This window comes from Lonchura striata, chromosome 4, assembly GCF_046129695.1.
Source record: "Lonchura striata isolate bLonStr1 chromosome 4, bLonStr1.mat, whole genome shotgun sequence".
Taxonomy (NCBI): domain Eukaryota; kingdom Metazoa; phylum Chordata; class Aves; order Passeriformes; family Estrildidae; genus Lonchura; species Lonchura striata.
Window position 1 is genome coordinate 49,606,128 of NC_134606.1, and position 132,771 is coordinate 49,738,898.

Sequence of the window (132,771 nt, forward strand, 5' to 3'; positions counted from 1 at the left end):
CTCTTTTAGATTATTATTACACTCTCTGAAAGTGATACTCAAAGAGATAGTAAGATGCCAGAAGACAGGCCTAGGAGCTCAAGAGAAACTAATGTGAATGCAAGATGGGGAAGAGTGTGCCATTCACTACTTACCATAGGAGACTCATCGTCAATGATATTGATGACTTCAGGCTCTGAAGATTCACCTGTGAGATGTATAACATCTTCATATCTGAGCTGTATGACTTCTTCACCTGCCACATCTATGGCGTCTTCATATCTGAGCTGTATGACTTCTTCACCTGTCACGTCTACGGCATCTTCATATCTGAGCTGTATGCCTTCTTCACCTGCCACATCTATGGCGTCTTCATATCTGAGCTGTATGCCTTCTTCACCTGCCACATCTATGGCATCTTGATATCTGAGCTGTATGCCTTCTACACCTGCCACATCTATGGCATCTTGATATCTGAGCTGTATGCCTTCTTCACCTGCCACATCTATGGCATCTTGATATCTGAGCTGTATGCCTTCTACACCTCTAACATCTATGGCGTCTTGATATCTGAGCTGTATGCCTTCTTCACCTGCCACATCTATGGCGTCTTCATATCTGAGCTGTATGCCTTCTTCACCTGCCACATCTATGGCATCTTGATATCTGAGCTGTATACCTTCTACACCTGTCACATCTACGGCATCTTCATATCTGAGCTGTATGCCTTCTACACCTGTAACATCTATGGCGTCTCGATATCTGAGCTGTATGACTTCTTCACCTGCCACATCTACAGCGTCTTCATATCTGAGCTGTATGCCTTCTTCACCTGTCACATCTATGGCGTCTTGATATCTGAGCTGTATGCCTTCTTCACCTGTCACATCTATGGCGTCTTGATATCTGAGCTGTATGCCTTCTTCACCTGTCACATCTACGGTGTCTTGATATCTGAGCTGTATGCCTTCTTCATATGGCACATCTACGGCGTCTTCATATCTGAGCTGTATGCCTTCTACACCTGCCACCTCTACGGCGTCTTCATATCTGAGCTGTATGCCTTCTTCACCTGCCACATCTATGGCGTCTTCATATCTGAGCTGTATGCCTTCTTCACCTGCCACATCTATGGCATCTTGATATCTGAGCTGTATGCCTTCTTCACCTGTCACATCTACGGTGTCTTGATATCTGAGCTGTATGCCTTCTTCATATGGCACATCTACGGCATCTTCATATCTGAGCTGTATGCCTTCTTCACCTGTCACATCTACAGCGTCTTCATATCTGAGCTGTATGCCTTCTTCACCTGTCACATCTACAGCGTCTTCATATCTGAGCTGTATGCCTTCTTCACCTGTCACATCTACGGTGTCTTGATATCTGAGCTGTATGCCTTCTTCATATGGCACATCTACGGCATCTTCATATCTGAGCTGTATGCCTTCTTCACCTGTCACATCTACAGCGTCTTCATATCTGAGCTGTATGCCTTCTTCACCTGTCACATCTACAGCGTCTTCATATCTGAGCTGTATGCCTTCTTCACCTGTCACATCTATGGCGTCTTCATATCTGAGCTGTATGCCTTCTTCACCTGCCACATCTATGGCGTCTTCATATCTGAGCTGTATGCCTTCTTCACCTGTCACATCTATGGCGTCTTGATATCTGAGCTGTATGCCTTCTTCACCTGTCACATCTACAGCGTCTTCATATCTGAGCTGTATGCCTTCTTCACCTGTCACATCTACAGTGTCTTGATATCTGAGCTGTATGCCTTCTTCACCTGTCACATCTACAGCGTCTTCATATCTGAGCTGTATGCCTTCTTCACCTGTCACATCTACGGTGTCTTGATATCTGAGCTGTATGCCTTCTTCACCTGTCACATCTATGGCGTCTTGATATCTGAGCTGTATGCCTTCTTCACCTGTCACATCTACGGTGTCTTGATATCTGAGCTGTATGCCTTCTTCACCTGACACATCTGTGGCATCTTCATACCTGAGTTGTATGCCTTCTACACCTGCCACCTCTACGGCGTCTTCATATCTGAGCTGTATGCCTTCTTCACCTGTCACATCTACAGCATCTTCATATCTGAGCTGTATGCCTTCTTCACCTGCCACATCTACAGCATCTTCATATCTGAGCTGTATGCCTTCTTCACCTGCCACATCTATGGCATCTTCATCTTCACCTGTGAGATCTATGGTGTCTTCACCTGTGAGATCTATAACTTCTTCACCAATTGAAAATGAGAACATTAGAGTCAGATCAGAGATTACAGAGGAATGAAATAGGCTGACAGTGTGGAACAGGCTGAGGATGGATTTACTGTGCTTTAGGTCTTTTTTTTTTCAAGAATATGTCCAAAATTTCACTCAAGCTTTGCCCTCAACAGTGCATATGGAGCACAGCTAGCCCTGTCCGCTAAGGGGCAAAACAAGTGGAAGAGCAGCTGTGCTCATCACAAGTTCTATTGGACGACAACAGGAGGTTCTCATCAACAGATGATTCATTTCATATAGGGGAATGTTTAGCACACAGTGGAAAAAAAGTCCCACCAAAACTCTAATCATAGAGGGGATCCTAATTTTAAAGTATCATGCTGTATATATTCCCCAGAAGGATTGGTCACAGCTAATGACAGATTTTCCTCGTCTCCATCCAGCTTGGGAGATCTCAAACTCAGCTTGCCACCCTCCACTGTGGCAGCTGCAGTGACTGCCAGCTCATCAGAACACACGTTCAGGTGTTTGAGCAGCACTGGAGGACCTCTCCTACACAGCTCATCTCCCACTTGCAGCGACTAAGAGCAGCAATAACAAGCAGCAGCAATAATGATCTCAGTCACAAACCAAAACAGTTGTCAGAAGTCTTGCTGTTTAGGGATGCCATACCAGGAGCTTCCCCAATCCCAAGGTTTCCCTTCCTCCCCAGTAAAGGGCCTAGAAACTGGCAAAAGCACATGGCCAGATGGTCTTCCACCCTCCAGAAGCCGCTTCTGTTCTTACCGGGCTCAGAAGCAGGTGTGCCACTTTCCTCAAGGTCTGTTGGCTCCGTCTGTGAAGTTCCACCTGCGCTGGAGGGCAGCAGCCGGCTCCGTTTCCGAGCTGGTCTGGAATCAACTGCTCCTCCACGGCGCTTTCGCTGACGCTGGCAGGGAACAAAGCCTTAGCATTTTCTCTGCCACTAATATTAACATGGCCCTTGGGCTTTACAACACCAATGGCAGCACACAAGGATACAGAAAACACTCCTGCAAAGGCTGGAATACACACCAAATGCTGCTATGGGCCATTCCCACCCGAGCACATCACATCAGGGAAAAGACAGCACCCCTGATCTCTGACAAGCCACCTCCCCGAGAAAGAGCCTGTCCCAATGGCTTGAAAATGAGGTCACCAGTTCCCAATTCCAGCAGGTTGCTGCTCACACCATAAGCATTTCTGCACTACTGCTAACACCCACAGAGATCCAAAACCTTCCCAATTCCAGAACATCAAGTTACATGAAGATTTCAAAGGTTTCTGTTCCTCTGCATTTGCTACAAACTCTTGAAATGCTTTCTAGACCTACCCTGGAAAACGTTTCAAGAATCAGATTTGCATTGAGTTGCAAAATACTTACTGAGCTCATGGTGTTTTGTGATCAAAAACAACCACCAAAATAAGCGGGACAAACTCCAAAAAAGGAATGTCAGGGATGTTATCAATCCCTTCGGTTCCTTTAGGCAGCCCACTGCAGATTTTTTGGCGTGACAGAAAACTGCTCTTCCAAACCTATCAGAAAAGTAGAGGCGAGATTATCCATTTGGATTGCCAGTTTTCTTGAACACTCCCATGCCCTAAGACTCCCATTCCCAAGTCTCCAGTTCCTGTCCAAAGCTAGAGGCAAAGTCCATGACTCTGGTACTTGAGCCCACCTGCAGCCCATCCTGCAGCCCAGCCCAGCCCCTCAGCATCAGAAGCCTTTCCAAGAATTGTCTGCACTCACCTGTACGGTCAGTCCAGAGTTTGGCTCGCAAAAGTCAGCAAATCGCTCTCTAATCCCTTGTGGGGTGGAGAAGAGGGATGCTCTGCGTCTGCTGCGCAGCAGAGAATCCCTCAACTGGCTCAACAGACTCCGTGCCAACAGAACATGGAACCAGGAGTGCCCCTGGCAACCGGTGGCAACGTTCCATGCCCAGGGAACTGATGGCCGCAGTGCTCACCCACGGAGTTCCAGAAGGCCATGGAGGCAGCTCAGCCATCGCCTGCTGCTGCTGCCGCCCCCCAGGTCAGGGCGCTCAGTGCCCTGCCCAGCCCGGCCTGGAGCGGCCCATGGACAGGGCAGCCACAGCTTCTCTGGGCAGCCCGTTCCAATGTCTCACCGCCCCCTCAGCTCTGCCAAACACCCGATCCCAATCTCCCCTTCTCGTCTGAAGCCCTTCCCCTTCCCCATGGCTCTCTGCCCCCTTTGGGCACCGCAAGGCCGCAGTGAGGCCTCCCCGCTCCCGGCTGCTCCCCAGGCTGGACAGCCCCGGCTCTCCCAGCCTGGCCAGGGGACAGGTGCTCCAGGCCCCCACACCTCCCTACGGCTCCTCCGGCCCTGCTCCACAGGCACATCCTGCTGGGCTGGGCACAGCTGGGCACAGCTGGGCACAGCTCCGCACGTGGGGCAGGGCAGGGGCAGAGCAGGGGCAGAGCTGCACCTCCCGTGCCCTCAGCCTGAGCAAGCCAAGCATCACTGGAGCCTTTCTGCGGCTAAAGAAACCCCATCACACCACACCTCCCAAGTCAGAAAGAAATTTAAACCCTTCCTTAACCCTCCTCCTTCTGGTCTATTAGTCTGTTGCTGTTTTAACTCTTATCCGAGTGTTTGAACTTTAACCCTAATAAACAGCCATTAAAAAAGAATCTAAATTTGTTGGGTTTTTTTCCAGACTGCGGAAAGTCTAACAATTCAGCTCATTATTTCAAGTCTCTGAAGTCTTGACATTTTCAGGATTCCAATGCTCCTCTACCAGAGTTTCCCAACAGGGCTGAGGAGTTTTGCTTTGCTCCAGGTGTTATGGACCGGCTTACAATGAAAACTTTAAAGAAATAAAAAGCAGGCCAGTTAATTAAAAACAAGCAAGCCTGTTTATTACTGACAGAACAACTAGAAGCCAAAGCCTCCGGCCAGTCCAGAGACTGTTTCAATAACTTAGTAACTGTATACCTAGGGGCATTTCCAAGGATACCAGCTCCAAGGAAAGACCCGGGTGTCACACACGCCAGGCCTTTTAAAGTCTCCCTCTTCTTCCCTTATTGGGGCGCTCAGGATCGGTGCTGTGATAGGTTTCTTTTTCTGTTGCTGACTGGCCCCATAAGTTGGCGCCGTCTTGGCCAATCATTTTGAGATTCTTGCTTCTTAGTGGTTGGTCTCTCCTCCAGTCTTAATCCAAGCTGTGGCTGTGTTCTACGATGTTATACTTCTAGAAGCTTCTCTGCCCCCCCTCCACAAAGATTGGCATTTCCTGCCTGGTTCCAGTCCCCTTTTAAGTATACACAACAGTATTGAGTTTTAATAAAACCTTACTTTGTACCCACAACATCCAATCCTGCACCACACCCTGTTAACTACATATCCAATTATAACTTGTTACTTGTATCAACAACATCCCTTTTCATACATACATTGTTAACAACATTCCCCAAAAGTTTAAATTTTTTTTTTTGTTGTTCATAGCAATCCCCCCTCTAATTCTTTGATCAAGCTTTAGCCTGCATCAACCTTAACTCATCAAACTGTACTTTCATAGTTTCTGTAAAACTCTTTTAACTTCTGGTATTTCTCATACATCTCTTTTGCACTTTCTATTCCTTTTCTTCTTGGTTTTCTTTCATCACCATAATTTTTTCATCTGTTAACCTTTCAAGAGAAGTCTGGACAATATTGTTAATCATTCTGATAAGACAAGGTACTAAACAAGGAAGGAAAATTAAACTTATGAGTGCCCCTCCCTCTATAAGTAGCATCTTTTTCTACCATTCTCTATTCCAGATGTTATCCCACCAATTAGCTTTTATTAATGGGGTCCATCGTTGCACAGGTACATGTGCATATTTTCTGATCCTGGTGGTTATATTTTTAATTAGGTCCCCATGATCATCAGTTTTTCTACAGCATTCAGATGAATTAAACTTTCCACATACCACTCCTTCTTCGGCCAGCAGGTAGTCCAAGGCTAGCCCGTTCTGATATATGGCAGTCCTCATCTGGCGGCTCTGCACTGATTACAAGTCTAGAACTAAAGTTGTCTCATTAGAAATTATCTCTAGAAGTGCTTGTAACCTTATAATTCTGTTTAACATATGAATGGGGGTTCTATACCCCCGTGAACCGTCCTGTGCCCAGGTGGCAGGGCCATAGGTTTCAATAATTCTCTCTGGGGGCCATCTTCCTCCCCCCAACTCTGTGTTCCTCCACTTAGATCTCTCTTTTTACGTTTTAACTCATCATAGAGGGGTAACCCTAAACCTTGATGGTCCTCTTTTGGGAGTAGAAAGAATGACGGTCTTATTACACCTAATGTACAACTCCCTTTCTAGTCTTTTGATAGCATCACATATGCCATCTTTCCAGAACAATCCAGAACAATCCTTTTGGGGCTTTCCAGAATTTTAGTGATCTGGTGTTTTTAACTTCAGTCTTATTCCAAAATTTAGATGACTTAGGTTCATCTTGATATGGATTTGGTTTTTTAGCTAGACACTTACACAGTTATTCTCTTTGTATATAAGAACAGCTTGAGCCAGATTTTTGTTTTCGCGCCCAATGCAGATGTTTACTCTGGGAATCCACCACTCATGGGTATCATTAGCAGTTAGATACTTTTTACAAGACAGTTCACCTGCATAGGAAAGAAATTTCAGTTCCCTTCTCCATATACATTCTTCCCCGATTACCTCGGACTTTAAGTTCCAAACTTCTTCCTCGTTTCGGATGTCTGGTTGTCAGTGTCTATTTAGATTCTTCATCAGTTTTAGAGTTTCTTGAGGGCTGAGTGCGATTCCTTCCCAGGGCCATATTTCTGATGTCCTGGTATCCCCACATATCCAGCAATTCGACACATTGAACCCATGGCTAATTCTTTCTACCAGATCTAAAATCAAATTCTTTCAATTCCTTAATTTTGTTTCTACTCCTGGTTTAATCACCCCTCTTATCTCTTTCTCTTGTATTAAGTCCAATCCTTTAACGACCTTATTCCCTGGTTTCTTATCAGTGCATAACCATTTCTCCCTTGTAGGGGATTCCCCCATTAGTTTCTGTTTATGGGTCCCTTCATTTTCAAATAGCCAGTAGGTTTTTCCATCTTTTACACGGGTTTGTAATTGTGACAAGTCAACACACTCAGGGTTAAGATTAGTGTGGAATGTGAGAACTGCGCTCTGCGCATTCCCGGTATAGATAGCATGATAGCAGTTATCACAGGAGTTCGGTGAGCTCTCCTGGAGACTCGCAGTCACTATTGCTATCAGCACCCATGGGGGTGCAGTACAGGTTACTCTCTTGACTCTCGTGGTCCTTGGTCAGCCTCAGATGGTAAGAGTACTGTCACCTGATCTGGGCTTGCCCCCTGTGCTGACATTCTTACCGGTATCCTCATCTTACTCCACTCTTTTGTGTGTTGACTTGTTATTTTTTTCCCGTTTTAGGGTCAGATCGCTACTATGGTGGGAGAATGCTCTATCTTATGGAGACTCCTTGTCACAGATTCTGTAATGAGAAATACCAGAAAGTGCAATTAGTTTCTATTAACATTTTATCCAAAACTGTCAATAAATATTCTAAATAGTAACACTTTAATAATAAATATTACAATAAATATTTAAATAGCTCTTTATCTTAACTTTAACACTAATACTGGATTAAATAGGATATTAAATAACAAGTTTATAAATAATATCTTTAAATAACAGTTCATAGATTAGAATGTTAGAACAACGTTTTATAAAAAAAGAGGTGCTACTTGGTGTTAGTAGAGTCTTCCATAGTCTATCCTGTGGGAGCAGAAACTGAACCTTTGACCCTAGTGACACGGGTCCACCCTTTTTCTTGAGTTCTTATTGCAGTTTTGGTAGTTAATAAAACTTGGTATGGGCCTTCCCATCTGGGGGTTAATGGCTGTTCTTTCCATGATCTAATTAATACCCAATCTCCTGGTTGGTATTTATGGATTTTAAAATCAATGGCAGTACTTTGGGGGAAATATCCATTCCTCCTTAACTCTTCTAATGTTTTTGCAATTGTTTTTAGGTAAATTTTCACACCTTTTTCCCCTTCTTCATATGTCCCCATACAATGTGAGGTAATCAAAAATGGGAGTCCAAACATCCGTTTGTGAGGGGAAATACCCATATCAGATCTAGGCTTTGTTCTCACTCTCATCAGGGCTAAAGGGAGGCATTTTACCCAATTCATTTTTGTTTCATCTACTAACTTGGTAAGTATAATTTTCAGGGTCTGGTTAGCTTGCTCTACCCTTCCTGAGCTTTGGGGCCTCCAAGGAGTATGCAACTTGCAAGTCATACCAAGTGTTTCAATTACATTTTGTAAAATTCTAGCAGTAAAATGAGGCCCTCTGTCTGAATCTATTGTATTCACTATACCATAATGTGGGATAATTTGTTCTAGCAGAATTTTACTAACAGTTTCTGCAGTTGCTTTTACTATTGGAAAAGCCTCTAGCCAATGGGTAAGGTGATTGATAATAACTAATAAATGTTTAAACTTCTGTACTTGAGGAAATTCAGTGAAGTCAATTTGTATGTTCTGAAGAGGTCTTTTAGCTAATTCTCTTCCCCCTAAAGGTACTTTCTTAATTATTTTGTTATTTATTTTCTGACAAGCCATACAATCCTTTGTTACAGCTTTTGCTATCCCGAAACCCCCAATGCACACATATGTTCTTAAAAAGTGATCACAGAGTGCTTGAGTTCCCCAATGTGTAGAGGCATGCAGAATTTCTAGGATTTTACAGGATAGGTTTTTATTCAATACTTGCCTCCCATCAGGCATTATCCATTTCCCCAATTCATTCCTCACACCCCCTTGTTTTTGCAATTCTTTTTGCTCTTGTTCTGTGCATACTGGAATTTCTTCCCCATCCATTTCTTTTAGTTTTTCTATTTCAAATATCCACTCTTCCTTTCCTAAAGCTGCCTCTTTTGCTGTCTGATCCGCTAAATTGTTTCCTTGCATTTCTATTGATGTCCCCCTTTGATGTCCTTTAACATGTACTACTGTGACTTCTAATGGATCTTTTAGTGCTTTTAGTATTTCCTTTATCAATTCTTCATGAATTAACATTTTACCTTTAGAGTTTATAAACCCTCTTTCTTCCCAAATCTTACCGAATGTGTGTACAACTCCGTAAGCATACTTGGAATCAGTATAGATAGTTCCTTTATTGTATTTCTACCAAATTAAGCCTCTTAATAGGGCATACAATTCACAGCACTGAGCTGACCATTTAGTTGGTAATTTTCCTTTTTCTATTACTTTCATCGTTTTCCCATCTATAACTGCATAACCGGACACCCTTTTCCCTTCTACAGTTCGAGAAGAGCCATCTATAAATAACACTTCCCCTTCTAATAAAGGTAATTCTTGTAGCTCTTCTCTTGCTTTAGTCTGCAGATTCATTAATTCTTCACAACAATGTTCAAGGTGGCCTTCTGATTTTCCATATAAAAATTGTGCAGGATTTTGCACTTTTGTAGTTGTAAGTTCTATGCTATCAATATTAGTTAGTACTATTTCATATTTAAGTAATCGACTGTCCGTAATCCATTGATTAGCTTTTTTGCTCAATATTAATGTTATATCATGGGGTGTATGTACCTTAATTCTACCTCCAAAGGTTAGTTTATAGCTTTCCTCAATTAGAGTCACAGCAGCGGCCACCGACCGTAGGCCGGTGGGCCAGCCTCTCACCACAGGTTCCAACAATTCTCACATATAAGCAATTGGTTTCCTTTCTCCGCACCACTCTTGCACTAATACACCATAAGCAATTCCTTCATCTACATTTACAAACTGTTCAAAAGGTTTTTCCAAATTGGGCAAACTTAAACCTGGAGCTTTCATCAGTCTTTCCTTTAACTCTGTTAATTTCCCTTCATCTTCTTCAGTCCATTCAAAAGTCTGGGTCTCAACCAATTTATCATAAAAGAATTTAACTAACTTGGTGTGTCCATCTATCCAGGATTTACAGTATCCAACTAAGCCAAATAATTGTCTTACATCCCTTTTCGTTTTTGGGGAGGGCAAGGATAGGATTCCCTCAATTCTACTCATTGCCAATTTCTTATAACCTTTCCCAATTAGATGTCCTAAATATTTTACTTCTTGCTCTACAAATTTGAGCTTTCCTCTTGACACTTTTAAGCCCTTTTTTCCCAGAAAATTTAAAAGTTCTATGGTAGGTTCTTGTACTATTTCCTTTTGCTCCCCCAAAATGAATAGATCATCCACATATTGTAAAATCTGGGTATTCTGTTTTGACTCAAATTGCTCTAATAATTCTTCCAATGCTTGTCAAACAGATTTGGTGATTCAGTAAACCCTTGGGGCAATCGCGTCCATTGATATCGTTGTTTTCTCCCTGTGTTCTCATCATACCATTCAAAAGCAAACCACCCCCTACTCTCCTCTGCTAATGGGCATGCCCAAAACACATCTTTAAGTTCTATCACACTAAACCAGGAATGTTCTGGTGGTATTTTATTCAACAGTGTGTAAGGGTCAGGCACTACTGGATATCTGGCTACAGTTTGCTTATTGACTTCTCTTAGATCCTGTACTAATCGGTACGTTCCATCTGACTTTTTAACTGGTAAAATTGGTCTATTATGGGGTGACATACATGGCTCTAATGTCCCATCTTGAATCAATCCTTTTATTATGGGAGTTAACCCCTGTTTTCCTTCAGCTGAGATGGGGTATTGACGGACTCGAATGGTTGTAATTTCGGGTTTCATTTTTATCTTTATCGGCGGTATATCTAATAAGCATTGACCACCTTCTTCTGCCCATACCTGGGAATCTATTTCTTTCTCATCTTTGGTATTTAATCTCATAATTGTTGCTACCATCTTCCCTTCTTTTGGAACTAAAGAACTTTATTTGTAAATCACGGCTAAGTAAATTACACTTCAAATTAGGCATAAATAGTAAATCAACACATCCTACCCTTGAATTTCCTCTTAGTATTACTTGTTTAATTACGGGTACTTCAAATGGGCTATTGCTTGCCCCTCTTACTTTACAAGTTGTTCTACTAAGTTCACTACTGTAGCTATCATGCTGGCATGGTAGCGTGGAGGAAGGTTTAAGAAAGTCCTTAGGAACACCCGGGAAACCGCCCGCGGAGTCGGGAATCGTTGCTGCAGTGGTGTCTAAAGGACGGCAGTGGGTGAGTCTCGGTACTGGGGGGCAGGGGCCCAGCCAGGAGACATCGGCTCTCTTGTGCCCGAGGGGGGACACGCCAGCGCGCAGGCGTGACGGGAGTGTCCGTCGTAGCTTTAGAACTTTGGGTTTGCTGCAGTAATTGGTTGAGATTTGCTGTGAAGGTAGCGATGGGTGTTACGCTGACTACACAGCAGAAAGAGATTTATAAGCAAGTTCAGGAGCCCCTGCAGAGTGCAGGTGTCAAATTTCCTAAGAGCCTTGTGAAAGAGTTTGTCAGATGGTTATCAGTAAGTTTTCCCGAGGTAACAGAGCAAGTAGTGAGAGAAGACGATTTTGGAAGAGTGTGGGTGCAGTGCTGAGTGAAAGGACAAAGGCAGGAGATCCCTCAGTGAAAGAAGGTTTTATGAGAATGTTTTTGTTCATTTACAATGTTGTGAAAGAGAGTGCAGACACTCAGTGCGCCCGGGGAGCAGAAAAGCGCCCTGTTGCGTCCCCTGTGTCTCCCCGCACCCCCTGCGGTGAAAAAACTAACAGTGCAGATGTAGATTTAGTTTCTAACCCTTCTCCACCTCCTGCTTTCGCTCCTGCAGCTGAAAATCCATGCTTTGCACCCCCCATCCCCCTCGTGCAACCACCAAAACATGGAGGCGGCCACGCGGTGCTCCCGGTGCTCCCTGTGCCAGCCCACATACCCCTTCCTTCGCCCGTCCCCGATCCCAACCCCTCCTCCCTTGCGGCAATCCAGCCCCCGGTTCAGCCCATGGTTCAGCCCACATTCCAGCCCACATTCCAGCCCCTGGTTCAGCCCTCAGCTCCTCCCCTCGCAGTTGCATCACCACCCCCTGCCCCCTGCCCCGTCCACACGGCCCCGCCGGCTGCGGCCACTCCCACACAAGCCGGCCCGCCTCCCTCTCCCTCTCCCGGTCTCTCTGGCAACGGCAGCGCCGACACTGTCAGCGCGGGGAACCGGGAACTGGTCAGAGACACCGACCGTGCGTTCCTGACCCCTGTGATCTATAATGCCAGGGGACAGAACGCCAAATGGGAGCCCCTTTCGTATGATAGTATTAGGGAACTTTGCAAAACAAAGCGTGAGTTTGGGGAAAGAAGTGAATTTTTTAAGAGCATTTTAAAAGCTACTCTAAGCTCTAAAACATATGTCCCTGCTGACTTGAAACGTCTTTTCAGTTGCTTGCTCCCTCAGTCTGAGTTTAGATTGTGGGAAAGAACCTGGAGAAGGCTTGCAGGACATCTCCTCCCAGAGATTCTGCAAAATCCAAGTCATTCCACAGATACAGAGGATGAGGAAATCACTTTAGAACATCTAGTGGGTGAGGGTGATTGGAGCCAAGCTGAAAAGCAAGCAGCAGGCATTCCCAGGGCAGTGTTGGACCTGTCCAGGGATGCAGCAGAACGTGCATTTTTTAACATGCCTTCTAAAGAACCTGTTGTTTCTTATAGTGCTTTGAAGCAGTCTGTTGCAGAACCATTCCTGGATTTTGTGGATCGAGTGCGAGCCTCTGTGGAAAAAAGGGTGCAAAATCCAGAGTTCCAAGACCAGCTTATATTAGAACTTGTCACCACAAATGCAAATGAAGTCTGTCAGCGAGTCATCCTGGCTCTTCCATCATTGCCTCCCCCCCACACTCGATCAGCTCATCGAGGAGTGCACCAGGAAAGCTGTGCTGAGGACAGAGGACTCAGTGATAAAACCACGGGAAAGGGTGGTTGCTACAGCAGCAGCAACCCCGAGGACTCCAGGGTCTGAAGGGCCTCCTCAACAAGGGGGGAAAGTGGGAGGGGGGGAATCATTTTCCTTTATACTGGCAGAGCAAATTGTATCTTTTTCAGAGTTAGTTTACTTTGTTATATGATTTTATCTTTCTTTCAGAGTAGCAGAATCTCAATTTCCACATTCCTGCTCATCGTTTAGTTCCAGGGAATGGTCATCTACCCTTCCATGGTGGATGCATGGATTGTTCCACAGCCCAAGAAAAATGTGTGGGTCACACTAGCCCAAGCCTTGCAACAAGATCTTATGTGTTTGTCCACTGCCTCAGCAGAAAATCCAATGTCCACATGTTTAATAGGGGTGCCAAGTAAGGAGGATGAGTTCCCAATTGATCTGGTCCATTTGCAAAAGCAGGTGAACGAAAATAAAATACCTAAAGGTGCAGGACAAGTTAAAGCACCAGTGCGAAATCCCCTCATTTTGTGGCAAGGATGGGTCTCACATTTGCCCACTGCTGAGGGAGAGCCCCAGGAATTAGAACTCCTAGGCTCTGCAAAAGCTGAATTCTGCATTCAATTTGATTTTTCCCCAACCAAAGAAGTAAAATTATATGAGCATGTCAAACAGGACAAGGTAGAATTCAGAGCAGGTCAATGGTGCACAGCTGTCTATAAGCTGAAATTTACATCCACCACTGATTTCCGTCCACGCAAGCTGGACAAGGGAATGTTTCTTATCTGTGGGGACAGAGCATACCCAGGAATCCCCTCTTGTCTTATTGGAGGTCCATGCACTTTTGGGCATCTGACCCTTGCTTCCCCCAACCTGACCCAAATTCCAATTGGGCAAGCAAAAGGTGAGAAAAAGATTACTAAGCGGAGTGCAAGTCAATTTGATGAACATTGTGATGCAGAAATTTACCATTGGGCAAAATCCAAAAGAGTTGCCGTCTCTGTGTTTTTACCATGGGTTGCGGCAGCCAAAGCATTGAGTGAATTAGGCAATCTAGAATGCTGGGTGACAAAGCAGGCAAATTTAACATCAGCAGCCCTGAGTGACCTCCTAGAAGACGAGGAAATAACCAGGAAGGCTACCCTCCAAAATAGGACAGCTATTGATTTCCTGCTGTTGGCACATGGTCATGGATGTAAAGAATGATATGTGTTGTGTTGTTTTGATCTGTCATCTAAAAGTCAGAGTGTCCACTCGTCCATTCAGGAAATGAGAAACCTCACTGGGAGTGTGAAGCAAGAAAATGAGGATTGGTTTAAAAATCTGTTCAAAAACTGGGATCTTTCTGGGTGGGCAGCATATCTTTTAAAAGACATCTTTTACTTTCTAGTTGCATTGTTTTTAGTTCTGTTAGCATTTGGGATTCTGAAGCGGATCGTCTCCAAGGTCATCAGCTCGAAGCCAAAGGCTTCCGCACCAGTTTTCATCGCTGCTGCTGCCACGGAAAGCGATTGGTGGGAAGATGACAAGCAGAAAGACACTGCAGTTTAAGAGCCACAGTTTTACCTTCTCCCAAGGCACTGTTCTTCTTATTAAGTAAAGAAGAGGGAATTGTAGCTATCATGCTGGCATGGTAGCGTGGAGGAAGGTTTTAGAAAGGCCTTAGGAATGGTAAACTGAGGAAAAGGATACATTCATGTATGCCCCATTGTTTTAGAAAAGCCTTGGGAATGGTAAACTGAGGGAAAAGATACATTTATGTATGCTCCACTGTTTCGGGAAAGTCCCAATTCAGCATTCCTCTGTAAACCCCCTTCTTTCCACCCCTGAGCAGTTCCCATTGGACCTGGCCCTTGGGGTGGTTCTGATGTGCCTTAGCTGAACACTGTCTCTATTGTTTAGACCTTATATCTTAATTTTTGCTGTATAAAACTGTATCTGGGCAATAGCCCAAGGCCTTTTGTCCCTGCAACGCTTCAGGCAATACAATCTATCTGGACAAGCATACCATTGGTCTCTCTTGGTCTCTTTATCTCGAATCCTAGCGGCGACCGAGGCAACGCTGCTGCTCGGACCGTGCTAACCCAAACGCTGCCTGGTAAGCCCAGGGCAGCGGGACCGCGGCAAACCCCGGCCCCAGAGGGGACAGATAGCCGGAGGGTCCCGGGGGGCTGGGGAGGGACGGGGGACAGCGGCGAGGAACCCCCGAAAGCAACAAGTGGTGGTCCAAAGAGAAGCAACACACTACCTTCTGGCATCTTAAAAACACATGACCTATCAGCTCCTGTATCTACTAAAAATTCAAATTCTTCTCTCTGAGGACCAACCTCTAAATTTATCAAGGGCTCCCCTTTTAAATCCTTTACTGCCCTCAGAGAATAGAGCCCCTGACATCCCTAATCTTCTCATTCTCCAACTCCTATCTCAATTTCTCTGTATAACTTCTGGTCTTTTATGAACTGCTTACAATTTTTCTTGACATGACCCCTGTTACCACAATAAAATCACTCTCGTTTTTCAAATTCTCCTCTTTGGTCTGGTTTTCTCTCCCTCTTATGCCATTCTATCTCCTTTTCGGTTTCTTCCAGCCTTCCCTGATTTTCTCTTCCTACTGCTATCATGATTTTTGCCTTCATTTTCGCCTTCTCCTCCTTCCTCCTTAGAAACACCTTTTGTGCTTCCTTTAGTAGCTCATTTAAACTCCTTTCCTGCCAATCTTCAAGCTTTTCCAGTTTCTTTCTAATATCATCCCAAGGCCTCGCCACAAAGTGTACCCTAATGAGTACCTTTCCCTCCCGGCTTTCTGCATCCACACTGGAGTAAAGTTGAAAATTTCTTTTTAACCGGGTTAACCACGCACTTGGAGCCTGATCCTTTTCCTGATGGCTATCAAATGTTAGCTTTACATTGTTTGCTCTCGGAACTGCGTTCCTGATTCCTTTTATGATCAAAGATCTATACTCCCCCATACTCTTCTGCCCTGCTTCATTATTTGTGTCCCAATCCGGTGGTGTTAGGGGCATTTTAACCTCCCCAGGGGGAACATCTGCAGGGTGGCTCGTTCTATTTTCTTTCTCCCACACTTTTATTCCTGCAATTTGTATTAGCTGCATCTCCTCGGGAGAAAATAAAATCCCCATTATTGAATTTAATTCTTCCCAGGTATAGATATTAGGACCTAGGAATCGATGTAGCTGGTTTGCAATTCAAAGGGGATCCTCTACCAAGGTCTTTGTTTCTTTCTTAAAATTCCTCACCTCGGAAGCTGTCAATGGGGCATTCGCAAATCCTATTCCCCCATTGGCTCCTCCCATGGGAACTTCCCTTAGGGGAAATAGTCTTTCTGCCCTTTCTCCTCCTGAGCAACACTCTTTGGTTTTAAACCGAGTGTTACAATGGTGGGATATTGGACTAGCTGTTTCAGCTTTACCACAATTACAACCTTGAACTTTATTTCCTTGCACACTATTCTGCCAATCACTATTCGCTACTAATCCCCCTCTCCCTTCAATCTTTGTTTCATTTATGTGTCTTGGAGGTGTTAAGACAACACTCTGTGAAGGAGGTTGGTTAGCACTGGTTATGAGGAGGTTTGGAGGGTGTGACGAAACCTTAATCCTGGAGTCAGGGGTTATAACCACCTGACTTGGGGCTGTTAATGTACTTCCTGTTGATGGTGTGGAGACAATATGGGGAGGAGTCGGAGAGGCTGAAGGGGTAGGTTGGACAGGTGCAGGTATTGAAGGAGCAGGTTGGACAACAAGGAGGTGCCGGAGGAACAGGAGGGGAAGAGGGTGGAAGATAAAGGGTCCCACCTTCTTGCGGGCTTTTCCCTTGAGTCTTTAACATTCTTAATGTCCTTTGACACTTTGTACCCTTTTGCTTTTTCCTCCAGGGTATCACTTTCTAACCAACAACTTGCATACTTAGTTTCTTCCTCACTCACACTCTCCCTCAAATTCACATATTTGTTTAAAGCTAAACACAACCACCTGTCCTTTGAACCATACCAAGACCAGTAAACTGACCCTTCCTGGAGAGCTTCTTTTGGCCATATTTCCACACAATATTGTGTTGTAGCGCGGCATGCGCTCCCTTCGCCGCGGCACCCCGAGCGGTGCCGTGCTGGGCTGCGAGAGGGAAGAGAACGGGCGGCCGCTCCCCCAGTGAAGCTCTGCTGTCCCAGTTGGTGGCGCGGGGACAGACGAAGGCGAGAAGGGACTTGCGGGTGAACAGGATGGTTTTATTGAGTGAGCCCCAAGACCTCTTCGGGAGCGGGAGCAGAGCTTTTATACAAGAATTCAGGGAGACGGGTATAGGAACAGCAACCAATAAGGGAATAGCAGGGGAGGAGTTTAGGGCAGGACTAACATATCACAAACCTATCAGGGGAAGCAAGGGAGTGGAATAGCACAAAGTAATCAATAGGGTGTTGAGCCTCACTAAATAGACAGGAAATGGTCTGGAAGCAGAGGAGGGGACTAGGATGAATGACAGGGAAGGTTCCAGGGAAAGGAGTAGGGAAAGGGAGGATTGACAACTTGGAGATGAGGGGGTTAGGGGAGAGCTAGGGAAGATTGACAACTGGGGAGAGGAGGAGATTAGGGATGGGGGGGGTGAACAGATATTGAACAAATATCAAATGAAAGAAAAACACACCACCACAATATTGTATCATCTTTATTTTAGATAATCCTTTAAACTTCTCATCACCTTCCCACTTTTCAATCATTTCTCCTAAAGGGCTACTGTGTGGAATTTCTTTCAGCTTACCCTTCTTAATCCCTCCCCTGCGGGAGTTCTTACTAGTACCCTGCCCCATTTTATAAATTAACTGGACAACGAACTAACCTAGCAAGCAGTAAGGCAAATGAGCTAATGAAAGGATCTACACTTATGTGAAACAGGACAATTGAAATTACTCTTGACTGAATAAACTGATATAGCAATGTGAACCTTGATTGGTCAAAAATAACTTTTATCCAAAATATTGAATTTAACAATCTAAAATAATGTAATTAATACCAGATGGAATGATCAAGTGATTGAAAACAAACAAAAATAAAACTGTTGACATTTAATTTTAAAAATTGAAATAAAAGAATTAAAATAAAATAATTGAATTTCAAGAAAAACAATCAGAATGAAATTAATTAGAATTATGAAATTAAAATTGCGCAATTGCAATAAAGAAACAACTGGAATAAACTACTAAAATTCAATAAAATTATTAGAAATAAACTATCAGAACAAAATAGGATGATCTAATTTTGAATAATTATATAATTAATCTTAATAAAGATAATTAATGAATTAAAATAAAACAATTTAAACAAACAATTCTTCATAACAATTAAAATAAACATTCGGAATAAAACAATTGGAATCATTTTTTGTTTTGTTTTTGTTTTAATATCAAAAATTGAATTAATTCATGAATTGAAATAAAACAATTGAAATAAATTGAAATAAAACAATTGGAATAAAACAATTGAAATATATATTTGAAATAAAAAATAGAATATATATATTTATATAAAAACAATCAAATAATTAATCAATTAAAATAAAACAATTGAAATAAACAAATCAGAATAAAACAATTAAAATAAAACAAATGGAATTGAAATAGCAACTTTAACCTAGTTCAGATTTAAATGAGAATAATTCAGATAATTGAAATAGAATGAAATAATTAGTACAATTGAAAGAGAATAATTGAATTAGACTAATTGATATCACAACTGTCAAATTTAAATAAAATAATTAAATGGAATTATTGGAATTAAATAATTAAATTGGGCAAATTTTTGTCTAGTAAAACAATTGAATAAAATAATTGATAAACTGAAATAAAACCATTAAAATGCAAAATCAAAATAAAACTATACTATTAAAGTACCAAATAAATCTAACAGAAACAACTAAATCAAACAATCTGAATAGATTACAATAAAAAGATCAAACTAAATATAACTAGTAATGATCCAAAATACCAAATTGGCATTCTCGTAATTGAAATTAATACAACGAACAAAAGTAATGAAATGATCCAATAAAACAAACAATCTATAGAAACAAAAAGAATAAAATAACTCGCTATAACTGACCACAAGATTCCGATCGCAATCAAGTCACACATATAAATAAATAGGTTACATTCCTTATAACTTGATGATTAGGGTCACAAGCTGGAGCACTGCTAGCAAGCAGCCCCAGGGCCCTCTGCCAGGCTTAGCCCCCTTGGCCGCCCCCTTCTCGTCAGGCAATGCCCGCCCGTCACCGCGGCCCCTCCCAGGGAGGCCCGGCCGCAAAGTGGCTCCTCTGAGCCGCCGCTGCCTCGCACTCCAACGGCGCCTCGCGGCTGCCAGCACCACTCGCTGCAAAATGAAGACTTAAACTTTCTACTTATTCCAAAAGCCAACTTGTACCAACTAAATGCGTTCAAGTAGTCTTGAACTCAAACATAAAATTTAGCAACTTATAATTTTTAATACCTCTACCTTCAAACTAACAGTACGCTAAACAGATATACTCTCTCTCTAACAAAATGCTTTTTAAGTTCATTCTCCCTGTCCGGTAAGTGGTCTGGGGACTCTTGGCTACCACCTCACCCCAGAACCTCACTTACACCGTGCTCTGACCTTCGACATACACACAATTAACTCAGCTTGAAACAGTTAAACAATAACCATTTGTATCCCCAAAAAATCAGCACCTAGAAAAGCAATGATACCAATAAATTACATCCAGGTAGTCCTGGACTCAAAAGTAAAAACTATGTAACTGAAGTACCAAATAAAAGGAAACAATAAATTCCCTGAGGCAGGCAGGTTCTCCTCTCCCTGACCCGAGCTCGCCAGGGTAGGAGGAGATCCCAGCTCCGAGTCACCAGGCCAGGAGGATCCCCCTAACTTGCCTGGCGTGGCCGAAACCAGGTGCATCCACCTGCCCAGCCCACCCCGTGCAGGACCAGGTGCGTGCCCGCCCCGCGTGCCCGGCCGTGCGGAGAATTGGGGTCCTACCCCCCTCGGCCGGGACTCCGATCCCCCCCTACCAAAAAGGAGGACACTCCCTTAACCGGTGGCTCCCTATCGTCGGTCTCTGGTTAGGAGTATTTTCTACCACCGACGCTGAGGTCCTGCTTCCAAAGGACCTTTCCAGGCACTGGGTTTCTGGGAACCCACGGGAGTCACCTTTAATGGCTTTGGACGGTCTTCCCAGACCCACCCCTGGGAAGCTCTGGGCACTCAGCCCTCCGTGGCCCTCTTAGGGGTATCCCCTCACTCCGAGGCGTTCCCTGGGTGCTCTTGGGACCGAATCCCTCAATCCAGCCCACCCCGGGGGTCTTGGGGATGGCTGAGTCCCAAGGGTACCACACTCAGTCCTCTGCCCTCTCGCTTCCTTCCACTATCGCTCCGGGGGTCTGGCATGCCGGCCCCGTCTCACTCACCCACACTCTCTCACCATTCGGGGTGTACCCTTCCGTACCCTCCTCCCCCTCGCACACTCACCCAAGTGCCGCTCACCCAAGTGCTGCGAGGACCTCTCCCGCTGCCTGGAAGGCTGCTCTAAGTTGTTGAGGCTTCCAGGAGTTCCTGAGGATCAAGCCAGCAGCCCCTCTGTGGATCCAACGTTCTCCTCAGGAATCCAGTCAACTGGAATCGTCCGGGTGCACCTCCCAAATCCAAGTCCTACACCAGACCCGCCTGTGGGTGTGGCTCTCCAGGGCGAGGCCCCAGTTGTTATGGACAGGCTTACAACAAAAACTTTAAAGTAAGAAATAAAAAGCAGGCCAGTTAATTAAAAACAAGCAAGCCTGTTTATTACCGACAGAACAACTGGAAGCCAAAGCCTCTGGCCAGTCTGGAGACTGTTTCAACAACTTAGTAACTGTATACCTAGGGGCATTTCCAAGGATACCAGCTCCAAGGAAAGACCCGGGTGTCACACACGCCAGGCCTTTTAAAGTCTCTCTCTTCTTCCCTTATTGGGGCGCTCAGGATCCGTGCTGTGATAGGTTTCTTTTTCTGTTGCTGACTGGCCCCATAAGTTGGCGCCGTCTTGGCCAATCATTTTGAGATTCTTGCTTCTTAGTGGTTGGTCTCTCCTCCAGTCTTAATCCAAGCTGTGGCTGTGTTCTACGATGTTATACTTCTAGAAGCTTCTCTGCCCCCGCTACACAAAGATTAGCATTTCCTGCCTGGTTCCAGTCCCCTTTTAAGTATACACAACAGTATTGAGTTTTAATAAAACCTTACTTTGTACCCACAACATCCAACCCTGAACCACACCCTGTTAACTACATATCCAATTATAACTTGTTACTTGTATCAACAACATCCCTTTTCATACATACATTGCTAACAACATTCCCCAAAAGTTTAAATTTTATTTTTTTTGTTCATTACACCTTCCTCCTGAAGCCCTGCTCCACTACGGAAGGTGACAGAGCAGAAGAAGCAGAATTAGTATTCACTTTTCCTTCTAGCCACTCTGCCTCGGGACCTGTGTTCAGAAGGAAGGGCTGTGGCTCCTGAGAGCAGCAGGGAACTCATCTCAGCCCTGCCAGGTTCAGGGCTGCTCCTCCGCCCCTGGTCCCGTTGGGTGCTCTGGGGTGTGGGGAGAATGGTGGAAATTGATCCAGGGCTCTGGAGAGCACAAGGATATGTTCAGCTCCGGCTCTACATGAGGAGGCTCATTTCTTACAAAAGTTTCTCTGTTCTTGCAATTCATCCTTTTGGGTATTTGACAACATGCTGGGTGTTGAAGAATGGGTAGGGACTTTTCCATTTTTTGAAGAATCCCAAAGTAGATTTAATACTTTATATAAAATGCAAAGACACTAAAGCAATTCCAAATATACATTTAATAGATGAATGTTTAAGCACCTTGTATGAATCCGAAAGTACCGATTATGAGAAATGAACAATTCAAATGTGCTGTCTTTCTGGTCTGGCCTTCAAAGCTCAAAATACCCCATTTCTTCTATGCCTACAGATCAATGATGAAATGAGCTGAAAATGTGCTTTTCCTTCTGCTGAAAACCATGCACCACAACTGAAACCAATGCTTTAACTATTCAGTTTCTTTTTGGTAATCAGTGCATTTCTAGATCAATACCTTCTAAAAATTATATATATATATATATATATATATATATATATATATATATATATATATATACACACATGGAATGCTTTAATTCCTAACCCTATACCAAAATTTTAAAAGAAAATTGCCTCAGCTGATAGTGTTGAGCCATACTAACATCTCTTTAAACCTATTATAAAATCAGCTGAGTGCCATTTCATTACTTAAATTTACTTGACCATAAATCGTTTCCTTAAATGCTCCTTTTAATGAGAATACGTGGCATTGCATGTCACCTAGGAGTATAGCTTTTAGAAAGACATATAGATCATTTAACAAGACATTTCTGCTTACTGTCATTGCATCCACCAAGTAGCTAAAAGTCTAGCAAAAATGAGAACCAAAAAACATCAGTCTAAAATTTATGGCCATCTTGAAATTAAATAATTTTATTTGTGTCTGTTGAAGAATTATCTTTGAGTTTAATTTTGACAACTCAAGTAGGTTTCATTAAAAACAAAAATCAAAAAATCACTTTATCAGGCTAATACTAATGTTTTCGTTTTTTTATTAAGACCAAGCCACATAAAAATTAGGGGCTACATTGAACCTTGTTTATTACTACCTCTACCTAAATATGGCAATATTAGGACATCTTGAAATATGACTGAGGAAGCAGATAAATAATACAATAAAGACAAAGATGAAAAACCAAAATTAAGGATTCATGTCCACACAGATGACCAACTTTTAACACACAGAGGACCTCAGTTCAGTTTGGTCATCTGAGTTTTCTGTTTCATGACACAATGAATTTACTCTCCCATTGTTTACCTGAGATCTGCCTGTGCCTCTTTATTACTTTTGTATAACAGAAGTCATTTTTTTCCTCTCTTATGTCCAATTTCTAAATCTTTGGACAGTTGCATTCCTCTTCAGTGTAACATAGGATTATACTGCTGTGATTGAAGGAAGCTACAACATAGTTGTACTGCCAACAGCTCAAAGATGGTAACCAACTTCAGACATTCAAAAACACCTTCCTTCGAAAGCCTCCAGATTCTAATTCTAATGAAACCTTACAGCACTAAATGCAGCAGTTTGTTAATGTAGCAGTTATTGTCAAAGAACATTGCTTTCTTTCGATGTGTGCACAACCTGCTACTCTTTCCATCTTCTGAGGAATAAAGTCATGACATTTTCCCCAAAGCGTCCACCAGAGTCTGGCCTGAGAAATTGAATCCCTCACACCCCAAGCAGGCTGTGTTTCTTTTTCCCTGTACAACACACACTGGCCACAAGAACTACAATCAGTACAGTCCAGCACAGAAGAGCAGACAGATTATATTTCAATCAATCAAAACTTTATTTATAATTGAATTCAGCAAAAATGAAACTATATAGAGGAAGAACTATATATATAAAGAAACAAGCCTCTACACTGCCTATTGTCCAAGATCCATCTCAGTCTTTCCTGAGAAGCACTCATAAATAAATGGGAAAATATACTGCTGCATTCAGTTCCACCCAGCAGGTTGGGCACATGTGAGTGGCCTCAAGGGCAATAGGGAGGCATCTACTGCAGAAGACATGGCCACACAGGGTTGCCACAAGCTGTCGTCCACGTTGAGTAAACTGGAAGAAAGAAAATCACAACATTTATTGCGAGGAAAGAATTTGATTTTGCTGCTCAACTAGCATCAGGCTCTATTTTGAGCATCTAAAATTAGAATTACGAGGGACCCACAGATCTGCCAGTGCCATCTTGGCAAGGGCTTCTGCCTCTACATTCACCAAGAAGTGACTTGTGGAGCTTCACAGCAAGGGCTGTGCTTCCAGCCAGCTGCCCACAGCATCCCACATCATCCAACTGACTTGTGCAGCTCCCCACTTCTGGCTTTCTCCTCCCACAAAGCAGAAAGGACAACAACGGGTGGATCCTTACCTCTGAGTAAAATTCCCTGCAAATCGGACACCTAATAACAACTCCTTGCTGTGCACTAGAGGAAACAAAACTAGAAAGAACATGCAGCTGTTAATATAACCACACTTCAGTGGTTATTGATATATAAAAGCTCACATATTCATACAACTGCACTGACTAGCCATGACACATTTCCTTTGAAGAACCCTGCTGTCTTTAAGGCTCTGTTTGATGCATTTAATGAGGATTTCGGGTCTCCCATCTCCCCTGCCCTGAGGGAAAGGATGTCCTGGTTTTCACTGGGAGAATGGTGCAGTCAGTCACTCTGCTCTGGGCTTTGAAATAGCGGCAGCCTCTAGCACGGGCCAGTTTGTGTATGGCAACCTTGACTTCCAGCAGGTCATCAGTGACAGCTTTGTAACTACAGCATCAGCTGTCCTCTGGGAATTATTCACCCCAGAATATTCATTCCAGGTCCCAGTTTTAAACTACAGAGTAATACAGCTCTGGCAAGATCCAGCCCTGGGAAGGAGCCTTTGGTCAATTTTAAATGCTGCAGCACTGAGCTATTTCGGCCTTAACTAAACAGAACAGTTACATTCAGTAACTGAGAAGCTTGAGACTGGAGGGACAAAGTATTCCTGTTTTATATTAACCAGGGGTTGGGATTTGTTCACCTACAGACTTAACAATCAAAACTTAAGTATCTACAAATTCATTGGCAAAATGCCAAATTAAGGTTTAGAATCGTAGAAGCCCTTTAGGTGGCATGTTTAAGACCTGACACCTAAAAGTTCCATACTCAAGTTATCTCCTACATTGCCTTTCCTAAAGCCTCAAAGCTGTGTCTTTCCCACACCCCAAAAAAAACCACTTTGAAAACCTTATACCATAATTATAATGTTCTTTGTCCTCCCTAGTGACAAAGACACTTGCTCAAAATTAATCAGTGTAATGAACTGTATCTTTCTTATCCTGATGGAGTGCTCCTACAGCAGGACTTTCCCGTTCCTCTGCAGAATGGGAATTTTACTGTGCAGGCACCCAACTTGAACTGCAAGATTTCCATCACAGAAGCAAGTAAATCAGGGCCTGTGACATCCAGCATTGGCCATAAAAGCACGACCTCCACAACTGCCTGTGTGCAAGTCTACCTTGGGAAGAAGGGCTCCAGCTCCAGGAGAAAGGCAACCAGCTGGCACCGTTCCAGCAGGGAATTTTTGTTGGAATTTGCCCAGCTGCTGCCTGCTGGCCCCCTGATGCCAAGCCCCAGTGATTACAATGGAAGCATTTCCATATCTAACATCACTACTACAGCTTGTCAGAAAAAGCAAATGCAATACTGAGCTTTGGCCTGTGACCAATCCCCATTCCTTGCCATACCCCCAACACTCATCTCTAAGGCTCTATGCAAAGATGCACATCTGTTTTGGGCTGCTTTTTTCTCCCAAAATTCAAATAGTATCATGTGATCATCCTGCAACATGGCAGAAGGAGGGAAATAAGTAGAGTAGGGAAGGCGTCAAAGATAAATCAGGCATAGCAGTATTACTAAGTCCTACACAGAAAAGAAAGGAAGGCACAGAATTCTGTGTGTGGTGGGGCATGAGGCATACATACTCTGAACTCTGAGTGTCCTCCTCCTCTGCTCCCTGTTCTGCAGGGGCTGAGTCAGCCACAGGTGCATCATTAGCTCCTGTTCCATTACCAGAGCCATCCACCTGTTCCTGGCTGTTCAGCGTAACATTTCTCCTTTCCTGTCCATACACTGTAATTTAATTTTCAGAAGTTAGATCTATTATTCTCTCTCTCCCTGGAGCTACCTTTGAAACAAGTTATATAAATAGTCAGCAATGGTTCCTATTTTAAATGGACAATATTCAGCTGGGTTAAAAACAATCTCAAACAAACTACTTTCCCAAATACTGACTGGACTCTTCCAGACATTGTGACTACTCTGCTACAAAGCAACATAAAATATTTGCTTTGTTCAGCCTACACACAGCTAAAAAAGATGACCCAAGAGATTCTCAAGGAAAGTCCCTGGAATCAATAAAATTACTCGGAGCAGTATCCCCTTAGAAATTGCCATTAGCATCCTCCTGAATTAAGATAATTTGAAAATGAAGTTATATGTTATGCAAAATGTAGAATATGTGAAAGATTTCTTAAGGAAGGATGCTCTTTGTATTGCTATATTTGATCATTCTATACTTTCAAACCAAATCACCTGGAAGGGAGATTTATTCCATTAAATAGACAGCAACTAACAAACAAGCTCTAAGTGGTCAAGAAAAACAAATCCCTTGTTGGTAGAATTGCCTTGTAAAGGTTCAGGGCTTGACATGCTTGAAGGAGCTCAGATTTGGGGAAGGGTTAACAAAGCTTGGGGAGAAGGACGCCCACTGAGAGTGGACGCAAAAAATGCAGAATTGAGGGGCCAAAAGGACATCTGGCACAACTCCCAAGATAAGGAAGAAACTAAGAAACCCAACTCTCCTGAAAGCAGCTCTGACTGGTAGAAAATAATTCCTGCCAGGGGGAGATTGCAGCCCCCAACTCATGGAGCAGCAACTCAAGAATCTCCCAGCCCAAAAGAAGAGGGAGACTGAGCAATGGACTGAGTAGACTAATTAAAGTGAGAAGTAAGAAAATCATTAACCAAAAGAAGACAGAATACGAGCTAAGGAGATAACCATGTCACTTGTAATGCTAATTTCTTTGTTTGATAAAATCTATAAATAATAGAAGTTATTTTGATAGTGGCTGTGTCTGATTTGTGAAATACCACTGAGCACCCAGACTGGTGAAACACTGAAATAAACAACCAATGTCTCTCTCAAGTGTATGATTATTTACCTGTCACACCCCAGTAACCAATCCTATTTTTGTGGGCAACATATTGATCAAGTCACAGGGAGAACCATTCTTAATGGCCTGCTCTGTAACAGCAAAAGGGTCAAGAAATGCTTTTTAACTCTCAGAAACCGCAGGCAGCAATGACTTCTGCAACTCCAGTGTCCATGTAACACTAATTATCACTAATCAATCAAAACTGCAGAAAGTGTTACCAAATTAAAGTTCCTTCTGCATAAGTATTCAGCTACAACTTTTATTGCAGGGATTTCCCACTGTGACTGACAGAGGCCACCACACACACATTGCATCCGTTCTCTAAGACACTGGCCAGGGGCTTTAGCCCTGTCCCTTGCCCTTTGCTAAGAGCAGTTTCAATCCCTGCTGCTCAACTTTCTTGGGAAAGTACAACAAAACTAGCTATCACATTTTAGATAAAAGTCCATTACCTACTGTGAAACATCAACTCACCTTCAAGAAGCTTCCATCGATGCACATGGGAAGGGAGAGAAAAGAAGATACAATTAGATTTGGTGAGCCCCCCTGGTGCTGCACACAAACCCCAGCTCAGAAAGCAGTTACAGCAGAGGAGGGGAGCAAGGGTAGGGCATCACCCTCGAACTTTGCCTAAGAGCATTCAAAGCAGTAGCACAAAGAGCCGCTGCCCTGAAAAGCAAAGAAGTGGGTGCTGCTGATTCTGCTCTCATTGCTGCAACAGGGTACAAACAGGGGCAGCTTCGGAACCCCTGAACACCCTCCTCCCCTGTTCCTGTTCCCTAGTTGGATTTGACCTGGCGCTCTTTATTTCCCTCATTCTCCCAAAACTGACAAATTCTGCTATGATAACCTTAACACTTCCTGTTAGATGAACAGCTACTGAAGAAAGGAAGCCACAACAGAAATCTGGGAGTAAAGAATTCCCGTTTGCTGCTCTACTGGCGCCAGGCAAACTGGACTTGGACTATGTGCAGTCTGTCACTCAATGCTATAAAACGATAAGGAACACACAGAGCTGCCAGTGCTATCCTGGCAAGGGCTTCTCCCTCTATGGACACCATCAAGAAGGGACTTGGAGGGATGGGCAAGTTGGAGCTTCCCAACAAGGGCTGTGCTTCCAGCCAGCTGCATGTGGCATCCCACCTAGGACATCTGAGGAGACAGAGTGGCAGCTGAGACAGAGACAGAGCTCCCACTCCTCCCCTCCCACAAAGCAGAAAGGACAAGAGGATGTGATAAGAACATTATGCTTACATCTGTAATGTCATCCTGCCATGTCGGAGGACTCTCAAAACTATCTGGCCATTCATCAGAGTTAAGAGAACTAGAAGAATATGCAGCTGTCAATTTCACAGTGCAAAGAGAGCTACCAAGACATAAAATTGCAAAAATAGAAATAAACCCCTCATTCTGATTTAGCAACATCCCAGCCCAGAAACACACCAGTGCAAGAACTTTTATGTACTGCAAGCATTACAGTGTATTGCAATCCATCATTTAAGAAACACTCAATAATGACTTCCTAAATGGAGAAGAAAGGTTTCTCTGGGATTTTGCTTTGTTGTTGGGTTTTTTTTTCCATTAGGCCCCTTCTAGACAGGCCACTATGGTTCAAATCAGATTTCATCACACAGAATCAAGCAATTTGGCAAAAAAAACCTGTGTCTACTGCATATCAGGAATTACACTTTGCAGAGACACTTCATCAGTCACATACTCATCATTATCTCTTGGCCTGAAGATTCTGCACAGATTTCAGAAGAACCCAGAAGCTTGGAAAAACCTGATCCTACTATATATCAGGAATCAGAATTTAGAGAGGTATTTTACTCTCACATACCCGCTATCTCCTGGTGCCTCTTCATCATGGGTTGTCAGTGAACCAGCTGAATTCTCTGGTGATCTGGAAAGATGTGAGTCCTGCTGGTTCTGCTCCCTGGACTGCAGTGGAGTAAAAATGAAAACAGAGTAGGAACCACTCAAAACAACTCTATCCTACTTCCCTCTATCAGTTCCCTGATTGGATTTGGGCTAGAAGCTTTTCTTTTGCTTGTTAGCCCCAAAAAGGGCAACTTCTGCAGTCCCAGCCCTAAACACTTCATGTTGGATGAACAGCTGCTGAAGAATTGAAACCAAAACAGAAATTTGTGTGCAAAGAATTCCAGTTTGCTATTCTATTTCTCTATCCAGGCAAACTGGACTTGGACTATGTGAAATCTGCTACTTCCTGCTAGAAATACAAAGAACACAGAGATCTGACAGTGTCATCCTGGCAGGGATTTCTCCCTCTATAGACATCACCAAGAAGGGACTTGGAGGGATGGGCAAGTTGGAGCTTCCCAGCAAGGGCTGTGCTTCCAGCCAGCTGCCCATAGCACCCATCTAAAACAACTGAGTTGTACAGCTCCCCTTTTGTCCCTTTTCCTCCCACAAACCACAAAGGACAAGAACATGTGGATCCTCACCTCTGAGTCCTCATCTGACCAATATGGAGGATCAAAATCAAATAGATAGTAACTAGAGAGAGGAGAACCACAAGAAAAAACAGCCATTAATTTCACTGGACATCAAGGGTTACTAACAGAGAAAACACTGGTACTTAAAACATCCCCTCTTCTGATTAAGCAACATCCCAGCCCAGAAACACAATCATTCCAAGATTTTTTGTGGACGGTGTGTCCAGCCATCCTCTTCCATTTGATGTTAGATGGACAGCTCCTAAGAAGCTAAGGCTTCACAAACAGACAATAAAGGTTTCTGCTGGATTTTGCTGGGCTTATTTTAATTCTCTTTCAGGCAGGCCACTAGATGCCAGGTCTGAAGTATTTGCACAGAGTTAGGCGGAACCCAAAAGCTTGGCTAAAACCTCTTTTGACCACTTCTCTGAAATTAGAGTTTTGATAGACACTTTCACTCTCACATACCCATCATATGCTCTAGGTTCCTCTTCATCATTCCTTGCCAGTGGCTCGGCTGGATTCTCTGATGCTCTGGGAAGATGTGGCTGCTGCTGGCTCTGCTGCCTGTCCTGAAATGGGGTAGAAATGGAACCACCACTTAGGAACCACCTGAACGCTGTACTTCCTGCGTCCCTATTTCCGTTCCCTAATTGGATTTGGGATGGAGCCATTTCTTTCTCTCTTTCTCCCCCAAACTGGCAATTTCACCTGTGATAGCCTGAACACTACTTATTATGTATATGAACAGCTGCTGAAGAGGGAAATACCCTGTACCCAGCCCTGCTCTTGCATTTGGTACATGTGGAGCCAGGTCGTGCAAATTCTGCTGTAAAATTTGAGGCCTTTTGTTTGCAAAGGTTCAGGAACAATCCTGTCAGGATATAACTCCCGTGCTATGTTTGCTGCATGTTTCTGTTTTGCACAGCAGCAGTGGCAACCCAAATTTGAGCAGATACACTGCACTGTGGGCTGGATCCAAGCATATTCTTACCAAATAGTAGGGGAAAATGAAAAAATACCAAATGTGACCCTTTTAAAGACTTATTGGAATAAGAAACCAAATTATTGTGTACCCCAGTCAGCCACACTTGCATTTTACACCTCAGTGACAGAGGTACCTTAAACTGAGGTTGCAGCTAAAACACTTCTTCCTTGGGAAGTCAAAGACTTCCTGTGCTCTCCTTTAAACCACAGAAGGAACAACCCTTAGGCTGCTCACCCACTCTCTTCAAGCAGTTCTCAGCCATGCTGATGTGTTCATGAGTGTGTTTGTGGCTGGCTGGGAACTGCTGACTTAACTGTGGCCAATCAGAGCCATCATTCAACCTTTGAGGCCAGGGTACTCAGTAAGATTTCAGAAGACAAGCAAGAAAATTAATTTGAATGCAAGATGGAGAGGAGTGTGCCAGGCATTACTTACCATAAAAGATTCATCATCACTGATAGTGATGACTTCAGGCTCAGAAGAGTCACCTGTGAGATCTATGACTTCAGGCTCAGAAGAGTCACCTGTGAGATCTATGACTTCAGGCTCAGAAGAGTCACCTGTGAGATCTATGACTTCAGGCTCAGAAGATTCACCTGTGAGATCTATGACTTCAGGCTCAGAAGAGTCACCTGTGAGATCTATGACTTCAGGCTCAGAAGATTCACCTGTGAGATCTATGACTTCAGGCTCAGAAGAGTCACCTGTGAGATCTATGACTTCAGGCTCAGAAGATTCACCTGTGAGATCTATGACTTCAGGCTCAGAAGATTCACCTGTGAGATCTATGACTTCAGGCTCAGAAGAGTCACCTGTGAGATCTATGACTTCAGGCTCAGAAGAGTCACCTGTGAGATCTATGACTTCAGGCTCAGAAGATTCACCTGTGAGGTCTATGACTTCTACAACAGCTGAAAAGAGAGAACATGAGAACCATGGTCAGAGGTTGCAGAGGAATGCAATGGGCTGCCACTGTAGAACAGCTGTGGCTGGATTCTCCATGCCCTCAGGTGTCCGACATTTCACTCAAGCTTTGCCCTCAACAGTGCACAGGGAGCAGGGCAGACTCTGTGCAAAACAAGCTGAAGGGCTGCTGAGCTCCTCACAGGTTCTATTGGATGACAACAGATTACAGGAGGTTCACATCAACAGATGATTCATTTCATATAGGGGAATGTTTAGCACACAGTGGAAAAAACCAAACAAACAAACCACAGCAATTACTAATTTTCTGGCACCATGCTGTAGATTGGTTCCTTGAAGGATGGGGCAGAGCTAATGACAGGTTTTCCTCATCTCCATCCAGCTTGGGAGATCTCAAACTCAGCTTGCCACCCTCCACTGTGGCAGCTGCAGTGACTGCCAGCTCATCAGGACACACGTTCAGGTGTTTGAGCAGCACTGGAGGACCTTTCCTACACAGCTCATCTCCCACTTGCAGCCACTAAGAGCAGCAATAACAAGCAGCAGCAATAATGATCTCAGTAACAAACCAAAACAGTGTTCAGAAGGCTTGCTGTTTAGGGATGCCATACCAGGAGCTTCCCCAATCCCAAGGTTTCCCTTCCTCCCCAGTAAAGGGCCTAGAAATTGGCAAAAGCACATGGCCAGATGGTCTTCCACCCTCCAGAAGCCGCTTCTGTTCTTACCGGGCTCAGAAGCAGGTGTGCCACTTTCCTCAAGGTCTGTTGGCTCCGTCTGTGAAGTTCCACCTGCGCTGGAGGGCAGCAGCCGGCTCCGTTTCCGAGCTGGTCTGGAATCAACTGCTCCTCCACGGCGCTTTCGCTGACGCTGGCAGGGAACAAAGCCTTAGCATTTTCTCTGCCACTAATATTAACATGGCCCTTGGGCTTTGCAACACCAATGGCAGCACACAAGGATACAGAAAACACTCCTGCAAAGGCTGGAATACACACCAAATGCTGCTATGGGCCATTCCCACCCGAGCACATCACATCAGGGAAAAGACAGCACCCCTGATCTCTGACAAGCCACCTCCCTGAGAAAGAGCCTGTCCCAATGGTTTGAAAATGAGAACACCAGTTCCCAATTCCAGCAGGTTGCTGCTCACACCATAAGCATTTCTGCACTACTGCTAACACCCACAGAGATCCAAAACCTTCCCAATTCCAGAACATCAAGTTACATGAAGATTTCAAAGGTTTCTGTTCCTCTGCATTTGCTACAAACTCTTGAAATGCTTTCTAGACCTACCCTGGAAAACGTTTCAAGAATCAGATTTGCATTGAGTTGCAAAGTACTTACTGAGCTCATGGTGTTTTGTGATCAAAAACAACCACCAAAATAAGCAGGACAAACTCCAAAAAAGGAATGCCAGGGATGTGATCAATCCCTTCGGTTCCTTTTGGCAGCCCACTGCAGATTTTTCGGCGTGACAGAAAACTGCTCTTCCAAACCTATCAGAAAAGTAGAGGCGAGATTATCCATTTGGATTGCCAGTTTTCTTGAACACTCCCATGCCCTAAGACTCCCATTCCCAAGTCTCCAGTTCCTGTCCAAAGCTAGAGGCGAAGTCCATGACTCTGGTACTTGAGCCCACCTGCAGCCCATCCTGCAGCCCAGCCCAGCCCCTCAGCATCAGAAGCCTTTCCAAGAGTTGTCTGCACTCACCTGTATGGTCAGTCCAGAGTTTGGCTCGCAAAACTCAGCAAATCGCTCTCTAATCCCTTGTGGGATGGAGAAGAGGGATGCTCTGCGTCTGCTGCGCAGCAGAGAATCCCTCAACTGGCTCAACAGACTCTGTGCCAACAGAACATGGAACCAGGAGTGCCCCTGGCAACCGGTGGCAACGTTCCATGCCCAGGGAACTGATGGCCGCAGTGCTCACCCATGGAGTTCCAGAACGCCATGGAGGTACCTTGTGGGTCTCAGATTCAGTCAAAGAGAGAAACAGGAGTCTCTATCCAGGCAGACGCCTGGGAAAAAGCTGGAGAAGAATGTAAATAATTATTTATCTCTCTTGTTTTTCACATTGTTTAGAGTTAAGTTTTAGCACTGTGCATCAAGTACTTTGCACCAATGGTGTAGGTTGTTTTCACTTCAGGACCAATGGAGCTGGTCCTCATGAAGCTCCGTATAAAAGAGCAGGGTATTTTGAATAAACCGGAGTTTTACTCTCAGCAGCCTTCTGGTCAGAGTCTCTTCATTCCCGTCCTGCCTCGACAGCGACAGCAGCTCAGCCATCGCCTGCTGCTGCTGCCGCCCCCCAGGTCAGGGCGCTCAGGGCCCTGCCCAGCCCGGCCTGGAGCGGCCCATGGACAGGGCAGCCACAGCTTCTCTGGGCAGCCCGTTCCAATGTCTCACCGCCCCCTCAGCTCTGCCAAACACCCGATCCCAATCTCCCCTTCTCGTCTGAAGCCCTTCCCCTTCCCCATGGCTCTCTGCCCCCTTTGGGCACCACAAGGCCGCAGTGAGGCCTCCCCGCTCCCGGCTGCTCCCCAGGCTGGACAGCCCCGGCTCTCCCAGCCTGGCCAGGGGACAGGTGCTCCAGGCCCCCACACCTCCCTACGGCTCCTCCGGCCCTGCTCCACAGGCACATCCTGCTGGGCTGGGCACAGCTGGGCACAGCTGGGCACAGCTCCGCACGTGGGGCAGGGCAGGGGCAGAGCAGGGGCAGAGCTGCACCTCCCGCGCCCTCAGCCTGAGCAAGCCGAGCATCACTGGAGCCTTTCTGCGGCTAAAGAAACCCCATCACACCACACCTCCCCAAGTCAGAAAGAAATTTAAACACTTCCTTAACCCTCCTCCTTCTGGTCTATTAGTCTGTTGCTGTTTTAACTTTAACCCTAGTAAAGAGGAGTTAAAATAAAATTAGAAGATTTTTAGGGGTTTTTTTCCCAATCTGTTGAAAGGATCTAGCAATTCAGATCCTTATTTCAAGTCTCTGAAGTCTTGACATTTTCAAGTGTTCAGATATTCTTCTGACAGCATTTCACAACAGGGCTGAGGAATTTTGCTCTACTCCCAGGAATAGCACCTTCCTCCGAGGCCCTGCTCTGCTCTGAAAGGTGAAACAGCAAAAAAAGTGGAATTAGTAATTGGTTTGCCTTCTAGACTTGCTGCTACTGGACCTGTGGACTGGGCCTGGAGCTCCTGAGAGCAGCAGGGAACCCATCTTAGCCCTGACACATGCTCCTCAGCACCTGGTCCCATTGGGTTCTCTCTGTTGTGGGAAGAGGTGTGGAAACTCATCCAATGCTGAATAAAGATATTTTCAGCTCATGCTTTACACAAGGAAGTAATTTCTTACAACAAATTTTCAGTAATTACAGTTGTTGCTTTTAGGCAATTAGCAACATGTTGAGTGTTTAAGAATGGGTTGGCATTACTTTCCCAATATTTTGAGTCTTGTGTCTGGGAATTGAAACAAAGCCTTGCTCTGGTCATCACATCCACGTCATTTCTCATATTCAGTGCTTTGAGACTGCTATGAGTTACTTAATTATTTATATATTAAATATATATTTGGAATTGCTTTAGCATCTTAGCATTTTCATATGAAGTATTAAGTCTCCTTTAGTATTTTTCTTATCTAGTCCTCTGCCGTTTGGACCCAACGTTTTCAGAAAGCAAGAGTATTTAATCTGAGATTAAGTGGATTTTCAGGAGTCTGAAACATCCCATGTGTTAAAGCAGAGAGCCTGCCCACTCATGCTCCAGGTGCAGCTGAGGTTGTCTAAGTGGACTCAGCACCACGTGTGTTTTGGGACAGTACTGGATGGCTTTTAGCAGAAATGTGTCATCATGGGCAAGGGACAGGAGAGCACTGAGGAATAGGGGCAGATTTTAGTAAGTCAAACATTTGAAGGCTCTAAGACTTGATCTCCCTAATCCCTGGTGGACAGTGGGAGCAGGGGCTGGCAGACCTTTACTGTAAGGCCCAACACTATTTAATTAAAGCAGCAATTGAAAATATTAATCGCTTGGTGGTGAGAGGGAGATAAACTTCCTGCCCCTTCACTGCACATCCCAGGGAAGCTGCAAAGGCCACATTCCATTTCATCTCCTCCCATATGGGTTACCTTTGAAGCAGGATGCAAGACCTTTGAAACACCCAATGCTTTTCCATTTTGGGAAGGAAGAAGTTTGCATATATTAACTTCCAAAAATAAAATCTAACAGCCTAAACTAAGCCCAGATTGAGCTGACTTGGTATGTTAAACAACTGGAGTTAGAGCATTGGTGTTTTCACATGATTAGCTATGGTTTGCCAGGAATTTTTGGAGAGAGAAGGAGATGCGGAGAAGGCACCTCAGGGAGTGAGAAACCCAGGGTTCACTGTGCAGGGGTTGTCAGCTCTGTATTGTCCCAAATGAGGGCTACCCTGAGGATCACAGCAAGGGCCATGAAGTAATTTAGGAAGGGTGAATGTAGTGTAGGATGTTGTACACCAAAGCACTGCAGGGCAATTACTGATGGCAAAAAAACTTACAATGACATGAGAAAACCCACTTTCCACCCCAGCTGGATCAGTGCTGCCTCTCTCTCTCCATCTCACTGTTTTAATAACCAAAATTATTTTAATCTGAGGGTAGACAAACAACTGGATTCCACAAGCAACCAGCTCAGTCCTTCAGCCCCATGACCTTGGCCATGGTTGCCCACAGGGGTCCTGCCCATGGGCAAGTTGTTTTCGCTACTGGGCAACCCAAGCAAAAAAAGGGCTGCATCATCCTCACAGGCCACCAGGGTCATGTTAATGGGGGGGGCGCAGCCAGACACCCAGCTTCCCATACAGCTTGCCACAGGGACAGGTCTGCAATCCCTAGAGCAATCCTGCAGACCAGTCTCTCTAAATCTGCCACAGGGATGTGGAGAAATAGTCAAGGATTATCAAAAGAAGCCCCAAAAAGGTGATAGTCATGACAAATGATAATTTGTACCAGTCTCACTGAGGATTGCATTTCACTTCATGTGTCAAAATGTACCTTTGCTTGACTACAGCAATGGTTGTGATGGCCTGATGGTGGGCAGTAGGGGGTGGCTTGCTCTGCAGAACAAATATGTTTCTGATTTCCTTCTGTCACTTTATTTTTCATTCTCCACAGAGGTTTGAAATTCCTCTGCAGAGTCTACATGGTCTTGAAAGCTGATCAAGGTTTCTATCTTGCTCTGAATCTGAGACATCTTATGAGTGTGCTTGCAGAGAAATGTGAACATAGGGCTTTTCAGGCAGTGACCAAATGGGGAATGTTTTTCCATATATAGGTTATGTTGCTTGTTCATACCCCACACCCAACACTAGAAAAACTCATCTTCATAAATTGCTTTCTTGTGAAGGCAGGTGTTTTATATCATATAGTGTTTTATACAGTGTTAGGCAAAAATTATCTTTAAGAATTGGGTCACTATGGTAACCACTTCTTATCTCAAAATCAAATAGCTGTTATGGCTGTAATTAAACAGTATATTATTTCTACCAATAATTATTCTGAATTCTAATTAATTTTCTCTCATAAGCAGGAATTATTTTTATTGCCCCCAAAGGCATCAGCATTTGATCTAATTCAGCAGTACAAAACTTCACAGAGAGAGACTTTTGCCTGTCAGAAATCATGGTCAATGACTTCAATCTCTTAAATACTTCAAGAGACTCTAAAAGACAGTAATAATTTTTGGGGAAGGCAGAAGATAAACAAGGTATCCTGAAACTTGTGTTCCATTGCAGCTAGCCACATGTCCTGAGCCCAGTGATGCACAAGAGGGCCAGATTTGATGCTGTACACAGGGAGTGGACAGGTCAAAAATTCAGATTTTCCTTTGGCTTAAGCAAAACCTTTATTTTAAAACAAGTAAAAAAAATAATATTGAAAAAAGAAGAAAACATCTCAGCTTTTCTTTCTTGGGCACTTCTGCCTATCACTTCTGTTCTCAGGATCAAGGACATGCATGGAAACCTAGGCAGACTAGTGGGACACAGTAAACATCATTCACAGGTCAGTCATTGTGACTGCCTTTAAAACCATAACATAAGTAACAGCAGCACAGCGCTCCATGTGGGCCTATCAAGCCAGTGGCAAAGCTGGGTTCCAAATAGAGGAAACAAACCCAGCCTTGTGATTAGGTGAGCTGCAGCAGCTGGCTCTGATGGGAGTCATCCACAGGTGGCTTCAGGGAGGAGCAAAGCCCCCAGTGCTAAAGGGCTAGCAGTAGGGTGATTTTATTTTATCCTTCTTGGTCTGGGGCTGTACGAGCTCAGGAGACTTTTAACAGGACTTTTTGGTACTTGCACTTGGGAGTGTTTCTGAGTTGCTTTTGTTTTGTTTTGTTTTTTGTTTTTTGGGTTTTTTTTGTGGGGAGAAGGCTGCAAATGGTTTGTTCTTTAGCTAACACACTATGGAGTAAATATACACTTATGTTCTATGTAAATATTAATATAATTGTTTATGTGAATGTTTCCTTTTTTTATTTTTCTCTTTCCAAGAGAGAGGCAAAACAAACATTTATTTTTCTAAAAACCTGTAAATTTTTGAGGCACTTATTTCTCCATACAGTTGTGAATCCCTGTGGACTCTTGAGTGTTTTCTCCTGGAAGTGAATTTACTGCTCAGTGGCTGCAGTTATTCCAGCAGGAAACCATGGAAAGCCTTTTGGTGCCTAAAATTAGGAGTTTTCTCTTCCTGGTCTGGAGGAGCAGCTTCCTATGTTCCAGATGAGTAGTAATGCTAGCTTAATGAGCCATGGATGAATATTTTTTTATTCTTTTGGAGCTGTTCTGGCCACCCATCCACCCCAATGGCTCTTAGTGGAAGAAGATTTACGAATCATCGAGTTGCCTAAAGACTTTTTGGGAAGGACCCTGTAAAAAAACCAGAACCCAAATATGTCTGTGGAGCCTGAGCATTGTACCTAGGACAGTGGCAAACCTGCCTGCAAGTGGCACAGCCACTGCCTGTGTTTTGAGTCTTGCAAAGGGATGCTCCCAGCACTGACTGCAGCCTCCTTATTATAAGTATAACACTGTGGGTTTCCAGGTAAACCTCTTGAGTGGTGAATGGCTTCCTGAAGCATGGACTAATAAATAGTTTAAGCTACTGGAGCACCTCTCAGCCAAGTGCAGTTGAGAGGTGAGTTAGCCCTGGCATGCAGGGCAGGGAAGGATGCTGGCAGCAGGAGAGCTCTGCAGACCCTGCTGCGCTGCTTCCCCAGGCATGGAGAACAGGAGGGGCAGCATCAGAGGAATGCCCTTGGGGAGAGTGGTTTTCCTGACCCTGCCACCTGCCCTGGCATGGCAGGTCTAAGTGAAAGGCAGCTCCTGTGGCAGAGAGACTGAACTTTCTGGCCTTAAGGCTTTTCAATGGCTTTGCCCTGGGCATCCATCACTTAGCTCCACTATGGAGCATCAGTATTTTGATCTTTCTTCTGCTGGCTTTTTCCAGTGCTTCCCTGCTGGTTTCTCTGTTCTTCTTTGGCAGCTCAAGCTGATAGTTTTTTTCCCCAAACCCCAGGCTGATGGCTGCTTTTTTTGTCTTCTCTCTTCAGTTTTTGAGATATCCAACAATTCTCCTTTTTTTCCTCAGCTGCTGCAAAAGAGTCACAGCTGAGCTTTGGTTCAAGCTACAGGAAAATATCCTGTGCCCACCCCCCACCCCAGCCCCCAGTGCAAGCAGGTTTTGCATTCATGATGGGTTTCATGTCAAGCAGTGTCTTCAAGTGGGATGTCATTTGCAGGGGCTGGATCTTTGCACTGCCATGAATTGTTACCCTCCTCTGCCACCCTCATCTTTCTAGTTTCACAAAGGCAGTTGCTTTGCTGGCATAGCCCTACCCTTAAATTCAAGAAATGAACTTGTCTGTGTTGACACCCAAGACTACACTTTTTGTTTTCAATAGAAGGTGTCTGCAGTGTGAAATCCTGCTCACCACCAAGAATGTGCTTCATAGCCACAGCCAGTGGGGACCACAGGTCCTCCGTTGACGAGCTGCTCCATGAACAGTGGAGTGGAGATGCACTGTGAGCAGCAGGAAAAAATGGTGTGTTAGTGCTTGAAACTGAAGAAAGGAGGCCTTCTTTCTTTACCTGGCCCTCTTACTTTGAATTGACCTTCCCTCCCCAACTCTCCCAGCAGCACTTTGGGTCAGAAACACAAGAGATCATCAGAAGGAGTTTTGGGGCAGGGGACTCCTTTGCAGCACTACAATTGCAGAGGTCCTTGTGCTGAACTCTGAGGAACCCTTGGCAATGATAATTACTCAAGATTGCAGAGGCTATGCAATCAGAGCCATGCTAAGCTTGGAGGAGCCTACTTCAGTTTGAAGTACATTAGCCTGCTCAGTACTGGAGAGCAGAAATCAGCATGATGCACCCTCAGACTGTGAAGTGAGAAACAAATCCTGCTGTTTGAGCTGGATACCAGGATGAGGCGGCTCTTCATCTGTCTTCTCACACTGAATTTATTTCCTCATCCTCTGGAGAGGGTCCTTGTCCGTGGGGTATCAGAAAGAAGGGACGTTTGCACACAAAACTTACTGCCCTCGTAGAGCCATGTGTAAAGGTGGTCAGGAAAGGACCCAGCTGCACTGGCAATGCTGTGCCAGTCCTCAGTGGCAGTGGAGCCTTTCCTCCCCCTCTCTGCTGAGAACTCATCCTTTGGATGATGAGAATACATTTTAGTCAGTTCTTTCTAAATGTTGGAGCAGTCACATAAGGCTTTTCATTCTACAGTTTTTCGGCCATTATATATATAGGGGGAAATCTATCCTAAATCGTATCTTTCAGTGGCTACAGGAAACTACATACTGGTCTGGTTCATAACTCATGTAAGAAGGAAAATGTGTGCAACTGGGTTTTCCCCTCATCACTGAAAAGGTGAGTTCTGTTACTGCTGTTTAAGATATATCTGTTAAGATATGGGCAAACAGCCTGGGAACTGCTGAACATGCTGAGACCCAAGGCCCTGACTCATTTGTTCATCCCACTTTATAAAATAATTGAATAGAAAATAATTTAAGTGTGGACTTAATTGTGTGGCTGGATTCAGTTCATCTTAAGCAGATATTTATCAGAGCTTGGGCAAAGCCACTGACATTTTGCTATAAGTGTTTTATACACTTGTTGTTGGTGATAACTTGGACACCACCAAACCAGCATTTTGAGAAACTAATGAGTACCAAGCAGTGCTGTGCTGGATGAGTCATATGGGAAAGGGGGAAATTTGGCCAATTTTGCTATTCTTAAGGCAGTCAGCCATATTGATGTGAGTGGCAAACAGGAGAGCCAGGCAAAAGTCAGCTCTGACAGAGTCCATGATAGCCTGCTATTCATTCTGGAGGAAAACTGGCAGTAAAAAGGATCTGGTCATCATTAAGCTCCAGCAGAGTTTATTCTAATTTTGTCAAGCTGAATCCTTAATTAAATGGTTGTTTTATGGGGAATTGGAGAAGTATTGCATGTGTGGTAGCCACAGGTAGAGGCTGTCATCCCAATTCATCTATTTTCTCCGAACTCTGAGAAAACATTTTCTACCTCTGAGAGTCTTTCTCCCAGAATCTACCAATCCTTCCCTGGGCAGACAAGATGAAAGTTGGGGGTTGGGGGGGAGGGAATCCCCTTGTTTCTCTCATAGCCACCTGCTGCTGTACCTCAGCTGTAGAGGATAATTTTGCTTTTAGTTTCCAAACAGTGCCCAGGCATTTGTCTTTTCCTAAAGGACAACTTAATTCCTTTTGTGAACTCATTTTGGGCTATAATGTGACTATATTTCAATGCCTCTTATTAATCCCATATTGAAGGCAAGCATAGTAAAGATGGGAGAAAAAGAACTACTGTTTGGATTTTTTTTGTTTTATTTTTTTTTTTCCTTTGAAGGTCTTTTTTCCTTCTCCTCCATGCCCAGTGCTTTCTCTGGGTTTCAACCCAGTAGCCCCTCCATCTTACAGTGCTCTTCTAAAAGAGCCACAGGACATGCACCAGGGCACTTAGTGGAGCAGAGCGAGGTGGACTGGATTTTCACATTGTACTGCTTTTCTTCCCAGTACATCCAGGGCATGGGATGAGGTCAGACACACCTCGGTGTTTGCTTCTGAGGCTGGGCTTATGCTGTGGATTTGTGATGCAAAGCTGTGCTGGTGCTGACAGTGCACTGCCTGCTCTTGTGAGCTGCAGCATTCCCTGCACCACTCAGCCTCGTGCCAAGCTGTGCTCCCAGGGAATCCCTGAGGGCTCACACCCACCTTTAATTAACACCGTCCCATCCAGGCTTTGGATAACCTTGAGTAGTTTCAGGGCTCCGCAACTTTCATAAAAAAAAAAAAAAAAAAGAAAAAAAGGAATTTGCCAATGGAGAGGGAATGTGGGAATGTTGTGAGGTGTTGTCCCAGCAGTACCCACCATGTGGCAGAGATGGTTGGTTCTGCAAAAGGTCTCAAATCCTTCTGGGAGCAGCTGCCAGGGAGCATTCCATGCAGAACATGAACCAAGTAGGAATGCAAAGCTCATCTTGCATCTGTCTTACCTTAAGAAGTTCTAGCACTCTAAGGACACTTGTATTACAGTATTAGAGTACTTGTACCTTTTGAATTCATGAGTGAAAATGATGTGGAGTATCACATGTGATAAGTGTCAGAGAGCTGAATGACAGAGCTGTCAGCTGTGGGACGCTGCAATGACAGCCCTTTAAAGTGCTGTCAGGTCTTGTCGGACGCTTTTATCATAATACTTACTTTAGCCTCCGGAAGACAAACCCATTGTGTCTTCCATTTCTGGGGGTCTCCTTAAAGTACTGCTATTCAGTAGTGGGATGTTTAACAAAATGCTTTCTTGAAGTTGCCTGCACTGTAGGCAAGATCCCTTCCCAGAGACGGGAATTACAGCCCTGCCACAGCCAGAGGCTTTGAGCAGGGTTCCCAAGACACAGAGAACTTTTCCAGGCCTTGTGGCCCTTGCCCTTTGCAACATCTGATGGATTCAAAAAGTGCAAATGATCTGACTAACCCCACTGCCAGCTCGGGAAGAGCCCAGCTCCTTCCCAGCTGGAGGAGGTTTGGTGCAGTGTGGCACTGCCACAGCAGAGCTTCCCCCTAAAGACACCCACAACCATTAAGTCTCCATTACAGAAGAATGAACTGAATTCACTCTGCAAATGAAAGATAATGTCTCCTGAGGAAAATAAACTAAAAGCAGGGAAGGGGATTGGCAAAACAAAAACAACCCTTGCCACTGCAATAGCACTTTCAATTAAGAACAAAACAGAGCAGGAAGCTTTGAAGCTTGACTTTGGGCAGAAAGAAAAGGCCCTTTCTGAGAGCCCTGGGTTTCTGTAGGCACAGCACAGCAGCTGCTGTCTTCTTTTTACGTCAGAGCATTAATGCTGTTGTTTCGCCCCTGGTATCAACAGAGCTTGCCTGGTAGGTGGGTGGGGTATTGGGATTTATATTGTAGACAAATTCAGGAAAGCTTCAGTCTTTTTTTTTTTTCCCTTTTTTTTTCTAACAAAGCTTTTGAAAGTCCACTGGGGACCCCTAATGTTCAGCTACTGCTGAAGCAAGCACTTCAAAGCCAGAGCTTCTTTAGCCATCTATCGGTTTGATCATTCTGGTAGGCTTTTATTACAGGCAATCACACTCCCTTCCCCCCAGTAAAAGTCATCTTTCTGGGAAGGTCTGAGAGCTCCTCAAAATGTTTGGTAAAACAAAATTTCTGTGGTCAGAAAACATGCCAGCCAAATCAAACTGAGATGGCCCTGGAGATGCTTTGGGAGGCAGAAACCTTTTTACCACCTGCATAGCAGATAGTATCCCTCCCCTGAGCTGTGGCAGCAGACACACCTAACGTGTCCGACAGAAATGTCTGCAGAACAAAAAAAGGTGAATAGACAATAACAACAACAACAAAACACCAAAAAAAAGTGAATAGAACAACAAAAAGTAAATAGAAGATGCGGTTATTGTAAAAGGTGTTGGGAGGAGTAATCCTGTGGGGATTTTAAGGATGTCGGTGACAGACTGTGTTAGCCCTCCATAAACTCCCCCTGCCTAGTCCCTATTCCCACACATCTGCCCATGGCTGCCTTATTTGCCCCCCACAAAAAATCTCCACTGTCCACCTTCTATGGCCTGTACCAAGCTGGGCAGCCTCCATGACCAAAACCTGCAGTCTTCCCACTGCCTTCAGCCAGGACAGATGGGAATTGCTGTTATCATAGTGTTTATCCTAGTTTCCTAGTGCCTCTGCTGGTGGGGCTAAACAGGACACACAAACACCTCCACAACAGCCAGGTTTAGGATTTTTTCAGACAGATTCCTGGGGTCAGCTTTTCTCTCTCTTATGACAGGAATGTGTTTTCTCTCCTAGACTAGCATTAATATAATTCTAATTTTCCCCCACAGCCAAGGCAACAGAGTGGTCAGTTACTGGGAGAGTCACACCAAAAGCATTTGAAAGACTGGGCAGAAAAATGTTAGAAATGCAGCTGGAGTAAGTTACCTTTCTCTTTCATAATGCCATCTCCAATCCCAAGTAAATCAGAAAAAATTGTGCTTTCTAAGTGGTTTCTAACATAATGAAAGTCAATTAGAGTGATGCAAACAGAACTTATAACTGCAGGTTTTCATCACTGACTCTGTGCTAAATATCTGCACTGTGTGGTTTGCAAGGAAGTAAAGGTGCATGGAGAGGAAAAGGGTTTTTAAAAGCACTCAAATTACCTCTAATTGGCAACACAACTGTAGTCAAAACATAATGTGAGGATAATAAATTGATATTTGCATAATGGAAATACTACCAAACTGTACTTCAAATACGATGAATTAGATTATAATTAGAGTTGTGTTTCGGGAAAGAAAATCCTTCTAATTGCCTGAATACAGGCAGTGCCAAGGAGGGGAGGGCTGGCAGCTGTCAGGGAAGTCCAGCCAGTGCTGTGTGGGACAAGTGCCCCACAAGTGGGGGCCATTCCCTGAAGGGGGGACAGGGTGCTCACATCTATCAGCAGCCAAAACAGCCATGGCAAGGCAGGTCTGGGGAGAAAAAGGGAAAAAGTGAATGTGTGCACTGTCAGCCATCAAGTACAAAACCATGAACTGAAAGAAAGTCCAGGGCAAAATTGTATGGACAGAAATTAGGGTAGAAGACACCTGTGTTTCAAGGGGAGGTGGTGCAAGTGTAAAAATGCAAGCACTAATCCTGTAAATTGCAGGAAAACATTGATCATTTTTTTCTGGTAAAATCTTGTCACCACCTTTAGTTCCAATGACTTCCTCCTGCTGCTATTTGATAACTGATTTTATTAAACCAGCAATTGTTTTCATTCTGTTGAATCAGATGCAAAGTTGTTTGCAAAGACTTACTGACCAGCTCTTACTACTCTTTTTAAGTAAAAAGGCCACCTGGATAGCACTGGATGATATGTCACTCACCCATTGTACAAGACCATGTATACCAGTAAGGAAATTACTGCTGATATGTTATATTCCAAAACAACTTTTTTTTCTTTCTTTGAGAAAGCAAGCAAAATAATTACACCTTGTCACTGAAATGAAGGCAGAATGAACTTTGAGGCTGATTTGTTGTCTGGTAGCTGCAGAATCTTATGGTTGGTGCTAATGCCCATTTTGTTGTTGAGCAATGACATGAGTTCAGATGGGAAAATTGATCAGCATAAAAAACCTGCTCTCTCATTTTGGCTGGGGGAATGAACAGGTGATTTCTTAAATCCTGTGTGGCCATATTTTAATAGTGAGGGGGGCTATGTGATGGTTTCTGTGAGAAGCTGCCAGAAACTTCCCCCATGTCTGACAGAGCTAGTGCCAGCTGGTTCCAAGGTTCCATGTGCTGCTGGCTAAGGCTGGCCTAGTCAGGAATAAGAGTAATGCCTTTGTGATAACATATTTAAGAAGGGGAAATAAAAAAGTTATTGCACAGATGTAATTGTGACCAAAGAAGAGCAGAAAGGGACTGCACCTACATTGGAGCAGTTAGTGGAGAACTGTCTCCTCTGGGAGGGACCCATGGAGCAGAAGGACTCCTCTCCCTGAGGTGGCAGCAGTGGCAGAAATAGCTGTGGTAAACTGACCATAACCCCCATTTCCCACCTCTCTGCACTGCTGAGAGGAGAGGAAGTAGGGCCGGGGGAAAAGGAAGGGATGAGGAGGAAGCTGATTTTTAAATATATCTTCTTTTTAATTATTCTGCTATGATTTCTTTAGTAATAAATTTAATTAATATCCCCAAGCTCAGTCTGTTTTGCCCATGATAGTATTTGATGAGTGATGTCTCCCAGTCCTTATCTCAACTCATTAACCTTTTGCTATATCTTCTCTCCCCAGTCCAGGTGCAGAGGGGCAGTGAGAGAATGGCTTTGATGGCTGTCTAGCATCCACTGGGGCAATCCAGCACACTGTGAAATGCAATGACCCTGCTCACCAGGCCCTCAGTGTATTTGCTCCTCACATAGCCAGGTGAGTATGCCTTAGCTCACCAAGCTTATTTCATATCTGGGCCACCAACAGCATCATCCTGGGCCCACAGGCAATAGGAAAGGTGTGAAAGGTGACTGAGTTTGGCCATCACTGGTTGGCAGAAGTGTGCAACAGGACATGGCTCTCTGCAACCATGCTTGGACGTCCCTCTAACATTGGCTGCTGCAGTTAGGGAGGATCGAGAAAACGAGGATGATTTTGGGGGTAGAGGAGTGGCAGCACACACTGGTTCTGGGTTTCAGTGGAGTTTCTGAGACAGGTCCTCATGTTACTTGCCTCGTGGATGCTGTTTTGTGGAGACAAAGACAAGGTTTGCCTGCTCTAGGTACAGAAAGGAGGGTACCACAGGCCTGGAAATGATGCCTGGAGCACTTAATTGGTGCATCTCTCTATTTATGAGTTGTAAAACATAGGTCTAGTTTCTAAATCAGGAGCTAGTGCTCATGCAAGTTTACTCTATGAAGAAAAAAGGGCAGGGTATGAGATGTGATGCAGCACATCAAGAGAAATACTCCCCTGCCTTCAAAGGGTCCTGGCTCAGGGCATGGACCACAGAGACCATGGAAATAAGCTCCTTTTTGAGCTGGCAAATGGTGTCTTGCTTTTCTGCCTGAGGAGTAGAGATAAACTCACCTGGAGCTCTGTGCAGTTTGTGGTACCAGATTTAATAAAGGGCTGTGTGGGAGGGAGCACAGGAGGGAAAGAGAAAGGAGATGAGTGGGGAGAACAGGCAGCTGCACTGCACCAGAGAGAATTGGTGTGCAGCATGCTGATGGGGATGAGCTGAGCAGGACAGCCAGGCCACAGGTCTCCTCTCTGTCCTCTCCTGTTGGGAGCAGGATCTAGAGCTGGCCCTGAGGAGCCCAGCCTGGGGACAGCCAGGTGGAGAAGAGGCAAAACCTGGACATCTCTTCCTTAATGTGTGGCCACCACACAGCCTCCACCAGCCTCCATTGTGCAGGGTGCTGGCATGCTGTGCCTGTGGGATGCCCCCCAGTTGTTGCCAGGATCACCTAGAAAGATACAGAGGCTGAAATCTAAGAGGGGACAGGAAAATGGGAACCTGGATAAAATCCATCATGCCCTTCCCTATGAGTCATGGCACAAAGCAATTCTCAGAAACCAAAGCTTGGACCTCACCGTGGACTTGCTGTCCCATTTGTTCCCTCGGTGGCAGCCCATTGCTCTCAGGCTCACAGTGCGGCCTCATGCACCCAGGGGGTCTGCAGGACCTTGTGTCATGCAACAAGTGAGCTGAATAATCATGGTAGAAAGAAGGGAAATATTTCACACCAACAAAAACCCTGGGAAACAATTTTATTGCTAGCAAAACTCTGCAGGTCTTTGTTTGGTGAGTGCACTTCCCGTGAAATGCAATTGCTCACTGTGGCTTTAAACTGCAACCACCCTGAAAATGAAGGCAGTTTCATTAAATTGAATTACTTCTCCCCAGAACTGGCATAATAATGGTAATGTTGATAAGGAACAATAGCTGTTAAGTGCGAGCATCATTTATATTTTCTATTAAATCACTGTCATTTCCAGTACAAATGGATCATGCATGCATGTCATGCTGATTTACAGTGATCAAGCCTTAGTCATAATCAGTTATTGCAATGCCTAAGCAGAGCATGAAAGGTGGCACAAACATTCAAGCAACACTGCACAAGCCCAGATCAATATTTGGATCTAACTGAGCATTAGCAGATGAGTTGGTGCAACAGTGATGGGAGTTTTTTCAAAACTATTCATATGCTTGTCATCAGTATAACTTTAAAGGCTATTGCTCTCCTCCACCTCACCTTTCCAGTGGTCTTCTTAAAGGCAAGCCAGGAAGCAAATGGAGAAGGAGCAGCAACAGCACATGACTGCTATAGACCTGACCATGGAGATGCAGCACAAAGCAAATATAATGTGCAGAGAATTATTCAAATTCCTGAAAATTAGACACTCAGCAAGGAGAAGGTGGGGTTGCTGAGTGAAGAAGGCGAGGTTGGACAAGCATTGGTGTTGCAGCAGTCATTCAGGGAAGATTTCTGTTCTTGAAGATGTTTTCCAAAAGTTGCTGAGCTTCTAGGAGCCCGTGAGCTGCTGCCACACTGAGGAGTTTCTCCACTTCCCTGAAGGACACGAAACCTTCATGAAGAAAATCTAGGAGGAAGTCCTAAATTCATTCCTACCTAATTTTAATTACACAGGCTTTTATAAGAGGAACACAGCTACTGAATATGAAAACATCTGTAAAGTTAACTCTCCCCTAGTCAGAAAATGATCTATTTTCCTTCTGCCTTTTCCTGTGGTCTGAGCACATATGTTCTAGGTTTGGTGATTTTCTCATCTTAATTGAAGGAGAAACGGTTTTGGAGTTCTTGAAATACCACCCAATGTGTGAGTCTGATCATGCAATAGGCAGTGGAGACTGAAATAAAATGAACTGGCTTCAAATCACAAGGTTTGTCCAAACAATGCTTTTTTTAGCTTCATTTAGCATACAACTGTTCTCTCCAACCCCAATTTTAATTTTCAGGATTGAAGCAAATTAAAGGAATCAAAATGAAACCATATATAAAATCAAAAAAAGGGCTGGGTTTCACTGTGATGGGATCAGTTTCTTCAGCTTCACTTAGCCCTAGGACAAATTGCCTCAGTGACTGTACAAAGCACAAGGCAAGTTTTCTTTGTCTGTGTGCCTTGCTGGGAACACTGGTGTGCAACATGCATGTGCACATCAGGGAGAGAAGCTCATCCTGAGCAGTTCCAGCCCAACCCCAGGCAATCAACAGGAAGCTTCTCACTGACTCCACTGGATGGAAAGAGAATGAAAAGGGAACTCCCTTAAAAGAGAAACACAACATTTTCTTTATAGCAGAAAATTCACATGTCACTTCAACAGCTCTTTCTATACCAGTACAGGTCTTGTCCCTTGCTTTCATTGGGAAATCTTCATGGAAAAAACATATGCAATCAGACCATGGGCATTTTAGGAACTGTGAGACCTAAGGTTTAAAATGTCATTGGACTAATTGTGTTTTTCCATTTCCATGCTGCAGGTAGGGCTGCATTACTGACAATACAAATAGAGGGCATTAGAAATGCTGGAGTGGCTTTGTGCATGGAGCACCTACAGCACCAGGATTCCCCCCTCCCCCTCCCAAGAGGAGCTGGGAGTGAAACTGTAATGGGAAGGAAGAGGATTATGTCAGGTTACCCTTCTTCAAGTGCCATGGTCATGTTTCTGAGTGTCCCCACTGCCAGATTGAAGGAAGAGTGGGGATGGCCCTGCCCCGCAGCCTGCCTACAGGAAGAGACAAGCACAGAAAATGGTAAGAGAAGTACAAAAGAAGAAAACCAGAGTTTGAATGTTTTCAAGGAAGATTAAGAGTTGGTTATGGCTAAGAGTGGTTTTTTCTTCCAAGCAGCTGGTACAGTGCTGTGCCTTGGATTCAGTATGAGAATAATTTTGGTAACACACTGATACTTTGGCTGTTGCTGAGCAGTGCTTACTCTAAATCCAGGATTTTTCAGTTTCCCACGCTCTGGCAGTGAGCAGGTGAACAAGAAGCTGGGAGGGAGTACAGCCAGGACAGCAAACCTGGATGTGCCAAAGGGCAATTCCATTCCATGGATCCCCTCATGGTCAGTGTATAAACTGGGGAGGTTGGTCAGGAGCTGCTGACTGCTCAACAGGGACAGGCAGGGCATGGGTCAGAGTGTGGTGAGCAATTGTTTTGGGCACCACTTCTGTTTCTTGGGGTTTATTCCTTTCTTTTGTTACTATTGTTATATTTTAATTTATTGCAATTATCACGCTGCTCTTATCTCAACCCATGGATTTTACGTTTTTCTAATTCTCCTCCCACAGGACTGGGAGAGGAGAAACCAGTGAGCAGCTGCAAAGTACTTAGTTGCTAGCTGAGATTAAACCAGGACAGAGCAAATAAGGGAAAAGTTATGTATAATTCACTTTTTGAAATGTGACTCCTTTGAAATTTCAGGCCGTGATTTGGCAAAAACCCTTATTCAGAAAAGCATGAAGTCTTCAGCATTTCTCTAGGTATGGACATCTGTAATAATTCATCCTTGATTTACATCTCCTGCTGTGACAGGCATAGTTCTTTCAATCCTAAAAGTCCTGCAGCCTGATGCTGTTCTATGCCTTGAGCAGGAAGAGATACTGTCCAACATGCTTACTCCTCTCCCCTTGTTTTTTGGGTAGCACAGTAAATTCCCCTGTCCTTAACCCTTCCCATTTTTCACCAAGAATGGTAGGATTTCAGGGGACACAGCCCAGGCTCACACCACAGGTGTAACTACTATGGGTACCACTACAAATGCACACACAGGCATGGCTGTGTCACTCATGTGGCAGAAGCCTCTTGGGAGGCTGTGCTGAGAGCAGGAAAATAATACACTGCTGTAACTTGATTTCCCATTGCCTCAGCAGCTCCTGGCTCACTCCCTTCCTGCACCTGTGCATTCTTCCTGCTGCCCATCTGCAGCTCAAACCTCCCCAAAAAAGCCATACAGCAGCACCAGCATCCCTCTGCCTGCCCACTGTCAAATACCTCCTTTCTCCCCACTGATTAAAAAAACAGCAATTGCAGATGGGGAAAGTGGAGCAAAGCATAGTGCAACACACAGTGAGAAATCATGAGCTCACACTGTCCCTCCTTCCACCTTCAACCTCCTTCCCACCATCACAGGACAGCCCAGTGCAGCACTGCCAGCTTTTTCTTTCTCCTATACCACAAGTAGCCTTTCCCCAGAAGAAGCCAATTTCCCATGACAGGAATTGCTTGGGGGATTTTTGAGCCTCACCTGAACCAATGCATGGCCATGTCCTCATTTTTTTCCACTCCAGCTCCTGAGTGTGAGACAAGGTAGCAAAGTCACAGACAGGTTATAAGATAGAGTGCCCAAAATTCAGCAGTGTGTGGTTCTGGCTTACACACATGCACACTCTGGCAGCAAATTAGCCACAGATTGGAGAAACATTACCTTGCAAATACCTCTGTCCCAGGATGTGCTGGGCATCTGGGTACCCCAGGCAAGCATACACATGAGCCATGTGGAAATGGAAATCCTCATAGCACAGCAGGATATAGAGCAGGAGGAGGCCAGCAGTGATTACAGCTGCCAGCTGTGAAAGAAAGGAACAGTCATGATGCAAGGAAGAAAATAAGCTGAGGGCTAGCTACAGCAAATATTTCATCTGAACTCTGAAGCCTCCCAAAGCTATTCCCCACAGAGAAATGGGAGGAAAGGCCCACACAACCACAGAAAATCAAAGTCACCTTTGATAGAGAGCCGGTTCCTGAACTTCCACTGAAGCTGGCAGAAAAGGCCCTGCTGAATTCAGTGAGCAGTGTATGAGCTTCCAAGTTAATTTCCCCTTTTAGCTCTGCTACAGCAAAGGAAAGCACAATAATTTAATTTTTTAGTGGTCCTCTTGAAGTAAAGGGGGGAAAAGAAACCCTAAGGTGCCATCAGGCTTTTAGAAACAATTCATCAAAGACACTTAAAAGAAAGAGCCTCATTCTCCTGGCACATGGGGACTTGTGGCCCACCATTGCCCACATATTGTCATACAGATGTGAACTCTCATCTAATCACAAAATGGGTCAGGCTGGAAGGGACCACAGTGTGTCATCTGGTCCAACCTCTCTGCTCAAGCAGGGTCATCCTAGAGCACATGGCACAGGATTGCATCCAGACAGTTCTTGGATATTTCCAGGGAGGGAAACTCCACAACCTCTCTGGGCAATCTGTTCCAGTGCTTGGCCACCTGCACAGTAAAGTTCTTCCTCATGTTCAGGTGGAACTTTCTGTGCATCAGTTTCTGCTCATTGCCTTTTGGCCTATTGCTTGGCACCAGTGAAAAGGGCCTGGCTCCATCCTCTTGGCCTCCTTCCTTCAGATGCTTATAAATGTTGGTGACTTCTCCTCTTAGTTGTCTATTCTTGAGGCTGAACAGGCCCAGCTCCCTCAGCCTGTTGTCCTCCTTAATCATCTTCATTGCCTTGCACTGGACCTGCTCCAGGAGCTCCATGTCTCACTCCCTTTGAACATCCACAGCTCATAAACCCTTTCATTCTGTGTTACAGCAAGGACATGCCTACACCTGACAAGAGAATAACCCTGAGTCTGAAACTCTTCTTGCATCCAAGGTATAAATCAGTGAAAAGTCTGATTAACTGCACCAGCAGGGAAAAAAAATATGAGAGATCAGAATAAGACTGTTGGCTTTTTTTTGCCAAATTGGATTTTCTTTCTTCAGTGAGATAGCTATTCGCTTCTGGTGAGAGGAGCAGGCAACTTATGCATCCACATCTTGGCAGAGTCAGATGTTCCTGGCTGGGGGAAGAAGAACATACTTAGGAAAAGACTATAGGAGGCCCATGTGGAACCTCCTGCCTGCACAGGTTACCAGAAGCCCTTTACCTTTCTGGAGGGGAATGCAGCGTGTCTCTCCGGTGGTGCCAGCCCTGCAGAAGGTAAAACCCTCACCTACTACAGGGGAAGATGGACCAGGTACAGTCCTGAGTGGAAGACATGGCTTTTTGAAAACATCAACGAGGCGAGATCAGTCTCTCCGTGCTGTGCTGTGCTGAAAGAAACTATGTCAATGGTGTGGGATCTGCAGGAGGTGGTGGTATCCACTAATACCTCATCCTTCATCTCTGTAGCTTAGGTGAAACAGTGAGGGACTCTTGGAGCTGATGTTCATGGGGACATGCTGAAGTGCCTGCAGGTGCTCTGTCCCTCCCTTGTGCATGAGGAAGCAGAGCAGACACAAGTAGCTCTTTTTAACAGCCAAATCAGACGCAAACCCCAAGGCCTGTCCAGTTGACCACAGCTGTTGCAGAACAAGCTTGCTTTTTCATCTGGGCACATTCTCTTGCTTCAGCTACTTGTGCATAATGGCCACAGAATGTGTGTGCATTTGTCACCATGTCACATTCAGAATGAGCCAAGGGGACAAGAAGCAGCTGCAAAGGATGATGAGACAGAGGTGCTCTAATAGTCAGGGTCCCTTCTGGCCACCATGGATTGTTGAATGCAACTAACACAGATATGTGTAAAAACCAACTCTCCTTCACTTTTTTGGGGGGTAGGAGGTGTAGTGCTCAAGATATATGCAGACCACTGCAAAGCAAATTATGCATTTAGATCTGATCTGCTGCTCAATTGTCTTCAGAGCTTGAGCACAGAGGTGATGTGGCTCTGCAATTCCTTGATGTTTCATGGGGGCTCCTGCACTCCCACACATCACTATCAGCTGCATGATTGCTGGAGGCAGCAGATTGCCAAGAGCTTGTTATCTCCTAATTGGGACCCAGGTCCAGGTTTGGGCCCATCTCTAATTGGGATAAGCAAATGCTGAGGATTAAGTGAGCCTAGTTAGCTAATTAGGCTAAATGATAAAACAGGTAAGCAATAATGACATGCAAATGACCCAACATTTGATTTTCTGACTGATAAGTTTAGGGATGTAGGAAACTTGGACACACACACACACACACACACACACACACACACACACACACACACACACACACACACACACACACACACACACACACACACACACACACACACACACACACACGTTATTCCCCCATTCAGCCTGTGTGATGCTGTTCTGAAAGTGCTGGTGGGTGTGTAAATCTCTGTAAGCCAATGGCAAGCCCAAGAGGAAATGCAAGTCATACATCAAACTGGTTATTTTTGAAAGCTTTTGATCTTATTTAAGAGGAGGAAATGCTACTCTTGGTAAGAAGTGCTTCTTGCTGGAGACGTGGCTGATATTAAAGGTCTAGCTCAGGAAAAGCTGAGTACAGACCTATGATGAAGGGTAGGACAGTGTTTCTGAAGCAGTGCAAAAGCTGGTGAGCAAGAGTCTGGTTTCACACAGTGGCCGTGGGCTGTTACTGTGCTGTTTTGTTCACTGTTGCAGTGGCTGGTGCTGGAACATGTCAGGGAATGTTTCATGTGATGCAGGAGATAGAGTGCACCAAAGCTGCAAGAGGGAGTGGCAGCGCTTTTATAGGTGCAGATCTGTGACCAGCAAGATGCTCACAGCTATGGTGTCTCCTTTGTGCTCCATGACAGATTGCCTGAAGCCTCAGGAAAGGAGTAGAAAATGTGGTGTTCTGGAGGAGCTGTTCCTATTGCAAGTCTGGTACATCAAATACATGTAACAGCAAACAGATGACCAAGTCAGTGAAAGGAGAAAGGATATGGTCAGAAAAAAGGTCACAGGGGAAACCTCTGTGACCATGCACCAGTGCCATGGGGGTACATCCTGACATATATGCTCTCTGTGGACACCTTTCCACAGCAATGTCCATAATGATCAGCCATGCCCTGCTGGCAGCCTCCACCCTCAGTACTGCAGAGATGCTGTGCCTGGCTCCTCTGAGACAGGTGAAGCAGGAACCTCTGGATGACTTTTTGTCCCAAGATGTTTTTTGAGGGGAGGCCTTCACCTTTTTGCAGTTGTGTAGACACTGACATATATAGCCAGTCACATTTCACAGGGAGTTCCTTTAGAAATCAATCAGTGAGCATCCCTAATCTGATTTGCTTGTTTGTTTGTTGGGGGGGGGGGGTGTTTATGTGGGTTTTTTTTTTTTTTTCTTTTCCTGAACAGCAAAGAAAAAAAGAGACCTATGCATGACAAAAGGCAGTTGCACAAAGTGCTGGAGTGCACAGATCCCAGCTCCAGAAGATGGTACCACAAACAGCTGTTGCTTGGCTGCCCACCATCTGAAAATGCATCTACAAGCACACAGCTAGAGACATTACACAAGCCAGAGACATTAGCAAAAATACTCTTTTGTCCACTGTGGTTACATCTGAGTTCAGGTAAATATTGTGTTATTTTAAGTGTCTCCAAGACCAAGAGAGGAGGGAAATGCAGCTGCTGGTGGATGGGTGGGTCACTTTGAAGGAAGGTCTGCCTGGAGAAGAGATGAAGGAAGGAGATGCAAGTCCCCTGTGCTTCTTCCTTCTGCAGCCCTTCACCCTCACAGCCAGCACCAGGGACAACAGGTACCAAGAGCTCAGCATGGACCCCAGCTGGGAAACAAGTATTAGTCTACTTCAAATGGGGAGCCTGTTGCATTGCATGCAGAGATGTGAAGTAGATCTCTGCCCTGAGACAACCTTTGTAGTCTTGGGTGGCACCTCTCAGTTGCTCATCACACCCTCTTCTGTGGTGACACATCAGAAACTACTTTGCATGCTTGGAACCCTGCATCCTTGGGGCTGCTCTAAAGCATGGGGAAGCCCAGGGCTGTTGTTAGGGCACTGCTGGGGAATCAGGCAGTGAGGGAGATAAATCAGGCTGTGCATATGTATTTATGCAACCATGTTCCTATACATCACCCATGTACCAAAGTCAGGTGAACAGGATCAAAATGAGGACCTAGAGGAATGCCTAAAAATCCCACCCATAATCACTGCATTTTAAGATTCCACATTACTGTGTGCCAGTAAAAGCCTTTGCTCCCCAAGCTGAGGAAGGCATTGCAAGCCTTGCAGTTTGAGAGGCTGTCCTGAGCAAGCAGCTCCTGCAGCTTTGACCCATTCTGGCACCAGTGGCTTTCAGAGGCAGGGTGTGACATGACACCTGCTTCCAGCACTCCCACCCTGAGCCCATCCTCACACTTACCTCCCAGCTGCTCCATGCCAAGCTTGGGGGATGGGGGTTCCCACCCCCCGGAGAAGGATTTGCCCCACAGGTATCAGCTCTGCCCCTTCCCTGCCGTCGCCACCGCGCTGCAGGCTCCGTGTCCCCCATCTCTCCCTCCCGCAGGAAGTCTGAGCACCTCATTTTATGCTGCTCTCCCCTTCTCACCAGGCACCACCACTGCCCTGCCATAACTCTTACCCATCACCATCCCTTGGTTTTGCTCCTGATTTACAGCAGCAGTAGCCCAGCTGCTTCACTAAGATAAGGGGGATGGATACACATCCCCTTGAAAAGATGGTCTTGACAAAAGCCTTCCACACACCAATGTTTAACTCTCCCTGTGAAGAATGTTTCTCTTCTTTCAGACTGCTCCCAGGTGTTGCAAGGCCTTACCAGTAAATCATTGTATCTGACAAACTTGTTTACATTTTTTTTTCCTGTTTTTTACATGCATGGATTTGGGACAAATGCAAGATCATGCAGGTCCAGGTAAGAAAATTAGAAAAGATGCAATGATGTATAAACAAAAGTTATCAGGACATACAACGCCCCCCCTCAAAATTTAACAGGATGGGAGGTGTTTTTTAAGCTAGAAAAGAGCTCACTTGTTAAAGTCAATCATTTTATAGCTGCCTCTAATCATCTGCAGTAACTTCACCTAGTGAATTTCATATGCTAAATTTTGTTTTGCTTTCACATCTAAGAAAAAAAACTTTTTAACAAAAAATCTCTAAAGCATGTTATCTTTCCTGCTCTGAAGTCCTAGCAGAGGATCTTAATCAGATGGCAGCCAGGCAAGTTCCATCTTGCATGAAATGCTGACCCTGCCTGGTCTCCTAACCACAAAAAATAAAATGTTTTTCTTTCCAATTTTGCAGCAAGATAAGTGCTGTGCTTTGGTTTTAATGGCAACCCCACCTCCAGAGAACAAGGATACCACTTTGGTGTTGATGACTCAGCCTAAAAAGTCTTACTGAAGAGGAAACCCTTCATATTTTTGTATTTTATTTCTTATGTTATGCTGCCACCATTGGGACAATTTCATTTGGTCAGTCACAGCCCCTCTAAAATTGAAGAGATTTATCTTTATAGCCCTGGTCAAAGTGTGACTCATTTTCACAGTATATCAAATTTAATTGGGCATTAATGGTCATACTGCAAGATCAAATGCTTCCAAGTACAAACCTCTGCATTAAGGAGACTTGGAAATTTCCAAAACAAGTCCAGCACAAAAGGCCCTTCACTGCAGCAAAGAGTAAAAAAGAGATGAAAGAAGGTGAGGAGTCTGCTTACCTGCTTGCCTTTTTTCTTCTTCTTCTTTAGGCACAATTACTAAAATTTAAAGATAAAAGAAAAAAAAACCAAACCAAAACAAACAAAACAAAAAAACCCAAAACCAACCTTCTGGGAGTTAGTGTTCTTGGGAATGAGATGCCATTAGCTATAATCCCAAATTTTGGCAGAAGTGAACTCCTAAATTAATCTTGCTGTTATTTGTAAATGTATGCCAGTAACAATTCCCGCTCCCTTGATCTCTGACCTATGACCCCTCACCTTTGATCCTTGACCTTTACCCTTTACCCCTTATCCTTGACCCCTGGCTCTGGACCCTGGTCCCTAACTACTCTGCCCTGTCTGTACCCAGCCCTGCTGCTGTGTCCTGTAACCCCAAGCCCCTGGTGTGTAACCCTCAGCCCCCAACCCCTGCCTGTCACTGCAGCCTGGACATGTCATCCCTACCTTTTTGGGGTGGTCTTGTCCTCCTGGGAGGGTTCTGCTGTTGGCCTGCTGTTATGACTGCTGCCTGCTGCTGCTATGAGGATGAAAATGGCATTCTTAGGGCAGTGTGACTTTCTCTGGCTGTTTTTTTTATTTTAAACTAGAGAGAAAAATCACAGCCTGGTTTAAACACAGAAGAGCAGAGGAGACTAGGTCTCGGCAAAAAAAGCAGATCAAATGCAGAAAGATTTGAAATATACCTAAAAAACATTATTAAAACCAAATAAGGTTAGATGTTGGTGCCCAAATATTGATATGTTTTATTTAATAGTAAAAGAGGGAGGATGGAAGGGAGGGAATGACAGCAGTTAGGTAGAAAGGTATCACCTTTCTGGGGGTCCCAATGGCGTCTCATTTCTCCCCTCCATCAGGTCTTCTTGGTGGTGAGGGGTCTCTCACTGCCAGGGCATGCTGAAAAGTACAGAATCCAGTGGAATTTGTGCTGACACCTCCACTCGCTCTGTGAAACTGCTAAGTTCTCATTAGAAAACAAGCCCTGGAGCTTGCAGTTCTTTGTTGCAGATGACTAAAAATGAGAATATGTTATTATTAATTATGTACTAGTCAGTGAGGGCTAGGCTGTCTGTGTCACAAGTTAGGTGTGGTACCGGATCTCATTCCAGTTGTGAGGTTCAGTTACTTCTCTACACAACCCAATTTACACCATGAGGAAGACCTGATAGCTGTAGTAGCTGCCTCCTACCACCTAAGAGTTGTATCCCTTCTACTTGCAATGACTTTGGCAAGGAAAGGGTAAGCCCCCTCAGTGAATTTTCTCTCCAGACTTCCAAAGGGTAAGTAGCATTTCTTTTTTTCCTTTCATTTTCACAGAACAAGTTGTGTAGAACCATTTCCAGCTCCTTCAAGGGAGCATTTTGTTTGAAAACCTTCAGGAAAATGCAATTTTATTCCCTTTTCTTTATCATGTTTTCCAGGTTGCTTTTTTAGGTAAAGAAAATGGTGTAACAAATTTTCTATAGCTGGCAAAAGCCTATTTGATTGCAATGTCTTTAGGACATAGGTATCACAAGGCAAATTAGATTCACCAGAGAACTCCCCAATTTGAACATAATTGGAGTAGGTGCTTGCAAATTGCTTCATAGCCAACACAAAATAGCACAAAAATATAGCTTCAATTACTATACTGAACAAAGCACAGATAAGAGGAAGCAAAGCACACAGCAAAAAGAGAGTGTTGAAGGATAAATTTCTGTGTAAGACAATGGGAAGGATGAGGTTAAGGAGTTCTGGCTGTCACCATCTTATTTCACCTTGCCTAACTAGCTGTAGTTTCCTTTCAGAGCTGGCTAAACAAGAACAAAAATATTAATACAGTTTAGTCATTACGACATTATTAATAGCAAACAGAAAGGTGTACCATTAACACCCTATAGTGTGGCTATAGGGGTAATTCAAGTCTTCCTGAAATCAGTACACAAGTGTTATCTGCAGAACTATTACAGAGACTTGTATTTTGTTACAAGTATAGAAATTTATCGGAAAAGAAACCCTCCTGCTTTCCAGTTGGTCCTCAGAGGCGCTAGGTGCAGTTAGGTTTAATTTTTTTATTATAACCAATTCAGCACTGTAAGCCCAGCTGCATTCAATAAGATCCCACAGGCACCAATACAGTGGGTCTCATTCACAACCAGAGATTCACAAATCAACTTACCAATGAAACACTCTAAGTCTGGCTGGGTTCAGAAGAACTCACACAAATACAGGCTCACAAACAGTTGTGGAACAACAGACTGTAATTCTTACAGATTGGCAACTATGGATTCATTAGATGTGCAAAATATAAATATATAGTACTATGTACAAGTACTTCCAGGTATGTTCTAGAGGTGCAAATTTTACAAAAGAGGTATCCCAAATTTCGGGAAGGAGAGAGGAGTAAACTCTTGGACTTGTCTGCAAGGTAATAGTATTTTCAAACTCTGCCATGGAGGATTTCAAATACCAAATCACATTTTTTGGAGAAGTGGAAGTGAGAATGTAGTCAAATATTCTGTTAGCTGCTATCACAAAGGGGAGGGGTAGACCCTTTATACCTAAATGAGGAATAAAGAGAGCTATAAAAAGAGAGATTACAAATGCTGTATGTCTTAAGCAGGGGCAGAACAGGACTGTGACACCTAAGTGTTACTCCCTCTTCCAGCTGGATTGCAGTGATTAGAATCACCTACAATCTACAGATAAAATAACCTATCCCCCCAACGGCAGGCCAGCAGGCCCATGGTAATCCCTTCACCACATATCTCACACCAATCTCATTCCTACAATGTGTGAAGCTGTTTAGAGATAACAGATAAATAGCTATATCTATATATGTGAAGCTGAACAATCGAATCCATTATCACTACAAACAATACAACAGTGCTGGCACAGAGGGTGGGATTTTCCTGAACCTAAATACAGCAGCCAGCGAGGAGACCCAACTGAGCACAAACCTGCTATTTGACAAATAATAACAGGGGCAAATACAAGTCATACAGGAATTAATCTCACCACAAAAACTAGAGCCTGAATAATTTAAGTGGTGTCTAAAAATAATCCCTTACGAACTATATTACTCACCTAAGGGGAGTTGGTTCAAAGTTTAGCATACTAAAACCTCTGACTAAAAACTGTGTACTAAAAACTTAACTGCTTAGCTGTCACCTAAAAAATTAATTTCTTAAATGCTCTCTGCCTAGCTTTTGAAGTTCCACAGATATCCAGATTTGTATCCTGGGAATACCATGGCAGAGCTGAGCACCTTGACATGTATCTCCCACTTAAACTTATGCAGGATCCAGAAACTGTAAAGTTCTGAAGGCTGTGGTACAAAGAGATTTCTGGGAATGCTTCATCAGCCCACTAAAGATGATCTCCACCACTTCTGCAGAAATTAAAATTCTGCAAAAAATGAATTCAAGAAAGTCCAAATATTATCATGTCCATAGCCCAGTACTTAGAGAGGGCTGAGAAGTAGTACCCGCTTTAGAGAATTTGTTTATGTTTTTGAGGCAATTTGAAATAATAAGGAAATAATACCAAGTAGTAGGCAGAATAGAAAAGAAAACAACACTATACTCCAATTCTAAAGTTCTGAAAACCCAGGCAGGTGGTTGAACAAGGCAGCAGCAGCCTGAATGCTGGGCCGTGTGTGATCCTGCAGCAAAAGCAGCTCAGGCACAGCCTGCCCAGCACAGACAGCACTGCAGTGCCCACACAACATCAGCAATGAGAAGCACCGGAAAAAACTTCACAGTAAAAAAGCTGGGGCACAAGTGCTGGGTAAATGATGCAAACATTCACCACTGTGGCCTTCAAAGGGAAGACCCTTGGAGATAGGCTTTCAGTACAAATATTATAAATATCATTAGGAACATGGAGCTGGTGAGTACTCCCTTTGGCTCCTTTTGTGCATGTGGGATTGAGGTTGAGTTATTTGCACTCACAGCTGGGTCTGAAGTTGCTTTGGGATTGTTCCTGTGTACCTAAGTTTGTTTCAGTTTATCTCTTTAAATAGCAGAGAGGGGAGTTCAGGTTGTGCTCGTGAGAGTATCTTGCTAGCCAGCATGAGGCGATCTGAGGCTGGTTTCATGTACTCTACCTGACCCATCCCTAGCCTGATCTGTGTGGTAAATATATATCCTTGCTTTGGTTTATCTTTGGTGCTAGGCTGCCTTGCCTGGTAATCCCAGCTGTAAGGAGCTCCAAAGCAGCCAAAGTGAGCTGTGTGGAAAGTTCATGTGTGAAACAGGGAATGTCTGTGGCAGGGGTTGTCTCTATCTGATAGGAGACCTTCTTCCTCTTCCTAGGACTTGTGTGGACAGAAACCAAAGAGAAAAATAATTTTTTTGTTTCTTCCTACATCTTGAATGGTGTTCCACAAGGGTATGATGGCCTGCAACTTAGTTCTCTTTTCCTGCATGGTAAAGGGCACATGGATCCTTGATTTTCAACACAAATAGTTTTTAAACAGCATGCTGAATGAAATCTTAAGTTCTGCAGGCTTTTGTAAAACCTTGAGGTTTGTTTTTAAACCAACTCTCCCCTCAAAATCCTTCAAACCCTCTTATCTTTTTTTCTTGCGGAAGGAGAGTATAAACAACTGATGATTCAAATAGACAGAAGCACCAGACAGTTACATAAAAACAAACTGCTAGATCCCTGCATGTAGGAGTGTCTGCTCTCAATTCAGTCCTGCCTCTCTGTGAATGTGCCTGGAAGTAGGTCTCCCCACCCAGAGATGATAGCAGCTGGGATTAGATGCCCGAAACAGGGTGGTGAAGTAATTGATGATGTGGCCTTAGGCTGTGTAGAGATTCAAGCAAAGGGTCCTTTATAGCCAGGGCACCAAGTATTTGCAGTCAGATGTGGGAGAATAAGAGCCACAAAGTTTTAAATCTTTTCTACTTGTGTGAACAGCTTGAAAGACCTTTAAGTGAAGCTCTAGGGATCAGGACATATCCTGTCTTAGAGCTCTGAGTACTTTGGTTGCTGTAGACCTGAATAAAGGGGAAAAGTTATGGTGTAGAGAGAATTCTCATGAGAACTTTATGCCCTCAGCTCTACGTCCCATTAAATGTCTGGCTGTAAGAGTATTCATTGTGCTCAGGACCCTTCAATATCAAGGCAGAGGAAATACAAACTACAAACCCAAAGTGGTGGGTTTGTGATCAGGTTGGTAAACTGCATGACTGATCTATCTCGTCTTCTCTCTAAAGAGCTGCTCAGCCATCTGAAGGCCGAGGTCTCTCTCTGAGCTCACTGCATGCTCACAGATGAACAGTAAATCTCTCAGATAATACAGATTTACAGTGTTCTGGAAGAGCACAGTGAATTGTTACTTTTTTGAAGCTGAAAATATAGGATTAACCAAAAACAGCATCAGCTGAGCTCTGAGGTTAAATGGCAATATACTGAAAATGGCAACCCAAAAAAAAACCCAAATGGGTTAAGGCTTCATTTAAGGAAACACAGGCAGGGATTTTGAAGTGCCCAAGGTGAGGAAATTTGCACTGCATTAATTGTTACACTTTGAACATAATTAATGATAAACTGCTTTTAACTGTAGTTTGTGAAATATCCGGTGACACAAGGGTGTCTGAGGCTGGGTGGTCCTAGGTATTGGTGCATCCCCTGCTTATAATAGGGGTAAAAATAAAAATCAGTGCACATGTGTAGTGGTTGGCACTTCTCCAGCCCGGAATCTTGAGGAGTTCATGCGAGCTTTATTCGACGCCCCTGAGCAGCCTCGTGTCCTCGGCAGTGTAATAGCTCCTCATCCCAAACGCGGGACAGTGTCCTTCGGGCTGCTCCTGAGGCGCTCTGCACACAAAGCCAATTAACTCCACTGTGGAGAGAAAGCTTCGCCGGCAGTGCGGCGGCTCTGGAGCGACCCGAGTACAGCGGGACCTGGCGATACAGAACCCCGCGAAAATGAGTGGAGTGACTCCGGGCAGGGTCTGTGCCGCCGGTCACCCCAGGGAGACCCAACCTCAGAAGGGGGGGCCGCCGCCGAGGCGAAGGAAGCCCGCACACGGCGGGAGCCCCGACGGAGCGCGCCCCGCCGCCACGCCCCGCCTCGCACCGGCCCGTGAGGGCGGGGCTTCTCCGCTCCCCGCCTCGCGCGGCCGGCCCCGCCCCGGCACGCCATTGGTTGTCGCTGGGGCAGAGCGGCCGCCCCGTCCGCCGCCATTGGCTGGCGGCGAGGCCGGAGTTCCCGGATGTGGCCGCGCGGTGCGGATATAAAGGGCCGGGGGAAGGCGGGAGTGGGCGCAGTTTGAATCGCGGCGGGTCGAGTCAGCTTGGTGCTGTCGGCCGGGCTCGGTGCGTGCGGGACGCTCTCTGCTTCAGCCTTCCCCTGCGCGGCACTGCGCTCCGGTTCGCTATGGTGAGGAACCGCGGGGGTCGCTCTGGGGGTGGGCGGCGGTGCTGGGGCCGGGGCGGCTCCGTGCCGCTGATGGTGGGGGGGTAAACCGCGCGGGCGCAGTGGGGGGAGGGCGGGGGCGGCTGGGGGGCGAGGGGGTGGTCGCACGCGCAGTGGCGCCCCGGGGACGGGGGAGCGGTGGCCGCGCATGCGCGCGGGGAGCGGCCTGTGCCGCGCGGTGCGGCAAGCGGCGCGCACGCGCCTCGCGGCCGCGCGGGTGACTGCGCCGGGAGGGGGGGTGGTGGAGGGGCGGGGCGCATGCGCGGTGGGGGACGTCAGCGTCTGCTCTCCTCTTGGCATTGCTAGGCTGGTGGGAAAGCCGGGAAGGACTCTGGGAAGACCAAGACCAAAGCAGTGTCCCGTTCCCAGCGGGCTGGATTGCAGGTGAGCAGGGGCTGAAGTGTGGGTGAGTGAAAGTCAGGCTGGCCTTCATCTGTTGGTTTGTTTGTGCAGTGTGAAACCTTCACACTCTGCTGTCTGGCTGTTGCCTGGAATGATATAAGGATTGTAAAGCAGACATCAGCACACCCAGCTGGTTTTAGACCGTTGCATATCTGTGCAGGGAGGAAAGTAATTCCCTTGTGGCCATTGCTATGTTTGTGCTGAGAATCATGAAAGTTGCTTATGTGAGTTCGGCATGCAGTGTCTTAACTGTATTCTCAAGGTTTGAAATGCAGCCTGTGCTTCTGCCACTGGGATTCTGCTGCCCACAATGGGGTTTTGTGCAGAGCCTTTCTGTCGTCACAGCCTGTTCATACTTCCATTATTTTCCAGTTCCCTGTTGGCCGCATCCATAGGCACCTGAAGTCTAGGACAACTAGCCATGGGCGTGTAGGAGCCACAGCTGCTGTGTATAGTGCTGCAATCCTGGAGTACCTGACAGCTGAGGTAAAATGCTTGCAAGGGGTGCAAGCAAATTGATCAATCCCCAGAAGGCACAACAACCAGTGCCTACTGTATTTGACATTTTGGACTGGGTTGCGAACTCTTTGTGTGCTTTGAAGCACTTCTAAAGTGTCTCAAAAAGCAAAAGACCATGAAAAGTAACTCCTCTATATTTCATGCAAGCCCTGCAGCTTGCCTTGTAGGAAAAATGCAGTGTGTGAAATAACTTTTAAAATGGACCATTACAGCATGTCTTATCTGCTGTAGAAGACTTACTCTGTCATTGGGAAAACTAAATGTGAAGCTCCAAAGGAGGAACCCCTTGAAAAGAGACATTGTTTTCTGTTTTGGTGTTAATGGCAGTGACACTGTATTTGGACGAGAGAATTGAATAGCTAAGACTGTGCTGTTGGTCTCACTTGATTGTATAACTGTTGAAAAATGGTCTTGTCTCAGGTCCTTGAGCTGGCAGGAAATGCATCCAAAGACTTGAAGGTGAAACGTATCACTCCCCGTCACCTGCAGCTTGCCATTAGAGGAGATGAAGAGCTTGATTCTCTGATCAAGGCAACAATTGCTGGTGGTGGTATGTCAATACTTGCTGTTTATGGGTGCTTGGGTGGCATGAACTCTCACAGACTTGAAGTTCATTAGTGTTGTCATTTTATTGGAAGTGTGAAGTTTAGGAAAATTGAAGAAAAACAGCATGGTCTTAACTGTTGTTCTTTTTTAGGTGTAATACCACACATCCACAAGTCTCTCATTGGCAAGAAAGGACAACAGAAGACTGTCTAAAGCATACCAGGATTCCTTGTTATCTCAGGACTCAAAGTACTTAATTTGTCCAGTGTTGGTGATTCCAGTGGACTGTATCTGTGAAACACAATTTTGCCTTTTTTTAACTTTGAGAAGCTAAAGCTCCCTTGAGCTTTCTAACAAACCAAATTTCTGCGTTGAAGTCTTAACCATATTTAAGTGTTACCATGGCTTCAAAGAAGCTATTGTGTTTGTAGTGGGTTGTAATTGAGCTGACTGTTTTTAGATTGGCTTAAGTAAAGGAAATGTTTGGTTTTGTACAGACTTTTCATCTACTAGAGTGGAAATAATAAATGTTATGTCAAGACTGATTTGTGTCTTTCATTAACTGGAAAATCTGGTCTCCACTGTGCTGCTCTTGAAGTTGTTCTGAGAGCAAGTAACTGACAACCCTTCCTGCTGGGCTTGGGGCATCTTGAAATACAGCCTAAGACTACTGCAGCCAGTAAATGCCATGCAGTGAAAGTGCACAGGGCTTTGTCCTGTGAAGTTACATTCTTCCTAATTGAGCCTACTGTGCCATGTGCTGAAGTTTTCTTTAGCAGGGCACATAAAAGGCTGATGTTATTTAAGGCCAGTTTTAATCAGTGTCAGCCTTTGTAGAGGGTGAGGGTCTGTCACGGAGGAGGGTAAAAGATAAGTTTCAAGGGCTGTTTAAATTCCATGCTTCACATAATTTCATGTTAGGGTCTGGCCTCTTACTGTTTCAGCTTGCAAAAGCTTTGGCTAGACACCCACAAAAGCAGGGACTGTACTGCAGCAGCCTTTTAAATTGTGCCATGCAGCAAAAACCTCAGTAGTGGATTTCAGGGGGGGGTCTGGGCACACCTTCAGCTGTCCTCCACACTGCTAGTTCATTTCGTGTGGCAGAGCCCAGCGTGTTGTGTGAGGGAAAACCTCCTTTTGTTAAGACAGAAGGGAATGGTTAGTGTGCGGCTGGGAGTAGCAAGCTCCCTGCCTTCCAGAACTGCAGTCAGCAGTGAAATACTGCCAATAGATTTGCTTCTGCTGAGAGCAGGCTCTTGTGTTTCCCTAAGCTCTTGGAGGCAATAATCTCTGCTGCAGCACTGTAGCTGGAAGGCGGTGACCTAGATCGGAGCCGCTGGTGCGGCCCGTGCTAACCGCGCTCCTCTGGCGCTGCGGTGCTTCCCGGGATCAGCCCCCGCCGGGCTGTAACTGATGTCACCAGTTACAGCGAGCCGGTGCGAGGTGCCGCCGGGCACCGTGAGGCACGGGCAGGCTCGGGCAGCAGTGGCTCCGTGCGGGGCCGCAGTGCTGCAGCAGCGCGCCCGGTACTTTTTCATCGCCGCCGGCTCTCGCGAGGGCGGTGCGCTCCCGGCTGGGACGATCCCGGCGCTGCCGGCCCTTCCAGCTGCTCCAGGCCGGGCAGCGGCGGAGCCCCGGGCGGGCGGGGCGGCGCATGCGCGGCCGGGCCCGGAAGGGGCGGCCGGGCTGGCGCCGGTGCGAGCGCCGCGCTGGGGCTGCGGCAGCGGCGGGGCCGCGGCGGGATGAGCCCTGCGGAGTGAGCGCAGCCCCGCCTGCCGCCCCGCGCCGCGCTCGGCGCCTCCGCCCCGCCCGCCTCCGCTCTGGCTTCGGGCCCCTTCTCTCTGCGCTGCGGCGGGCGGAGGCGGCGGAAGGAGAAGCCCATGGAGGGGAACCGGGACGAGGCCGAGAAGTGCATCGGGATCGCGCGGGAGGCGCTGGAGGCCGGGAACCGCGACCGCGCCCTCCGCTTCCTGGGCAAGGCGCAGAAGCTCTACCCGACCGAGACGGCCCGAGGTGAAGCCCGGCCCCCTCCCCGCTCCCGCTCCCGCGGCCCGGCTCTGTCGGGACGAGCCCGGACCGGCCGCGGGGCCCGCAGGAGGGCGGGCGCCCGGGGCCCTCCCTCCCCGGGGGGCCGTGCCGGCTGAGGCGAGCGGGACCCGGCCCCAGAGCCGGCCCGGGGCTGCGGCGCGGCCGGGTGTGTGCCCGGCAGCAGCGCTCCGGGCAGCTGCCTTGCCCCGGCAGTGCGTGACTCTGGCGTCAGGCGCTGCGGAGGAGTGGGTTTGCCTCCCCCGGTGCCAGCGGGGATCTCCCAGGGCCGACCCAGCTCCTTGCCTGCATTCCCCCTCCTCCCTAGAGCCGTCAGTAAAAGCGCAGCCATACAGACGAGGCTTAGCCCCGATTAACATCAGGACATTTCAGGCCCCCGGCCGAGACAGGCTGAGTTGGCTTCTTTTCTGTCACTGTGAGTCACCCCTCTCTCAGCTTGCAATGAGAGCTACAGCTCCAGAGTGGACCATGTCTTCATTCTCTAATATACTTGTGGTTTGGGTTTTCTTGGACCATGTCTTCATTCTCTAATATACTTGTGGTTTGGGTTTTCTTGGGTTTGGTTCCCTCTTGGTCGTACAGCAGCCACATAGGAATTGCATGGGGGTTTGCCTTTCCTAGAGAAAATGGAATATGTGGTGCCCACCAAGACTTAATTAGCTCTTCTGACTATTCTATACTAAAAAGTGGAAAAATATGTAGCAACCTTTTAGTAAAAAGTGTTTAGAAATAATTGTTTCAAAGGAACGCTAGTAAATTTCAGTGTATGTAGAACTGTTACCTGTCTTGGAGCCTTCTGTCACACAGTGACAGAAGTCCGCTCAAAACACCTTTGGATGCAGCAGGGACTTGTTGCGTTCCTCTGGTTCTCAGTTACGTGGTCTGTGCTGTGCAAGGAGTGGGAACAACTTCAGTGCCCTGTACCACTTAAAGGCCTCAGCATTTGCCATTTCTGGAGTGGAAGTTTGAGGCCAAATCTTCTCTGGAAGTTGCTGTGGGGAGATGCAGTGAACATTTTTGGGCCTCTTATCTCCTGACTTCTTCTTCAATGCAAACAATAAATGAAGATTTCACTGGCACTTTTCTTTTTAAATTAGTGCTTAATTTTTCAAGTGTTTATTTTTTCTCCTGCAAGACAGCATGGATGTTGTCGTATTCCTGTAAATTTCTGTGGCTTGAGAACATGACGTGCATGAAAATACTTGGAGCTTTTTGGAATCTGTGTTGGTCAGGAGGCAGGAAGTCAGAGAACTTCAATTCAGCTTCTTTCACCAAGGAGAGCAAATAGCTTAGTCTGCTTCACACAGCCTGTTATCATCTTATATCTCAAAGATAAGAGTTAAAATAGCTTTCAGGAAAGAAACTGACTTGTTTTGAGCATTTGGGGTTTTTTTAAGTAGGACTGCCACTACATAATCACCATTATAAAGTGAAGAAGTGCAAGAAATAGATGGCTAATTAGGCTATTGTCTGTAGGACACTTGTTTTATTCACTGTGGAAATTAGCAAAGTCAATCACAAATGAGGGACAGACCTGGGGAAAAGAAGATGGCCTTGTGGTAGTGGGCTGTAATCTGGGGAATTGTGTCTTCTGAAACTAAAAGCTTCACAGAATTTCTATGTGATGTTAAATAAGTCAGTTCACACCATTTCCATTAGTGACCAGCTAATTGTTTGTGCTTCATTTTTCAGGTATTCAGCTTGAAACAAGGGCCTGATTTGTGGAACTGGTGGGCAGTTAAAGCTCCATCTGAAGCTAAAGAGAATTGCAGATGCCCTAATACCACTGAAAAAGTTCAGGCCCTAGGCCTGATTTGAACTAGGTACTTAGAAATTAGGGGACTCTGTAAACATCTCATATCTCTGTGCTTCAGTTTTCTATCTGTGGAGGTTGTTAAATCTTTTAAAGTCATCTCATTTCCTCCCAAAACAACACCAACTCATTGATTTTATTTTGGTTTCAAAGTTTGAGGAACTTAAATGGCCCTCTTAAAAGTGCAGTAAAGCGCAAGGACACAGACTGTCTTTTTTTTTCAGGACAGGCTCTAGAAGGGCTGCAATAAATCACAACTGGAATTTTACACTAAGAACAAATTAAATTACTCTCATTGGCATCTTTTAGTTGGGGGTCTACTTGAGGAAAAAAATCCAACCTGTAATTCATAATTCAGGTAATCAAAAATGTGTCATAGGACATACCAGAGAGAAAGAAGCAGTTAAGTTTTTGTGAGCCCATTTAGTTCTAACACAAATTCTCATTTTACAGTCATAATGTGTTGGGTTTTTATGGTGCTAGGACAATGTGGTGCAACCCCAATTGTCTCTCTACTCACTTATTTTTCTCTGAAGTGTGGGTTAGAAGGTAGTTGAACTAGTTTCTCACTGAAGTTGCAGATTCTTAGTGTGATATACCTTTAGTATCGTTTTGAGAACAATTGCCCACCATTTCACAAATGAAGTTGTCAGTCATAAAAGCAATGAGAATGGTAATGCTGAATCTTTTACTGGTGGGAGCTTCCTCCTCCTGATGTCGTAGTGGATTACAAAAGGGCAGAGAATAGGTTTTAACTGTTGTTTCTAAAACAATACTGTGTGTGATCTGCTTTTGGCAACATTTACATTTAAAGGGCATTCAGCACTAGTTCAGTCACCAGTGAAGTTTAGTTTTGCTAAACAAAGCTTCTGCCTGAAATAGGCTGACTGCAGCAGTGCTATTTTAAGGCCTTACTAGTGTGAAATGTAAGGTCAGTGCTTATTTAATGATACTGAGCTAATGACTTCATAGAAGCAGTGTCCACGCTGACATCATTCTTTGCTAAAAAATTGTTTTACTCTTTAGCCATTCAAAAAATCGTTTGATTTTGGTTTTTGCTAATGATTCATCTTGCAACTGAACAGAACGTAATTGCTTGTCTGAAAAAGATTTTTAAGAGTAAGCTTAAAGATAACAAAGCACAAGGTGTCCCTTCTAGGTGCCATTCTGTTTAAAGGCACAAAACAGTGTTAAAGGAAAACTTTATTTTTTAGTGCCTCTTAAGATTTTCTTGCCCCATTTCTGATGCTGCCATTAAAAACAAATTTTTTTGGGAGCATGTCAGTTTAGTTTTTAGGCTGTTGCATTAGGACAAATTCTGAATTAAACAGAATTCTTCTATTAGTGAAAGTGGGGGGGGAAGAGGGGTCATGTTCAATGCATAATGGAATCAAATGTGGTCCAAGGATCTTTCATTCAACAGCAGGTAATAGTACACACAAGAGAGGCTTCAGACACACTCAGAGATAAGATTCTTTCTCTTACCTGCTAACAAAATAAGTCTTTGGTTCCCCGTATGTCGTAGTTTGAAATACTAGATGCACAGTAAAAGTTTTCTTAAATGCAGTGTTAGTATTACATTTTAACAGCTGGTTTTACCACCAGCAGTTCATGGAAGAGTCAGAATGTTTTTTTGAATATCTAAACTGTATCTTCTATTTGAAGGAAACAATGAACCCATACCCTTTGTGTGGTTTTCTCTTTTCAGTGTAGGACAATGGCATGTTTGTGTACGCTGTGTCCTGCTATTTTAAGAAGTTCACACTGATATATTTGAATTTTATTTTTTAAGCATCCTGCATTGTATTCTCATCAAGGCAGCTCCATTATGAGGTCTGAGAAGGGGATTAGAAAATAGTGATGTTTAAAGCATACTGCAACCAAACCTATTCATTAAGAGACATAATGCCATGCTTGCTGTGAAGAAACTCAGAATGTTAAAAATGCAAACCGTCGCCCATGCCTGCGTTTCTGCCATTTCTGCTCCCACAGATTCTGCATAAATGTTGGTGCAGGGATGAGAAATTTCTAGAGCAATACCAATATAAAAAGGAGGAACTGCAAAACTTTGAGTAAGCATTGTTTCAAGAAGGCCACATGTTCAGTAGGATTCTATGTGACGCCACTGTTAAATGTCATACTCACTGGATAGAAAAATGATTTTTTTTTTGTTCTGTTTTCTGGTTGCACTTCTTTGGAGCACATTCGGACTGAAATCTTTCATTCCCAGGGCACTGGCTGTTCAAAGCTCTGTTCTTGATTAGTTCTTAATCTGCAGACCTGGTCACCTCGTTGGAGTTGTTACTACTTCATTTACCTCAGAACTTCATATGCCACAATGGAGGGTATTAGAATAAAGTATTGCAAATATTGAATATGTCCTTCAGTTATAATCCATAATGCAACTCTTTTCAAGCTCCAGCTTTAATTTGTAGTGAGAGCATGCGCTCAGTTACAACTAGACATCAAAAGCTTAGTTGTTTCTTTGTATCTGCTGTAAAGAGCCCAGTCTGATCAATCCATGAGTCTTGCTGAGGCAGGCGGAGGGCAGGACTGACTCTGAAGTCAGCTGATTTTTTCACACTGAGTGTAGCTATTCACTAATAAGTTAATGTAAAAGTAAATACTGGGGAACTTTTAAGAAGTGGTGTCTCTCCTTTTCAACAAAGCTCCATTTTCTTTTCTTCCTGTGATATACCATCTATGATGTGTAGAATCCCAGTTTGCTGCTGCTCTAAAAAAGACCATGCTGGGCAAAGAAGAATTTTTTTTTTTTTGTTAGGAGAAAATTCTTAAGGGTTCTTCCCACTGACTTTCTACAAGAAAGTGCTATGCTTTCATAGTGCACGGGACATTTTTCCTTAGCAAGTTTTATTAGTGCATTTTTAATGCAGATAGTAACTCCTTTATGAAAAATATTTAGCCTATGTAGTTTGCCACATTGTTCTGAAGGAATCTGTTTTTAGGAAAGGTGGAATATTTACTAATCTTTGATCTGTATTATACTTTGTGTGCAGTCCCTTATGTTAGAATGGTATTGTTTCTGATTCATTGCTAAGACAGATACCCCCAAAATACAGGCTTATATACGGAAAGAAAAACCAGACTTTGTATATAATGTTTATTAAAACTGTTAAATTTGAGATCTGCTGGAATATGGAATGAAAGAGGATTTCAAGAACTAGCAGAAGCCAACTGTTTTTCAAGGTTCATATCTTAAGTTGGGTGTACTTGGCTGGTCCTGAGTTTTCTGTGGCATTTTAACAGTGTTTTAAATTTCAGCTGATACAGCCTGGAAGGAATAGTGCATCAGTTTGTGGCACTAATGACTCAGGTTATTGATAGGTATGTACTGTAGGAACTGAAAAGTGCTGGAGATGGGCTTGATGTCTGTGTGGAATAATTTGCACTTTCTATAGAGTGTAAGGTTAGTTCCCCTTCTTCAATTTGCAGGTGCTTATTCAGGTGTCCAGATGTTTTCACCCCAAGGCACAGGTTCGGTGCCTCTAAAAAACATCTCAAAATTAAGCACCTGGACAAATTCTCTCCAGTGTTACAGTACCTTGGCAGAGATGGATGGGAGGAGGCTGGTCAATAATTTCAAAACACTTCTCCATAGTTTTGCCATGAAAAGGAATTGTTAGACTGGCTGCAGAAACATCTGTGACACAAAGTGGTGATTGACAGGAAGGCGGATGTAGCAGCTAGTCTTGTAATGTGATGCTCTCATCTAAAATACTTGAGAGCCCTGACTTAATCACTAATACCTGTAATGATACTATGATATACTGTTGTTTTTATAGTTTTGTTGGAAGCTATTATGAAGAATGGAAGTACTGCTGGGGGAGGCGCTTACTGCCGAAAACCAGCCAGTAACAGTGATCAAAGTAAGCCCAATAGCACAAAGGAGAGCAATGCATCTGCTGCAGGTGAAAGTGGAAAAGGCTACAGCAAAGACCAAATGGAAGGAGTATTAAGGTATGGCTTAAATATGTCACTGCTTTTCATTCTGTGTATTATGTACTTAACCTTTCAGCTCTGTCATCTAAAGGAGCCACAGGAAGTTTGAGGTTAGCTCAGAGGGGTTACTTGCACTGAACTTTGTCTGGAAGGAAGAGTTTTGCTGATTTTAAACACCAAATGAGATGCTGTCACTTTCTGCATGAAAGATGCTATTACTTTCTTCAAACTATTAAGGCTACTTTATGTAAAAATAATACTTAAAATAGTTATTGAGTAGATCTCATGGTAAATGGGAAAAGTTATGAAAATTCTGTTGTGCAACTTGCAGGACAGTGTTTCTGTTCAGTATTTTTATGCTAAAATGCATGCTCACTCCTAAAGTTTACTTTCAAGCTAATCTAGTATTAAGATGAGGTGACATCAGGAAAAGATGTATGAAAATAAACAAAGGTCAATAAAAATGCCCTTTTGAGGCAAGTAAGTCTTAAGTCATGTTATTACTGTACATTTGCTGGCTGTAGGAGCAAGAAAAATATTTTTTCATATGTGCCCAGGTTTCTGCTAAAGAAATATAGATATAGGAAGGGAATTGCACACCTTAAACCCCAGTATTTTCAGATGAGCCTAGCCCAAATATTTTCAAGGGAGGTTGAAGGGAAATCAAGAGGTCCCTGTCTCCTAGTTTGTGTATATTGGATGTTGTGCATTACAGAAATTTGGGGCAGGGAGAGGGGTTTGTGTGCATCTGTGAAATGTGTGTTACTGTTGATACGATCTTGGGATCTTCCTGAATTTCAGTAATCTGTTCAGCTGTGCTAACAGTGAGGAAAGAAGTAGTTTTTTCTTTGTTGATACAGAAGCTCTGCATTCAGGCAGGTAGACAGCATCAGCTCTCACATAGCACATGGTTATCCTCTTGGTGTTATTTACTAGAGCTTTTCAATGTACCATCATCTCCACTTAATTAATGTTATTGCCTTTTGTGATACATCTAAAGTAAAACCCAGATAAGCCTGTATGTTTTTGGCTCCTTCATATCAACTGTTAAAATGAATGTAGAATGTGTGTGTAAGACAAAATATCCAGAAAGAAGTCCTCTGTAAATGTGGCTTAGCTCAAAATAAGACATGTCACACACTTCCAGAAAGCTGCTGCAAGGAAGGCTGTCTTGGTGCCAGTAGTCACTCACCTGTGACATGCCATTCTGAGCTGCAGTCTGCTTCAACGTCAGGTTCCCTGCAAGATCAGTCTGTTTGTTTGTTTCAGCAGAAGGTATGTTACCTACTTTGTCTTGACTGAAGTGGTGCTGTAGAGCTGGCTTTTTTCTCTGGCAGCCTTTTGTGGTACTGGGTATTGCTTTCTTGAAGGGATTTGTTAGATGCTATATAAACTTAATCCAGTTTGTTGAGATCAGGACCAGAGTTAGGGATATTCAAGAATTGCACATTGAGAGTAATATTGATGCAACATTGCTTCAAGAATATTGAATATTGAATATGGCGTTTTAAAATTTACCAAGATCTTTGCAAAATAAGCGATTGCAATACTTTACAGAGCAACCCATGTTTGTTTGTTTAACATACCACTTAAAATAAAGTGTTAAAACAATATCTTCACCTTTGGTTGGGGAATTCTGCCATCCTTTAATAAAGCAGTTTGTGAACCTTTAGAGCGAGATGGAATTTTTGTTTAGATATGCAGTGATCAACAGAGCAAGTTTTGCGTTCATGTTGGAAGTTTTGAAATGTTTGTCATGTTACTATTTAGTGACATAAACCACTTAAAAAATTTGTGGCTACAAATTAAAAAACATGTGTACCTTGCCAAGGAGAGCAGAATTAAATACAAACAATGGGCTAAAACTAAATGGAAAAATATAACACGTTCAGTGATCATAACTGAGAGAAAGTTCATGTTTAAACCACAGTGAGAATGAGCTTTCTAGATGGAAACATGACAGACAGCATATGATATTGCTTCAGTCAGACCCCAGGTTTTTCCAATTAAATGAAACATGCCCCTTTGGGGAAAGTATTCTTTAGAGAATAGAGTTTGTCACCACCATATGCTTCTGCCGTACCGCAGTGGAGTGGTTTCCAGATGTTTGAATTGGCTAAAGAAATAGTGTGTGAAAAGAGGTGGTTTTAAACAGTGTTTCATGCCCAGTTGTTGTCTTTTTTTTTCTGTAAGGAAAGAAGTTTATAGACAGCAAGGTAGCAAAACCTTCAAACCTCAATAAATTCTGACACTCAGCATGAATTGGACATTGCACAAACAGAGTTGGTTTGCATGTGCATGATTCAAAACATCATTATCCTCAAATATTCTTCCCTTTAGGAGTTTTTGGTTCAGTAACTGAATGTGGACATAAATACAGTGCTTCTGCTTTCAACTACACTTCCATACCATTTCCAATGCTTTTGTTATAAGCTTTAGTGAGCTGTCAGACAGGGCAACTGACTCTGAGCTCCCTGGCTTGGATCACTGATTAAAGTTCCTGGAATTGTACAGCTATCTTGAATTCGCTTGTGACAGCAGATTTAAGAAGCATAGTGAGGACATGCTTGGAGCAATGTAACTAATTTAGCTGCATTAATTTTCATCAGGGTTACTCTAGTAGCATGACTAGCTATGAGTACAAACAAGCACCTCTGCTGCCTTCATTTTTTCCACATACACAGGGGACACTGATCACTAGCAAGTTACCATAACAGCTCTGTAGAGTATTACATGAGCTTGCAAGCTGCTCAAGAGGGAGAAGCATAAGATGTAACATATTTCCTTTGATTGCATAAGTGCTGGGTAATGCTGCTCTTTGTGGGAGCCACGCTCGCTATTTCAGTGTGACAGTTTGAAGTGTGAGAGATACCACAGCACTTTGTTGCTTTCAAGTGGAAATGCTTTGAAAATCCCATCTGTAGTACATGCATCTTTTTCTTAATGATTCTTGCCTTGTCACTGAAAACTGGATCAAGTTGCCTTAACACCCTCAGGTGACCTGCATGTGGGAGATATTGACAGGAGACAAGCACAAATATGCTAGGACCCACGGTAGACTTAATGTCTTTTTAGAGCAAGTGCCCTAGAAATCTCTAGGCAGCTGAAAGCTACACAAGCAATGTCAGCTTAAGACAAATGTGTGAGAATCATGTGCATAACAAAAAATTAAGCATTTTCATGTTGTATGTTTTATACAAGCTCTCTTTAAATGATCTTAAAATGAACATGGTGTTTGACCTTTTTGGTCTCTTTTTTTAGTCAATAAGCCATGGCATGTTGCCTTTTTGACATCTGAAAGAAAACTGCCATGACTAGTAGTATGCTGAATTTGCATTGTTGTCTTGTGGAATACTACTTTTCCTGCCTTGCCAGTGCCTACTTCTTAGAAGAAAGCACAAGAATCAAATTTTGTATTTGGATCTTTGAGATAGAACTAAACAAAACAAATCAGAGGCATGAGTTCTGTAGAAACCTTGCAAGGCAGTATTAAGTGCCATCAAGTAGTGGTCAGGAATAATCAGTAGGACTTGATTTGAATTCATGTAGTGAACCAAAAAATTGCCTCTATACATTTCATGGATCAAAGTAGGAGTATAAGTTGTGTGACTGACTTTTCCCAGGCATTCTGCTGACACTTTCACAAATCCAAAAAAAGAGAGATATTGTTTTTTTTCTAGCATAGTGTCAAGAAGATAATTAATTGGAAGTAGATTAATAAGAGCAATCTGTGTGTTAAAAAAAGCCAAACCACCAAAGCAAAGAAATCAGGGCATGCCTTTAATTAGGCTGTAGAGTTACCATGAACTGTTGAAATATCCAGTTGAATGGTTGAGAAATTAAGGTGCAAATCATAGTCATAGAGCCTGTCACAGAAAAGTGGCAGAGAAGACGTGATGGACTTTGTCAGAAAGCTCGCAACTAAATAAAAGCTTAAATAAAATCTGGAGAAAAGTATGCTGATGTAAACACACTTGAATATTTCATGTCATACACACAGTAGAAACAAACTGATCAGCTAAATCCAAGAGCAAGGTAGTAAGACAAGCACCCTAATGTGTTGTTGAATTTATCAGTGCAATAGAGATCTAAGACTTCTGCTGCATTTGTTTTAGAAATTAGGGATATGCTGGTACCAGCTTGAGTTCCTTGACAATGCTGTGACCTTCTCTTCCCAATCCAGAGCACTTCTTTCAGGCCATGTTTGTCACCCAAACTGTGACTGGCACATTCCCAATTCAGCCATGAGATACCATTTGCATCAGGCTCTCTGGCATAATTGGAAATTTGACCCGTATAGATTTTGGTCTGCATGTTACTGTGTTTTTTCTGCTCAACTCTAGGATCAGAAGTCAGTATAGCTTCCTCTTGCTGTATTCTTTGTCACTAACTTTGTCACATTGCTACTTGCTGTGCTGCTCAGCTCAGATATCTTTGGGAGGAATAATTGTGGCTCCTTGGACATGCTTCTGGTTGAAGTATTTGTCTTTTGGGCTGTTCCTGTGAGTTTTTGGAAGACACTTTGAAATACTTAATCATACTCCAAATTTCATGATTGTGCATTGCTGCAGGTATTTGATACAGTAAGGCAAGTATCTCTGATAAGTTTTGTTAATCTGATAAAAGCTGGCAGTGCTGACCTAATCTGAATTGTAGATTTGAAAAGCGATCTGACAAGCACAGCATTAAGATCACATCATTTTGTAGTCACAGGAGAACCAGTGGTGGTAGCCCTAGGGTTTCTGGAGGTGAGAGATGCTTCAGGACCTGAAGGGCTTCCTCTGCTGTCAGAGCATGGAGAGGAGCCCAGCATCCACCAGAGTTGTTGGTGCTGCAGTTTGAAGCTGGCTGACCAGTTCTACTGCAGGTGCCTTCTCAGCTGCAAGCTGGGGTATTGGAGTTTTGCAAGTTGTGATGAGATACCTCTGTCAACAGATTGGGGACAAATGTAGGCCATCACTTGCTCTCCTGCAGTTTGAGAAGTCTATTCTGTAAAAGTCAGGTGTTATTTCAGGAACAGCCAGAAGATCTATTAATCAGAAGGACAGTGCCAAGGTGTTGGCAGGGGACTAACAATTCAACAAGGAGAGAAATAATAGAAATAATTTTCTAGTAATTCAGATACAGAAGTGATCCAACCAGAAATGAAAAGTACAAGAAAATCAATTCACAAAAAAACAAAACCCCAAGCAAAGTATCAGTTAAAACATCAAACTTCAAATAAGCCAGAAATAAAAAGCAACAAAAATAATTCATTCGATACAGAATGGGCAGTTAGTAAGCAAGTGATGTGTACATTAGAATTTTAAAAAGAAATGTCTATGTGGAGTTTATGTGTGCAAGAAAACTAGCAGTAGGAACTGCAGTACCTTAAGGGCAGCAAGACCAAACAAACAACAATTTGAAATGCAGCATTTAGAAAGTTGTTCATGCTGAAAGTGTTGCAGGGGTTTCAGGTGCAGTTAAAAAGCCAACAGTAACATCAGTGATGAGGCTTTTCCAGAATCTCCACTGGTTTTACCCTTAATTTTTCTCTGCCTTTACTGGCTGATTTTTGTGCCCTGTAGTAAGAGAAAGGTGAGAAAGGAGTAGATCCTTCCATCCACCTACCTTCCTGTGACAGATCTCCACAGGATAATTCATTGGTGCAGGTGAGGGATTCTGGCTGAGTGAGGATTGTCAGAGGTCAGTCTACTAGAGTAAAGAGGTGAGGAATATGTCAAAAAATGTCTGCATCTTCTGAGGGACAAGGATCAAGTTGACCATGGCTTCTAACAGCTTCCAGCAGCTGGAGAGAAATTTCTCATCAGGAGAGTGGAGTTTTGGGGGAAGAAAACTTGGAGCATCTTTGGATGAGGAGGGATGGGGCATCTGAGGCTGTGTGCTGGGGCATCTGAGGGTGGGCTGTGTGCTCCAGCAGTGTTAGAGAAGCCTTGTGGCTGAACAGCCATGTATGACCTGAGTCCTGGTGGCCCCACGGTTTGTCCTGTGATAAACTGACTTACCAGGTTCCGTTTGTGATGCATTAAAGTTTTGCTTCTCAGAAGTACATTGCAAACACTGATAATTTTGTTTAACTGGAATTCACCTTCTAATCATCTTTGCTTGTCCCATCATCCCCAGTGCAAATTTTGGTGCAGAACTCAAATGAACTAATCTGAGGGGGGGATCTGAGATATTACCCTGTTACGATTACCCTGAATTTTGCTCTGTCAGGAATCTCCTGGCAAAAGTCACTGACTCCCTCCCAGGAGGAAACTGCCTTAACCACATGCTGGCAACTTACAGTCCAGGTGGTTTTTGCCTTGAAGTGGCCAAGCAATGGTGTAAAACTGTTGACTAATGGCAGAGTGTGGCAAGGGCTTTATAGCACAATGTCACTGCTGAAAATTCCAGGCTTAGGTATGGTTTTTGGCCCCTGTTCATTTGTAAGATCATTTAATGGTTTTTTTTAGCTTTAAAGCTTGATTTGCCTAATCCAAAGTCTTGCTAAACTGCAAAATTTCCGTATGTATATGCATGTTCCACATTTGTGTTTTTAGAATTTTTCATTTACCACTGGGAAAGACTTGCAAAGAAAAAAACAGAAACGTGTTATACCTTGGCTGAACATGTCTCTCAGTAATAAAAATACTTCATTTGTGGGCCAGGTTCAGGATAGCTGTTGCATGGAGGTGATTGCATTAATCCTTTAGATCTTTTGGTATATACCCACCATTGCTGCTTCTCCTTTGAGGGTCGTCCACTGTGGAACATCCACTGGTTGTGAACAGGAGGGAACTCTCAAGTGGTTTTGGGGAGTTAGAAGTACAGGTTGACATCTTTGCAATTTTTTTCCCCATATTTCTCCTTTTGGCATCCTAGAGGTGTGAAATGAAGGTATATTGCAAATAAATAAACTTTCATGTTAGGTTTTTTTTTCATGAAAAATGATAATATGCTATTGATGGAAAGAGTTGTTGAGGATGCACAGTGCTTAAAAACATTTAAATTAATTTTTAACACCAGGGTTTTAATGTTAAAACAACAACAGCTTTGCTAAACATTGACAGCTCGCTGTAATTTTATGTCAGCCAAAGTTCTGAAGAGTCTGGCCCACAAACAGCTTAGAAACAATTGTTGAAGAGAACATAGATCGAATGCTGAGGAAGCAATTTCATTAAATAAAAGCTTAATTTGATACTGTTACATATTTAAATAAAGCTACCTGTTCTTGGTAACAGTTCATGAGTCATCCTGGCATTGAGGCTATGGATTAAGGGATCTGTACACTACCACACTTCTTTCTGCTTGTATAGATTACCAAAAAAGAGTTTGCAGTACTCAAGAGTATAATTTAATGTATTTTCTTTCCAACCTTTCTTGATGGATTCACTATGTTCTTTTTAGTTAGCTCTATCAGCTTCCTAATTGGAGCTTATTAAATGTTACTTCAATATAATGAGCTATATTTATTTCACAGGATGTTTGTGTTGGCAGCTGCCTGCATACATTTAATTCAGTGCTCTTGTGAGCATTTCACTGAGGCTTCCATAAAAGCTCCTGTATTTGAGCACAGGAAGCAGGAGCCCTCAAATGAAACTTGATTTGATCAATTTGTGAAGTAGGACGGATCACACATGGTGGTGTGGTCGTACTTGTGATGCTCACATTCCCTTAATTACAGGATTCTCATTCCATGAGAATGCCAAAGGCTTGCTTGCTCCCTTGTTTTCCACATGGCTGCCCTGTGTATAGTCTTGGAAACATTAAACCCAAATTTACATAGACATTTGTGTATGTAAGAGAATGCAGATACAATTACATCCATGTGAAGAGACTCACACGAAGCTTTTAAAGTATTCATGGGTGTAATTTCTATTTCTTGCTCAGACCAGCCCATTTTTTTTAGCACGCACCCCGTGTCAGTGTGCCTCATTTCTGCAGTGCAAGTTTGGGATTCAGTCTTTTCTTTCTGAATTCTTACCCAAGTAACTTGGTTTGATTGTTAAGCTGTATTTACTGGTTTGATCAGTTCTTCCTGCTCCCATAGAATTAATGTTCTCTATTTTCCTCTAAGTGCTCTTTCTTTCTTCTGGGATATTGTGAACTATACTAAATCATTGCATCATTTCCACATTTTGCTTTTCATGTCTGGGTTAGGCAGCTTACAAAAAGAATATTTCTGAGGTTTGAGTTTTAAAAAATGCTACACTTGATTATATGAGATGAGCTAAATATGTAATTGCTGGAGTTGATAGTGTGACTTTGAATTTACCTAAACACTTAGAGAAAGATTAAGTTCCAGGTGCATTCCCAGCAGCAGAAGTATTCTCACATGTTTTATTCTCTGAAAAGTGAATGCTTGAGTGATGGTATGATTTTGACTTTTTGGAAAAAGGGAGGTATTGTTTGCTTTATTTAATATCCTTCATACCGAAGTGCATTTGCTGTTTACAGTCAAAACATATTTTCCTACCTGCTAGTTGTGCAAAGTAAATTTGGAATCTTCTTTTATGCATTATTAACAGCAATATTAATGTAATTGTGGATGTGGGAATGCTACAGTAGTTGCAAACTGAAAACCTTTCTTACAACTGTGGTAGTTCTACAGTAGAAGAAACATACATAATAAGCTCAATAGTGAGTTTATTATGAAAAAATTACATTCTTTGTTTCTAGAGTTGATATTTAAAAAATAATTCATATTGAAAGCAAAAGATGTAATATAATGCACCACTGTAATGTATGACCTTATTTGCAGCTGTGTGTTAAACCATTACTTTTACATCTTTTTGCTTACAACATTTTATGTCATTTTCTTTTGCAGTATAAAGAAATGTAAAAATTATTATGAAGTCCTTGGAGTGTCAAAGGATGCAGGTGAAGAAGACCTAAAGAAGGCTTATAGAAAACTTGCTTTGAAATTCCACCCAGACAAAAACCATGCACCAGGAGCAACAGAGGCTTTTAAAAGTAAAACACCATTTTTACTTGAAATTTCTTTTATGATTAATACAAATAAAACTTATTTATCTGCATTGATTACTTGTATTTTTACAAATACAAATGTGTTTTTTAGCTGTTGTTAAGCTGACATTTTTATTCAAGAAAATATTTGACCTTTGTTGTATTAGAAGTATAGATAAATAACATGGACTTTGGCAGTAGAGCTTGGTTTCAGAAAATTGACTATAATGTTCAGTACAGGGAACAAATACTTGATCTGTGAAACTCAATTGCACTTTTTTACTGTTGTTGACTTAATGTAGTCATTGAATTATATTGCCTTGGATCTTTACTGTACTTGAGATAGAAAAAAAGAAAGCAATCCTTGATAGTAAAATGCAGTTTTTACTGAATCACAGCCCATGCTAAGTTGCCTCTTCTGTAGAATTTCTTGTATGTGTGTAATTTTACTACTTTTTCTGCATAAAAACACCTGAGTTCAGTCATGGCCTTACTAGTAGTTGCCTTTGACCATTTTTTAGGTAAAATTTACAGTCTGACTTGACCTTATTTAATGCTGTCCAGCTTAGTCCTACACAAGGGAAGTTATTGAAGAAAAGCTTTCTAAAGGAAACTACAGCTTCATCTAAGATGAAGAAGAATGTGAATGTGTAAGAAATGATAATGCATAAACAATCTGATCGTGGTGCATATTTTTATTTTTTTCTTGTGTGACGTTTACATGCAGACATTTGAAAAAATCATTCAGATAAAACACTTAAATTGGGGAGGGAAAAAAAAAAAAAAAGGTCCTGAGCAAGATTTCTGATACAAACTTTAAGAGGTAATTATAATAATATATTAACAATTCCAGGTGAAACGTAGATACAGCAGAGCAGGAAAGTTAATTGCTATTGATTCCTTTAATAAAGCTATGTGATTTTTAATATTTTAAAGATGATTTGGAATGCTAAAAGATAGCAATCATTTGCGTTATCTAGAAGATAGCTCTAAAAGATACTATTCCTATAAAATTGTCTCAGGCCCTGGGAATAAAATAGTTGTTCCTTGTTAATAGCATTTCAAATCATCTTTAAAATGTTAAAAATCTGCTTCTTAACATTTTATTTGACATGAGCACTTTTTACAAGTCTAATTTTTTCATCTGAATTTCACTTTCTGGTTTTTAACTAGATTAGTAAATGAACAGAAAATTTTGTAGGGGAATCTCATTGACCAAAAATTATTTAATGACAACTACCATTTTCTTGCATTGAAATTATCATAATCCTTTTGTATGGCTGAGTAAATTTATGGTTTAGTTTTCCTTTAAAGTTATCTGATCAGTTTATGATATCAATCTGAGGAAAGGAGTTCATAATAATAGGTTTTATTTCATAATAACGGTTTATTTTAAGGAAAGGTCACATTATAAAACAGAATTGCATTTTATGATAGGTAAGATACTTACTTAGATCTTGACCTACCTAGTACTACTCTTTTATTGTACTGAGCAGTCTCACTGAAGTGAGTTTTAAATCAAAGTTTGTGCAAATATAATAACTTCTGCCATCTTTTATCAATTTAATCAAAAGTCTTTCCTTTGAAACTTTTGAGTAGTGACGTTTTTTCATTTTTGTCCTTTTTGAAAAGAAAATTATATTGGAATCAAATCTGTTGTGAATTAGCACCAGATAATCAAGAGCAAGTAACAAGCACATTGTGACAGTATGGTAACTTCACTTTATTTGCAGTGACCCGATTTATCTGTCTAAGTTTTTAATTCTTGGGAACCTCTAAATTTTTATTATCAATTTTATCCTTGTACTGAGCAACAGAGCAATATCTGATGTCAGTTTATATCATGCTTCAGTGCAAAATACCAGGCTTCATTTCTTTGGGTTTTCTCCTCCAGTTAAAGGAATTGCTTAGGTTTTTTCCTAAGGGCATCTTAAAAGACACATAGCTAAAATTCATTAACTTTTGCTTAGACTGGATAATGTTTAAAATATTAATTACAAAGCCACAAACTTATTTACCTGTGTTGAAGTTATAGTGTTGCACCTCTGACGAATTTTTGATGACTGATGGCTTTTCAACACTGAAAATCATAATCCCTGTGCCTTGGATTGGTTGGCTGCAAAAGGACTCTTTTGTTGGAGAGGTCTGGAGGAGAGAGTAGAGAGGAAGGCAGAAAGGGCTTAATGAAGATATGAGTGAAAGTTGTTCATCAAGTGGCAACACAAACTTTCCATCAATCTGCAAGATCATTATGCCTGTGCGCAGCAAGAAAAAAAGCTTCTAAAGTCAGCAATATATGTGGGTTCTCTCGCTGATTTTTCCATGCTTACCTAAGTGAGGGTTTTTCCCTTTCTACTGCCAAAATGGAAGCTGTTCATTTGTGATACCATAACATAAACAGGGAGAAGCATCCAGATCAGGCCCTCCAAATACTGAGGTAGTATTGACCGCCCGAGGAACACACACATTCCTGTCACATGTGCATGTTCGACTCCTCAGGTTACATCATGCAAAGCTTTGTGTTATTAATGCAATCCATAAATACCTTCAAAAGCATGAAGAAAAATACATTCACACTCCTGTATACAATGAAGTTGATGCATTCTAAGAAATGACCACTTATCAAATGAAACCAAAGAAAACCTGCTGAGTCCATGATGGTTTTTTAAGCTAGCTGCTAGAGCAAAGTGCAATTACCCAGCTTCAGAGTCTCCTTAAAATGCTTGATGCTATTTTTGTAACTGCAGTGAGAGAGAACATTTCCACAAGGGTAGGTGTTCCCCTAGAAAAGGAAACAAAGCTCTCCTGCCTTCTGCCTTTTTTAACAGGATAAAAGGCCTTTGAATAGCATTGGTGAGAAACTTTGTGGAAGTTATTCCAAGAAAAGTGGAGATGTTTCTAGACTTTGTTCTACTGTAGTTATTTTGTAACATACAGTAAATTACATCAATTGCTGCCTATTTTTGACTTTGAAATTGCAATTTTCATGCTGGAATAGCTTTTATCATGCATTTATGGGAGTTTTGTTTTATTCCTTGCTTCAGAAATCGGAAATGCGTATGCTGTGCTGAGTAATCCAGAAAAGCGAAAGCAGTATGACCTTACAGGCAGTGAAGAGCAAACTTGTAATCACCCTAGCAATGGCAGATTCAACTTCCATAGAGGTTGTGAGGCAGATATTACTCCAGAGGATCTGTTCAACATGTTTTTTGGAGGGGCCTTTCCAACAGGTATTTGTATACATCAGCTTAATTGTTGATATGTACTGCCCAGAGTGGCATTAGAGTTTATGACATTATAAAATAGTAGAATTATTTCAGCCAGCCATGAACCCCAACTCTACAATCTGCATAAGTTTATTTTTCCCTCAAGTGTTGCTAAATCCTAAAAATGTCAGTTCTTACTATCATGCAGCTTAAAATACTTACTTTAAGCAACTTTGTAATTTCAAGATACCTTAATGTTATTTTATGTGCTGTTGTGCAGTAATGTAAAGTGCTTTATGTTGCTTCTGTACTGACCTCTAAATAGTATTTTTGTACATGATTTAAATGTGGATGTTCCTTCCTCAGGTAGTGTACACTCATTTTCTAATGGTCGTGCTGGCTACAGCCATCCAAACCAGCACCGTCAGAGTGGGCACGAGAGGGAGGAAGAGAGGGGTGATGTAAGTTTAAGCACCATTGGCTTTAAACTACAAAATCTGCTTTCAGTATTGTGATTGTACAGGAGCTCTGTACTGTAGAGGAGGATTTGTACCTGCCAGCTGGGTATTTCAAACTTCAGCGGGTGGTTCGCTTACTGACTGGTAAACAGGCATGCAAATTTGAGAAGGTAATAGCCTGATTTTGTAAACCTGTTGTAGTATGTTACTCTCTTACTAGTGACTGGTATTATTAACCTATATATGGCACTAATTGTGGCCACTAGTCCTTGTATGCATTGATAAATTTATTTGGGCTGAGGTAAGAATTGAATGTATGGCTCAGTATTCACCTATATGAATTATCTCTAATCCTGTATAATCACATATCACTGTACAGATGAGACCAAATCATGATATACAACATAGCTGAATCCAGCTTTTATTTGGTAGTTGCTTGTGTGTATGTGCTAACCCATGAACTCCTGCAGCTTGAGCACTGTGTGAATATTGTATATGCAATTGAAAGTTCAAATAATACCACAGTGTTTGCAGTTACTGTTTTCCTAGTAGCTTTTGAGGCTTAAAGCAAAAAGTCACACTTAGCATTAAGTATTGTCAGATTTACCTGTTTGCTTGATGATTTATGAAATACCTGAATCTGTTTTGTTCCTTAGGGAGGTTTCTCTATGGTCATTCAGCTGATGCCTATTATTGTGTTGATCTTTGTCTCCTTGTTGAGCCAGTTGATGGTATCTAACCCTCCTTACGCCTTATACCCAAGATCGTAAGTAATGCTTCATTACATCACCTTAAAGCAGAGGCGAAGGTATTGCAATCACTTTCTCCCACTTAGAAGCATTGTGGAGAATCTTCCATTAGTTGATCTTTGATTTCCCACAGTGAAGAAAGGGAGGGAAGGTGTAGATGAAGAACAAAAAATGTAGGTGTGAAGAACATGCTGTGATAATGTAATGGAGAAAAGAGGTCAGCAGTACCTGGAGTTTAGGAGATCTAGTACAAGGCAGTGGGTCCAAGCAACATGGCATGTTGCAAAGGTGTTCACATCTCCAACATAGTTAATCAAAACCTGAAATCTGCTAAGGCTCATTACTCTTTTGGGGGTAATCTGTGTTTGTAGAAGGTGAAGAACTTGAAAGCAACTTTCTTATCCTTATTTAAGTGTTAAACACAATGACGGCTGGGAAGATTGTCTGTTCTTTGCTTCATTCTAGGCGATGGCAAAATTTTCATTTTGTTGTGAAGAATTCTACTTGTGAAACTTACCTGGATATTTAAACCTTCTTTTCTTATGAGAAATAAGTAACTTGAATCAAGTGTGCAGCTAACTGGTAGACGTGGCCCACTCACCACACTGGTTTTAAAGGTCCTTAGTTCCTTGCAGAGCCCCATAACAGAAAGGTTTCTTTTCTCCTGTTTTTCAAAGTTCTCTATTTCTGGAGTAGGTTGTTTTTCCCTTCTGCAATTAAGCTGTTGTAATGCTTAGAAAAGCTTTTCTGCCAAAATGTTTGCATCTGATCTTTGATTTTTAATCTACAGAATGCCATCAGGAAAATTAATTTATCAAGGCTGGCAGCAAACACTTCAGAATGGAGATGCTATACTGGCTTGCTGCAAAATAGTGACCTGTTTCTGTTGAGTTTGAATGTATTTTTCTATTATTTAAACTTATATTTGGCTATAGAGGTATGAAATAAGTGTCTTAGTAAAGTGGATTTTTTTTTGAGATCAAGTGTTTAAGCAGCAGAAGTTTAATGTTTAGGTAAAAGCAATGATTTTATTCTCAAGCAGATTATAGAGCCATTCTTTTCATTTTTTATCTTGAAATGGCAAATTTAGGAGTGTGCTGGTATTATTCAGTAATGGCAATATGTTTTTTAAGTCTGCTTGTGATGTAAAAACAATAATCAAATTAATATTTAGTCTTTCTCTCCCCCGCCTCCTTTTTTGCAGAAGTACAGGGCAGACCATAAAAATGCAGACAGAAAATTTGGGTGTCATTTATTATGTCAATAAGGACTTTAGAAATGAATACAAAGGAGTGTCATTACAGAAAGTGGAAAAGAGTGTGGAAGAAGATTATGTATCTAACGTTCGTAATAACTGTTGGAAGGAGAGGCAACAAAGTAAGTGTGGTAATATGTATAATTTAATGAAATCATGCATTAATATAAAAATAAATTGCCTGAGGCAAGAAGGAAGTGCTTGTATTATTACAATATCTCAATGCAATAGTAAGTGTAAGGTCCCATGCTGTTTCTCACTTTAAAACTGTCCCCAATGTCACTTAGTTTTTGGATTTTACTCAGTGATCTAACAACCACTTGCAAATTATCAGCAATTTTAACCTGGTGCTTTATTATCTGTGACCATTTCTCAGAAAATTAAAGACTACACTAAATTGATAATTATAAAGCTTAGTGAGTCCTTAACTCACTGTGATTTGTAAGAATTCTCATGTCTTCCACATTACTTTTTCATGGCAATAGCTCATTTGCCTTGGTGCTTCTATGTAAGTAAATAAATAAACCAGAAACTTACATAGGTGTTTTCAGAGAGATGAAAAAATAATCTGCCTTGGAACCACAGTACATACAAACACTGTTTTTCCAGGCAACCAAGGACAGGCAGCACATCCTGTCAAACAAGGGGGTTTAGTGTGCCATCTGTTTCTCCAGTCTAGTATTATACAATGAGTTACTTCTTTTCAGAAACCTAGAATTCAGTGTTACAGCATAAGAATACTGAAGAATGCCACCAGCCTTTTCTAAATCAGCATCAATTTTAATGTGCTATCTGTTACAATTTTATTGTTATCTGTGACTATTTCATGAGCTCTGTGGGAACAGCACTACTAAAATTACATCAGTGTGGAAACCAGTTGGTTTTAGCTTTTCAGGTAGTGAACTTCAGTCATAGAAAACTGGAAAAATAATTCATTCATGAACTGTCACTAAACTGACCAGAAGCAAATAGAATGCAATTCTCTGAGTCAGATCACATGTTCCTGGCCAGCTTTAGTCTCTGTAGTCCAGTTGTTTGGTACTTGTAATTTATCAGGTTGTGAAAACTACCCAAACTGATTTTGAGTAAGAGTTTCCTAATGTTTTGGTTTTGTTTGTTTGTTGGGTTTTTTTTTCCTGATTGTAGAAACAGCTGATTTTGTGGTTTTATGGATTTAAAATACCTGTTGTGTGTTAAATCTCTTTGACATTTAAAATCTATCTGGGGTTAACTGACATTTAAGAATGTCTTGCATTTTGAGTTGAAGTGACAAAATTTTACAGAATTAACAATGTTCAGCAATGTCAAGCTGTTGAGCACCAGTATAATACAGAGCTCTTAATTATTAATAGCTCTGAACACTGACAGTCTGAATCAGCATCAGTTGAAGTAAAGGGCTTAACATTAAGATTGGATTTTTTGGGGCACAGACAGGATGCTAGAGGTATCAATAACAATGCAGGATCACTGAGAGTAGCCTATATTTGTAATGTCTAATGAGGTCTGACAGAAGTCGTAGGGGTTTTTTGTTTTTTTGTTGCTGGGGATTTTTGTAGGGTGTGGTTTTTTTCTTTTTAATCAGATACTGCTGTATGAAGTCTGAGGAAGCTGGAAGGCTGATACAGCTTTACCTACTCAAAAGGATAGACTTGTTACAAAGATCCAGCAAAGGAGAACTGTAGCAGTGCTGTTGTGGTTGTGTCTGAGGGAAGTTAGAACAGAGAGAAGGAAAAAAGGGCAAGGGTTAAAACCTGGCATGTTCTGTACAGCTGTCATGTGCCGAGTATTCAGTTTGTAACCAAAAAAATCTTTTCTCCTTAAAGAAACAGACTTACTTTATGCAGCAAAAGTATATCGAGATGACCGCCTCCGAAAGAAAGCAGAGTCCATGTCCATGGAGAACTGCAAAGAACTAGAACGGCTGACCAGCCTCTACCGAGGAGGATGAGCTACAGTTACACACACATCTTACCTATGCTGTTATCTCTCCTGAAACTGAGAAGAGATTTAGTTTCACCATGGATGCTGGAAAAGAGGGTGGATGTAAAACTCTACTGTGTAGCTGTTTCCAGAAACCTTATGCTGAAATATCATTTAACGGCTTCTTTACCTACTGTGAAATATAGGTAACTTTAATTGTTTAGATTTTACTTCAAAGCTTCTGTGAATTCTTTCAGCAGAGAGAATAGCTCAGAAAGGATGCTATACTTGTAGAGACTTAGTCATAGTGGTTCTCCTCTAACATATTTGCCATGTAAATATCTGTGGAAAGAACACTTTGTGTATATATGAGTTAAATTACTTTCTATTTAAAAATCTCAGAAATTTAGTTCCATACTACATTTTGTCTCACTGATGGAATAAATAGTATGATTACATCACTCCTATTCAGATGTCAAGTGTGTGGAGTTAAAACAATAATTTTTAATATTTTATCTCTAACTCTGTGTAAAATCTTCTAGGTTTACCACTTAGAGGAACTTGGTATTTTTAAATATAATGGCATATATTCCTAAATATCTGTTGGGGTAAATTGATCTGGTGTAGAGTAGCAGTTTAGCTGTTGTAGTTTTTTAGCATTTCTAAGCAATGCTGAGAAAAATAAGAACTATGCTAATCTCTTTTCAAAGTAAATATTTGCAAATGCTGTACAGACCATTATAAACATTGCTTTTAGTACTTGCAACAGTTTACAGCAGCTCTACCATTTGGTATTCCAGTAGTTGTAAGTCCATACGTATGGTTAACATGCATCCATAGCTTCCTTAATTTTCACCAGAAAGGTAGAGGAAAACATGCAACACTGAAAAAAAAAGGCAACCTATTTTTTTTTTTTTCCTGGCAGGCTTCCATTTTCTTACAACTTTTTTATTTCAAGCTAGGTCCCAATACTGATTCCTCAATGGGCACCGCAGGTGGAGCAGGGAAATTTTGCGAAGGACAAGCTATGTGCCTTTCAACCCTTTTGCCAACTATTTAAATGCTTTGCTGCTTTGCAGTGTGCTCCTATGGTCAGAGCCGTATCACTTGTCAAAAGAGGTAGGGTATGTTTTTTTGGGACCAGAATGTAGCTGGACTGACTTGGTAGAAATGAGCAAGCCTACTGTTTGGCTCCTCCATAGGAGATCATGTAACTCAGTGGCCTGGAAATGGAAACTATATGTAGCCACACCTGCTGATGCAAAGAGGTGTTCTGAAGCAGCTAAGTACAATGTACTTAAAGTATGTTGAAAATGTTTTTAGGTTCAGTAGCTGATGTTTTTTACATTTTAACAGTGTTATACAGGGGAATGTTTCTTGTATTTGAGAATGCCAGATAGCTTGTATTACAGGCAATATATTTTGTTTGAGAAAACTGCTATCTTTGAACAATGCTATCAATTCATGTGGAGCCAAATATTTCTCCTAAACTGAAAATTTAAATACTTTGTCTGACTTCATTGCAATTCCTTCTGATCTACAGCAGCATATGACTTTACAAATACACTAAATGCTACTACTCTAAGTGAACCAAAAAACATTTTGCATATCCCTTTTCCAAATTGTCCCAGTGGAAATGTCTTCTCTTGAATTGGTGTAACATGAGACTGGCTGCAGGCTTTTAGCTAAGCAGCTAAACCAGCATTCAAGGTGGACATAAAAGCCTGGAGCATAAAACAGAAAAAAAATTTGCTGAAACAACAAAAAAAAAGTGTTGCTGTACTGAATGCCCTTACTAAGGCTATAGTAAAAGGGTTCAGATGTAATGGAAAGGCATCCAGTTGTTTGAAATATGCAATCAAAATCTATGGAGAAAACGAGATTCCCCAGATTTTGTAACTGTCCAGAATGTATTGTAATTATATCAATGAAAACAAACTATCAAAATACATCCTGGTACTCCTGTGTCTTCTTAAAAGAAGAAAGTTGTTCCAAAGGCTTTAACAAGTACTTAGACCTTCCTGTTTACAAATGAGTCTGAGCTTGCAAGTGATCTTTTAGTTAACAGGAAAAAGGATATATAACACATTTATCAAATATTGGAACTGTGAAGTCAGAGTGAACAGATGGTCTTAGCAAAGCTGCCTATAATAATTCTATGGGCTGTGTCTGCCCTTCAGCCACTTCTGGTGCAGGTGAGAAGTGGGGAAATGGATGGATGCTGAGCTGTGTCAGCTGGGTTCCATTCCTATCAGTTCTTCTGCAAGCTGGAATGATGTGCTGGCTGTGCCCTATGGCAACACAGATATCCCATAAGGTTAAAAGTGAGACCTAGACCACAACATTTCATTTGACTACCTTGCAATTAGCACTTTCTGAAAAGGAAATAATATGTTTATACTGGTGGAAGTATGCTGCTTAGCATTTAACAGATTAAATACTTGCACACTTTGAAATACGTAGTAATGTGCAAAAGGATGCTGTGATTTCCTGTGGCATAAAGATTAAGCTGCTCTAAATATGGCCTGCAAACACTCTTTTAATATTTCAAGTGGGTGTTTTTCTCCTCATGATTGTTGCTTTTTTCCTCAAGTCTGAAGGTTTGGTTTTTTTTTCCTTCAGAAATGTCAATATCTTCCCTGGATTTATTGAGGGAATCTGCTGGAAAGTACAGAATTAATTTTCTCATGAGCAAAATGCAAATTGAAGAGAGTGGAGTACTTAAATCTTTTCAGATGACCTTTCTTCAGAAGGAAAAGTTCTCATTAAAATAAGATATTGGAAAGAGAAGAGGAAAACAACACTGTTTTTGAACAGCCTGACTAAAAATCCCTCAAAATTTTAGCTACATGCTCCTTACTGTTTTTATTTAGTGATTACCTTTCATTTAATCTAGAGTTAAAGATAGCACAAGCATGGGTTCTTGGTTTTATCCTTTAAAAGGGCAGGCAGAAAAGTCCAGCAAAAAGAGAAAAATCTTGGCATGACTCTGACATAGCCTAATGAAAAAAGGAGGTGATTTGCATCTGCTGAAATATAACATCAATATGTGTTCTATTTATGGAGCATCCTGAGTCACAAGCGAGTTCAGTGTTCACATCTGATGAACATTTCCCTACAAGTTCTCTGTTTGGGTAAAACAAGTCTAAATTGGAATTTTTAACTGTTTTTTAAATGGTCTTTTTTCTTTTAACAAGTTTCCAAGAAATGGTAGAACATTACAGCGCTAAAACTGTAACAGATGAATTTAAATAGACATTAGAGACAACTTTAAATAATGAATATTTTTAATGTAATTTTGTAACAAATGCTGTGAAAGGATTTCAATGGGAGAGCAAGAATATTTTTTAAGGTTGTTTGTTCATAAATTTCATTCACCATTAAGCAGTTGTTATTCTGACTCCTTGTAGCTCTGTCAAATTGAAGAAAAGTGTAATAGTAAAAGCATTTTGTTTTTAGAAAAAGCAGGTAATACTAAATAAATTCCTAAAGCTATAATTTACTTACACAAAATGTAATGCAATAAATGTAGGAAAAAAAAGGCCATTTGTTGTGGTTTGGCCTCAGCCATGGATCAGCACCGTGCAGCCAGCTGCTCTCACCCCCACAGCGCAGTGGGAAAAATTGAACTCAGGTAAAACCTGTGGGTTGAGATGACAGCAGTTTCATCATCGAAACAAAATCAGGTATCAGTGATCAACAGCAATGAAAAGGGACACAACAAGGGAGAGAGGAATTGATGCCCAGTGCAATTGCTCACCACACTCTGACCCATGCCCTGCCTGTCCCTGTTGAGCAGTCAGCAGCTCCTGACCAACCTCCCCAGTTTATACACTGACCATGAGGGGATCCATGGAATGGAATTGCCCTTTGGCACATCCAGGTTTGCTGTCCTGGCTGTACTCCCTCCCAGCTTCTTGTTCACCTGCTCACTGCCAGAGTGTGGGAGACTGAAAAATCCTGGATTTAGAGTAAGCACTGCTCAGCAACAGCCAAAGTATCTGTGTTACCAAAATTATTCTCATACTGAATCCAAGGCACAGCACTGTACCAGCTGCTTGGAAGAAAAGTAACTCCCCTCTCCCAGCTGAAAGCAGGACACCATTATAAACTATACTTCCCATACTGCTCAGTCTGGCAGGAATTAGGTTTGAGTATTGGGCTTCTCCATGTTTTTAGAAATAATGTTAAAATACACTGTTTAGTTACAATGTTATCCTTCATGTAAGATACGCTTCTCCCTCCAGTACTGGTTTATTCCACATATAGAATGACTGTCATTGGGATGGGAGAATAAATTCCCATTAATAGTAATACAGGAGCCATCTCATAGATGCTTTTGCATAGCTTTTATTCAAAATGTGACAGGGAAATAAGTAAAATTGTTCATTGAGCATCATGGCTGCAAATAATTTTTTAAAAGTTGCATTTTTAAACATATTTAGTGTATATTAGGGAATATTTTAATAAATGAGAAGACCAAGGTTGTTCCAGGTAGCATTTTCAAAATATACCAGAAGCTCACACAATGATTTTAAGTATCTTTTAAGTATCTCTCTAATATGACCAAGTCCTTATCAAATTGCTGTGTGTGCATGGCTTGGATTAAGAAGGAGGTATGGATTCTCAGTATTCAAATAAATTTGTTCTTTTGAATTACTTTTTCCTCTTACTTGCAGAAAGTGGCTTATTTCTGTTTTGAGCTTTTTGGAAATGTCACTGGACCTATATGTGCAGAAACATTAGCAATTTCCAAGTTTTTTTTTTTTTTTTTTTTTTTAATTTACACTTTTTAAAAGTTTAATTTTATACTGGCATCTAAGCAAAATCTTCAGGTATCAACAATGCTCTAGTCCCTGTTGGTGTCCCCTCGGCTCAGTATTGGGCCCACTCCTATTCAGTATCTTTAGTGATGATCTGGATAAGGAAATTGAGTCTACCCTCGGTAAGTCCACAGTGACACCAAGTTGGGTGGCATTGTCGATCTGCTGGAGGGCAGGAGGTCTCTGCAGGGGATCTGGACTGGTTGGATCAATGGGCTGAGACCAACAGAATGAGGTTTAACAAGGCTGAGTGCTGCCCTTGGGTCACAGCAACCCCAGGCAGTGCCACAAGCAGGAGAAAGAGTGGCTGGGAAGCTGCCCAGTGGAAAAGGGCCTGGGGGTTCTGGTGACAGCAGCAGAACATGAGCCAGCTGTGCCCAGGGGGCCAAGAAGGCCAAGGGCATCCATCCTGGCCTGTATCAGCAATGGTGTGGCCAGCAGGAGCAGAGATTGTTTCCCTGTACTCGGCACTGGTGAGGCCACAGCTCAAGAGCTGTGTCCAGTTCTGGGCCCCTCACTGCAAGAAGGACATTGAGGAGCTGGAGTGTGCCCAGAGAAGGGCAGCGGAGCTGGAGAAGGGTCTGGAGCACAAGTCCTGTGAGGAGTGGTTGAGGGAGCTGGGGGTGAGTGTTCAGCCTGGAGAAGAGGCAGCTCAGGGGCACCTTACTGCTTACAGCCCCCTGACAGGAGGGTGTAGCTGGGGGGGTCGGCCTCTTCTAGCATGCAACCAGTGACAGGATGAGAGGAAATTATCTCAAGCTGTGCCAGGAGAGATTCAGGTTGGATGTTAGCAAGAAATTCTTCACAGAAAAGGTGACTAGTACTGAAACGGGCTGCCCAGTAAGGTGATGGAATCACTGCTGCTGGAGGTATTAAAGACTGGACGTGGCACTCAGGGCCATGGTCTGGTTAACCTGGTGGTGTTTAGTCATAGTCTGGACTTGATGATCTGGGATGTCTTTTCCAACTTAATTTATTCTGTGATTCCGTGCTTGGCCTGTAGCAGCTTTTTTTTTTTTTTTTTTTTTTTTAAAGAAAAATCATTGTTACATGCTGAGCAGCTTGGGGCATTTTTAGATCTACCATAAGGGTCCTGCATTCCGATAGAAGACTTTAAAAACAGATGTGCAGTTACCATTGTAACTAACTGTTACACTGTAGGCATCTACTAAATTAATCTATTTATTTCTTCACATTAGCTGTTAAATTGGCCTGCAGGCTCATGGTTTGATGGAATTGATCCAAAAGTAAGGGAAATAGGCAACAGTGGAAGAGCGGCAGTAATTTCTCGGCAGAAAAAGACGTTCGCTTTCTGTCGCTGATCTTCTTTAAGCAAAACGCTATGGCTTGTTTTGGCTTTGGTTCGTTTTGCTGCCGGGGCGGGGAGGGCGGGGACGGCCGGGAAGCGGTTCCGGGGCCGGCAGGGCGGTGCCGTGGCTCATGTGACAGCGCTCCGAGGGAAGCGGCGGCGGAGCCGTGCGGGGCGCGGGCAGGTACGGCGGGGCGGGCGGGAGCGGCCGGCCGGGCCCCGGGACGGAGCGCGGCCTCCCTCCCTCCGGCCGCCCGCGGTGACGGGGCCGCCTCGTCTTGTCTCGCAGGCCCCGGAGGCGGCGGCGGCAGCAGCGGGCGGGCCCCAGCCATGGCCGACGTGAGTGCGGCTCCGCGGGGCGGGCGGGCCGGGGCGGGCTGCTGGCGGGGCCGGGCGGTGCTTCGGGCGGGGAGGGAGCTCCGGAGTGCCCGGCCGCTCGGAGCGGCCGTGAGTAACGCGCCGCCGTCTCTGCCCGCAGGACCTGAAGCGGTTCCTGTACAAGAAGCTGCCGAGGTGAGGTGGGGCTGTGCGGGGCGGGCGGCCGGGCCCATCGGGTGCCAGCCCCCTGCCATGGCAGGGACACTTCCCACGACACCCGCTTGCTCAGAGCCCTCTCCGGCCTGGCCATGAACACTTCCAGGGGGGGGTATCCACAGCCTCCCTGGGCAGCCTGTTCCACTATCTCACCGCCACATAGTAAAGAATTTTTTCCTAATAGCTAACCTGAATTTCCTGGTTTTCAATTTGTCCTGTCACTGCAGTTTGTGATTACGAGTTCCTCTCCAGCTTCCCTATAAACCCCGTTCTGATACTGGAAGGTTGCTGTGAGGTCTCCACTCAACCTTTTCTTCTCCAGGCTGAACAGCCCCAACTTCCTCAGCCTGCCTTTGTAGGGGAAGTGCTTCAGCCTTTTCATCAACCTCATGGCTTCCTCTGCACTTGCTCCAGCAGTTCCATGTCCTTCTTATTGCTGGGGCCACCAGACCTGTACTAAACAGAACAAATACTAAATTAATGAAGGCATCAGTTTTTTTCAAAGTTCTCCCCTTCTTTGCACATTTGTTCACACAAAAAACCTTTTGTACTAATTACTGTGTTTTTAAAATTATGCATCTTCTTCCTTTTTTTTTTTCAGTGTTGAAGGACTTCATGCTATTGTGGTCTCAGATAGAGATGGTGTGCCTGTTATCAAAGGTAACTTCAGCTTCTCACTGTGCTCTGCAGCTGAAATCCTGATTGAACAGCAGAGGGTGGAGAAGTACAGAAAAGTCTTCCTGGTTATGCCAAATACCCGAATATCCCAAGTGGTAGAATTTAATTGGACTTTAAGTAAAAGTTCACTAGTTGATTATGTACCTTTTTGAACATATCCTTTTGTCTGTGCCCTCCGTAACTGTAGTCTGTGGGAGTTTTCCTCCATGACAGGGGCTGGAATGCTGTAAGGTCCTTTTAGCTTCAAGTCCCTCACAGGCTGATTGATACTAAGTAGTAGAGAGAGCTTGGCAGTATTTTGTTGGTTTCTTTGGTACTCTAGTTTTCATGTTCTGCAGTGCTTGTTTCAGATGGTTTTGGCTTGTGAGTATAATGGTTTAAGGATACAAAGATTCAAGTATTGCAGGTTTATTTTGCTCAATGCTCCAAAGTATTCAAACACCCAGCAGAACTTGCACATCTTCACCTGTCTGCAGTCAAGTGTGTGCCAGTAGTCTGTTCAAAGGTTGGAATGGGTGCAAACAGTGTGGGACATGGAACCAAAGGGGCATCAGCACAGGCTGTGCATCCTAAAGGAAAAGAGTCTTTTTCAGGTATGCAAGGAGGGATGCTGCTATAGCAAGCTATGATCATACAGAGAGCATTAAATTATGTACAGCTCGTGAAAATTGTCTGGTGTTCCTGTGGGAGCACCTCGGGCATCTTGCATGTTTCTCTGGTTTTGGCAGAGCACTGAGCTGGATGAGAGTTTGAGGTGCAGTCAGAGACACCATGTAAAGATAAGGATTTTCTTGTTTTGTTCTAGTTGCCAATGATAATGCTCCAGAACATGCACTGCGACCTGGCTTTTTGTCCACCTTTGCCCTTGCCACAGATCAGGGCAGTAAGTTAGGACTCTCTAAAAACAAAAGTATCATCTGCTATTACAATACCTACCAGGTGAGTAACCTCAGCGTGCCCTGTCCTCAGCAACTTGAGCTGTTCCTGCGTTACATTGAGCAAGAGAAAGAAGGTTGTTTAAGCTCTGGTAGATTTTCACTAGGCTGCTATTGAAGTAATTTTGGTTTATTTCTTACACAGCTTAAATGGTTAAGCCAAACTTTCACAGTATTTTTAAAACTTCTGTTATATTTCTCAAAACTTGAGATTTACTTCTTGATAGTGGGAAAGTGTAGTGGTTCTGAATTTGCAGGAGGTATTGTTCGTATGGTCTTCTGAATCTTTTATGAAGGGTTTATGTACTCTTTTAGAAACAATGTTTATAATTAGTGACACCTAACATTAATTAAAGTACATGCAGCCTACTTCATAGTTAATCTTGCTGCCAATATGGCTTTGAGATAAGAATGGTTTGAAATACCACTCACATTTTTCAGAAATAAATTATTTGTGTCCAGAAGTCTATAATCTACTACATTTCTGTTCCTTCATGAGTTCTGGTGGCCCTGAGAGCTTTTAATTATGACTGCAGTAAACTGAACAGCTGTTTAGCCTATAGTGTATCAAGCTTTGCTTGGAAATAAGTGGGTGAGTAAGACAGTTTGCCCACATCAGTACATTTCTTTGACTCTCTTGATGCTACTAGCTTACTGTTGTGCCCATGGCACCATTTCCCTGTTAATGGAAGAACAGATATTCCTGTACAGGGAACAGTATTTTAAAACAATAAACCTGTCTGCCATCCTGTTTCCTGTGGAGGGTGTGTCTCCACAATGGAATCTGCAGGGTCTGCAGCTAAGGTAGGGTTCTGGTGGACAGCAGTCTGTAGAACATGGAGACAGAGGGAATGGCCAGATTTTCCATGTGCAGCTCCCTGTACTGTAGTGTAAGGTCTGTTTGTGTTTCTAACCATGAATCTTAAGAAACGGGTACACTAAAAAGTCACCTCTGTGGCTCTTGCTCCTGTTTGTCCTTTAAATTGAGGAGGCTGCTTGTTGAAGAAAGAATTTATGTGGAAAGAATTTATCAGAGCCCTGACATCCATATGTTAGCTGCTGGCTGAGCGCTTCTCTCTCCTTGCAGGTGGTGCAGTTCAATCGCTTACCTTTGGTAGTGAGTTTCATTGCAAGCAGCAATGCCAATACAGGTATGTCTACACATTTGTTTTAAAGATTGCAGTATTTTAAGGCCCAAGTATTTTAATAATTGAAAATCCCTGAATTCACTTCAAGCTGTGTTTGCTTTGTTCCTGCTGTGAATTTTGTCAGCAAATTGTGAAAGATGAGAAGGAAAAGGTGTGAGTTAAAATGCACATATTTAGGTGGCTTGCTGGAGTTATTCTTCTAGAAACTTATTTCTCCTGTGATTAACCTTGCCTTTGCTGCATGGGCAGGTGCTGTGCTGTACAAGCCAGCTGTTTGGTCTCTTTCTGTCAGTCAAGTTAACAACCTGCAGGAGCATGTGCAGGTTTGTCTACAGTTCTGTGGGGTGGGGAAGTCCTTCAGTCAGACCCTCGCCTTGGTCGTGAGGATGCTGGCTAATATGAGCAGAAGGGATTTAATTCTGGTACAGCTTCTTGGGCTGCAGTAGCTGTGGAAGTGGCAAGGCAGTAGTGGGGGAGAGTTGTGCTGCACTGGGCACCTCTTCAGTACCAGGGATTGTAGACACCCTGGGGTGTCTGGGGATGCTGTCCCCTATTCACAGGAAAGTGAGTAGCTCACATGAAATGTTTCAGGCTTTGAAAATCACCGTCTGTGACTTGGGAAGGGGAGGGAGCTATGGGCTTTGGAGAGAGGCTTCTCAGTGATGTTGTTTAATGGAGTATTATGTTTCTTTCTAGGGCTGATTGTAAGTTTGGAGAAGGAGCTCACACCCCTGTTTGAAGAACTGAGGCAGGTTGTTGAAGTTTCTTAACCTGATGGTATAGCCAGTGCAGCATTCCTCTGCAGCCCAGTGGACAGAAAGATTCAATAATCATCAGTCAAATAACACATCTCAGATGAAATACCACAGCTCCTTAGTATACTAAGAGTAAATTGTACATAGTACTGAATCTGAAATGATCTACTAGTGTGTTGTAGGTGGATGTTACTTTAGGCCACGCTTCTTGTATTGTGCAGTACTGGAGAGCCCACCAAAATAGCTCCCATGGAGTTTAGCTCAGCCAGGTCAGCGCGATGCCCTTGGCTCAAAGGAGCAACCCCCGGATCTCGTGCTTTACTGGGCAGCGGGCACATGGCAGGGTGTGTCCTCAGGCCGGCACCAGCACGTGTGGGAAGGCACATCAGGTGGAGGGAGTGAGCAAAGCCGTGGTTGGAGGCATTATGAGAGAGGTGTGTTAGCAGCCATGTGTCGGTACAATCAGTCAATATCCCAGCCTTCTTACACGGGGTGCACTTTGGCAAGGGAGTGCTACTAATCTGGATGCTAGCTGCATCCTGCTTCCACTAAGAAGAAAGCTGTTTCTATGGAAGCTGTTGCTGTAGGGATTTTCATGATGCCTAGCTAAAAGCACCCAAACAATGTCTCACTTCTTCATGGGGTTTTTTGTGTAATATGGTTGTGAAGATCTCATGTCTCATAGTCTTTGTGTGGGTTCATCACTGGTGACACTTTCGGCTTATTTACCCTTAGGTTTTCTTAAGTAAATAAATATAAATAAAATACAGTATTTTTAAATGACAGAGCCTGGTCCACTCTTCTGTTGCATTGTAATACCCCATTAGCACATCTGCTTGTCTCTAGAGAAAGCAGGTCTCTTAACTGTTTGTAAACATCCAAACTCCATGAGTTTATACACTGAAAACTAACCAGTGTGTCTCTCAGTTGGGCAGTAAGGATACCAAGTCCCAGGGCACTGCAGAGATCCCGTTGCTGGGGTTCAAGCCTGTGCTCTTAGCCCCACCCCTTGTTTCCTCGCACATCCTGTTATGACAACTGCCAAGCACTGCAAGTCTGGGGACAGCTCTGGGCAGGTCTGATGCCATGGCCCTTTGTTCACACCTCATTAACCTGTGGTGCATCAGCCAGGATGGGGGAAACAGTGCTGCTGGAAAGGAAAACTGGGAGTTCTTGGCTCAAAAAGAGACTACACCTTGTCAGTCAACCCTTTTCCATTTAAACTGAGCTGGAATGGGACTTTCGTTGCTGGCCATTACAGATGCAGCTGGAATGTGTGTGTATTTCTGTCAAAATGTGTTTGTGTTCCAGCAAATGCCTCCCCTTGCTGTTTGCTTCTGCTCAGCCTGTCTGTCTGTGACAGCTTCCAAGGCCACCCAAGCACCATTTCTTGCACTGGCTTCAGTTTGTGACACCATGTGCTGAACTTGTTTTCAGTATTTTGTGAAGCAGCCTTTGCTGTGAAATCGGGAGGCTTTGTGGTTTCTCTACAAGGAAACCAATACAAGCTCCATTCCCAAGCCATGTTCACAGGACAGTGATGCTGTTGGGGAATACAATATCTCTCTTCCCGTTATGTTGCCTCTCTCTCACACAAATTCAGCAAAGGTTTTTAACTAAATGGGAGATGCCAGTGTGTTAGAGCTTCATTAAGGGAGAAAGAAGGACAAAGCTTTAGCAATACAGTGCAGGAATATAAAAGCCCTGTGGTAGTTTTATAAAGACATTTTATTCAGAAAACAGTCTGTATAAAAATATTTACAAATACTTTGAATTTTTAAAGTTGAAATAAAATTCTATTTATATGTCCAAATCTAGATTTTCTTTCTTCTTCCAATGTCCTTTTGCCTTCCTCTTCTGCACTCTTCTCCCAGTAAAGGTAATTATGAAATACCTCCTGCATGAGCAATACCAAACATAGACTGCATTGTTGCATAGCAGGAGAGGTTTGCAGATGTTGTTTCAGCATAAATTTGATTATTATGCAGGGAGAGAGGGTTCCCCCTCTTTGCCCAGCCCTTGAGAAGGCACAGAATTGCTCAGGGGATCTTGCAGCTGGAATAATCCGGTCTTCAGCCTCTCCAGTGTGTCAAAACTTTGCTTCCAAAATGTAACATCTATTTAGAATACAGCTCCAACATCATGGGATCCACTTGTCTGTCTAGTAAGCCACAACGCTGTTAACTGTGTGTCCTATGAGTGCCAGGAAGCAGCTACTGTTTCTCATAATCCTGGTTTGTATACAAGTGTGCTTACATGATGCAGCTCACAGTTACCTACAGATGCGGTTTGAAACATACCCTTGCAGCCATCACTGTGGTATAAAGCTAAGCCATATAAAAATTTGTGTGACCAGAACTAAGTGTCACACATCTGTCACTTTGAAAAGGGCCTTGAAATACTACTCTCTAGATTGCAATATAGATACTATTTACAAAATGTAATTCTAACATTTTTCTTTCCATTTAAAGCCTAAACAGGTAATAAAAAGATATTTAATGTTTCCAGAAAGGACCTGTTTTAAATAAAAAGTTCAAGGTTACAGAATATGATACTGATGCTTAGTTGTGATGCAGCTTGCAATAAATTAATGAGTGCTCTGAACAACCCCACAAGTTTTGAACAGTGACCACCTGTGTGATTAGGTGGCAGGTGTTTGAATTAAGTGCATTACAGGCATACACCACACTTATCAAACCCACACTGTGATTCTGCAACCATCCCCACGCGTGACTCGGCAGCCCCAGAGCACCCATAGCTGCAGGAGCCCGTGTGTGCAGAGCTGGGTGACATCTGTGGGAGGGCACTGGAGATGTGAGGCTGCCCTCTGGTAAGCAATGCCTTCCCCATGGAGAGAGGCCATTCCTGCCTGTGTGCTGGCACACAGCTGGCACACAGCTAGGATCTGAGGGTGGCGTTGCGCTCCTCCAGCTGCTTCCGTATTTGTGACTGGAACAGAAAGACAGCCCATTACTGCTCGTCTGCGTGCATGTGCATGTGGGTGAGTACAACGCACCCAATTCCTGGCATTTTTTAAGGAAGTAGTGTTTTCAAGCCTCTACATTGTCTCCTCATTCCTGCCATCATGTTCCACGACACACGGTCTGGGCTGATGATCCATATTGTTTACCAAGCACATATAATGGCATCCTTAGAGACAGAAATAGTTTTTTCTTACTTAGAGTGTGCCTGTAAAAGTGCACCCCAAAAATGCTGAAGTGGGTTTGCAGGCAGATACACTATGCCCCTGTGCATGGCACTGATGAGGTCACACCTCGACTGTTGTGTCCAGTTTTGGGCCCCTCAGTTCAGGAAGATGCCTGAGTCCAGAAAAGGGCAGTGGAGGGGAAGGGGCTAGATCATAAGTCCTGTGAGGAGCAGCTGATGGAGCTGGGGGGGTTTAGCCTGGGGAAGAGGAGGTTCTGGAGTGACCTTACCACTCTTAACTCCCTGAAAGGAGGGTGTAGCCAGCTGGGGTTTGGTCTTCCAGGCAACCAGTGACAGGATGAGAGGACATAGCCTCAAGATGTGCCAGGGAGGTTTAGACTGGACATCAGGAGGAATTTCTTCATGGAAGGGGTTGTTAGACATTGGAATGGGCTGCCCAGAAAGATAGTGGAGTCATCATCCCTGGGGGTGCTTAAGAAAAGACTGGGTGTGGCTGTGGCACTCAGTGCCACAGTCTAGTTGACAAGGTCCTGACTGATCAAAGGTTGGACTTGGTGACCTCAGAGATCCTTTCCAACCTAATTGATTCTGTGATGATGTGAAAACTGCATATTCCAACCTAGCTGGCCTGGCAGCCAGAAGTACTCCCTTGTTGCAGGTGCTGAGAGCTGTAGCACTCGGGTGCCCAGTCCTGGGGGTTCTTTAGCTGGCAGTAGCAGGTGCTGCTGCCTGGGGTGCCGTGTACCAGCGCACATCGCCTTACCAGTTTCCACCGCAGGATTTTAATCCACTCGTCAGCTTCTATCCCAGTTTTTGCACACAGGTAGTATGTCCTTAGTGGGAACACTAAACTGTAAGTAAACAAAGCTTTCTTAAGTTGCTGGAACAACTGGCAGTTCTCCCCAAAACTGAGCCCAGCTGGCCTGTGCCAACAGTTGCTGAGACAGAGCAGGACAGGGAGGCTGTGCTCCCCTTCAGCCATCAGGAGGGAGGTTAACCAAGAATGGGTGACAGCCATTTACAGCCCAGGGTCCTTAAGGATAAGGACCTTCCTAAGGATAAAAGACCCACATTTGGGGACAGAAGAGGTTACCATGTGACCTATACCAGTGTCTGACCCCAAGATCCATAAGTCTACGTGATGATTATAGACTTTATTATGGACTTTATGGACTTTAAAAGGCTCACTACACATGGGCCCACCTTTTGCCAGAAGTAATTTGGCAAAGGCATGCTGGACTGACAGAGATTGTCTGACAGAAACAGACTTCAGAGTTAGAGGATGAGCAGGGTTACAACCACCAAGGGTTTACATTTCAAAATTCCCTTTCTATTTTGAACTTCCCAGCAAATGGAAAAAATCCTGCAACCTACCAGAAACAATTGACTCTTTCCTGGGAATAGTCAAATTGCACAGCTGAACATTCCGTTAAGTCAAGTGCTCGAATTGGTTCCGTAGCCTTGAAGAGAAAATGTTTTTAAAATGTGGGCACATGAAAACAGAAGATAACCTTATCTCAGTTCATCTTCAGTGGATCTAGACCTTTACAGGCACCTCCACAGGTTTTTTTCAGACATAGTTACAATGGCTGTAATACTATAAGGACAAACTAGCAAGCGTAACATCAGTGGTATGATAGGAAGTGAGCTTAATATGAAAAACACAGGACAGTTCACATCTGGACAAGCAACAGAGATCTCTACAGCAGGAATGTTTGAGCTACATGGAGGCTGCTGAGGATTTGGCTGATGCCTTGCAATGTAACTGACACAGCAGCAAATCTGGTACCACTTTCAGCTAAGGTTTACAGAGACAAAGGCGTGGGTATAGGTCTTATCAGATTAGCAGCTGTTGGAGATTTAATTAATTCCTAAGTGCCTTAAAAGGATGAAGCTGGGTAAGGAGAAATGTAGAAGTAAAGGCAAAGTAGTGCTTGCAGCAGAACTGATGTGTTTGGCTGCCTGAGAAGCACATGTGCACAAACATACCCACACATGTATATGTGCGTAAAAGTTTCTTTGGACAAGCTCAGGCGCAGGGACAGATTGTGTATAACAGCAACCCATCTCCCTTAGGAGTTTAACTCTCCCTAGGTGTGAGAGCTTTTCCTCCATTTGTTTCAGCCTCACATTGTTAAGGCCTCAGAAGAGGCAGCTTGATTGCTTTCTGCCCAAACACCCTCAGCTGTTTCCATGGTCCTTCATCAGGTGTATGGAGGTGTCTGTTGCTTTCTCATCTTCCCGTAATATTTTTGCTGACTGGCTGTTAGTAATACCCAACATGAGAAGGAAGCCCCTTGGGTTGTGGTGTGATACCAAATGCTATCCCAGGGTCAGCTGCAGGCTGCCCACCTGTAAGTACCTGCAGCCCCACAGCAGCAACAGGAGTGCCAGGAGACACTGGAGCTGCTGCCTGGAAGGAGATCGTAGTCCTGACAAACACAGGAATTCTTCTTGCCTGGTAAGTCACTAATGGAGTGCTGCTCTTTGAAATGCTATCCTGCAAACTTAATTCAAGTTATGTTGAACTGAAATGAAAAGTGATGGAAAGCCCTGCAAAAACATAACTGTTTAGAAATGGTGATGTTTGATGAGAGAAGGCAGTTTTCTGCTCTTGTGTAAAAATCTGTTAGAGGCTTGAAATAGGGCTTGGCAGAGGTGAACGATTTGGCTGCATTTAGGAAGGAACCTCAAACAAAGGCATTGTAAGGGCAAAGAAACTCCAGATGTGTTTCTTATCTTTACTCAGATCAACATAGAAATGGAGCAGCAGCTGTAAGGATGCTGCAGGTTAATCTTTGTCAGGAGGAATTTTTAAATTAATCCTTTCAATGCAAAGGATACTACCAGTATTTTTAGCACTATTTTAGCAGCATGCTTCCTGTCAGGTTGTGTCAAAGCTACAAATAAAGGTTGTGTTGTGCTGGTAGCCTAAAATCCACTTAACAAAGCAACACAAAACAATGTATTCTAGGCCAGGTTGGGCAGGGCTTGGAGCAGCCTGGTCTGGTGGAAGGTGTCCCTGCTGTGGTGGAGGGTTTGGAAGAAGAAGATCTTTGAGGTCCATTCCAACCCAAAATATTCTGTGATTCTGTGTGAAAAATCCCTGTAAACTCTATCCTTTAGCTAAGACTGGAAGAGCACAGTAAATATTTTCCAGCTGTAAAACTTGCTTTCTCTTCTTGAAGTCATCAGCAAAACTGACTTCACTTGACAGGTTTGACCTGTCTGACAGTTTGGGAAGCTTTAGCTTCGGAAGCTGTGATACAGATGTGAGAAGCCAGAGATACAAGGAGGCTGCTGCTGCCTGTGTAGATGTTTAAAAGGTAGAATTGGTGTTCGCTACTTACTGTCTGGTCTTTGAAGTACTTAAGTTCATTCCTATGCAGCGTAAACCACCTTGTTTTCCAGCTCTGAAAGAACAAGAATGAATGGTAACTGTCTTGGGAGAGTTTAGTCTAAAACTTCTTAGGAAAGAAAAACTTTCAAAGCTGCTGGCTTGCCCTGGTTTACAGTTGTGCTTTGTTGTTGCTTAAAACAGAAATTGTTCCTCTCTGCAGGGAAATACAGGTGGAGCAATTTCAGCTTCATGTTGTCTTTAGCTTCTCTGGGTGATCACAGACTAGAAGTAACAAGTAGGAATTTTCCTTACCTTGACTATTTTGCCTTGTTTTATCAAATATCCTTCTTTGGTACCAAGCTGTGAAGTAACAAAGAAAGGGATTGAGGTTAGAGGACTGAGCTCTGCTTCTACTTACCACATCCCCCTTTTGCCTACATCAGGAAGATGGATCAGTTGGGAAACTCCCCATATCCACTTGCCCAAATTTCAGTGCTCCCCTTGGGCAGATCCAGCTGTCTTAGGGAAAAGATGAAGCTGTGCTGGCTCTGAGGGCAGCCCCCAGGCTGGGCCTCCCTCAGGGAGCTTCTGCCCTGCACCTGCTCAGCCAAACACAGGAATATCTGCAGTTACACTTCATTTAGGAACGTTGCCTGGTTGCCTCGGTGCGTGTTGTGACCAGGAGCACACGGGGTTTAACTGACAGGGGAATTATCCCCAGAAAATGCTCCTCAAATGCATCCAGGGAAAAGTGCTGTTTTACTGAGCTGCTCTCTTCTCTCAACCAGGCCCATGCTTGACAGGAAAAACCTGTTATGTTCAATGTGCTTTTTGAAAAATTGGGGTTTGAACTGTTTCTCTGGCATCATGAATGATACTTGGACCTTATGACTTCTTAGATACTGAAATTCTCTGTAGGGACCTGGCTGTGAGACCTCTGAAAATCAAAATCTTGCCAAGTTACCACTTGTTCTTGAAAAAATATTTTTATTGCTGGTGTCTGGAAGTCAAGATTCTTTGGAGGTTAAAGTGTAAATTGGTGATGAAGGGTTGGTTGTGAGACACATCAGAAGTGGTTCTTCTTGCAACTTCATTAACCCATATTAACATAACTCTTCCTCTTCCCCCCCGAAAATACAGTATATAATTAAAATACTTTCCTCTCTGTTCAGAGCAAATGGTTCTGGAGAAAGCACCTGTGTCACTTAGACATGAGTTACAAGTGATTTAGAGACTCTAATTGCTGTTCAAGTGAGTCTCAAATGTCAGAATAGGTGACCCAAATGTATATTATGATATTTTTTTGTATATGCATTTTTTAAATTCATGATAATTTTAATAATGATAAATTATTCTAAAAGATAACATGAGAATGAAATCTTTCACATATTCTTTGTTTGAATAGTCAGACTCACCCAGGTCAGCTGCAGACAATGTTTTTCCAAGGACAGCATTGAAGTGACAACAATTATAAAAGCCTTTATTTGCCATGGGCCTGTACTGAGCAAGTCTGTATTTGTTTTGCCTTGTTTGGCAAAGACTTCCTGTATTTACAAACCCATACAGGGATTAATAACCAGTCTTACTCCATAGCTCACTCCAGCAATCATGCTAGACTAGGCCAGAAGCACCCCTCCCACCAGAACACAACTTACTGAGGGTGCATTTGGGACAAGGTCACTTTCTGTCCTCCCCGTCTGCATTGCAGTGTGAACTCGGACAGACTCATAAATGGAGGGTTCTTCCACTTGCCGTGGGTAGGGATGCTTCAATACAATTAAAGTTCCTGGAGAGAAAAGAGCAGGAGTAAGGCATCTGGCAAGTCCAGCTTGGAAAATAACTTGTCAGTAGCTAAAGCTCTGAAAAATGGTTAATTTCACCTTTCCCTAAAATTAAAAAGGCAGCTGTGAAAACTGTAAATTATGGTACCTTTTCAACACCTTTATCCTTGCAAATGCTTGCATGAAATCTCTTGACTCATTAAATTCCTTTCCTGCCCAAGAGGCTGACTTGGAGGGCAGGCAGGATGCTAAACTAGATAGGAGGCCATAATCATTGGGTTTGCCAACATCCCACTAGCTGGTGCTTAAATCCCCTAATCTGCCAGGGCTTTGGCTACAGGCTTCCTAACAGTAAACCCACATTACCATCACCCTCAACTGTTTTTACCACAGCTCTTTCCAGTTAAACTTGTTATTATTCTTCTTTTTCTCCAAGTAAGGTCATGTTTATTGCATGTTCCCTGAGAAAAAAAAAACAAACTGCATTCTCTATAGTGAATGTATTGTACTTTTCAAAATAGTGAAGAACATCCTTGAAATAGTATCTGCTCCACTGTCTAACCCCATTCTTTAAAAATAATGTCACAGCATACTAAATGTTGCCCCATTTGCATTTTATGCTGATATTGTAGCTCTAAAGAGGAGAGATGCTAGAATTGGTAATAACTTGGACTTGAAACTTACAGATGTATGAGTAATTTACAAGCATTCTGTAATGGGAAGAGCTAAAAAGAGAAGTGGAAAAGTTGTATTTGAAGTAACCAGCTGAGATCTGTGCAGGCACAGGGGTGTATGCAAATGTGATCTATTCAACTTGCTGTATGTGGAAAGTCAACACTGGTTTATTTCTATCTGGCCTTGCAGAAAAAATATGCTTTACCATTTAAAATAAAATTGAGATCAGCTCCATCACCATTCCAGAGAAACTACTCTTGAGCTGTTGCATAGAATCAGGGTATCACCATCTGTACACCATGGATAAAAAGCTCCATTGCAGAAGTGAAAGGACTAATATAACATTTTATACAGTATTTGTGTTCTAATAAGTTCTCTGTGGATTTTTTTTTTTTGGCCTCCACAAAGACAATTGTACAGAATAATCTGGTAATTATACACAAGGTCTAGCAAAAGCTGCACTGTAGCAAGATTATTCTGCCACATCTGCATCTGCTGATGCTTGGATTGGAGTTGACTCTGATGAGTCAACTCTGACTCTGACTCTACCTTGTTTTTGACAAAACACGGTTATGACCCAGGAGAAATCTGACACCTGTATCTGAAGGAATATTGCCTGAGTGTTAATTCTCTCTTCCTCTCTACTGTTTTCCATTGTATGGTAAAGTGGAAGATGTCTTGATATGATGTTCAATTTTTTTTTTTTTTTTTTTTTTTTTTTTTTTTTTTTTTGTAGCTATCTGACTTAGAGGTTTCACAGAGCCAGTAGAATCTGATTAGGAAACCTTAAGGTGGCAAGTGTTGATCTCATCCATAGAGATCAGATAAAATGTCTTGCTTATTAGTGTCTGTAACACATGCAGTGAAGGAGTGAGGAATGGGGAAATACAAGTTTTTATGTCGCCTGAAATCTTTACAGAGCTAGGCCTGTGGGTGCATGCCTGATTTCCCAGGAAAAATACCTCACTGGCACAGAGGATACATGTGGGAGCTCTGTATTTGAACCACTCTTGAAATTAATTTAAAAAGAGAAAGTGTTTTGAAAGATACAAGTGCAAGATTGGGTGTACAACTGTATTTTTCTTGGAGGAAGAAATTGGCAAAGGAGCCCTTGAATTTAATGTTTGCGTTAGCTGAGTACTGGTGCAAATTTAGTGTGCGACATGTTACAGTTATTGCATGTGACAACTATCATTTAACTGGGCTCTTGCATACATAATTAGTACTGCTCTGAGTAATTTGCATACACTTGCCACAGAGGACACTGAAGTTTTTGGCATTAACTTGTATTGACATGTCTTCAACTCTTACACTTGAAGCTAAACATAAAACTGACATTGCCATGATAATATCCACTCTGTTTCTCTAGGGATTCTAGTCTGATGGTATTCAATTCACTTGTAGGAATCAAGTTTAATATTTTGACCCTTTAATTCAGGCAGCCCATAGGTTGGTAGAGAAACTTGTGCTTTCTTCTCTTAAAAGCGAGAAAAATCACTGTGAAGGCAGATGGCATCAGCACGGTGATGGCACTGCAGGCAGAAGAGGAGAGCTAGTCAAAAACACATTCCCTGCGGGAAAGAGGAGCATAACACTGTAGGCTCCTTCCTTGGACAAAGAATACCAAGATGAAACAATTTCAAGTCGCTCTTCCATTTATTCTTATTGGGGAATTTCAGGTTCATAGATGAGTATTTATTTCCTCATTAACACTGCGCTTTGGTTTTGCCATTTTTGAGAATGTTCTAATCCTCTTGGTATTTTGAAATGCTTCCTCCTCTGAGAAACTGAAAGGAGCTCATAGCCCTGGTTAGCAAAAGTCCAATAAGCTTATGTGTGGTTTATCTTCAAGGAACTTGAAAGATTTTTTTGAAGTGGAATTTATTTAGATACAAATGTGATTTATGAACACTTTAACAGAAGATCTATTTGTTAGCACAACAGAAGCTCCTTTTAGTTACATCTTTGTGAAGCATGGCTACAAATGTGCTCATACACACACTATGTCTCTCCTTACCTGTTTCACTTCCAATTAAAGGTTGGTTTGCAAAATGCATGACCAATTCCTTCAAGCTAGAAAATTCATTGAATCCAAATTTGAAGGAAGTTCCTGTGTGCTCAACATGGAAGTGTTTCACAGAATCTTTACCCCTAAAATAAAAGAGGAAAATTTGTCAAGATGTAAATGCCAAAGGCATTTGGAACATACAATCCTTAAATAGCATCTTTCACTGCAGGAATCTGACCCAGATCACAGGACAATCACTGTCCTAGTAGTAATACTACTGCCATTACTGCCCCTCACTAATATTCAACACACCTGAAAATCAGATTTCAATTGCTGACTTGTAGATATGAGAGGATGAAAGCCTAGAAAGGCCAAGCTGGTTAATTTAACTCTTGCATCAACAAAAATACAAAAGAGATTTCAAGCCTTCTGCCTAAATAGGATGAAATCTTTTCACTTGCTGGACTTTAGCCTTGAGGGTGTACTCAGTATGTGTCTTGCTTTTCAAGTAGCATCCCAATCTCACTGAAAATGTCTTCTGTTTCCCTTTGAAAAATAGGCTGTCTCTGTTTTGCACCCAAAAAGGTTCAATAACCTAATTTTAAATACCTTGGGCTTTAGAAATAGTTTGCTTTCTCACTGTATTTAGATGATTGGTTCCACTAGGATGGGCACTGACAAACATGAACCAGGGTCTTTGTTCCATAAGGGAAGTAATAGCTTTTGTTTATGAAACCTGGATGGCATTTAGAGAAGTGTGCAAGGTCTCACTTCCTGGGTAGGCAATTATTTTGACTTCAAAAGACAGTGGAGCACTTATTGCAAGTATTTATCAAGTGAAAAATTACTTTTGTTAATGATACTAGCATCCAAAATAAAATGTCTGAGGAAAAACTTGCATAGCAAATATGCTGAAAAAATGTGGTGAAGAAAATGAATTATAGCATCTCTTTCATTCACTGCCACTTCCAAAGAGGATTATGATTTCAAACTGGTATTTTAATATTTATCTTTGAACAGTATTTATGATACTGTAGAAAACAGAAGAAGGCCTCTATGGGCTTCCCGCATGTTTTGTGCTACAGTCAGCTGGGGCACAACAAGCCAACTGCAAATGCTCAACACCAGGGAAGAGCTGCTGTGACTGCTGCAATTACATGGTTTCCATCTTTTTGTTTAATTTCTCAAGACAATGTTGCAATGAGAGCAAATTCTACTCTGCTTCCTACTTCCTTTTGAAACTGGCTAATGTAGCTGGGGGAGGGGATTTCAGGCAATATGAGATCTCCCTTCCTACAACTGTCAATAAAAACCTCAAGGGATGGCTAAGCATTTTTTCCTTGAAAAACCCCAAACTATAATCATGGCCGAAGTTCCTTGTGAGGCTGAGGCAGAAAATAAAGTAAAAGCTACAGAAGATATTTTAGGACAGAAGGACAGCTGGAATTGTTGAAGTTATCCTTTTTACATAAATGTATCAGAACAAAACTGAATTACTTATTCTAAAATTAAGTTTTAATATTAGTCAAAAAACTGAATGAAAACATAACATTAAGCAGTAGAAAAATTGTAAAACATTTTAAAATCAAAGTCAATATTCAAAGGATATGTACCACCAGAAATAATATAAACTAAAAAACAGAATAATAGATCAAACTTCAGACTGGGCTATTCAGTTCATATGGTAATGTAGTAAGTAATTCTTGCTACATGAAGAGCTGAACAAGAAATTGGAATGGGCCTGAAATAGATTTTTGTAGGTCTTCTAAGGCTAGAATCTGTTCAAGCAGCAAATTTATTTTCATTAACTAACATTTCTGTTTCCTATTAAAAGAACTATTTAAATTTTGGGTTATTACAATAAGTTGTTCCATGAATGCCCTTTAAAACTACCTCTAAGATACATATATTTTTTAATTGTCTGAGGTAATTATCTCAAATAATGCTTGACATTTTAAAGTAAAAAAAAAAATATTAACCAGAAAAACAATGATTAATTTAAAACTGCTTTCTTTAAGGAAAGCTATGACTTATAAATTACACTATTCTTTTTGGCAATGCTTGCACAGAACTGCTACTCTGAATACCCATTTTGTAACATCGCCTTCAGATCTGTTGGGCACCCTTTGTATAAATGGCTGCCTATATTGATAATAATTTCAACAGTGTGTGTATAGGCAACTTGCTCCAAGATCTTCTATCAGAAATGGGTGAAACACCTCATCATTGCCTTTCCTGGGGAACAGGGTATGTGAAAATCAGACTTTGCTCAGTTCCCAAGCATCTACTCTTCCAAATTGTAACAGCTCCTGGTACTGAATATGCAGAAAGCCACAGTCTCAAGGGCATATGCTGGGTTCCTGTCAGGGATTGAAATAACCAGCAGCATTACACAGATCAAAGTGACTTTAGAAAGTTACTGTGGTTCAGCTGAGTTGTGGTCATGAATTGTTCAGAGGCTCAGTTTGCAGCAGGAATGATCTTCCATGCACCAGCTTAAAATTTTGGTCAATAGGTTGTTTTTATCACAAAATTGCCAAAGGTTACAAATATTTTTAGGGCTGGTTACCTCTACCCAGCCAAAGTGCAGGGTAGAGGTGAGTCTAATGCATCTATCCTTCAGTTTCCTCGCTAAAATGTTGTGCCTTCTCTCCTTCAGGGAGATTCTTTAAATGTGATTCCTAGTGAAGTAACCAGGCCAGGCTTCCTCTGCTCTGCATTGGTTGTATCCTGAACACTTGTGTCCTAAATTGCTGTAATTGACTTCACAGCCCTGGCATTGATCACTCACAAAGTGTATCCAATTTAGTCATGCAGACCTGGTTAAGACCGAACCTTAGCACAGAAGAGAGCAATAAAACCAGCCAAACACTGGATCATCCTTCAAAGGTGATGGTTCCTATGCAGGGATTCAGAAACTAGTAAGATTAGCACATGTGAAATGTTTGCTGCTGTCCTCATCATAAAACTTTTCTACTCCCACCAGCTGTTTCTTAAGCTCTTTTAACTGTCATGCAGACTGAAAATTTACAGCCATTCTATAGAATTATGTTTCCTACCAATAAGATTAATTCATCATTTGGAAAAATGAAAGCAAAATGTCATTCAGTGGGATTACACCAATAGGAATATATTTCAAAATAGTTTAAACCCTTGTGGGGGGGAAACCCGTAATGCATGGGTCATTCAAACACAGAAGTAAGTGCAGCATTAGATTAGTCCACTCTGTCTATAGCCTACCTTACAGAGAGGGAGTACAAATCTTCACTTTCATTGCTCTTCCTCAAAAGATAGCTCCCATCCCGCCCGTTGGAGAGCAGCAGCGCTTCTGCTGCGTGTCGGGTGAGATTGTCGTGGTACCACCTGGGGAGACACAGCGGGTTAAAGCACCCTTCACTCTGCTCTTGACTGGCTGATGCTGCTTTTTGCTTTTTTTTAGAAAAAGCAGCGTTAGTTGGAGTCTTTCCTCTACAATTTTGAGTTGCCACCCTCCTCACAGGCACTCACAGTTTACACAGGTCTGTGTCCCTTGCAGTGGCTGCCCTTTGACATGGTCAAAGAATTATTTTTCATTAACACAAAGTTGTGTATGAACAGCTGACTTCTTTGCTGGATCTAAAAACCCTGCAAATTCTGCTTGCATGAGCAACAAATTACTCAGGTCTGTGCTGACAAGGTGAAAGCAGTTTTTGGGGGTATACAGAATCCTTTGTCTATTTTCAGAAGCTATACTTCCTGACATATATATGTTTTTTGGTACACATCCTCTTCTGGGCAAACAGGCAGTGCTTAAACTCCTCATAAACTCTTTATTTCCCTCAACATGCCTTCACTGCCAAGAACTGCAATTAAACATGCTTGCCTAAGCTTAGAATTAAAGGGATCAAAATTAACTGACAAAATTTCAGTGAAAATTAAGATATCTTGCTATTGTTGCCTCTTGACCAAGTATGATCGGAGCAACAAAGGAAAACATCTGAACATTTTTTCAGTTTATCTTCAGTGAAAATTAACTTCATTTTTATATAAAAAGTTTTGCAAGGACTTCACAGGCAAAAAAAAAAAAAAAAAATCCTGCAAAGTGTAGTTTATGGGTTTGTTTCCATTCAGAATGTTCCACAATGGAAACACCCAAATTTTTACAAGAGCCAGGGATCTCACTGGAATTGAACCTGAGACTGAACACAAAAAGCTGGAGCTGTAAAAGGTTGGAGCTGAAATCCTGCAAGGCAAGTGATAATAACCATAGCCATGCACACACACATGAAGCTCTGGAGCAGAAGGAGGGAGGGATACTACACCTGAGGCTCTGCTGGGACCAGGCTTCCCTTGTCTGTATGTGGAGTGGTGCCAGGTCACCGTTCCCTTCCTTTTAAATGCCTGTCACATTGGGAATGAAGCTTGTCACTGCTTCAGCCAAAGAAATACAGTTTCAGTGAAAGAAGAAGTGCCATGGCAGCACTTTCCACAGCTTGTATCGTGGCAGTCTTCGAAATGAAACCAGGTGTAATTGTATCCTCTTTTCCCTTAGCTGTTCATCCCAAGTTTCCACCAAACTTGGCATCTCACACAAAGCTTTAACTCTGAATTTGGACGGCTGCCTATTTGAAAGGCCAGCTGGCTGATCAATTGCTTTATGAGAGACTCCAGTCTGTTAACCCAGAGGAAGAGAAGATCCATGTGAAACTCAATACTGGCAGGGCATTGCTGTTCTGGCTCTAGAATGTGGTCCGTCTACAGAGTAAAACAAAATAATGAATATTTAAAGAGTCAAAGTGTCATCCTCTGGAGCACCTGTTAGCCAAAATCTGCTTTGGGATTAACTGCCCAAGTAAGTAACAGGCAAAGGTCAGATCATTCCTGATGAGGGGAGGATTGAACCAGCATGGCCAGACCTGCAGCTGAGAATGCAGCACTGTTTTGGGTGGGAGTTTGTAACATTATTTTGCTCACTTCTGTGCAAAAGAAGCAGATGTTGAGAAAATCTGTGAGTGGTCATTGTCACAAAGGAGGCAAATTTAGTCTGAGGTTGCTCATTACTGCCTTGTTACCTTATTTCCAAAAAAAACAAAACACCCTTTTACTAAACTTTTGAAAGAGAAGTCTCTTAAGTTTAAAAAATGCTGTGTTTAAATCCACACTTTCTTTACAGACAAAAGACCAGTGACTAATGAAATGCTACTACTATGCAAAAAAAAAAAAACAAAAACAAAACAAAAAAAAAAACCAACCAGAAAACAACAACAAACCCCTTAATTGGGAAAATAATGTTATTTGAAAGTACACTTTTAAAACTTTGCTGACAAGGCTGTACCAGTTTCTTGCCTAAATATGCTGTCTCAGACAAAATTCCCTCAAATGTTACTATGTTCCTCTTGTTCAGCTCAAAAAATAGAAGTGGATGTCTTGGTGTCAAAGAGACTGTTATACGTAGTTTTGGGGTTTTTCTCTTCCTGATTGTGACAGATGGTTTGATCAGGTTACTTCGATATTCCACTGTGAAAATGGTCACGTAAACTTTGTTCCAATTGCATAAACACAGGTAAAATATTAAAATTCTGAAGAAAATTTAGAATTTGCATCACAGACTACCAGGAAGGTAAACAAATGCATGCCTGTGCAGTCTGCTCTCACAATCAAGCCTGAGCTGGCAATGCAAGTAGAAATCACCAGGACTAAAAATAAACCCAAATAATCATGTGGTTAAACTCTACTAGGTATACTTCAGGTAAACTGTATTCACTACAAAACAAGTCCAGAAATATGCTCTGTGCTTTGACCCCTTTCAGACTGGAAACCATCAGTAGTGTAGAAATTATCTGAGGTTCTTGACCGAGATTTCTCTGAGAAACAAGAAGAAAGAAAAAAGAAATTCCTTACTTGCTTCAAACCCACTTCTTCTGGCTGCCCTTGGCCTTGTATACACTCCTGATGTGTATACAAACTTCTGGGAGGTTTCTATTTTCTAATTATTTCATTTCCTCTATTAAAAATAAAAAGTGTGCTCAACTTTTTGGGGTTCCCTTTCTACAATTTGACTAGCAACCTCGGGCTCAGAGTTTATAGCTGCTCTCATTTATCCATTCTTGTTACTTTAACTTCATCCTAAATTATGTTAAATATCTTTATCCCGTTCCATGTAAGCATGCTTGTGTTGTCAGCATGTATTGTTGAATGACCATGCCATCCTTGCTGGAATGGCCAGTGAAGGCATGTCCTAGGATGGGCGAGCACAGCCACTGAGATCACTTTTGCTACCCTTTGAAAAAGAAAGCCTTTTCAGTAGAAACACTTGTTTTTCTTCCTCACAAAAATGAAAGATAGTAGCACCAGGAGAGAGCAGAGCTGGGAGTTCTGGCTGCTATTTGGTGTAAGTTTGGGGTGATAACTCTGCAGTGTGCCCAGCTACCAGATAAATGCAGTAGGCAGAGGTCACACTTAGTTTTTGTGTCCTTATCTGATGTTCTCAGACAGGTGTAGCCTGGATAGAATAGAAAGAGTGTCCATGTTTGGCTTGCTTTTGTGACAAAGGCAATTCAAAGTTCCTTCTGTGAAGCAAGAAGGAGGTTCTTGTTGTTCAGATGGGTGAGCTACGCTCTCTTCCCAGAAGCTCCCTCCCCTGCTGTAGCAGGGGCAATAGTGCTGGAGCTCTGTGGTGGCTGGAAAGCTCTTTGGCTCTCTGAGATGCAGGAACCAAGCAGAAACACAACAAGTCTGATTCATCTCTTGTCCACCTCTGAAAGGTAACAATGACCCAGATTACTGGGAAGATGAGCCATGTGCTCCCAGTAGGATTTCATTCCAGTAGCACTCACAGCAATTATTTACCCTCAGTTGGTTGACTGGATATTTTGTTGGTTGTTTGTGGGGTTTTTTTGTGGTGGTAGATGTTGGCAAATTTTGTGTTTTGTTGTTGTTGGGGTTTTTTTTAATTAAATATATCTTCTACCACAAGGAGTTGAATTTGCTTACACTTTGAAACTATATTCTAGCCTCAAAGATGTATTCCCACTCTTAGGTTAAAGCTGTAGTCCACAGTACTTCTTGATGGAGTGCATGGGAAAGCACTGACTTATCTCCTCTGGCTGGATGCAATGCTCTTCACACGCCCGTGCTCCAAAAATTACTGTAAAACTGACTCACTAGTTCTCTATTTTTGGCACCCTGTATTTCAGCAACTTCCAGCTCTCATCTGTCAAGTTTAGTAGTTTGGGATTTTTAATCTTTTTTCCTAATATCACCCCCTAGAAGCATTGCCCATCATCTGAAAATTGCAAAAGGGTTCTCTGTACCTCACATCACTAAAAGTGAAGTTTTGGCCATGTTTTTAATGGTGCATGAGTTGACAGAGCTTTAGAGAACCTCCAAAAGGGCAAGAATGCTAAGACAGAAGTTACAGGTGCCAGGCAACAAAATTGCCTTTCAATGTGTTACACTGAAACTCACAAAGCTGTGTAAAGTACTTGGCTGGAATACTAGGAGGTCATTATATGAGGGAAAATAATGTTTAAATAGAAATAAGAGGAAATAACATCATTGTATCCAGTCTCAAGGTTTGTCTTCTAACTGTAGACTTTCACTAGTTCAGCTTCTGCTTTTCACTTCCATTTTTTCTCCTCCTTCTTTCAACTGCCTTCATTCTGATTTTCACCCATTATTTGGCCCACTTGCTAGTCACTTTAATTTTTGTCTTCCTTAAATTAGAAAATAGAGATGAAAAAAAATCTTATCACCCTTTACCCTGTTAAGTCTAACATATTCCTCCATTTCACAATTTTACTATCACCCGATCTAGGCCTGTGGCTTAATTTCTCTTCTATTGCTAAAACTAAGCATGAAATGTATTGTCCAGCCTTACAAATATCATCTGTCATGGTATTGTCAGACCTGAAAGGGCATAAAAGTTCTGCTGCCAGGAGTGACAAAGAAAGTTTGGACTGTAGAAGGAAAAAAGGCTACAAAAATTTAGTTTTGCCCTGTGCCTTTCACTTTTCATAAACAGTTTCACCCAAACGATGCTGTATTGGGATTCAACCTGTGCCATCAGAGCCGCCTGTAATTACTGGGATGACGGGATGCTCCACATTCTCGTCTCTTGCGCAAATAACCACCATGCGGAATTCCCCAGCCCCTCGCGGTACGTGCGCAGCCACAGCAGCTCCTCGCTGCAGCTTTCTGGCTGCGTTTTCAGCTCTAACAGCCACAAAGGCAACTGGAAAATGGATTGACTCCAGCAATAACCAAAGAGGCCTTCAGAGAAGAATCCAATTGTCAGTTTCCTTTTAAGCCAAGGTGCTTATGTCTCTTCTGGCAAACTTCAGTGTTCCCATTTAAACATCTTGGTAGATTTAGGGACAAAGCCAATGGTTGAGGTAACAAGTTTTTAACAACCTGTTCTGGTTTTGACCTTCCTTCTCATTAAGCATTAGGTTCACCTATATACACATCAATACAATGAAGCTGACTGTAGTCTGAATTTTCCCTATGTTGCTGAAAACTTTCCAATTCTGTTGAACAGCTAAGCTAGTAAACTACAAGCATATCCTGGTACTCAGCCTTTTTTTTCTCTTTACTCTAACGTCCTTCCCATTTCACACTTCTTTAAACCTTATCCAACTTCTTTGATTTTTGCTCCAGAAAGCAGAAGCTTTAAAATAAACTGCTCCAAATTCCCCCACAAGGGTGAATGTTGAAGCTGCTTCTCATTTGAATGACCATTGTCTCTGTTGGACACACACTCCTCACCAGAACCAGATCTCACTTGTGCTGGACACTGCATCAGTTGTCAGGGGAACTCTGCCCTGTGAGAGTAGGGGACTAAGTTTAGGATGGAAAACCCTTGTGATGACTGAAAATTTAATTGTATGGTCTGGAGTGTGATACACCTACTTGTCACAGCTGAAAAAGTATTTACATTAAGCGATCTTTCAGATTATGCAACAAGAATGTCTGCTGCATGAGGACTTCTTTTGCATCTTTAGACAAAAAAAAAATAAAGAAAAAAAAAAGAGAAGTGGCTTTAGTACTAGCTGAAAATAAAGGGTCTTGTTTAATAATTTGAAGGGACTCTTTTACCTGGCATTGTTTATTCAACTTTAATGCATTTAACTCAATACACTTCCCTGAAGGAGATGCTGAGTGTTTCTGTGGGAGGGTGAAAAGTTTAGGTTTTCCATTGAAGTGGAAGTAAGCCCTCTAATTTGGACTCTTTCTTTCTTATGGATACCACATTAAGTACCACATCAAGCAGTATTTTTACAAGACTATCTATGAGGATGAACTCCTTGCTGTTTATAGGCAGATGTTACTGGCATATATTAACTATGATCACATTGTGGAAATCAGTAAAAGTCTGGTAATTGGGAATCATGCTTCCCACAACAGCTGCAACTAATTTTTCTTTCCTTCTTTGCTGTAGATTCTGTTTCAGGATGAGCGTAATCTTATAGTTGTAAGGAAAAAGTATGAAATGGCTACGCTGGGTACCACTGCAAAGTGACTTTACTGAATTTTGTACCTGTTAGGTGCTTCAGTTACCAGGCATTTCATTAAAAGATTCTTTTAAATATGGGAAAGTAGTACCAGGGTGGAGATGGAGCGCAACAAAGTAGCTTAGAAACTCTAATTTGTTCACTAAGTGAATGAATCGTAAAAATAAGCAATTAATTGGTCAAAATCCACAAATACTCAGGTAGTAAAACACCTTTACCTTTTTCATAATTTCTTTTTGAATGCAGAGCTGACACCAGAGCCTTTTTGCTTTGTCAGAATGATCAGTGGCCTTTCCTTTGCTTTGCCTCCCTTTTGCTCTGCTGCCACTGATCCCACCCTGCCTGCACCACCCGTGCTGCTCCTCCAGCCTGTGTTTCTCCTTGCCCACGGCACTGCTGCTGGTGACAAAGTGACCCGAGCCTTCCTCCTGTAGAAACCAAAACTAACTGGCAGAAAAAATGGACAAGCCACATGCGACAGGGAACAAGGTCTGTTGCAGCCTTCGGCCTTCCTTTTTGCTCCTGCGTTTTTGCTTTTCGGTGAGCATGATGTTGTCCTCGCAGTGGCTGTGAATTGCCCGCTGCTCTCCCTCCTGATGCTCCAGGCACCTTTGGGAATCCTGCTGCCTCCCGGGGCCCAGCAAGGACAGCAGCTCCCCAGACCGGAGCCCAGGCCAAGCTGCAAGGAGGCAGCTGAAGGGATGGCACCGGCGGGGCAGGGATCTGAGCACAGGTGTGGGGTTGGTGCCCCCTGGAAGTGGCACGGCACAACCTGGGCTCTATGCGATGGCAATGGCTTCACGGCCACAGAGGTTCTCCGAGGGAAGGTGCACCCCTGCCACCAGCTCTCCGCTACATCCGAGCCGTGTGCCTGAGCTCTCGGTCTTCTAACTATTCTTTATTTCTCCGGGTCCCCTGTGCCAGCCCCTCACCCCTGCCACCGGGACGAGGCGCTGGGCTTCTCCGAGGGCGCGCAGCACGCACGGAGCGCTGCGGCGGCATCGCTCCTCATCCCTCACCTCACCCCCGACATCCAACAGCCAGGCCCAGCAGCTCCCACCCGCCGGCCCCGTCGGTGTCCCGGCCCGGCCAGGCTGTCGCTGAGGGCGGCCCTGGTGCGGCTTACCCGAGCGCCATCAGCTCCCGCTCCGGCGGCGCGGCGGGACGCGGCTCCCGGCGCTGGGCCATGCTCGCGGCTGCTCCGCCGCCTCCGCGGGGCTGAGGAAGCGCGGCCGGCGCCTCCCCGGGCGGGGCCCGCCCCTCCCGGCCCGGCCCCGGAGCGCCCCGGCCCGGGGGGGAGACCCCCACCCTCGGCAGCAGCAGCCAGAGCCCCCCCGCTCCCAGCGGTGCCCCCATACTGCTAACACCTTGGTTTGTGGCCAGAATAATTCGCACTTCCCGTTGCTTGAATCTGTCTCTCCCAGAAGTTCGTGTTCCAAAACGTTTCGCTGTCCGCTCCTTTTTCTCCGGCGATCTATCCGTGAATGCCCCTCGCCTCTTCTGTGTCCGCCAAAGTGCTCAGCGAGGAAATCTGTGGAGGTGAAATTGGTGGATTATTCTGTAAGCGTCAGGTGTTCAATCCTGTCCCCAGGCAGCCCCCAGAGCCAAAGGGGGCTGTGGCTTGTCCCTCTGAGCGCATCTTTCCATGGCCCAGCCGCTGGATTGCCAGGGAAGGGGGATGCTGCTTGCCCAGGGTCTGCCTCGCCACGGCCCCGGTGCCCTGACCCCTGATTGCCGTGCTGATCCTCCGTGCAGGCTTTGAAGGGGTCACGCTGTCTTTCTGAAACAGGAATAGGAACTTAAACTGCTGGAAATTTGCGGCTTCATTCCCTCTTTGGAAGTATCAGGAGGACTGAACTTTTTGGATGAGAAATTTCGGAGCATTATCTGGTGTCTGTTCTTTCTAATGCTTAAACGATCTCCGGCAATACTAGAGGTTATTTGTATTCCCCAATACTTCATGGACAGTAATTATTATAGGTGTGGCAGACTCCTCACTAAACTTTTTTGACAAAAGGACAGGACTCCACAGGGAAAAAAAAAAAAAATAAATTACAGAATCCTCCTTTCTAGTCACACTGAAGTTTTCACCAGGTATCCAGTACTAAAGATCAGCTGTTTCCAGAAAAACTGGTATTTAAAGAGGATGGAACCGCTGCTTATGTTCCCACAAGCAGTCAGTCATATGAACTGCATGCTCAGTGCGAAGCTAAGAGTCATTTGGAACAGGATTTTTTTAGCCAGCAGATCCTTCTGGTCTTGGGGAATCAGTTTCGAAAGAGCTTTTCTAGCTCTTTCAAATGGGAAAATCTTCAGAGAGGTTCTATGTGCCAGATCAGACTGTGTTTTGAGCTTCTAATTGTGGCTGCAAGGTGCTCTGCTTCTGTTCTTACCTATTCATGTCAACAGGCAGACATTTAGTTGTAGATAAAGATTTAGCAAGTAAGCTGGGGTTTTTTCCCTTACTAGGAAAATAAAAATTTTTAGTGGGGAAAAATACTTTTTTTCCTTTTTCTGAGTTTGCCCCTTCCTCTATTGCTTGTTGAAAGCTTGTGATCTGATATTCTCTCTGGTAACCTGACTCTGAAATCCACAACATTTGTTAAATAGATGCTTTGATGTTTCCAGTGTTTGCTTGTATTTGCTGGATAGATTTATTTATTGTTGTTCTCTTCTTGAAGCTGCTGTGTTTGATTTCTGTAGTGATTAACCCATTCCGGTTTGTCTTGTCTGTTCTACTGATAGAGGCAGAAAAGCACCTATGACAATTTCTGGGTTACAGAGAAAAAGGCACAGAAGGAAAAATTAATTAAATTCCAAACAACAAAAATCCACAACTAAATTTTAGTAAGTTCTACTTATATCACAAATGGTCTTAAAAATTTAGCAATGCAGGCTCAAAAGTGGTTTCCAGCCCTTGTGTGCATCATTGTGTTTTGTGCACCAGTGTGTTGCGGTGGGAGGGGGTTCCCATCTGGGAGCAGACACTTCCTCTTACTCTGCACCTGAGAGTGCGATGTTTCCTCTTCATTTGTAGAAAAATAATTGAAAATAAAAAAAGGCAGAAATTGTACTCTCATGCAGCAGAGACTGTCTTTCTCTTGAAGTCTACTTGATTTTAGGTTTTTAGCACAGGTTAGTCACTGGACAGAAAGGCTGCAGACTGCCAGCTTGCACTTCCCCAAAGCCAGAATACTTCAGTATCTGTGTTTTGGTCCTCATCCCCAAGCACGGGCACCCCTGCTGGAGGAGTGGTTCCATGTGCAGTGTGAGTGCTGTGCAGAGCAGGCCTGTAGATAGCAGCAGTGCTCTGGTGCTTGCAGCTCAGCCCGAGCGCTGCTGGCCACAGAGCACCTCCAAAAAAGAGTTTGGCTCTCTACTCATCCCCTCACAGCTGTCAGTTTAAAACCAAAGTGGGATTCAATTAAAAAAACCCAATCTCTTCAAGTCTTTCTTGAATAACTGCACCAGCTCACAGGAAACAGATGCCAAACCACTATTGTTTTAAATTTAGGTCATGAAAAACAGAAGAGCTATGGCCATCAAAATGGGGAGGGTCACTAATGATGAATACATGTGCAAGTATTCCTTGTGTTGTGTCACACTAGGTTATTCCAGAATGCCACATTTACCAGCAGACTTCAAAACCCAGTGAATGCTTTACAGTGCAGCCACCAGGTCTCTCAGTTCAGCAGGTGCTTGCTTTTATGATAGTGGTTTTGGAGAAATCTGTGTGTTGTGTTTGGATGGAAATTGTGGGATTGCTAGGTGAGCTTATATCACATGTCCTGCAGGTGGTCAGCTCCCAGGATCACGATGGTTTTTCCAGGTTTTTGAGTTTTTATGCAGCAATTGTTTAAAACTCTTTGAAAGGTTTAATTTTTTTTTTTCAGGTAGCTGTAATTATGTACTTTAAGATATACTAAATTAATAAAGGAGAATTTGGCTTATATAGGCATATGACTAATAAATAGATATGATTGCTGCAAAAGCACAATTAAATAACTCCAGTTATTTGACAGAACGTGGTAGGAAATAATTGAAAATTTCAAATTTTTTCTTTAATTATTTCACATTATAATAACCTGAATAGATTATAGATAGCTATGAACCATCCAAGCAAAGATGGCCAGTCACAAAGACAGTGATTTCACCCAAATGAAAGAAAAAAAAAACCCATAAATATCACAAAGCCATTGTTAACATGATTCGAATGAGGGGCAGGTTAGGATGGAGCACAGTGGGCACCTGCAGAGTATGGATTTCCTACATAACAGAGAGTTGGCCATAGATTTATTTCTTTTAAGGTGACTGCATCTGATAATTTTGCAGTGCCCAAGACATCTAATCTCTATTATACTCAGGTAGGACCCCATGGGATTCTGTGGAACCCTCTAAAGCAGCTACAGAAATCTTTCCACTGTGTTCAAACACAGGATGCACACTAAGATCATCTTCTGAAATTAACCTGATGCCTCCCTTCTGAGTGTGGCACAGATTGTCTTGGAATGTTTATTGGAAACAATTGTTGTTCTGGAAAACCCTTCAGATACTGGATATCAGCATAGTGATGAGTTTGCTTTATGGATTTTGAGGCACCTAAGGCATGTTTATTCAATGTTTCTAATGCCCACAGTCAACACGTTTCCAGACCATGCCAGCTAGCCCTGCGTTGGCTGCAAGCTATTCAGATTGGCAACTTCAAATTCCTTTTCTCACCACTGTTCTGTGTTTCCTAAGTTCCTAGGGGGAAATGGCTTGAAGACAGATTGTGCAAAAGGGAGGGTTGTTCTTGCCCCATTTTCTCCACAGTTTGGGTGGGGCAGGGCTTCTATAGCTAAAGATCACAATAGTTGTGTTGCTGACAGGGTTCATTCCCCAGACTTGGATTAGGAACGTGTCTCTACCTAGGCACAGCAAGAGGTGCAACAGCCACGGACTCCCAAGCCTTTATGGAGTTTCCTGCCAAGTAGGGTAGGCCCAGCCATGTCACAAAGGAATATGATTATGTATGGGATCCCAGAGATATTAATTTAATAATTCAGTTTTATCAGTCTCTTAACTCTGCCCTTATTTAAAAAACTAGCATTCTTCATACTCTTCATAATGTGACTTTTGGGACCAAATGTAGTTATCATTTCTAACATCATGCACTTTCTCAAGGAAATTCAGCTACTCCTCTAGGGCTAAGTACAGGAAGATTTTTTTTCTCTGGTTTTTGAACTTAAACAGGGACACAGAAATAATTTCCCTTGGTGCTTGCTAAATTTTCTCCTAGCCCTTGATTGCTGTGTGCATAACCAGGAGCTGGAGCGTGTATATTTTGAGATGATGGTGGGAAATTAAATGCCTGTAGCTAGAACAGCTGTGTTATTGCATATGGTTTGGTTTTCACAGTTCCAATAATGTGGATAATAATGTGAAGATTATATGTTTCCACTTTCAGTTCTACAAGGAAAACTTTCTAGGAACTTTGTCAATCCACACTTTAATGTGCACCTTTGCTTGAAGCCTTCAACACATTTTTCATGTCTTCTTAGACACAGCCAAAGTCTCTTTAAAACTTCCCACTTTAGAGCAATGTCATGCTCTTTGAAAAGATGATGTGCAAATGTTTTTCCTGTCCAGCCAAACCCAAAGAAATAAACCCAAACACCTAGAAATTATCTTTAAATTAAAAAATTTATGGATGTCAGTGGCTGTTAGTGGCAGCATACATAAGGAGGTGGAGGAGAGCAGCTCTTGTTGCCGAAGGCCAGGTGAGGGGCAAGGTTGGAGACAGGAAGCTCCTCCTTTGTGCCATGTGGTGTCTTGAGCCAAGTGACCTGCTGGTGGTTCAGCCTCTTTCCAAGAGGAATCAGACCTGGCTGGCAAGTCTGTGCTTGGAGATTACCCAGTAACTGAAGATGTAGGGAGGAGGAGCCTCTTCAGACTCCAGGTGGGGAGCACCTTCAGGGCTGGAGACCTGAATGTCCTCACTCCAGGAGTTGCTCCAGGGATTCCTGCCTGCCTGTGAAGCCAGCCCATAACTCTGTCCTGCAGCAAAGCCCAGGGTGGCAGCTGTGGAGCTCTGCTCTGGCTCCCAGCTCCTCGCAGACACATTACAGGACCCATGGTTCGACCCTCAGGTAGAGACTGCACCCAGGGCAGGACTGACCCCACACACCAGTGTCCACCATACACGAAAACTGATGGAGATGCAGCATATGATTTAGGCTTTGGTAAAAGTCTTGTGAAAAGCTAGGCTTAGGTAAAAGTGTCATAAAATACAAAATAAAACTGTTTAAACTACAGATGGGGTAAGGGGAAAAAAGGCTGAGAACAGTCTTACTTTCTGTTTTGTAAATCTGTTTGGTGTGTGATCTTATTAAAACTCATAAATTGTTGTGTTTTTTTTAATTTTTGCTTTTTGCAGCTTCAAAGTTTATGTTCAAATAACATAAATAATTATGGCTATAATAAATAACATATATAATAAATAAAATATAATAACAATAATAATAATAAATAATACTAGTATATCTGTGCACTATCAAACTTGATAGCCCTGTCACCTTATGCAACTGTTTATGGATACAGGGACAAGCTTTAAGAGTAATACCAAGACCTGAGTAGAAAGGAGCTCAGAGAAAGAAATTACTTCACCCAAATAAAATTATGTTACCCCAATAGCTCTGAAAACATTTGAATGTTGCCTCATTTTGCACTTTATGGGACTGCTGATGCATAAAGCAGGATACTGAGAATCTGGTTCAAAATGGGGATGCAGCTTGCTTTCTGAGAACAGTGATTGCAATTATAGTGCCTTTTGCTTGCAGAGGGAGCATGGGTTAATATGTTAACATGATGTGAACATAATTTGTTAGGGTTATCTCAGAAGACATCTTGCTGGAATTACAGATGCCAGGCATTTTTCAGTGCCTAGTCAAAAGCACAGTTCACTGTCAGTTGCTTTAATTTAAGGATGTATATGCCTTGTGGCAGGTCAATTTTTTCCTAAAATAAATAAGAGCCTAAACTTAGAAAGGCTGCAGGAACTTTATAACTAATATTCTGTGGACCCTAATTGGTCTAATGCATGTTCAGTGCACTGCAAATGCCTGATATGGATGGTTACTTCTCCTACAAGCACACGGCATCAGTGACCATTTGCAAGCCAGCAGCAGCTTCATCTTCCATTCCATTCCATTCCATGTTCAGGCATTTCAGCGACTTTAAAAACCAGCACTGTGTCACATTAACACCTAAGAGCAGTCTCTTGGCAGGATCCAGGTTATAAATAGAGATTCTCTCCAGAAGCCTGGTCTTACCTGAGATGTCCATCTGCCCATGCTTACAGGCATGATCTTAGCATGCCCATTTTGGGGCGATTGCAGTGGATCTCTCCTGCAATAGTGGGAGAGGTTGTGCATGCTGCTGTGCCCAGCTCATTCTCCCTGCTGAAGGGGGTGAGAGCATGTCCTCTGCTGCTTTTGGTGAGGGGAAAGCTGAGCTTGGGTCATCCATGGAGGATTGTGCGAAAGGAGAGAGGGCAGTGGATGCAGGCACCATGCCATGCTTCCCTGCAGAGCCTTCAAATAGCACCAGGACTATTGCTTTTTTTGTATTTAAACTGCAGATATTGTCTTTTTTTTTTTTTTTTCCCCAAGGCAAGTGCATTTGGCCAAGTAGCACAGTAGGGGGTATTAAACAATCCTGCCTGACCATGCAGCTTCCCCTCCCTATAGCTATTTATTGTACCATGGACCACAACAGCTGCACCGGGCCCCCACGTGACACACGGGTCTGCCCTGTGCCAGCATTTCAGCCCGTCAAGCCCTCTTATTTATACTGCGACTTTCATAGCAGCAGTCCCACCCCACTTCATGTGTTATAATTAGACCTTGAAAACCGGTTCAGATAAACAGAACTCCAATGTTCAAAATCTCCAAACTGATTGGCATAAACAAGTAAAGTAGTGAGGGGCTGGGGAGTTTGCTCAGAGGTGTCCTTGTTACCGTGACTTTGGCAGAGCAGAGCATTCTGGTTTGAATGAAATACAGCTTTCAGGTAGTGGTCTTTGGTTCTGTTACCTTAGAGCAGAGCAGGGTGCACACATGTTTAACTGCTGTAAAGCTGATATAGCTCAGGCCTTGTCAACACTGTGGGTGTGCTCCAAGTCCAGCCACTGATCTAATTCCACTGCAGATAGGCGAAACTAATCAAATGACAGTTGTATCTTACAGTACAGGTGCCTGAAACACAAGCTGTAATTCAACAAAGAGAGAATTTTTGGATGACCCAAGAATGAACCAGTGAGGATTTTTCTGGGTTAAGATGAAGAATGAAGGAAATTGGGATTTGAGGCACAAACTTGATACTTTAAAGAAAGTGGAGGAGACTCTTAGAAACATGGGGCTTATGTTATTATTATTATTATGGTCTGATTTGGTTTCACGGGGCTAAGAATCTCCTCTTTGAACTCAGAAATTAAATTTGCATGTTTATTCAGTGCATGAGTCATCTTTCTTTCTCAGTGCTGACAGACTGTAAGTTTTAATACCTGGAACCAGAATTTGGGAACTCTTGTAGGCCACCTTGATTTCTTGACATTTCTCCAGTTTTTACATTTAGGACATGCCATAGGTTGGAGGGGGACTGGGTTATGAGTGAGCTCACAGGAAATCCTAAGTTTGAAACATGAAATTCATAAGGTGCTAGCTCTCTACATCATTATTTTTATGAACATTAAAATTTAATTAACTTATTTCTTTCTTTGAAAGGATTTGATAGTCCAGGAGTCTGTTTGCCAGAGCTGGAATAAAACCAAAACCCCATGGTCTGTAATCTATTAAGAAGTGTAATTGCACAAGGGTCAAAGTTCCCAGCTTACATCCAGGAAATTTCACTTATTTGAACTACATTTATTGTCTATAATAACCCAGATCTTTGCAGCTTAAAAAAACATAGTGCTGGCCAAAGCATACATGCTATACCCACAGAAAGCATTTTACTAACTGGTGTAAAAATTAAATATTTCATAAATACAAAAAGCATAAGAGCTTCATATATAAATCAGGCTTCCCTGCCATGTTTTTGCAGGGGTCGTAGGCTCACCCCTGGGAATCATCCTCACAGTCCTGAGGACCAGGTAAAAGTCACACTCGAAACACCCACCAGAGCAAAGAGGCTTTACTGCAGAGCTGCAGGCACCTGCAGCATTTCACCACACATATGTTGTCGTTTTACTTGAAGCACAAAGAAATGTGCCACCTGAGGGTTTCACAGCACGTGCCAGTGTCAGACAGAGATCCCTGAGCTTTTGTGCTTCTGGCATGGCTCCAAATTGGTCACAGAATAGCACCAAGTATTGGAGATATTTAGCCAGAAGCGCAGGTGGGCTGCACGGTTTGGTACAGCCAAGCAACCTGTACCACAGCCAGGAGCAGAACATGGTGATTTTACAAGCAAATCCCTTTCTGTATCACTGATGAAAATTTAAAAGTCATTGTCTTATGGGATGGAAATGGCATAGCAGAGAAAAGCAATGATGAGACTGAAAGTATTTTTAGGCTGCTACAATGAAATTCAGTTGTTTGGGAAATGCTGCTGAAATTCAAGGTCGGTTTAGTACAGGTTTAATAGCAGTCCTGAAGCTGACCAAAATAAATTGAAACTCTGTAAAATAAAGGTTCATTGAACAAAACCACTCAGCATAAATAATGCAGGTTCAACAAAGCCATCTCAGAATATAGCAAGATGTTTATCTGCTTGAGTTAGTGAACATTATTTTGACTTCTGTATCAGTTGCAAGTCATGTCAGAGTGTTTCTGGCAAAGCTGCAGACAATGACTTTATAAAAATTGAGCTGGATGTAACAAAGCTCCAAAAAGCTAAACAGCAGTTATTCTGTGGCATGTTTTGTAAGTGATAAAAATCCATATAAATAACAGGTGCATGTTCATAATCATGTTCATCAAAGGGGAGCTACACATCCAACATACCTTGGAGATGTCTCACTAGTGCACAAATAGGGATCTTAATCAGCATCTCCAGAAAAAAAACCAAACAAACTATGGAGTCAGGTGTGAGGGTGAAGCTGGGGGCAGTTTGGTTGATGCCAAGAAGTAAAATGTCACTTTGATTCTTCATCTGCTATCATGGTTACAAGAAATAACCTAGGCAGCAGCAGCCCTCATTAGCACTTTGAAAAATGAGCTTTTGCTTGTTTGGGATTCAAGGTGAAAACTGCTTTTTGGATTTTTAAGTAACAGGTTCTGCTCACATTTCTGGGCTGCTTCACATTGTGGGAAGGTTCAGCTAGCTGCTCTCTGCCACCAGCATGTAGTTAAGTACTCTATGCTTCCTTTAAATACAGGGAGTGTAAACAATCCTTCTTGCAAGTTAAACAGTTTGACACCAGAAAACCCCTTATATTTTGTCCTCCTATTTTGCTTTAACATTTGAAATGTATGGAAATACAATAGATTGAAGCAGAGCTGTTTCAGGGGTGTCCAAGGATAAACAACACACTCACACTGGGGAGTAACAGCAGCAGCAGGGGAGGAAAGAGGAAATCTTATCCAGGAGGAGCCAGCACATAACTGGTCCTGTGTGTCTGTCAGGCCCTTCAGACTGATACTGGAGCAGATGGTTCTCTACAGGAGCACACAGTGCAAGGAAATAAAGGCTGCATCAGATCTTTCATGATCAAACCCTGTGGCTTCAGGGAGCCCTTGTATTGTCAGGTTGATAAATAGATCTTTCTTATTACAGATTTTTATCTTGCAAAAAAAGCAGCATCCACAGCAATGTCACTCTGGAAATTGCCTCTGAAGCCTGCTGCACTGGGGAAAGATGTCTAGGACTGAGATATCTTGGAAGGATATCCTGTACTTGTAAATATTATTGAGCATGCATTGCAATCAAGCCAAGGCAAAGCAAGCTGTGCTGTGGCACCTTACTCAGAGGAGTAGGCTAGGAAGGCATCTGTCAGAGAGCTCTTCCCAAAAGCCCTCCCAGTGATTGTACACAGAGAAGCATCTCACATAAAGCTGGGCTTGGTTTAGACTACCTTGGTAGTACTACTAAAGAGCTTGGAGTGCCAAACTACCAGGGAGAGAGAGTCCTTAGCCAGGCTGTTAAGTGAATCAAGCCAGGACAGATGGAAAAATGCTGTTCACAATGCTGTCCATATGCCCTTCTGAATGCAAAGAGGTGAGTAGTAATTTTTGTGTTTTCCAGCAATATCAAAGAATATCAAAGCAATATAAAAGAATATTTCTTTTGCAAGGGCAGAAATAGCTCAAATTAGTCAAATGATAATAATTCCATAAGCCATAGGTAAGTTTTGCACTGTAAGTGCAGTCCATGCATTCCCCCATTTCCACTGCTGCAGGCAGAAAATGGCTTTCAAATCTGATCTTACTCTCAGGAACAGTTCATTCCAGCCTTTCCATCTGTACAAGAGCCTCTGAAGGTGTGACAAAAAGCAGTTGCTAATTATTAAATCTGTGCACCAGGGTGCTGCTGACAAATCCAGCTCCCTGCAGAGCAGCTGAGTCCAAACAGAAACTCTTCTTGTGGGAATTGCAGCAAGTAGGTAGGCTGCTGTGGCAGTCACATTCCTTCAAAAGAAAATACAGTATCCTGAGTGGAAAAAATAGAGCAAAGTGCCTTTCATTCTCTAGCAAGGAGGTTTACTCAAGAATTATTAGACTGGATGGGCTCCCGTAAGCCAGCTGTGTGCTTGCAAATACCTGTGGCAAATCCCTTGTTTGTGTGAGGGATTCTTCCCTGCCTATGTTTTATTTCAAAGGTTTCCTTTTAGAATAGAGAATTGTAATTTATTTATAGAGAAGAAAGAAATCAACATGCAAAGCTTAAATTCTCACTGATTTTACTGCTGAAAGTCACCTGTTCAGACAGTTGAAGATACTTGTCTTTAATATGTTTTGGGAAGGAATGAAACATGTGACAGAGGGATGCAAGTCCAGGAGTTTTTCTTGAACAACCATTTCCTTTTCCCCTGCATTTTAACCCATTTCTACCTGTTGTCTTAAAAGCCCTGTGACTGGATTTTTGAGTGAGAACACAAACTTCTTTCCTTTGAGCAAAGCTACAGGCCTCCTGAGGGATGCTGCTTTCTGTACTTTCCCTTTGCATGGATTTCCCCATCCGTAAGGCAGGGATGACAGCTCTGACCTCATCTTTTGAGTGCTGCAGGCTGGCAGGCATGAGCCAAATCATCTCCTAAGAAGAAATAGTAACATGTTTACGTTGTGTAGTAATGCAAAGTGCTGTGGTTGGAGACTCAAATGAAGAGCCTTATGGGCTGAAGTAGAGTGAGAAAGAGCTGTTGAAGGGGAGGGAAAGATAAATTCTTTCAATCTTCCCAATTTCTAATCCACAGCAACCTGCTGCTGAGGACAGCTCAGGGAGATGCACGTACTCAACATGTCTCAGCTGCCTTGGCCACTCACCCTCCTCGCCACTCTTTGGGCTTTCCTGGCTGTTGCTGGCTCCGTATTTATACTGCACTCCCCAGACACTGCAGTGGTATAAATACTGCCAGACAGCGCTCTGTCACTCCTGTCACTGTCCTGACAGGCCCCAGGAGGGCACTACTATGAGTTAGCAAAGGGTTTCTGTGCTGGGAGAATGTTGAGCTGCTTAATGACACCATGAATTCTCCCACTGCTGAGCTCCCAACTTGGGATTCAGTGCCTGCATGTACACTGGGACAAACTTGGGACAAATCTCTTTTGCCATGATAAACATGATCTCTAAGGCTTGCTGCTCCTATAGCAGTGAAGGAGTCTACAAATCTTCACGGGCCTGCTAACATACTGTTAATTTTGGGCAGAACTGGCTCCTCTCCAAGTGGTACAGAGCACAGGTTTGAGGCAGTCGTGCTTCACCCACCTCTGCTTTTGAAAACAGGTACCTGAGCAGGGAAACCAGTCATCCCTGGAGAGTGGTCACAGGCTTCTGGAGGTGTGATGATGGCAGTGGTGGTGATGGTCAGGAGCTCTCAAAGCTCCTTTTTGGGGAGCATTA

The 132,771-nt window shown here is 43.0% G+C and overlaps 4 protein-coding genes across 6 annotated transcripts; 3 read left to right on the plus strand and 1 right to left on the minus strand.

Moving 5' to 3' along the window:
- Positions 1-63,115: 63,115 nt before the first annotated feature.
- Positions 63,116-65,277, plus strand: H2AZ1 (H2A.Z variant histone 1). Its single transcript, XM_021550319.3, has 5 exons — positions 63,116-63,229; positions 63,572-63,649; positions 64,040-64,153; positions 64,607-64,736; positions 64,884-65,277. The coding sequence occupies exons 1-5, from the start codon at positions 63,227-63,229 to the stop codon at positions 64,943-64,945; spliced, it is 387 nt and encodes a 128-aa protein (XP_021405994.1). The 5' UTR covers positions 63,116-63,226; the 3' UTR covers positions 64,946-65,277.
- A 1,237-nt stretch (positions 65,278-66,514) lies between these two features.
- DNAJB14 (DnaJ heat shock protein family (Hsp40) member B14) lies at positions 66,515-91,039 on the plus strand. 2 transcript variants are annotated; one of them, XM_021550321.3, is made up of 9 exons: positions 66,634-66,745; positions 68,471-68,601; positions 72,395-72,569; positions 81,361-81,506; positions 84,545-84,730; positions 85,073-85,167; positions 85,821-85,930; positions 87,118-87,290; positions 88,992-91,039. In XM_021550321.3, exons 3-9 carry the CDS (start codon positions 72,412-72,414, stop codon positions 89,114-89,116), a joined length of 993 nt encoding a protein of 330 aa, XP_021405996.1. In that variant the 5' UTR covers positions 66,634-66,745; positions 68,471-68,601; positions 72,395-72,411; the 3' UTR covers positions 89,117-91,039. The 2 variants fall into 2 exon arrangements, with proteins under 2 accessions (XP_021405995.1, XP_021405996.1); XM_021550320.3 differs by lacking the exon at positions 68,471-68,601 and having other exon boundaries at positions 66,515-66,745.
- Positions 91,040-95,324: 4,285 nt separating this feature from the next.
- On the plus strand, positions 95,325-100,055 carry LAMTOR3 (late endosomal/lysosomal adaptor, MAPK and MTOR activator 3). Its single transcript, XM_021550284.2, has 7 exons — positions 95,325-95,404; positions 95,510-95,559; positions 95,699-95,733; positions 96,356-96,414; positions 97,238-97,371; positions 98,455-98,518; positions 99,212-100,055. The coding sequence occupies exons 2-7, from the start codon at positions 95,551-95,553 to the stop codon at positions 99,283-99,285; spliced, it is 375 nt and encodes a 124-aa protein (XP_021405959.1). The 5' UTR covers positions 95,325-95,404; positions 95,510-95,550; the 3' UTR covers positions 99,286-100,055.
- Positions 100,056-101,073: 1,018 nt separating this feature from the next.
- DAPP1 (dual adaptor of phosphotyrosine and 3-phosphoinositides 1) lies at positions 101,074-120,982 on the minus strand. 2 transcript variants are annotated; one of them, XM_021550283.1, is made up of 9 exons: positions 120,860-120,982; positions 113,483-113,605; positions 110,252-110,385; positions 107,434-107,564; positions 106,091-106,138; positions 105,789-105,851; positions 103,813-103,898; positions 103,202-103,289; positions 101,074-102,219 (listed from the first exon to the last, which is right to left on the minus strand). In XM_021550283.1, exons 1-9 carry the CDS (start codon positions 120,919-120,921, stop codon positions 102,169-102,171), a joined length of 786 nt encoding a protein of 261 aa, XP_021405958.1. In that variant the 5' UTR covers positions 120,922-120,982; the 3' UTR covers positions 101,074-102,168. The 2 variants fall into 2 exon arrangements, with proteins under 2 accessions (XP_021405958.1, XP_021405957.1); XM_021550282.2 differs by lacking the exon at positions 101,074-102,219 and having other exon boundaries at positions 102,372-103,289.
- Between the last annotated feature and the right edge of the window lie 11,789 nt (positions 120,983-132,771).

Bases quoted from the DNA above. Each gene is read 5' to 3' on its own strand.
- H2AZ1 (XM_021550319.3), top strand. The intron at 63,650-64,039 runs GTGAGCAGGGGC...ATTATTTTCCAG, and splicing joins CCCAGCGGGCTGGATTGCAG to TTCCCTGTTGGCCGCATCCA. The intron at 64,737-64,883 runs GTATGTCAATAC...GTTCTTTTTTAG, and splicing joins GGCAACAATTGCTGGTGGTG to GTGTAATACCACACATCCAC.
- LAMTOR3 (XM_021550284.2), top strand. The intron at 95,734-96,355 runs GTGAGGTGGGGC...TTTTTTTTTCAG, and splicing joins CTGTACAAGAAGCTGCCGAG to TGTTGAAGGACTTCATGCTA. The intron at 98,519-99,211 runs GTATGTCTACAC...GTTTCTTTCTAG, and splicing joins AAGCAGCAATGCCAATACAG to GGCTGATTGTAAGTTTGGAG.
- DNAJB14 (XM_021550320.3), top strand. From the start codon at position 66,613: ATGGAGGGGAACCGGGACGAGGCCGAGAAGTGCATCGGGATCGCGCGG. The intron at 66,746-72,394 runs GTGAAGCCCGGC...TTGTTTTTATAG, and splicing joins CCCGACCGAGACGGCCCGAG to TTTTGTTGGAAGCTATTATG. The intron at 72,570-81,360 runs GTATGGCTTAAA...TTTCTTTTGCAG, and splicing joins CAAATGGAAGGAGTATTAAG to TATAAAGAAATGTAAAAATT.
- DAPP1 (XM_021550282.2), bottom strand. From the start codon at position 120,921: ATGGCCCAGCGCCGGGAGCCGCGTCCCGCCGCGCCGCCGGAGCGGGAG. The intron at 110,386-113,482 runs GTAGGCTATAGA...CTTTTATTTTAG, and splicing joins TTGTACTCCCTCTCTGTAAG to GGGTAAAGATTCTGTGAAAC. The intron at 103,899-105,788 runs GTAAGTAGCGAA...TTTCTCTTCAAG, and splicing joins AGTACTTCAAAGACCAGACA to GCTACGGAACCAATTCGAGC.